Source organism: Seriola dumerili, unplaced genomic scaffold, assembly GCF_002260705.1.
Source record: "Seriola dumerili isolate Sdu_G_001 unplaced genomic scaffold, Sdu_1.0 BDQW01000161.1, whole genome shotgun sequence".
In the NCBI taxonomy this organism is placed as follows: Eukaryota; Metazoa; Chordata; class Actinopteri; order Carangiformes; family Carangidae; genus Seriola; species Seriola dumerili.
The window spans coordinates 2,105,850-2,248,614 of record NW_019174416.1 but is presented as its reverse complement, the minus strand read 5'-3'; the positions used below and the strand labels follow the sequence as shown (position 1 = coordinate 2,248,614).

The window sequence follows — 142,765 nt, the reverse complement described above, 5'->3', positions numbered from 1 at the left end:
ACTTTAGTCAGGCCAAAAGGGTGGAGAAGGAAATGAGGAGATGCCTTTATAAAAGTCTGAACGTGATAAAACTCAGTGATGTCTCCACAGAAGGAAGGAAGGTCACAATCCATTAAAGCTCGAACGTTGGAAATCTGGATTAAACCTGCCAAAAAAAAAAAAGTGCTTTATCTCAGTGTTTGGGTCTTTGATGTGACACAACACACTGAGCAAGTGTGAATTAAATATTTCCATGCAGCATGAAGGGAAGAGACAAACAAAGATTTGAATGTCCTTCAGTAACATCCATCGCATTCCTCACTCTTAACCGAGAAAGCATTTCATTAGATCATCAGCGTCATGTTCCCCCTTCAAAGCTAAAAAAGACCCACTGGAAAAGTTTGTAATGATAAACCAGTGTTTGCACGTCCTTGTCCTTGATCAGACTTGCCTCTCCTTGAAGCCGATCACAGTTGCATTTGTTTTTGTTCGTGAGTCACCACTGTAACACTCGGGAGTGGAAGTCCTTTGCAGAGAACTACATAATCATTATTTTTAAATGTCTTTTCACAGATTCCTCAGAGGCATAGCAACCACACTCGCATTTGTCTTTTCTCAAGGTGTGCAAGCACTGTGAACTTGTTGTTGCGTCTCTTGAAGACTGTGTTTTGTGGAGATGCTCTCTGACATGACAGCTGACTCATGACAGTCTGTAGGAGGAGTGCTCATTGGCCCCTGAACACAATCAGCCCAAACAAAACACTGCCCCACCTCCCTGCAGAAAAGAAACAAAAATCCTCCACAGTTTAGCTTACTAGCGTGATCGTGTCAAGTGAGAAGATATGAAGGCCGGTATTGTTTAGACACTCAGACAACAGCCCTTTGATTCCCCCAGATGTGTCATCCATGTTGAAATCAACCCTGATCCCATCTGGAAACTGATTTTGTCTTTTTAGATTGGTTTTCACCTTGAACCCCAATGGTTTCTATCTTATTTTCTTTATTCACAGCTGTCTCTGTTGTTCCAATATTTCAAGCTTATTGTAATCATTGAGAACAGAGGTGAACACATGTCGAGGGTGTGCTCTGGTACACCGCTGTACCAGATTGACTAAAACATGGTTCAATCATTGTCTTTGATCCAGGCTAAAAATATTTATGAACTGCCGGACAAAGAACAGATGTAGGACACTCAAAAACTGACATCAGCAGGGATGCATAATCAATCTGGCTGAGAAGAATAAACCACCAACATGTGGACTCTTGAAATCTTCATCTGCCACAATCTATTATTTTTTCTTTTCCTTCGTCTCAGTTTGTTAATTTCAAGCTTGGGTGTTGTGTTTCATCCAAACTGGCTTGTGATATCTACCCTGCTCCAACTGATCCTATCTACTTGTCATACCTAAGACCTGAAGTCATCTCTCCTCTTTCCGCCCTCTACCCTTCAATTACCTTCAAGTTCAAAAAGTATTTTACAGTGCCCACCTGTCCCACTCAGCTCTCAACCCCAGCACACTTTTCCTGTGCCACCTATTGACCTCCATGATTAGAGCCAAGGATATCATTTACAGTCTGGCCCGTAGGCCACTTCAGTGTGTAATCACGGCGTTCCTGTACATCGTCAGCACAAGATGGATTCGTACGCAGACAGCAGATCTGTACCACAGCTCTCTGCAGCATGTCTTGCATAGTGATAATGCACAAAAGAAATGGCTCTGGCTGCCGTACAAACTGCAATCATTCATTTGTCCCTCGTGGCTCTTGTCTTGTACATTTATTACACATCTGCATCAATAGCCGACGTGTAGAAAGCATGTCAGTCACCTAATAACTCATATACTTGCATGATTTTTCACCTCAGGTATGGCATCTGTACATCATCAGTTGCTCTGGGCGCAGATGTGTTGAGGTACGCGAGATGTGTTGATGTCAGGTGAGCGTGCATTCCACCAGCTGTACGACTTTAAAGTATATCAGTTACCAAGCTCATAATGAGGCATCTGGTCAGGACACTGACTAGCAAGCCTTTATGATGGAATCCCCTCAGGGCAGAGCTGCAATGTGTCTGCTATATCTTGTATTTGCCTGGTCCCTTTATAGTCTGACATGCAAAAATCATTCAGCTGTAAATGGGAAAGGCTTTAGCAGGGCCCTTTGCTTTCTCTCTCTCTCTCTCTCTCTCTCTCTCTCTCTCTCTCTCTCTCTTTCTCAGACAAAGAGCCATTCAAGCGCCCTTGCACCAGCACTACAAAATAATTTTGAGTAGTGTTTCAAAATTGGCATTCCTGGTTCATAATTCCTCAGGAGGCTGTGATAGTCAACATGCCCCGGCTTGTGCTGGCTGATGACTGACATCTAAAACATTGCAAGGCTCAGACGCCAACGAAAGTCACAAGTGTCTCCTTCTCTCACCGTTTCTCTTTTCCTCTTTTAGCAAACCTGCGAGTGCATTCATAAATCATGGAGGGGAAAACCTTGTAATGAAGTGTCTGCTTCATGTGCAGCTCATCCTACTTTTACCCTCACAGGTGGAGAACTTCAAGAGGCAAAGATAAATACTTGAAGTAGGTGTGTATGATCCGGTGCCAAGAGGGAGGAACCTTCTAAAACAATCAGAGTCATAATCTGAAAACTGTTAGACGTGAAAGGAAGGAAGTAAAAGCACATTTTAAAATTGTAAAACGTGTGCAAGTTCAATCAGTGCTGTAGGAATTATTTGCAGAATATTATTGACGTTTGCAGTTATTCTGTTCACATCGAGACATTTGACAAAATTGTTTTCTGCACTTTCAAAGGATCTTCAGTTACAGCAAAACTAAAGGGGTATCATTTCCTGATATATACATGGTAACGTATGGCTGAACAAAACCTGGCGTTGCCCCCCTGTAAAGCAGTTAATAGGCCTCACCTGTTGTGTTAACAGGAAGCAATTACTTATATATGTAAGTCAATACAGTCTCCAGCCAGGTCTTTAATTGGATACACCCTCTAATGTTACACAGTGTAGTTCAAGTCTATAACCTGGCAACACAGCAGGCTCCACACAGTCAGGACAATAGGCTTGGATATCAGTGACCACAGTGCTAATGCAGCCAGCCAACCCCCTCTGCAAGCCTGCAGCCTGCACCGAGGGAAAACAACAGCCGCCACAGATGTTTGTCATCTACTCAAACAAAGAATTTCAAAGTTTCCCTCCTCTTCTGCTCCAGTTCACTGCACACCCCCTCTCTCCTTCTTTCTCTCTCTCTCTCCAAACAAAGATAATGTCTTACCCTGTAAAGATAAATATAATGGGCTGCAGGTGACAAAGTCTGCAGCGATCACACTTTCACAGCGACAGATAAAATTCCAGGATTTAGTACTCCTTCCTGTTTGGTGTGTGCTGGTTGAGTCATGCTGCTCACCTGTACTCTAGTGGGTCTGGCTGTGTGAGGCAGCAAGACTGCGTACTGCCCCTTTTCAGTTCCTACAGCTCTGCACACACACCTCCCCCTTTTACCTCTCCTCTCTCTCCCTCTCTCCGTCTCTCTCCCTCTCTCTCCCTCTCTCTCTCTCTCTCCCTCTCTCTCTCTCTCTCTCTCACAGTTGAAGCAGACGAAGGATGGGGGTGGGAGGAGGGGGTCAGTTGGAACACAGAAGGCTCTTTGTCTGGGATCTTTTCATATGGTTTCCTTCAAGCTTGCATACTGAACACATTATGCTATGATATATTTTCATATTCAACACAGGGATGTTGAGGGACCCAGTGGGCCCCACTCTGTCCTCTTCCCCCCTTCTTTTCCTTTCTTGACCAATTTTCCCGCCATGCACACCGGGCAGACAAAATCCAAATAAAGAATGAAAACTATGCAAGAAAAATGTAAGACTAAGTTCCTGCTAAACCCACAGAATCTATTGATGTAGTCCCTGACTGTTTATGAATAATAAAACTCAAGCACAGAAAATGATTTCCTCTCAAAAATTGAGAGAAGAACCATCAGACATGAAGATCCTACAGAGCTTTTTACCATGTGTGCAGGTTCAGGAAAAGCAACTCATGGACATTCATATTTGATGTACAGTACAGAATTACTGGCTTCTCTGCAGGGATGTTAATCCTAAGATTCACTAATATAACTCCATATCTCTCCAAAACACTGATTTACTCCAAAGATCCCACAAGTGCCATAAATTGTCAAAATGTAACATCTGGTTCACTGTATAGCGTCTGAGGCTTAGGAATTATTATATCTTTAGATTTACACATGTTTGGATACATTTCACTTTTAAATGTTTTGACCTGAAACCCGAGGGCTCTCAGTGAGATGAGGACCAGCAGTGAGCAGTGGATTGGCTGGGACTGCGTGGCTGAGTCATATGGTGGAAAATATGCTTATTGAATGACTGCCAGCCTTTAGGAGTAACATCCTGGTCACCCTTCAGCCATACGCTAACTTTATTCAATGGTGCAATTATTCTGCCAGTGGTTCACCACTCTTTCAGACAGCAGGTCAAACAAAGTTTCCCCAAAAAGGCAAACCTCTACTTCCAAAATCAATTTGGATCATGAGCATGTTGAAAAGGATCTAAAAAAAAAATCACTTGTGCATCTTTTGAAATTCTGAAGGTGTTGTTGGTTGTGAAATTGGTGTGACATGTATGTCTGAACTTTTCTTTTCACCACCTTTCCTCACCTGATGGATGGTCCTGCCAAGCTGCTGAGACAATCCATCACACTGAGGCTACTTTCGGTAACACCTCAGCCCTGCCTCTCCTCCTCCTTTGACATCTCTTTGCTCCTGCTCCAACTCTCCCTCTCTGTATTCTTTTATCATTCTCCTCTCTTTCCTCACACATCTGTCAGACCAGATCGATTTCCCTTTTCCTTATCTCTTTGTTTCCTTTCTTTATAGTCTCACTTTAGGCTACTTATTCCTATTTTCCACTTCAGTCTCCCTTTCTTCATCACCATTCCTGTGTGCTCTCTCCTTTGACCCAGGCTCTCCTGACATGTTTATATGTGTAAGACCCCATGCAGCTGGGAGAGCAGCCATTAGCCGCTGTGTCTATCTTTCTTTCTTCTCCCTCTCTGCCTCTCCAGCGGCCTGTTTGGCTCTGCGCTTTTGGCGTGACTCTCTGAAGGGCAGCTGTGTGTGTGGGAGACCAGGGAACTGAGGGGAAATGTTAGTGCACATTCCTTTAGAAGAGGGGCTTTTTTTCCTAAAGTGATCTGGTTTGCATTCCCTCTCAAGTCAGATCCATCTACAGAAGTTATTAAAGAACGTTTGCTACGACCGAGGCCTGAATTGATTAGAATCATACACAGGCCCCTCTCTGCTTTCTTGCTCACCATACCATCCCTCAGCACATCCCTCTGGATGTAATGGGATACAGCCGTGGGGCTGTTCAAAGGCACAGCTTCAGTATAAACAGAGAGAAGGGCAGAGAGAGAGAAAGAGAAAGAAATTATTCACCATGCTGGATGTTTCAATGGGTAGATGTTCCTCAGAGATTATGAGGCGCAACTCGGGCAAGCTCACATCTCATGGTGTGCCTGACAGTTCGACTCTATACCAATTGTGTTGACTGTTGATCTGAGAATGTATGTGGGACTAATTTGGTTAAGGCAAACTCATGTTTCAGTGCTGCTACTGTTTATTTTCAGTCCACCAGACATCTGTATTTCTCATAAACTACCTCAGAGGGTGTTGTGGTCTGAAGCAGTGATGAATAAAGCCTGGTAGAATCAGGGTGTGTCCACTTGTGGTTTGATGATGTATACTACTGTAAGGCCACATTTGAAAGAGATAGTCCAGCAGCCTAATTCCTTAACAGCATCGGTCTATATATTGCCAGTATCAGTCCACATATGGTCTGATACTGGCAATGATATAGCATTTCCTAATAGACAACTAATTTCACGATTTAAGCACAGGCAGGCTTGGATGCCAGCCTGGCGCCTGCTAATACATTAAAACTCATATAAGGTTTCTGAATCCAGCATATATATGCTAAATATACTTCATGGCACAAGTCCCACCACAACACTGTTTTGTGGTCTAAATTGCTTCTACAGACTGGGCAGGGCATCTGAGTTGCTATTGGACCCTTGAGTACCCTTTTTTGTTGTTTGTGTGCATCTACGTGTGTGTGTGTGTGTGTGTGTGTGTGTGTGTGTGTGTACGTGTACATTTATGAGGTGTATTTGTGTACCAGACTTGGACCCACACCACCATAAGCATATGGTGGGAGCCCCGGTGCATTAATACACAAACTGAGAGTGAGCCCAAACCTAATCAGCTGGCTGAGTCTGTCTGTCTGGGTAGTGTCGAAACGCACGGAGAGCCAATGCTGCTATTTACACATTACAAACAACAAGAAAAAAGAAAAAAGAAAAGAAACACAATCAGCTATAGCACCGTTGCCTCCGTTAATATGTTCTTGGCAACAATGCCGCTCAGACATGAGGGAATCAGAAATAATTGCAAATGAATCTCGGGGGCTTGCCCTGGACACGATGACTGTTTCCTTCACTGCCAGCTCGTCTGGGTTTGATTTGTAATGTTTTAATGTAATACAGTTCTGGAGTTATCCAGTTTCAAATCACACTCATCAGTGTTCACATGGCTGCAGCAGCCAAAACAAACAAACACCGGATGTTGCGAAAAAGAAGTTTGGTCGGTTTCATTTAGTCTGAGTTTATTAGTGGAAGAACAAACAGAACTTTTGATTCCTTGATTTCTAAGTATGGACAATGCACCACCAAATAGACCATGTCCAAGGTATGTCCTTTTCAAAAGCTGAATGAAGATCTGCTGAGAGAAACTGAATGAATACCCGAAACCTCCACAGGTCTGTATCATAGATCAGTGGTTTGGGTGGTAAGTAGCACCACGTAACAAGAGGTACATGCCTTTCACGTGTAGTCCAGTGTGTAATCTGTACAGGACATTCCTTAATTCAGGGGAATGTCATGCAACACTTTTACAACTTATTTTCTCTATTGTCATGTTAAGTGTTAAAGAATGAAGGGAAATGGGTGGGAGCTCAAGCTTTTCAAAAAAAAAAAAAAAGCCCACACACACACACACACACACACACACACACACACACACACACTGTAAGCCATCACTCTGCTACAGCCGGACTCTTTTTTGCGTGCTGCATCCATCCAGCTCAATAAGGTTTAAGCACCAAAATAATTAAAACTGAGCATTTAATAGCAGCATTTTGTCCGTCAGCTCAGCATATGCGCACACTTATGGATGAAATGATGTGACATTCCTGTCTGATTCTGTTTGTTTCAGCCCATTTCCATCTAAAATGCCTTTCAGCTTTGTAGCTGGGCCTCTCTGCAGATGGGATGGGAACAAGGTCCGAATTATTCTCCTAACAAGAGGCTCACTCTTTGTTTGGATCAACGCTCTGCAGAATGTAATCAAAATTTACCAGGAGACAAAAACAAAATGCCAAACACTGATCTGGTTCACTGCCACGCAGGCTAAGGACTTAATCTGTGTCACACAATGCAAGGTCCTGACAAAATATTTATTCATCTTACCTCCTGCAAATTACATTAGTGCCTGGACCCAAAATATCTGCTGCGGTCATTGTGAATGTGTAATGTAGTGAAATGTCAGGAAATCAGAGGCCCTAGTGTGTTTGTGTGTGTGTGTGTGTGTGTGTGTGTGTGTGTGTGTGTGTGTGTGTGTGTGTGTGTGTGTGTGTGTGTGTGTGTGTTTGTGTGACTATGTGAGAGAAAAAGAAAGAGAAAAAGAGAAAGAGAAAGTGAGGGAAACTCACTACTTTTTCATGCTCTTATTTCCAGCTCCAGCGCTTCATAACTTCACACTTAGCCTAGTTAGAGAATGAAATAAGTGGAAATTTACACATCAATAGTTCAAACAAGTTGCACCACACACATAAGATTTTAATTAATGTCAAACCAGTTATACTGTAGCGTAGTGGCTTATCAGAAATCTCTCAGGGTGTGTTTGTGCAGTTACAGTAACGTGTACCACCCCCACCCCCCACACCCCAGTGCATCGCATCTGCTAGCAATTAAATTCATACCTTCATACCTCCTGCCATCTGGGCTCTGCATGGTCTTCTCACTTTTTTTTTTTTTTTGACACTGAATTAAGAGAATAAGTTGAATCATTTTCCAGTCTGCGGGCTTATATTTATTCTCAGGACACTAGAGGCTTTGTTGGTAAAGTTTTTTCTTAGCCTTGTTCTACATTTCTCCACGAAAATAAGCCACTGGAGAAGGTTTCAATCTGTCACCTGGGAATAACTTACTGTAACAAGATTTGCTGACTTAATATACAAATAAGGCAGCTGCGAAAACATTCAGGTCAAATGATGTTGTTAATAGTGAGCCGTAGTCGAGAATGATTTCATTCATAATGCAAAATCAGTTCACAGGGCTTATTCAGAGAGAAATGTGATCAAAGGGCAACAACTGAAGCTCAGTGTCATCTCACTTGCCAGGTAGTTCCTGAGGGATAGCCAACCCGGTGAGTCAGGCTGTAATAGGTGTTCCTGCTGTTCACATTTAAGCAGAGTCTCGACAGTATGTTCTGCTCATCACTGTCACTCCACGGGTTTAATGGTCTTTCACTGGCCAGCAGTGGATACTCTGAGCCGAGTGAAGACACTGGCAAGGACAAGACTTTTCCGTTAAGGAGAAAGTGCTGGAGGAGTCCACTGAGGCCGACGGATGGGTCACGGTAAAGCAGCTTCACCAGTAGTATGAGATGGTTATTTATCCTCTTTGGCCAGGCTCAAAAGACCACAAGAGACAGGCAGTTTTCTGAAGAGGACCCCTCTGAGCTGTCCACCAGCCGCCGGACAGATGGGACTAACAGCAACACAGACAGCTCCCCCCTGCATCCGGGAAAAGACATACTCAGGACCTGATAACGAGCAGCAACGTCTCACATCACACCCTCACTAGCCTCTCACTTCCTTTACGAACAATGATGAATTCTAAAAGTTTGGATGAGTTTTCCTAACAGGAAGCGATGAACTGCACTAGCACTGACAGGAGAAGAAGCTACTAATGTGTTCAGCCAGTGTAATGAGCTTGAACTTAATGTTATTCATACATGAAAGGTTGTACATGTAGACAAGTATTTATGATGAAGAGTCTTTTAAGTGTCATGGCTCTTACCCACAAACAGTGGGAGCTTGGTAAGTCTTTTTTATGGCTCCCAGTGATTGGTCCGTTTCACCACAATGACTTATCCAATAATGGCTTGTACCAGTAAAAGAGTTTCAGAAATCCCCAAGTCAAATCCCAGACAGTGTTAGGAAAGAATTTCCTCTGTAAAAGTTACAGGCAACTTGATCACACTTGTACGTAAGGGAAAGTTTTGACACATTCATGAGAGGTCACATCCAAAGTGAATCTGTGTGAACATCAGTTTTAAAGAGAGTGAGATCCGCAGGTTTTATGGGACTCCAGCAAAATAAAGGAATAGTGCGGCATATTGTGGAAGAAGGGTGGGAAGCAAAATTGTCAAAGCATTAGCCATCACTTTGAGGTTTGCAGTGTGTGTGTGTGTGTGTGTGTGTGTGTGTGTGTTTGGATGGAGTAAAGATGTGTGGTCACATATTACCCTCTTTCATTTCTTTGATTTTAATAGCTCAGGATAAGAATCATGTTTTTCATGGTGGTTTTCAGTCTGAACTCTGAGAACTGGTCTTTCTGGACAGATTTTAGTCATTAATCAGTGATGGGAGCCAATCAAGACCAAGTTACCACAGTTGTAATAAATTTACTGAAGTTAACTCTATAACGGATAGAGAAAACCAGCATTAAAAACTACTGCATGGTGAGTGACAGTAAACCCATTACACTGGACCTGATTTAAAGCTGGACAGACTTTAATGTCCCCAGCAGAGTAGGGATATATTGAAATGACAATGATTATCACTGCTTGTAACCACTGGCTCAGAGTCTATTATTACATCCCAGAATCTCTATCTGGCTAATCAGATTTATTAGGTGGCTAATCAGCTTTATATGCCTTAGTGTTTTGGGAGGCGATATTACAGATGATTCATGCTGAAAGGAATTAGCTTCTGTGGCGCTCGGTGTCCTCTCTGAACTTGTGTCAGTGCCAGTCACAGCTCAGTGATCATGTAAGCACTGATGGCATGGTGATTGTGCTTAAAGACGCACTTCATGATTGATGATACTCCCTGCAGAAGTATATTCTCAAAAGGGGTTTACTTGTTACATTAGACTTTTTTGACCAAGAAATTTCATTGTCAAAAGAATATCCTGTTTTAGTATTGTGCTCATGATTGTTGTATATTTTATACAGTACATGTCAGTCTTCTGTATTATTCAAGAGCACTCAATATAATTCTTTTTTAATGGTTGCTATTGATCACTATGGAGCCAAAGCCAAAACAAAGCAAAGCATTGCCCACTTTAAAGTATGTGCTGGATTGGACTTTGGGACTTGGTTGAGTCAGCAATATCTTCAGTCTGCACAGTATCACCATAACTGACAGAACCTATGGCAGAAGCTACAAAGATAGCTTTTGTATTAAGCTGTAGATTCATTTTCCTTTAGCAAATAGCCCTTTTGTTTAAATGCTAACAAACTCTTTTTTCCCCACTAGTGGAAAGGATGTAAGAACAGCAAAGTCTCCATATTTCATCCTTCCAGCTGTTCTGTTTTCTGGTGTGTAATGAGAATTACAGCCTCACAGGGCCACTTGCATGGTGACAGATTTTTGGTCTTGTTTTGTTTTTCTTTTCAAATACAGTAAGAGTAAAGAAGCCAGTGAAGCTCTTCCTTGGTTCTACTCCATCAACTGTGACCGTTCATGACACATACTGTAACTCTTAAAATTGCTCACTTGGGAAACTAAATACCAGACAGGACTGAAAACATTCTTTAATACCACAGGTGGGCGATTCAGTCTGTGAAAACACAATGTGGAGGAACATTAACTCTTTGAAGTTGGTACGCCTCCTTTCAGTATGACCTTGTGAGTAATGTTAGATTCTGGCCAGGTGATTCAGATGACTGGAGCTTCATGCTAGACTCTGTGTGTGTTGCTGTTTATGTGTGTGAATGTCGACAGTGTACTTGCTTGTCCATGCACGCACACAGCTTTACTAGAGCTGTTAAATAAGCCTCAGGTGTATTCAGCCTGCTGCACCTTACTGACAATAGACATGGCCTCAGCCGGATGTCTGGGGAAGACACTGCTGCTCTGACATCATTGTCTCTTCCCATAAATACCAAATCCTCCATCACGTCCGCTCCTGCACCTGACCCCCGACAGGCACTTAGCAAGGCAGGGCAATGTGGAATCAATACTGAAATTATTCACACAGCATGCAGAGGAAGTGTCCTTTCCAATTCAAAGTGAACTCATTTGTTATTGTAAAGTGAAGGTTACACCTTGGGCCATCCAAGCTGTTTATCTATAACTGCCTGTGAATGCTGCTTGGGTTTAAACCCATCTGTGGAGCATATGGGTTTGGGAAGAAAAGGCTCTTCGCCCTTTACAATGACCAATTAAGAAAACATGTTTTTTCACCTGACACAATTTGTAATGGAAAACCCATCTACGCCTCGAGAAAACCCCTCATCCACTACTGTTGCCAGCCACCCACCTGGATGATACCACTGTATCCGTCGTTCCGTGCTCAGAAATGCAGCGCACTAAATGAAAACAGACACCAGAGAATCTTTTTTTAATCATCTCACACAAGCTTGTTTTTAGGCTTCTGCCCCACTGGCACGACTGAGGGAGAAATATAGTTCATGCAAACTGCTGAATCCCCACAACCTCTCTTGTGTGGATGCCATAGCCTGCAGCTCTCTTGATTATTGCTCTTCCAGTCAAAATGCAGGCATTCCAGACAGCAGCAATGACTGTGTTGTAAATAGACAAAACATGCTTCAACAAGCTTCCTACACGGTCTCCTATTTTTGTGACAGTTTCTTTCTTTTACTTCTGTCTCTATTTTGACTTTCTTTCTCAGTTTTCCTCCTCCACCCTCTATATTAGTACTCTTACGACCACAGATATTCTCTGTGAACCAAGACAGCTTGGTTCAGAAAATGAAGTGCAACGCAAAAATGTCCTTTTATAATCGAGCCAAGGTCTGAGCAGTTAGAGGTTGAAGACTCACTGCTGCTTTCCCATGAGTTCTTTGTGCATGACCCAGGGTTATTTTATGTTAATGGGAGTTAAAGTCTTAGCTCTGTGGTTTGCCTGTCTGTGAGAGTCAGATTGATGCAAACAAAGCTTCAGAAACAGTAAAGGTCACCACAGAGGAGAGTGACCCAACAGACAAATTAGATATACTGTGCTTTCTTGTGGATGTTTGGCGTGTAGCATAGTTTGTGTATGTCTGTCAGTCTGGGTATCCGTACCCATGTGTAAGTCTTACATTGTGTTTTTTACTTCTCTGTGTGTGGTGGCATTCGATTGTGTGCGCTCACAAGCACACATGAATACAATACGTGCCTGTCTGTGTGCGAGTGTGTTTAGTCTACAGGCAGAGGAAAGGAGCTTGTGGTTTGACAAAGACGAATAGCCGAGTTTGTTCCTCCTCTGTGAACGTGTATCAGCACATGATCTCATCACTTCCATTTTCATGCCGTCGGCTGGCTGGTGGTCAGTGTGCTCTGGGCATGCTCAGGCACTCAGATGTACTGCATAATAAGTAGGATGATCGAAAAACAGAGAGACAGTGAGAAAAAGACAGAGTGAGGTCGGCTGCAGTGGGTGATTAGTTAGGCGGTATGCCATTGTCACAGGACAGAGCAAGCTACTTTGTGGTATTAGAGTGTTAACTACATGTGCAACATCAGCGCAAAAATATGCTGAGCAGCAGCAACCTTTCCTTTTGTGGAGAGAAAATCATTATATTGAAGTTATAACACACACTTGAAGGTAACAGACAACGGTAACCAAAAGCTATGGATGCAAATGGAGTTGGACAGTTAATATCAGTAAAAACCTCAAAGCTCAAAACTGCCAGTTGCCAGTAATATTAGTTCCAGTCTGGATAGCAAGAGATCTGTTGTGTACTTAATTATTTTGATGGATTTTCTTTGTTATTAGTAGAGGCAGAAGAATTCGTTAAGTCAATTAAACCCGCAAGAACAAATTTCTTGGCCACTTGGGGGCAGTGGAAACAAGTCCAGTAATTACTCTTCTTAAGACTCTGTTTTTGGTCCCCAACAACTTTTGGTAAAAACAGCTGCCTCAAAGACAAAGAAAGCTAAAAAACAATGTCATGAGAGCTGTGAGAGTGAACCAAAACAGTTATGTGCTGAAAAAAACAAAACAATGAGCTGAAAGACACTAAAACTGGGAACTGCATATGGGTCTTATATCGTGGATGATTTTACTTTGGCATAGGCATATGCAGTCTTTGTTCTACTCTGCAGGCTCTGCGAACTTGGTGTAGTGGCACATGTACCAGTTCTCCACCTGAGCTGAACAAGGACCACTGTCACCAGCTGCAGTCCAAGACAATGGAGTTATAGTCCATCCGCAGCATGAGAGACCTGACTGCAGGCAGGGAAGCATGAAGCAAGACGAGCTGCGGCTAGCTTGTTTCTTTTCTAATTAAAATACTTACATATAGCACCTCATAAATAAATAAAAACAGCGCAGTCCAAACAAATAATCTATTTGAGCTAATTAAAAAGTCTGATTAGTTATGACACAATTTGTAAACAGAAGACAGCAGAGTGGTGGCGAGTAGACAAACATCCGCAAGAAGTATCAAAGTGGCAGAGAGATTCAAATCACAACTTCAAGTCAGGACTTTCACAATAAAATCAGAGCGGAAACAGGATGCAGATTGTGATTAAGATCGTGGATTGCGATTCTACCCAAAAAGATTGTCAATATGACCCTTTGGTCAGACCGCCCAGCACTACTGCACAGTTGGGTCATATTTCATTGTAGGTTCATCACTACATCACATTATACTTAGTCATTTGACTTATTGTCATTATAAAAACAATGATTATAGTCACTTTAAATACAAAGTTGCATCAGGACAATTCATTTGCATTGCTTATATTGCAACTACTAAAAATGATCTACAGCCAGTCCCTGTTTACAAGCTATTTTGTCTCTACTCCCACAATGTACAGCACCTCATAAATGGCATTTAACACTACCATATGACCATGTTCCCAGTGGAGGTAAAATCAACTCTAGGACTACAGTGCATTTGTTATTTGGCTCTGAAGTCAAGAAGTGTAATTTGTTACTGTCGTTTGAGTCTTATCACAGTTCCTGCAGTCCTGTTACTCCTTGCTCAGGCTCACTAACATTTCCCGCCATATTTCTTTGATTACGAGCACATCTGACTCCTATTAAAACTTCCACATGCAGATCCAGGGGCTGTGTTAGAGCTGGATGGAAAAGTTCTTTTTTTCCTCTTCTTCCCCTCTTTTCTTTTTTTTTTCATCCAAATGAGCTTTCAGGACAGAGAGCAGTATCCGTCTCACAGTGAAGGTTTAGGGTGCAGGACTGAAGTGTCGAAGCAAGTGTTTTCTCATTGACACATTCCAGTTTTAGTGACATATGCCACTCAAACTTTTATCACTCGAAGTTTTATCACTCAAAGTTGAACTTATCATCAAATGAGCTACCGAAATGTTTCTTCGACGGTTTAACCAACACCATACATGGCTACGGTTTTGAAAGATTGTTGGATGTGCTGTCGGCCTTTGGCCACACAATAAAGTCCTCCGCCAAATGTCAAAGCCTGGGAATTATGTTAAAATGGTTGACAGTTCCACTGCACTCAAATTTCACATTTCAATTTTCCAACAGTTAAATGGGAAAGGAAAAAGAAAAGGAAAGAAAATAATCTTTTTGACAGTGGTGGACATGTGCTGACCGTGGCACAACCATAAGGCCATATAAGCAGTTGTGGACAAAGGCGAGCTGCAGCCAAGTGGGCCACTGCCCTGCAAGGACAATAGGAAGTGATATGACTAATCCACGGATTCCAGGGAGGAAATGACACACTGTGGAAAGCCTCAGAGGCCTTGAATCCCACAGAACATCAAGCGATGTGGAGTCCACCCCTGAAGGAGAGGAAGTTATTTCACAAAATGGGCACATATTCCGATTCCTGTGTAACCGTCCCTCTGGCCAGCTTGTCACTCTGACAACAGTACAGTGTATGACACAAGACATGAATTCTGATGGACTGGAAGAGATGAAGATGACACAACATCAGCTCAGCTCTTTCCGTCCCTGCACAGTACGAGTATCTTTGCTCCCATCATGGCTCTCGGGATGACAATGTTTGTCTGTTGGCTGGTTGGTCCATCACTTTTATCCAGGCTGAGATATCTTGACAACAATTGGATGGACTGACGTGAAATTTTATACAGATATTCATGGTTCCCATATAATCCTACTGATCGCTTGACTTTTCCTGTAGCGCCGCCACGAGGTTGACTTGTGGTCTTAAGAGAAATGTAATGAATGAAATATTGGATGGCGTGTCTTCAAACTCAAGTTTGTCCAATACTTCGGTTAATGACTAGATATTTCCAATCCTAGTGATCTTCCCACCAGCCTGTGTGCTTTTTTTATGTTTTGCAAATTGGTAAATGTTACCATGCTTACACACTGAACTAAGATGGTGAACATGGTAAACATTTTGCCTGCAAAACATCAGTATATCAGCAGTGTCACTGTGAACATGTTAGCATGCTGTTACCATTTAGCTCAAAGCCCTGCTGTGCCTCACAGAGCTGCTAGCATGACTGCAGAAACTGAAAATTCAGTATTTCCCCGCCTGAATTTTATTTGTGACAATGTGGAAAAGGCTGTGAAACTTACAGAAAATATTTTCATCAGTTGACTGAAAAATACAATATGAAAAATTCAAATAATTCTACAAACATTGTTTTTGGTGTCTTTTCAAAGTTTTGTAAAGGAGACAACATTGGTAGGTTATCTAAATGTCCACATATACACATGTGCATACATCACACAAGACTGAAATTAATCTGGGTTGGTTCTTGATATGAACAGTTTAATAAATCTGGACAGAAGTCAGAAACATTTTGACTTCTCTCCGGATTGATCAAAGTGTGGAAGGCCATATGGGATGTATTACCATTCAAGCCCTGTTTCATATTGGCTACCAACCCTTCTATATCATAGCAGATTCATGGCACTGACAAACCAGCTATTTCAGGTCATGCACCCCTGCCACAACAACCCAAGCATGTTGTAATTTGAGCCCGTCGCCAGGAATTAATTGTCTGCTTTTTTTGCCAGAAAACATAAATCAGTTGTCTGCATCCTTTCAGTGTCAGCTCCCTCTTGCATTGCGACCGGCAGCCAGGCCTGTGCACTCCTGACAATCATAACGCTGAGGTGGGCCATTACCGACCATGAAATCTGCAGTTCAGGAAGCTCTGACAACAGATATTAGGGAGGTAAAGGTGAAGTTCAAAACCTTGACTCTGTTCAGAGCTATAAAGTGAGCACACATGGGAAATAGCATGGAAAATTATTCAACACATAAGAGGATGTAAGACCAATTCAAACTTATTCAGATTTGATATTATATTCCACAAGTTATCAATCCTTTTTTGTAGATTATATTTGATTCTAGTGCACTCAAAATGAAAACACAATCTGATAGCATCTGGACACATAATCAATAGTAACATATTTCTAATGAATGAGTTTGACATAATAATAATGCCGGACTGGTTGCTTGTTTTCATAAGTCCCTATTTCCTGCATGTCTGGCTCTTTTCTAGGATTAGCTAAGTGTTTACAGTGTCCAAATAAAACAAAGATGACGTTGGTAGCTTGAGTACTGCCCTAAACCACCATCCGATCTATCTGCTGATCTCAGCCTAGATCCTGTCCAGACAATACCCCGCTTCCCCCTGCTGCACCAATCAAAACACATGCCATTATATCACAGCTGGGTGAGAGGCCTGGAGACGAAAAACAAGGAGAAAGGAGAGGGAAGGTGACAGAAAGAGAAAGGGAGGAGGAGGTATAGAGACAGAAATACCAGAGGACGCTGTTACTGCTGAAAAGCCAAAGTCATCAAATGAAGAGAGGCATCTGTGTCGTCTACTTCGACCACCCTCTCCGCCTTTGTTTAGTCTTTTGTAGTGTTCTCATGCCCATAACTCTGCTAACTGCATCGCCTCTACTCTCCAGTGCTCTCAAAGAAAACCCCTTCAGTGCGATGGAGAGCAGTCCTCAGTCGCCACTGCTGTGCAGACCAGTGCTCTGATCAACTGAGGGGACTGGGGCTCCTGGTTGGGGGCAGTGAACTTGGTCCTCTGCTGGTACTCTCTGACAGAGTCTCTAATCCATTTAGGTTGAGTCCTGGCAGAGAATTTGAGGTCTGACAAAGCCAACACTGTAAACCTTTGATGTAAATTTACAGTGAAATCTGAACAGTATTTTACTGTGTTACTGTCATACAGTATGATACTGTAAAATGCAATGCAATCTGGGAGAAAAAAAATGTGATTACAGCAATTTACAGCACTTTAAGAGAAAGCCATCTTTTACAGGATTAAACAGTAAACTTTACTGTAAACAGCTGAGCATCATGGGAAGGTGAAAGGAAAGTGCGGGAACTAAGATTTTAAAATTAGATTTAACATGAGACTTTTTTATAATCTGGCAAAAGTTTGTTTTTGCAGCTTGCATTTTATTTTTGGTGATTTCAACTTCGGCGCAAGTCTGCCAGCCAGTCTCTGTCACCACGAGGCGCAGTCACAGATGCCCGGAGCTGCCTGACGTCCTCCACTGAGTAAGTTAACATCAATTAACGATTTTTTTCTGACATAGGAGGAGGATTTAAGGATTTCTTCAGTTGAATTTTCTGCCTTTTAGAAAGAAAAAAAAAAGCTGTTGAAAAGTTTCGTTTTTGCAAGCTAGCTAAAATTAGAACATCTCAGCATTTTGCCTCAATTTATATCAACATTAAAACAACACTGTTGATTTTGCTGGAAGATAACGTAGTAACGCAGCGAGTCTAACCTATAGGCTAGTGCTTTGTGTGCCTGTTTCCACATCGATAAAAAGAGTCACCAACAGTTTCGTATTTGCAATGTTCTAGTTAGCTAAAAATTAGCAAGCCTCAGCGTTGTGTATCGGTTTACATTAACATTAAAACAACACTGTTGACTTTACGGGAAAATAACGTTGTAACGTAGCAAGTCTAATCTATAGTGCTTCGCGTGCTTGTTTCTCAGCATTGTATATCGGTTTAGGTTAACATTAAAACAACACATGTAGTAAGTCTGACTTAGTCCTTTGTGTTCTCTGCATGGGCAAAACGAGTCAAGACTTGTTTTTTCTAAGACCCTTCTAGAGCTTTGCTCTAAATTCACTGCTTTTGTTATTTGTATTAAACTGCTGCAAAGATTAGCTATTGGATTTTATGAGTTTTCATTGTCAGTTTTATTGGCCTCAGAATTAAATAAAAACAGAAAAGAAATTACAATTATTGTTTTTTTTGGACAAATCAGTTCATTTAAATCTTGGTTTTCATTTCATTTGCCAAAATGTTTACTTGTGAACTGTGTAGTCATAACTGTGAAACAAAATTTGCATTTGTGAGGCATATGAAAATTCATAAGAATGTCCGAAACTTGACCTTCAAATGTGCTCTACCTGACTGCAACCGCATATTCCGAAAAATAAGCATTTTCAAAACACATGTGTACAGAGATCACCCGTCTAAAGACCAAAGGGCATCAGATGAAAGTGGCTTTTTAGGCCAATGCACTGTTAATGACATGTCATGTCATGTGGATTTTTGCACTACAAGGTGTGACAGTATTTCCAATTTACTGTCTCACTTAAAGGGACACATTAGAGAGGGCAGGACAGTTTCTTGTCCATTTCGAAACTGTGACAAAAGGTTCCATGTGGTGTCTACATTTTCATCCCATTTATCAAGAACTCACAAACAATGCACTATGAGAGACATTTCAAGCTCTTTGACCTCAGATAGTGGAGAAGTTATGGAAGCAGAGTGTTCAGGTGAACAGGCAGAGAGCAGGGTTGTACAAGAGAGTGTTCTGGATGATGTTGATAGAGAGGAAGCACAATCAGATGTTTTTCCTGAGTGTGCTGATGAGTCCCTCTTCTTAAACAGTTTGGCTTTATTTTACCTTAAACTGCAGGCAAAACTGTTACTCCCATCTTCAGTAATCCAGACCATTATTGAGGATTTACAGGACGTGCATGATGTCAGCCAGTCTCATCTATTTCATAAGCTCAAAGAGAAGTTGGTGACTCTAGATATATCTGAGCGTGATATAAATAACATTGTGGATGTCCTAAAATCAGAGGATCTTTTTCGGGCATGCAATACGAGTACATTAAAAACTGATAAAAGAAGAAAATCGTTTTTTAAAAGTCAGTTCAGATACATTGAACCAGTTCCAATATGTCTTGGACAGAATGAGTCAGGAAAGGAATGCTTTGCCCAGTATGTACCCATTGCAGAGACACTCAGGTCACTCTTTCAGTGTGAATCAGTCAGGCAACAAGTGCATGCCCATAAGCAGCAGGTGTTTTCCCCAGCTCGACCAAAAGACACACTGGAAGATATATGGGATGGTAGCAATGTTGCAGAAAATGCGTTGTTTCAATCTGATCCAAAGTCCTTAGGCCTAATCTTGTATCAGGATGCCTTTGAAGTTGCCAATCCACTGGGATCAGGCAAGAAGAAGCATAAAGTTCTTGCGGTGTACTTTTCACTGGCAGATGTAGCACCACACAACAGGTCAAGTGTGGATCAAATGCAACTGGCATTATTATGCCGAGAACAAGATTTTAAATACTTTGGCCATGACAAAGTGTTTGCCTCTCTGATAAGAGATCTGAAAGATCTAGAAGAAAATGGTTTGGTCATGGCTGATGGACAGGTGTACAGAGGCACGCTGTGTGCCATCGCTGGTGACAATTTAGGATCACACAATATTGGTGGTTTCAGTGAGAACTTTAGCAGGAGTACTCACTTCTGCAGATTCTGTTGTATTGATCGTGAAACTTTCACTTCCTCTACCTTGGCAAAAGCCTCAATCCGGACAGCTGATTCCTACAATGACCATGTGCAGCAGTTGGATACATCAGGCTTAAAGTCATCTGCAGGCATCAAATTTGACTCAAAATTCAATGATCTTTCCTTCTTCCACGTATGCCAACCTGGTCTACCTCCATGCTTGGGCCATGATGTGTTTGAAGGTGTTGTGTCATATGATTTGGCCCTGTATATCAGCCATATTATCAAAAAGCAAAAGGAGTTCAGTTATGTAGAGCTAAACCGCCGTATAAATCACTTTCGTTACCTTGGCAGTGATGCCAACAACAAACCAAGTGATGTAAATCCTGAAAGTGAGAAACTAAGTGGGCATGCTGTGCAGAACTGGTGTCTGCTGAGAGTTCTGCCAGTCTTGATTGGGGACAAGATTCACAACCCCATGGACAATGATATCTGGCAACTGGTGCTGCAACTCAGACAAATTGTTGAGCTTATCTGTGCGCCAAAGATCACCGCTGGTCAAATAGCATATATGAAAGTTTTGATAGAGGAGTATTTACAAAGTAGAAAAGAAAGTTTTCCAGATCAGCCACTGAAACCAAAACATCATTATTTGTCTCATTATCCAGACCTAACCATTCGCTTTGGGCCTCTTATACGTTTATGGACTCTACGATTTGAAAGTAAGCATACGTATTTCAAACAATGTGCTCGCAAACTGCACAACTTCAAGAACCTCTGCTCCACTCTTGCTGAAAGGCATCAGCTTCTGCAAGCTTACCTTAGTGCTGGTTGTATCCTCCCACCATGTGTTGCCATTGAAAGAGGCACAGACTTTTTTGTACAGGACTACAGTGATAAGATACAAGAATCAGTTGCCCCTCTTAGCTTTCAGCCAACCAGTACTGTTGCAGCACATGAAGTTAGTGTTAAAGGCACACTCTATAAAAAGAACATGTGTGTCATCCTGGAGAAAAATGATGAAGGACTTGTCTTTGGCAGGATTAAGTTAATTTTAATTCACAATGCCACCGCTGTCTACTTTGTCACAGAAAAATTTCAATCTGTCCGTCTTGTTGACCAGGGGGTTTATTGTCTCACAGAAAGTACATTCTATGTCTGTATTGATCATACTAGGCTTCTTGACTATTATCCTCTGCCAGAGTATAATATGCTTGGCTTGTCAGTGATTTCACTCCACCACTCCTTTCCATTTCTATAGGATGCTGGAGCCTAGTGATCTGATCAGGGAGGCCATCCTCTCTGCACTTCCCAGTATCCCTGTCGAGTCGCTAGGTCGTATGGTGGAGAGGTTGATACAGCAGGGAGTAGAGACAGAGGAAGACCTGCAGTATGTGAGAGAGCAAGACATCGAAGAGTTCATAAAGCCCATTCAGTGCAGAAAACTTCTGGATGCCTGGAAACATAAAGGCAACTAATGTTTCAGATTTCAGACTCTTATTTCCAAAATAATTTCTACATGATGACATAAAATGAAATATATAATTGCAATTACAGAAGAAAAATACACTAAGAAAAGATGCAGTAAGAAAACAAATTCTTATGGTAGAGAACATAAAATTTGACAAAAACATACAATTTGATAGTGTAATCAGAAACGACAAAACAAAATATGATCAGATAAGAGAAGCATATTACTAAACTACAGCGATTGAGGCAGAAATTAGAAGAACATGCAGATTTACTTGATATAGATTTGTTTGATGCCGGAAAAGTATTGTATACCCAGGCCAGCATGTTAGAATATCATGTGGCAAATGGTCTACTGATTATATGCATATAAGACGGAATAGGGTACTAATATTTCTGTAGTTAAAAGTGTAAAAGCATAGTGTATCCTGCAACAATGAGAGTGCCAGATGTTACCAGATATTAATCCATATACATGTGATATTTTCCCCATTCTAGAGCCTATGTCCATTTCTGCCCCACCACAGCAGATGTCCACATGCATCCCACTCAACCAAAGCTCTTCACTTTCAAGCAGTCCCTTGTCCTCTCCTGCAACATCACCCTTGCCTGCAAAGGCAAACTGGCCTGACACTTTTAAAGTTAACTGGGACAAAATGCCGCCCAGTCTAAACACATGCATCCAGAATGGAAAAAGGCCTTCACCAGCAGATAGGAGACAGATGATCCGCGTACTCCTTGATGACATGCGGAAAATCGATGTGAATCCGAGGAAAGCCCAGTGTCTCATCATTTCAAGGGACATAGTGCGACAGTATCCCCAGTCATTTATGGATACAATGGATGATGGAAGAACAACTGTGGGGGCAGGTTATGAATCTCTTCTGTGTCAAATAAAGACACGCATAGAACATTTAAACAGAAACAACACACTTGCTCGTCTCAGAACATCAAAGGATGCAAATGGAACTAAACTACGAGGACCTGCAGACACTTATGGTTGCACACAATGGCAGCCTGAGCTTCCACCTGAAGAAACAGAAGCATCTCTAGAAAATAAGAGACAAAAGCTGGTGGAGCTCTTTGCACGTGAAGGTTCCTCAGGAATGGAAAGAGCAGAAGTGTTAAAACTAATGGAAACAACATATTACTTGCAGCGCCAAATGATAAATGCGAATCCTGCGCCAGCTTTAGAAGACGTGAAGCAACAATGGCCATATTTGTTTTTCCCAAGGAGCATGTGCACTCATTTTGAAGTGCTGACTGACGTTCCAATTGTCCGAAAGATTGAGGCTTTTCTTGAAGAGCATGGTAGAAACATCATGGAGTTCTTCAAACAAAATCCAACAAATGATGACGTAAAGGCTGTTCTCTTCAGGACTGACTGCAGTGTGACTGTTTCAAACATCCTTCAGGTTCTAATGGCACACTTCAAGGAGCCGTTGGACGCCCTCATCATCCAAACTGATGTAAGATTATCTTTGTTTCAGTGTCTGTTTTAACAAGATTATAGTTAGACATTTTCTTCTTTCTTTACATAAGGTCTTTTCCATTATTCTATAATTCCATTCCATTCATTGTCAATCAACATGTATCTGCAAGGTCTAATAATTCATTTTGTTTTTGTGCTTTTTTTTTAAGGTGTCTGCCACACCAGCCCTTGTGCAGTTGACTGTCACACTGCCTGACACACCACGTTTGATTGTGGCTGGTAAGTACAGTATCTGGCTTTGAATGTGAATAAAATATTGACAGCTATATGCATAGTTTGCTAAGTAAGTTTGTTGAGTAAAGCTTACACATACACAAAGCTTACACACAAGTTTTACAGGATGCCCTCTTACTTGCCTTGAATCCAAATTATTTATTCAACAACAACAACAAAAAAAACGTACTTATTATTGAATGTTTATTGTTTTATTTACAGTTCTGACTGTTACATCTTATAGTGCAACTGTTGTATTGTCCTGGTCAAACATGTTTTTTTTATATTGTCACACTCAAATTTGAAGTAATTGACTTACCTTACTTTGTCATACAAACATAATCAGAAGAGATTGATTCCATTATTTTTGTGATTTCTGTTAACTGATTCTAACTTGTTATCTTTTTCTTAGGTCCAATGATGCAGACAAACCAATGCTGGATGTTGAGCATAGAAAAAGAGGTGCTATGTGAAGGCACGTCCTTTGTGCTTGGGCTTGCTGTAGTCTTCTCCTCCTACTACAACTTCAACCTTCAGTATCAACATGATGCAGCGTGCACGCTGGAATTCATTCAAAGGTAGCTTCTTTTTCACATATACTGTACCACAGAGCTTGACTTGATGAGCTTGACTTTAATAACCTGTAGTGATAGCCAGTGGTGCCTCTGACACAAGAACAGCAGCTACAAACATAACTACTGCCTCTAGTAATATTGTTGTGGCTGATACATGGGTCAACTTTCTGCATCACTACATTGTGCTGAACATGCTCTTATTTGATATGTCGCATTCATAGACTGATATCACCTGAAAGAAAAATATTTTTGTCCTTCTATATTGTTTTTCAGAAGCTGCATTGACATCAATCCTGAGAGGGGCACAAAAGCAAGCCGTGAGAAGGTGCAAAGCAAGAAGAGCAGCAAGATGGTCCAGAAGAAGCCAACATCAGTTAATCCGCATGTTAGCACACTCATCAAGAAGATCAGTGACTTCAAGTGGGACTTTGTCTGATATTACACACACACACACACACACACACACACACACACACACACAACCCCCTATCTCACCCATCCACTCATTTAAACACTGCGTTCACTTATGTGCTTCACTAAGTGACTAAAACCTCAGTGTATTTTCTTATTCAAACTATTGGAATTTGAGAAAAAATGTTGCATAATTGTTGACCGTTCACGTCCCTATGCTACACTCATGCAAACTATACTGCTGCTGTTCTGCAGCAGGTTTATTAAAACAGTTTGATGTTCCTCTCTCATAAAAAACAAAATTGCCACAGTGAGTTAACAAATATTATATGCACTGTAATTTAAATTAAAAATTGTTAATCTTTCGAAAGAACAAATCAAAGAAAGAAAATAGACAGGGAGTTAAGGTTGATTCATGTCTAATTTTACTTGTTTTGCACTGTTTTTATTTTAATAAATGTTTGAAAGGGAACTGCATAATGAATATTGTCCTGCTGTCATTTCTTTATCATAATCATTATTATTATTAATAGTAGTAGTAGTATTACAGTAACATTCTGTAATTATCATTAAATACAGGATACATATTGTAGATTCAAATACAGTTCAAATACTGTAAATATACAGTCATTTACTGGAAAAATATAAGTATCATGTTGTAAATTTACAGCAATGAATTGTAGAATTGTTTCCAGTAATATACTGTAATTCTAAAATACAGTGAGATACTGTAAAAAATACAGTAGCTTGCTGGCAAAGCTGCTGCCAGTAAATTACTGTAAATTTGCAGTGAAAAGTTTAACAGTGCAGCTCTGTCTCTGCGATCCAGCCCACTGAGTTTTAAGCTTTTACAGATGTGTGGAGAAAGTGGGCATGGAGCAGGCCCAGGCTGGGATGGCTGACTAACTGGACGGAGGGTACTAAATCTGCCTTTTTAACAACAGCCTGATGAATCCTTAGCGTTTGCTTCCCATCTCTCTGCATTTGCCTTATGCTTTTTTTGTTGTGTACAGGGCAGGCAGCCAAGCATCTTATCAGCACTGATGTTGTCTTTCCTCATTTCTGTCATGATGCTCTTCAGAAGTAGGAGGGTCTGATGAGGAATGTAATTTCTTTTGACTCAACTTTCCACTAAGATCTCTCATGAGCGATTGTCATGCTTTGGCCATCAAGTAAACCACTGGAAATTCTGGAAAAAATGTAATATCTCTCTCCGATCAGACAAGTCATAGCAGCTGTTGTGCCAAAAATGATATGCAGGACATCAAAGCAGACAGAAGATGTTGACTTTGATGGCAAGGCAATACGTCTAGATTATGTCATGGCTGCTGAATACCAAAAGATTTATTCAATGTGATGTTGAAACAGATGTCAGCAGTATGTGATGCCATGTGATTGCCTTTTATTTCCTTTTCCAGTCAAGAAAATGAGTTGGGTGGGGGGCTGTCCAGGTGAAAACCACATCCAGCTACTCTTTGAATCAATTTTGTTTTGGTCTGATCAAGGCCAACTGCAAACTTCGAGAGACACGGCACATCGGGAACCTATTAAAAGGTGAAGGAATGAAAACAATATCCTCTACTGTACTACGGCACGATCACAGATACATGAGCTGGAGTAGCAAATAATTATTTTACTAAAAGCTGCACCCATGAGCCAAGATACACTCCTACTAGAATGGAGAGGTTAGCTACATGTGAACAGCGTTCAGGGGTGAGTTGAGGTGATGGATGAATGTATGACACTTTAAATTAAATTGGACAGGATAGACACAGGGTGTGTAGTAAAACCAAGATGATAGATTGTGGGTGTGTGTGTGTGTGAGGACAGATGGAGTGCATGAGGATGTGATAGCTGGCAGAATAAAATAAAATAAAAAGTGTGATAGCAGCACTTTCCGTGTGTCATTTCCTGGCCACCTCTTTGCCAGCTAGCATGAATAGGAAGGTACTGTGCTTCTCTATGTTAGCATCCCCCGCAACACCCTTTCCTCCCCCTCCTCTTCCTCCTTTTCGTCCTCCTCCTCCTCCCCTCTGCTCAGAGCAGTCTAGCACTGGCTAGGTCAGACTCCATTTGAGAAAAACAGTAACCCACACTAGTCATTCTGCCAAACATTTCCCGAGAAATGGAGCAAAGGTTTGAATGATGTGTGGGTCTGTATTTTCAGACTTTGGGTCCAGCGTGTCTCATGACCCCAATGTTTCATGCAGCCCATAAATAGTTGGGGAAGTAATGTTGAAGAAGTCACTTAAAGAGGAGTAGAAGTTTATCAAAAGTTTAGGAGCCAATAAAAAAACCCATCTGGATGCTTAACAGGACCGGCAAATTCAATTGTCCTCCTACACATTTTGGGGAAATATGCTTGTTCACTATCTTGCTACAGGTAGTAATGCGTTAGCTTAGCTTAGCATATAGAGTGGAAACAGCTAGCCTGGCTTTGTCTGAGGGTAACAAAATCCACCCACCAGCACCTTGAAAGCCTATAACTGTTATATCTGTTTAACCTCTACAAAAAACCTAATTGTAAAGACGACAGTTTGGGGTTTTATGGGGGATTATTCACCAGACTATTTCTCGACCAGGTGCAGCGACTCCACAACCTGTTGCTCTTACATGTTGGTTTTTGAACAGGTTAAACAATGAGGATATAAAGCGTTAATTAGTGAGCTTTAGAGTTGGTTGTAGGCAGACTGTTTCCCTCTTGGGAGTGGTATTGATCTTCTCCTCTAATACAAAGTAAATAAGCGTGTTTCCTAAAATGTTGAACAACTCCTTTAAAAGCTTTTGGATATTCCTTCATACAAGGACCATCATACATGAAAAAAACTTTACCATACTAAATTCTGGCAACGTGAGCAATTGAGTCAATACAAGACTGAAAACCCACACCAGTGCAACATAACAATGTTAATATTGTCTGCAGAATCAAAGAAAGAATAGGACCAATTCTTCTGGGATTTACTCCAAACCAGCATTCTGCTTCCTAAATCTGAGTCAGTAACCATCATGTGTGCTTTCCAATGGTAAGTCTAATTACTGGCTGCAGCCAGGGTTAACTGACAGTTCGGTTTCTACCATATTTCCCCTCATAAACCTTTAGTAATGGAAGGCAACACCACAGGAGTCATTAAAACAAGTGGAGAAAGAGTATGTGACAAATACCTCTTTTTGCAGAAACTGCACACCCATATTTTAGTCGAATAACATATAAGAAATGAGTTCAGTTCAGGTTATTTGACTGCAAAATTGAAATCATATTGTCACAATACAAGGAACTGTAGCTGAATATAACACATTATTTCCTTCCCTGCTAGAGAGGGACTAATGCCAGGATAGAAAACATTGGCTTGTAAGATCTAAAAAGAGAGAGCTCAAAATCTGAAAAAGTCCTCAAGCGCAAAATAAAAAAATCATGCAATTACAAACATGTATAGTAAAAACAACCTTAAGTAACATCTTTGGCAATGCAGTGTCGTTTGTAATCTCATCAGGTATTGATATAAGGGCCATGTAAGTTATGAGAGTATCCCTGGAGACACAACCAAATATAAACAACTTGAAATACACGCCTGTCAATCCAGCCAGCGGCAGCCATCTGGGCCTATCCAGTTACAGTGCTGAATAAGAAAATGAGAAAACAAATAGCCAGCAGTACCAAGTTCCTGTTCAAGCTGACTAACCACCATCTCCTGTTCCAGCCCACAGGTGATCAAGCCAGTGTAAGTGCTTGTTAATAAATTCAGCCCCACAGTCCCTGAGGTGTCTGGGATTTGGGTCCTGATTGAGGGGACGTTTGACCTTCTGGTTGGATTCTGGAGTTCTCTATCCTCCAAAGAGCTGTTTCAAGCACTAAAATGTTGCGCCTGGGTTTCAGTTTCGTGACCCACTTAAAGGCTATGTGCTGGCAAATGTGCCCGAAAGGTTTTCTCATCTGGCAGCAAACCTGGTCTGCTCAACTCCTGGTCTGCCAAACTCACAAGTTTAGCAACTCTACTCTTATTTTTACTCCCCTCTAATTAGGGGCTGGGTTGACCAGAAGGAGTGAAAAAGGAGGGATGAATAGGGACAAATGGAAAGAAAGTTAAAGAAATAAAGAAAAGGAAAAGAAAGTGAAGACGTAAAAAAAAAAGCTGTGAATAAGGGGGAGAAAGTGAGAATACATGGGAGAGTTGAGAGACGTAGATGATTTTTTATTCCGCGAAGAAGGAAAAGGAATGCTTTGTTTAGATTTGAATGAGGTCATATTATGATAACCCTCAGCATGAAAATATTTATGAAATCCGTGAAGTGAGGAAAAAAAGGGCCCTTAATAACAGATCATGTTGGACGTTTGCCGGCACAAGTTCCTGCTAACAGTGTTGTGCAAGCTGCACCAGAAACATGAAGTCAGTGCAGACCTGAAGCTTACACCCACACTAGAATCCACCCCAGACTTATGTTGTTTTACTCATACTCTCAGTTTTAAAGGGATATCTGGACAGCAACACAAAATTCTCACTCTAATCTGTGTGAAACTGCACCCCGGAGGTGGTCCCTCTTTCAACATGCAGGAAAAGTCTTCCAACACCGAACAGAGTGATGTTGATCCAGTGGGGAATGTGTTGCTCTTGCTACAGGGTGAACAAGGTCAAGTACTCAGGGGTCAAGCTCATCCATCCTCTGGCAAAATGGAAAGATGTCAGGGATGTATTACAGACATGGACTAACTGCACGGCCAACAGTGCTCTCCTATATCTGAAGCTGTGGGTGAGCTGCCGTGTGCAGTTAGCAGTCAGTCATGACTTTCCATTTCATAGCCCCGCTAATACTGACATTATTGTAGATCCCATGTTGACCAGTGAACACCATTAACACAAATAATAGTTTACAGCTGCTGACACACGTGGAAAGACGACACATGTAAATTCAAATGTGTGCCTGAAGGGAGGTCCTATGAGGAGTCCTCGTTGCTAAGTTGCAACCATTATCAAAGAATGTCAGGAAAGGAGTGACAGATGCATCAGATTGGTCCCAGACTAAAATATTCCTCTCCTTTGAAGACACATTTCCTTCCCTCAGGACCTCACTCTCCATTCCCGTCCTCGAACTTCATTATTTCACGTCTTTTTCTTTAACCTTCTTCTTCTACCCTGCGACATGGCTATTCTACTGCAGTGTGCAATATCACTATACTGTGCAATGACAGACATACTGGATAAAACCAGATTTTTAGATGTTATTGTCAGAGCTAGTTGTAAAAATATCTAACTGACTAAAAAAAATGTTGTTACTACCAACACTGACACTCTTCATTTTTACTCTGTCCTATACACACCCCTACTAATTTCTCAAAACGAAATGATAAAATTAAAAACAACAGTTGTGAAAGATTTGTGAGGCCTGTCTTCCAACAGTAAAGGTGTAAGGTTGGGGCGGGTTTAGCGGATCTTAGATAAAGTCATTGTGGCTCACTGAAGTGAAATTCTCCCCCACCAAAGTCAGAGGGCTGTCAACAACATTATTTGCCCTGCGTAGGCAGGAAATCAAATCTGTGAGCCCCATCAACAGGAAATTAAAGAGAACAACATAGTTTAGACAAAAGCCAACAACCCCAGTCTAACCAGATCCTCCCAACAGGAACATCAACCAGTGACAAGACCTGGCAATGCTTGAGGATGTCTTCACAGTGAAACACTCCTTAGGCATGTCCAGTCTGTAGATAAACAGCAGCCAGAGCCCCCAGACACCAGACATCCTTCTGTAAATAATAAATGTTTGGAAATTTCTACTTCAGACACTAGTGAATGTAGTCCCCAGCCTCTTGTCAGGCCTGTCAGGGCTCATTTCATGTATATCTGTTTTTTGTTTGCTAGAAATGCTCCATTAATACAGCCTCTTAAGTATTTATAAGCTCAAAATGGAAGGAGTTTACATACCCAGATAACAATCCAGCCCACTAAGAAAAATGAATTCAGTTCAAACAATGTGAGAGCCGGCAGATCCCTATCATAGTCCAGAGGAGCATCTGCAGTTTATACTTTAAACACACAAAACCTTCAAGTTAAATATTCAATATAAAGTTAAGTTAATGTAAATCAGATATGAATTAAAACCTGATGAAAAGTGCTTGAAATTCTAATTCACAAACACCCTCTTTGACTACAATTAACTTTAATCACACAAGCTAATCTCATCACAATTTCATATCTTGTTTTATTGTTTTAGCAGGGATTGCAAAGTACAATCTGTCTTAAATTCCATGGGCATGACAGAAATTCGTAAATTAGGCCTGTGTTGTCTGCCGACAGTCCAGTGGGATCTTGAGTCTGACTCTGTTTCCAGAGCTGAGCTTGAGCTTGTATAAAACTCTTTTACAGATGATGATCTCATTAATTCATTGCATTGACATGTGCAGCTAGAAATCCAGATCACTTTGGACTTATAATCAATATTGAATGAATGAACACAACCCAACCTTACATCTATGGCTGAATCAGTTGCTAGATAATTAATTATGTAGGAGTTAATGAAATCTCCAAACTAGTTTGAAAAATAATTAGTAAGAAAATTTGTGAAAAATATTGCTGTACGCTGTGTGTAATAAAGATTTTAATTATATGCTTCATATATTAATAGTCGACAATTGTAGGTTTTGTTTTGATTATGGCCACTTTACAGTATATTTTCTTTATAATATCACGATACCATATGATTTGTATTGTGTGTAGTTGCACATACTGTCACAGATCCAGGGAGTTGTCCGTTTAAGTCTTTACTTGGGACAATTGTGAAACTGTGAAAACAGTATTGGACAAATAAATTGAAAGCTTACAAACCAGAAAAGACAAAATATAATGGACAATCGTTAGACAAAAGGTGTTGTAAACATTGATTTGTACACTTGAACCCGCACCCCCACCAGCAATGTGAAAGTGTGCAACCAGCAATTACTCCCGAGTCAAATGACTCTGCAGATGTCATGGATATTTACCGGCCGCAGCTCGGATCAGGAGTAACATAAACTTCTTTCAGAGCACAAACACTGTAAACAGACCTGCCACTTGCCGAGCAGAGTGCCCTTTAACCAGCTACACTTTCTGCTAAGACTGAGGTGCGACCAATGATGACAATATCCAGGAGCACCGACTTGGGAATGAGATGCAAAGGATCCATTTTATCAGTCTGCACATCAGCTCACTATTTTCATCTTGGCCGCCAGTGACTACATTGAAGCTCATCCAAAACAGCATAGCAACAATAAGCATGTGATGCTTAGACCTTTGTCAATATTGACATACTACATATCATTGGCTGCAACATGGTGGCAACTCCCTACCGTTGTCCAGTCTTGAAGTCCAGTTGTTTGCCTTTTCCCGAATTGTTTATATTCCTTTGATTGTTAGGGTCCATCAATCAAAAAAGTCCAAAGGGCTGCTTAGTTGTGAATATTGTCATGTGAAGTAAATTGCAGACTGTCCTATCACTTTGCCATCTGTGCCAGTTGTCTGACTGACTGAAGTGGCTGCTCTGCTGGCTTAAAACCCTTCCACACAAAAATATAAATGCCATGAGATAACTCTGGCCATGATCCCTTGGATAGGCCAAGGGCCTTCTGTCCCGGTTCTTAAGTCCTAACCAATGAGTGAGCGGGCTATTTTCTCTGGCTAGGCAACAAAAAAACTGTAAGGCTCTACATTTTGGTTGTAATTTAGTTCACTTGGTAATGAACTGTTACAAATATGTAACCCAATAAAAAAAGCTAATTTAAGCAGGGTAAGTAGTGTGACTACCAGGTTAGTATAGGGGTAATCACCTTACTCAACATTTAAGGAGTTTTTCTCACAGTAAAAAACATATCAAGGATTGAGGGCAGACTGGACGCTAGTGAGTCACTATCACATAGTATTAATTCGAGAAGGGGCAGGCTGGGGCCAGTTGTTTAGTAAGCTAACCTCAACAGAAGAAAAGAACTGATAGAAATGGAAGCAAAACGAGTTAAAATGGAATGAGGTTTTATGATGAACTTGTTTCTTCTAGGCTGGTAAGTAAACAGCTGTTAATGCTAATTTTGGCTTTGAGCGATAGCAAAAACGTAAATATGGGACTCTTAACCCAACTGCCATACAACTGTTAGTAGGGTTTACTATAACAACATAATGTTCAAACAAAAGCAACTAGAGCCCATAGAATACCACATGTATGTCGATTGAAATACTTTGTGGTTCTCAGACTTTTTGTTAACCCAAGCAACAAATAAGCGACAACTACTTGTGAACCCTCATCACAGGTTATGGTGTTTATGAAGTCAGTGGATATAGTAATGATTTCTTCTTGGATTTGTCTCATTTGAAGGATTGTTGGAAGGCCTGAAGAGGTGAATATGTGATTAAATGCTTAATAAATAAAATAAAAGATTGGAAAAGTGTAGGAAAAACAGGATTTTCCTTTATCACATTGTGAGTTATCTTGGGAACACATGCTTGAAATAATAGCTTTGATTAATATCTTTCAGGTGCAAACAAAGTTTAATCTTGTATGAAGCCATAATTTTGCAAATAAAAACACAAACACTGCATGTTGATATAAAAGCATACAAACTGTACCAAAGCATTTGTTTCACTACTTTGCAGGATCATCAAGTTCCATCTGCAGGGGTCCTCCATCCTTTTAAAGGGCTCTTCACCCTGTGAAATTTGCCACTGATAGAGTCTACAGCAAATCCACATCTACAGTTTGACATTTGATGTTGCTGCACTATAAATCCAATAAAGTTCTCATTGATTCCTTACATTGATTTAAGATAGCCTCTCCTGGGTGAAATACAGTACTGTTCAGTGATGGGAATTTGTGTGTGTATACTGGATGTGGATATATAGTATTTGTGGTGTGGTGGTGGTGGGTCATGTCGGGCTGGGCTTATGTGGGTTTGGCTGCACGCCCTGGGATGGTTGTACAGTGAAAACCAGCCACCTCTGTCTTCAACATCTATCCACACGTTCTCAGCTGACAGCACACTTTCAGCAGGACTTAATGGGGCTTAGCTGCTCAAGAAGCCTCTGGCTATACCGTCTGCAGTGAGACAACAATAGTGCTTCTATTACAAATGTTCCCCTAATTGAAATCCTGTATTTATTGAACTTGTATTACTGCTGGCGTGTGGCTGAATTTCTGTGGGGCAAGTAATTCATTTTTGCAATTACTGAACCTTGTTTCGGTGGATACTTGCAGACCACAGAGGATTATCATGTGATGGGTATCACTGAATTAAGATCTTAGTGTGGCAGGTGCAGAAATGCAAGACTCCTTTCTATTAATGTCAGGGGAACTCAAGCTTCACTATGTTTGCTATTATAAGCAAATAAATTAGTGTCATTTGTGCTCCAGGGCAAAATGTCCTGTGACTAGAATTATTTGTCTGTGCACAGATAAGTCTTTTGGAAACTTCAGGCCAGGGCATGACTCAATATTCGCAGCATTGCTGCCCAAGTTGATCTTTACGGTAGGAACACAACACTTAATAAGCACAAGGTGTAAATGCTTGTGAAAATCTCCTCTTATTAAAAGAAAAGTATTTTGGGAAATATATGTATTCACTTTTGGCTTGGATTGATGCCACTCTCGTATCTGTTAATTAAATATGAAGCTGGAGCCAGCAGCTGTTTAGCTTAGTATAAAGACTGGAAATGGGGAAACAGCTAGCCTGACCTTGCATAAAGAATCTACCTCCCAGGACCTCTAAAGCTAATTAACACACTGTATCTTTTTGTTGAATCCATACAAAAAACAAGAGTAAAGTTGTTTTTGTACATATTAAACAAATGTGATAACGGCTCTAAGTTGCCTGTATGTTTTTTAAGACATCCTTATTAGGTGGTTGAATACCATAAGAAACCCCTTTCACTTTACATTACCAACCATCCTCTCCTCAACATTCTGGCAGGACACAGAAGCAGCTACAGGTGCAGCAAACGTCTCATCTCTCTGCGCTGCAGAACAGAGAGGTTCAAGAGATCCTTTGTTCCCACTGCCATCAGGCTGTACAACACCTCAGCCAAAGGAAGTGGACTGATCTAATTATTATTGTTATTTGTTATTAACTGTTTTTATTATTACTATTATTATTATTATTATTATCATTATCAACAATGAGCTAATGGACACATGAATTTCCCTAAGGGATAAATAAAGTACATATCTATCTATCTATCTATATTTACAATGTCGGATTTGGGGGGGAGCTTTGTCTGACAATTTCCAACATTCACACTCATTTCATGCCATTACTGGCCAGCTATGCACAGCATGTCATTTGAGCCATTTCTCTTCTAGTATAACATAGCACTTGAAGGTGCTGGTTTTGTCACTAGACAGAACCAGGCTAGCTAGGTTACTACATGATTCATCCATAGTGCTCCCTTCTGTAGGGAAGGTTAAATCATTTTTTTGGAGTACAGAGGTCACAAAAGGGGCTACTCAAAACTTAACTGTATTATTTCCTTCACCCACAAAACAATCCCTGATTGTTTATTATCATTCCTACTCTGGTATTTTAATTGAGTGGGAAATCTATTGAGCAAAAAGCACACTTTCATTCCTATGGTTTTGGTGGTTCCCCTGAGGTCCCAGTCTGGCCTTAGCTCGGGGCGCTTACATACGTGTGCCCTCAAACACGTACTGCACCCGGCGAGCAACTGAGCAAATACTAAATGAAAGCACGGACAGGGCCTGCAGTCTGCATCTCTGTCAGTTTAGGTGGACAGGGGCTCAGAGGGGGTGTCGAGGGTCAGCTGCTTTCTCAGAGCGATCTTTTTCAATCGTGCGTCCAAAGTCAACATTCCAACCTACCTACAGCCATCTGAATGGAGACTGAGAGCGAAAGTGAGAGGAAATGAGAGGGAGATGGAAAGAAAAATGACAAAAAGAGCACTGGTGGAGAAAGAGGGGTTTTTTCCCTTCTGAAAAGCTAAGGTTTCACAGGTTTGGCTTCCCCAGCTTTGGAAGCCCAAATGCCTACTGTTATTCATCCGGGTAGACATCATCAATTACCTCTAATTAACCAGATGATGGTCTGGTGAGCAGAAAATGAAGGAGGTGATTAATCACTCAGGGCACCTCCAGGCCTACTGTTCAACCTAAAGAAAGAGGGATGTGAATAAAAGGAGTTCCATGGTCTTTTGTACTTCCCCTCCTCAGGTCCAGAAGCAGGACATGTCCAAACCATTGTGGTCCATAAACAGCGGAAAATGGAGACTCCTCTGAGGATTATATTGGCAATATCTATCCACCTGACAAATCTAATGGAGAAAACACACCTTTATCCTCATGCATGTACAGTACGCACTGACAGTTGACCCATGAGAGGGGTAGTGCATAGAGAAATATAGTCATTCGGGACTCTACTGTGTATCCCAGCTTTTTATTAGATGGAGGGAATTTACTGCCTCTGTTGAGGTGTAGCTTTTCTCCTCTTTTGCTTGCTTCTGTCATCTTCCGTGGGTGAGTTACTGGTGGTTGGGCAATGACGTAATTGTGGAAAGGTCCTGGGTGCAGTCAAACTTGTAATTCAGTGAGGAATCTTTCATCTGGTCAAGGCTGGCCGGCTCTGTCTTTATAAATAATGAGGTTAGTCTTCAAAAGAGGAAAACAGAGGAAGAGGAAAGGAGAGATGTGAAATGAAGAAGTCCTTGAGTAACCTACTTACTTAGTGAACACTGCTGAAAAGCCCTGATATTAATTTCTAATCCCCATAACATGGTCGCAGGTCAAATTTCTGTGCTGTTTACAGTATAAGGTTCTACAAATAAGAACACGCTGATGCTGAGCATGAAATAATTTGAGTCTTGATCCAGGAAAATATTATCCTGGCCAGAGGAATCCAGAATTTGTCTTCCAGACAGTGTTTTTGGGGATCATTCAAGGTCTGCTCATGAGTCAGTTATATGGTTACTCCATAAATCTCTATATGCCATATGCAACTCAGTCATCTTCAATCACTGTCTTCTCTATTCATCTAAATTAAATTACGGCCCTGACTATGTATACAAGTTCGGCGTAGCATATGTTAATCTTTTTTAATAAAATGTGATATTCCCAGCAAGGCAGCAACGCCCCCCTCGCAAGTGCATATAGAGTACACCGCTGGAAGTCAGCTACTGCTATCATCAGCTGTGCTTGAAGTGGGAGTCTGGGCTGTTTCAGTGGTACAAACTCACCCCATGTGTGCTTTATTACCTCATCTTCAGGAATGATTTATGGCTCTCACACAGGCCACTCTTCTGAGCTGTTTATATCTGTGGAAGATAAAAGCAAATCATGGCTTTATTACCCAGACAGAGTGGGTCTGTTTACACTGCACACGGACCTCATTGGAGAGCTGCAACAGGCCTGCATCACACATATCTGATCTGCCTTTTCAGAGGCAATAAACTGTCCGCCTATGTGTGCAAGCCATCACTGAACAAAACTGATATGTTCTAAATACAAAATGGTGTCTTTTAGAACACAAATTCCATTACTGTCTATTCCTATTGTTGACAGACATTTTATCCTCATGACTCATCCTGAAAAAAAAAAGAAAAAAAAAAAAATCCAGCTTTGCTTGGATTTCTGTTGAAATGGTTGTCTGGATCAGCGTGCCTTGTGCTTTCGCAGTCAAACACATTACTATTATCAGATGTTCTGTTTCAGCTTGTAAATTTATTCAAGATCACAATGAAGAGCGCATGTCCCTGTATGCTCTAAGTATCAACTATCAAAAAACTGTTTGCCAATGGTGCCATCCTGTGGTGACAATGAACATAGCACAAAGTACACAAGAGTGCACACGTCACACAGTTCAGATAACCACAATTCATGACAAACAAAAACCTGACTGCTTTAAAAGTCATGTCAGCTCTACATGAAAAACAGTCAAGAGGTCTGTTACAGTATTACATTATTTTATTAGCCAGTACAGAAGATTAACTGTGTTGTGAGGCTCTGTTTTTACTAAGTTTACACACAGACCAAACAGAACAGCAGCTTACTAAACAACACTGACAGGGAGGTCAGTGATGTCTACAAACCAAAAAGATACATTTTTAAATCAGGAAAAATGATAGTGTCTCAACACATTAAAACTGATAACACTTTGTGTAATTTACAGAGCGTACTATACATCCTCTCCTTAGTGCCAATAACAGTTACTGTGCGACTTCAGACAATAGTAAAATGATGGGCAAGTACCACCTGCGACCAAGAACCTTTTTGATAAGAAAACAGTACAGGATCAGTAACTGGAATGACATTGTCTAACGTGTGTGATATTTACTATATTTGAAGCATGCGAGTTAATACCTTACTATTGTCTGCAGAAAAGGATGTTGACAAGAATACACAAGCGAGAAGCGCAGAGGTGGGTGTGTGCCGCACAGTTGGGAATTGTTCAGATTGTTCTCAGTTATGGTTTCTGATTCTGCTCATGGACTCCACTCCGTTTCTATAAACTCAGTGTTATATTAACGCCTAACCACTCACTCTCATCTCTGAACATAACCCACTAATACATTTAATAAGACAAAATATAATTTAAGCGCGGAGACAGGCTGGGAGAAAACACTGTATGTAACATTGTGAATAATCCTTTCTGACATTCCAGCAACGGCAAATGTGGCATTTTCAATGAAAACAACTTGATGTTTTTAATAAGTAATTATATGTACTGTAAATATAAGATTTTGTTTCCTGTAAGTGCTTTTTACTGATAGATGGAACAGTGCCTAAGCTGAGGAGGATAATAATGCAGTGAAATACAGCATATTGTCATGTTTTTGGCACTGCATTTAGCAACAATGAAAAAAACAAAACATCATGAAGCCAAGTTAAACTCGATGCATGTATCAGTTGGTCTGCAGTTAGCCATGGTTTCATATAGTTTTATAAAGTGGGCAGCACAGGGGGCTATCATTCAATCACTGTATGTTTCACAATGTATCTTAATATGCAACTTGAGCTAAAACAAAACATCCTGAAAACAGTTGTATGTCAAGTACATCTCTAATCGTTCTCACACATCAATAAGCAGAATCAGAAATCATTTTTAATTAAATAAATCCCACAGTTGAGAGAAATTAGTTCAAAGAAGCCAACACTATGACTCTGGGACTGTCTGAGAGTAAACAGTGTATTCGTGATCAGGGAGCGAGGGGTCCCAGCCTCAGCTCCACATGGTGAGTGAGCCAAATGGCCTCAGTGGTGTTGTCGGCTCCCTCCTCGCTCTGCCTGATGGGAGCTGCGAGGTTGCGGAAGTCATGTCTGATCTTAACTGAAACAGTGACGTCCGCATCCTCTTCTTTCTGAGGGATCACTTTGATAAAGAAACCAATCTTGTTGGATTTCCTGAAGGCAACAACACTGTGGAGAGGACAGAGATCAGGTTAGGAGTTACCTCACACTATTAATTCTCTGCGTTTATGTGTGCGTGTGCGTATAACTTACTCTGGGTCATCCTGGAAGTCCTGAGGTTCAGCCAGTTCGTCGTACTCTGCAGCAGCATCTTTTCCTGCCAAAACCAGTTCCTTGCTGGGTACTATAACCTAAACAAAAATACAGTTGTAACATGCAGGGATTTTCAGAATATGTGAGGGGTTGGCGAGATTCTGAATGTGCCTTTTCCACTTGCTAATGCAGATTTACAATGTGTCTTGATATCTGATTAATGGCACAGAGCTAAAAACAGTTCTCTAATTTTAAGACTTAAGTTTTGAAATGAACCAAGGTAGTGATGAAATTTGAACACTACTATGGGTCACCCAAAATTTTAATTTTTTTTGCACAGCATAAAAAACATTAATAATGTTATGGTATGTAGCATGAACCAAGGTTAGGTTATCTTTATATAACAGGCCTAGAGTAAAGTACAGTACAATACTTTCAAATCAAAAAATTTGGCTAAGATACAATCTTTTGAGCTTGGGGCTCTATGGATGACAGTTGTTCTATCCATCAGTTATAACAACTTTGTCCATATTGCTAATACTCAATAATCGCATCAATTCCTGTGTCGCATGTGCAGATAAAAATTGATTAAAGTCACATGAACTGGTAAAACCAATGTACCCACACGGTCATCGACAAACCTACAGAATGTGCTGAAGAAATAAATAATGTATGTGTAGAAGGTGAGCGAACCCAGTCGCAGGAACAGCGGTTTGATGAAATCAACCGAGCGTGTCTCGATGTGGTTCACTCTGCCCTCCAGGTGTTTGAATATCAGATCAAGCAGAATGACAGGACTGCACATTTTGTTTGGCCGTAATGTGAATGGAAATGGGTCATGAAGATGCTCTGTTTTGGCCAGGAGCACTTCCTTGCCCAGCCTGGCCCATGACTTCATCACTAAAGAGGCCAAGACAAACAGCCTGTAGTCACTGAGGTCCTCGCAGCAGCTGCTGGCAACTCAGCGTAAATTTTTCCACAGGAACACGGCACTTTTAGCTGTGCGTGTGACAGCTGACAGATGGAGGTAAAAACCCAACTGCTATGCATATGAGATGATGTGAAAGATAAATATTCCTTAAGTAACTGGCAGTATGAAGGAGCTGACCACCCTGCACTCTCTGAAGCTCACTGATACCATTGCAGTAATACTATAACATGGTAATATTCAAGAAAAGGCAGATGGTGAACAACTGCCACAATCTGTAATTGCTCCAATTCCTCATAATATTCAAGAAGAAAGAAAGGATGCTCTTTTCAGCAGTTTAAGCTCCGTTCATTGATGTCTGGCCACCAAGTGGGGCAGACGTACTCCCAACCGAACTGACAGACCCACAGTCCTGACAGGTTATGGAATCTATAGACAAATACCTTGGCAGTACTGTTGATGTCATCAGGATCTTCCTCCTCACAAGCAGCCAATGTGACATGGGTGATGTTCTCCACTGGGTTGGTCAGAGTCAGCAGTACTTGGCTCTCCTAAATAGACAGAGTTGAAAAAAGACTCAAGTCAAACCCTTTCAATGCTGGCTGAGTTCACTTAAATGGCTATGCAGTGGTTAAAGTAACACTCAGGTCTTCTTTTGACCATTAACAAAGGGCAGTCTTAATACCTCAGTAAATGTCTGGGGATCAGGGGATTCTTGGAAGGAGGGATGATCAGGGATGTTTGTAACAAGCAGCTTCTTAGGAAGGCTAAATGCTCTCCAGACTGTCTGTAGTACAAGTACATCAATCTCTTGGCATCACACTGTTGCTCATAACAAGTATTAAGTGCTGCAATCCCTCTCATCTGATTCGCATCCCAGTCTTAAATTAAAGCTACTTACTCTCACCTGCATAGACTGGCATACTGATGCCTGCATTTTATGTAATTGAACTTTTATCATCTTGTTCCTGGTGTAATTTTGTTATATTGGTTTTACTAGTTAATTGCTTGTGTATTCTTTGACTGTTGTCTCGTTCTGTATAAGCCCGTTGTTTAAATGACAGTCTCTACAGCAGTTAAAACAGTCCTATTCATGTCTGGTATAAAGTGGTAGGTTTACACCTGGGCTGCAGAGTTAATTTTACTGCAGCACAATAAAAATTGAGACATGCATGTCACACATTCAAGGTTAAGGGTTAAGATTATGAATATAATGAATAAAACATGTGAAAGACATGCTCTTTATACAAGAACCAGTGCACACACTGACCTTCATGTATCGGAGATTTGGAATGGACATAATTCTCACTTCAGGGATATAACTCCTGTGGAAATGGACAGAAGGCCAATCAATGCACATGTACATTCAAACTATATTCATCAAAAGCTGAATTGAAAACAATAGCTTTGTCTTTACTACAACTGAAAATTCAAGTAAAGGTAGCATCAGTCAAATTCACCACAGCAAAGGAAAAGCAAAACAGTAAAAATATTAAGTACAGTGAAAAAAAGAAAAGAAAAAAAGCAACTATTCAAGCTACTCCTTCAAACATTATCATACTACTTGTATGGATTACCACATTACAGTTTATAGACAATGGCTTATGTAGCAAAAGAAATGAGAGCTCATGTAAAAGCCATTTTAAAATAACAAAATGTGTTTAATATTAAACTTCATGTGCATAAACAATTTCCTAACCATGTGCTAATCTAATTAAACTACATCAGCCTTGGGGCAGATTTAGATTTTTAATTAAATGAAAAACTGTGTTCAATAACATAGTGGAAACACGTGTTTTAGACATGATGACCAATACTCACACAGCGACAAGCTGAATTTTAAACTTGATTGAAGTTGGATTAAACTCTGGCTTGCTCAAGTTGTGCTCACATTTCTGGTGGAGGAAATGAAGAACATTGTTATCTAAATGTGATACATAAAAGCAACAACCTTTGACTGATACAGAGGAGTAAAACTCTGAAGAGGTACTGACCCTGCAGCGCAGTGAGCGCTTCATCAGAAGATGTTTGTGTCTGGGGTGGAGCTGAGACGCCCCCGCAGGCTGGAAGTCAGGCTGCAGAAGCCGCTGGCGCAGCGTGGTTACTAAGAGGGCACAGCAAAGCGCAGATTCAACTTAACCTCAATTAGAGAGACATAAGTTATAATTATTGTTTAACAAGTTCTGAACAGAGATCTTACCCTCCGGTAAACTGATGGGCCTGGTATAACAATCTTCAGGCAGGGGCTCCACTTCATCAAGGGCCTGGGCAGGTTCAATGGTGATCTCCTTCTGGTCCTCACCCTCTTTAAGGCTAGTAGAGTTACACAAATACTGCTGTCAACAACCTGTTGTATCTCTTATAATGATGGTATTTAATGTAAACTGAAAGCTGAGATTTACTCACATTAGAACACTTAGCCCACATATACATTCCAACCAATAGCAGAGGTTGTTTTGGGGGGTTATAGCACATTGACTCACACTCACTAACTACAGCTTTATCTTACAGCAAATTGCCACTGAGCATTTTCAAAGGAAAGACTTGAAACATACTTGAGGTAGGTAATCAAGTTAATAGTTCAGCAGCTATATTATATTTTTTTTTGTCAAAGAAACATTAAAGTTGCATGGGAAAATAGACTTTTGAGAACTCAGTGATGGTGCGTTCAAGGACGCTTTGATGTCCAAGATTTTAGACTTGATGGCTGAACACCAACCTTCTAAAGCAAAAGACAACAATATTTGCATTATTGTTTACATGGTGTCCTTTCCTGATTTACATTTGTCTCTCAGATCTGACAGAATACTTTTGTCAATTCAGTGTCAATTAAACATTTTCAGATGTTAAGTAGGGTCCTTGAATACATTCCAGTAAAGAGATTTAAAAATGATCCCTGGTAACAACCATATCACTAAAAGGTCATGATGTAACTTTGAGAAAAAATAAGGGAGACGAACTGTTGACTGTGATGGATTACCTATGTATCTCAAGCCAAGTCTCAATGCTCTGCAAATTGATTTTCCTGACATACTGAAATTAATGAAACAATGGGTGCTGGAAGGTTAGAAGTCAATTCATCTAAGTCACCAATAATATATACATACACAATGTGTAGTTAATGAGCTGTAACACATAAACCCAGGGGAGTTGTCTTTTAAATGTACACAAGTTTTACCAGGAAAAAAAAGTTGTGTGTGTGGAAGAAGCAGTAAGTCCCATTATATGACAAAAGACCACTTACGAAAGGCCCGCCAGGCTTGATATAGGAGCTCCAGACCTCTGCCTCTGCAGTCTGGTTCCAAGGCCATATTTTTCCTGAGCGAATGTGGGGGGGAAAAACAGATTAGGCATATTGACGACTCAAAATTAAGGAGGACTGAAGACCATTTATGAAATTACCCAATCTGCAGCTACAGCTATTTTTCTACATGACTATTTTTAACACAAACTCTTAACCCGAAAAGGAGAACTTTTATACACAAAAATGCAAAGAAATGGTATTTTACATTAAGAAAACAACAACAACAATAATTAAGCAGAAACAATTTGATCTGTCTTGTGGTAAGAGACAATAACAGGAGCCTTTCTGCCCAGGATAGTGGGAGAGAATCAATTCTGACAGACTGAGAGCTCAGGACTTAATGAGTATGGCAAATATTTTGATCTGGTTACACAATCTTGTATTTCTTCTCTCCCTCTAACCAACATGAAGGCTCCCATTGTGTGGGTCTCAGTCTCATTTACCCAAGGAGACATTCATGTGATCTGTGAGGTCACTTAGCAACAGATTAGACAGGAACAGATATAACGAGAAGACAGTTCTACTGTAAAGATGAGACTACCCAAGTTGTGAAAAATACAACTCACCACCACATGAATAGTGTGTTGCTGGGGGGTAAAAACCAAAATTTCAGAGTGCATAAGCAAAGAAAAAAGAGAGAATTAAGAACCAGGTGAAACCAAAGCGATTCAGCAAACATTAGTGGCATTTAGTGACATGCAACAGCAATAGAATTGCATCATTGATGGAAAACAACAGCAGGACATCACAGCTTAGGTGTTTAAAATGGTACTGATACAGCACAGAGAGACTGGTTTGCAATATTGAATCTTGATTATTGTAAAAGCAGAATGCAAGGAGGTGTAAAAGGTGCCAACAAGCTCATGAAGCATGAAGATCATGTCCACACCAGGGTGACTAAATTTGTGTGCCTTTTCTATTCCATTCTGGCCTTTCAGACACACTAAGCTGGCCTTTTTTCTGTTGTTCTGAAATTTCAATGTGGACAAGAGAACTTTTTGAAAGCAACTTGAAAATGTTTATGTTGTTCAATATATAAACAGCATGTTCATATTTATTCACCAAAGCATGGACATGGTGTGAAACTTGCACTTCAACCAAAATTACAGCAGCCGATACAGCTAATTATTCCCTCCTGTTTTGGTTATAGGTGTGCTAATCATATAACATCCTTAAGGACACATATACACTCATTGGCAGTACACCCTTGGTAATATTACTGAGATTTAGGAAAATATCTGTATCAAATTAATCTTGAAAAATTGTTGATCTATGCTTTCCAACAGTACCTACACATTTCATAACAAATTACACTGAGACAACAACTGTTTGACATTTGAAGAAGGTTATGAAGACGATATGGATTTTTGAACTGGAGCAGAGTACCGAGAACGCCAGAGGCATGCACTGTCGTCTCCTGGCCAACTTCTTCCTGTCTCTCTCCTGCTTCTCTCGGTGGGCCAGCTGCTGGTAATACTCAATCAGCTTGTTGATCTGTAGGCAAAAAAAATTCAATCCAGAAACCGGTAATCAATTCTTTATGTACTTTTTTTGATAAGACAAGAATCATGAGGAGTTAGCTCTTAGAAGACAACTGTAAAATATGACAGTGTATGGTGATTTTATATCTATGAATGTGAGGACCTTTTAAGTAACACAATAATCCAGGAGGGAATTACAAGTAAAAATGGTGATGTCTTCATAAAACAGTTGGTAAACAGATTTTAACTTAACTTGTGCAATGTGGAAAAGTGCAAAATACTAATCACCTACAATGACAATCACTGAAAGAAACACTTGGTACAATAATAGAAGGTAATTTGCTTTAACAACCACTTAAGTTACAAAGAAATAAAAGGGCACTTTTATAACTTATTTGTGCCACATTTGTGGCCTAAGCAACTCAGCAGCCACTTACTCTGCTTTTGCTATCTGTGGGTGTCGCTTATCTGAGATACATCTATTCAAAAACAAGCAATGCATGATCAGGAAACATGTGAGCAACTCGAGAGAATTTATATTACCAGAGGGGAAAACCTACCCGCTGAGTATGAGGGTTCTCTGGTTCCTGCCATCCACCACTGGCTGCAGTGAACAAAAAAAACACCAAACATTAGATTTAAGACAGTCATAGGGAACAAATACAAACCAAAACACCTTTTTTTATGAGCTAAACTAATGAGCAGTTCCTGAATTACAGCAGACCTTTAACACAAGGTAGTGTTTTGGCACTGTTGATGGTTTTTATGCCTACTGATGGTTAATTTTTAAAATAATTCTGACCACATTAACATGTCAACATTATACAGTACCCACCAACTGATTTGTCAGCCATTCCCACATCCCTGGAGGTCCAGCGACAGAAGCCACAGGCCAGATAGTAGGCCTTCTTCATGGCTGTCTTGGTAGGATCATCAGGCAAAGGAGATGGGATGTTGGTGGCCCGAGTGGACAGTGTGTGCATGCAACATGGGCAGTCGAAACAATTTGCACACCTACAGTAGAGTACAAAGATAGTCAGGAATGAAAAAAAGGGTATCAGTGACATAAATAAGATGTAAGGTCACCAGATAAATACAAAGTGACCTAAATGAGTGCTGTATTGATATGTAGCTTTCTCTATGTATCTGCACAAAAGTCTTACCTGTTCTTTTTAAGTTTAGCCTCTGCAGATGGCATGTTCTCCAGACAGCTTGGACAATAGTGGGAGTCCACCTGATCACCAGAAACAGGGGTGCAAGAGAGCTGTCAGCCAAACTCTGCATCTACATCTTAAACTGTGTTTTGCACTGGCTTCCTAATTGTTGAATTGTCACAGAGTTTTGATAAATGCAACGTAAACAGAACAATATCAAATGTATATGGTTGACATTTATCTAAGATAGAGAGGGAATATACTTTTCATGGTGTCTCATATGAAGCGTCACATGTCCACAAAGAAAAACATCAGACTTTAAATGTGTGTGTACTGAAGAAAAATCTGTATCACTCTGGGTGTGGTGTCCATAACTGTGAGCCACGTTATCAGGCTGCTTTTTGACGGCGAGGACGTTAGCTGGGGTGGCCCAGAGTCAACACAAATTGCTTTCCCTTTCGGATGTACCATTCATAATCTTTAAATATCAACTAGCTGGACAGTTTGACATTAAACTCGAAGAAAGGCAAGTGCTAAACAGCGTTAGCCTGTTCTGTGCATAATGCTAACTCAAACGGAAGTTCAACCGTCTCCTACAGCCAATGAGATGAGGAAACTGCCGTGATTGACAAGCAGCTTACCAATAGAATGCGCAAGATGCTTGAGCAAATACCTCCTACCTGTCAAAGCTACTAGCTAGCCGGCTAACAACAATGTAGCTGCCGACTAAATGAAGCTAACAGCTAGCTCGACATAACCAGAGCGCAGTAAGGGAAAACGTTAACGTACCTCGTGAGACACACATTCCAGAGATCGTAGCTCACTACAGTAGCGACAGAAATAAAGTTGAGATAAAGGGGCTCTGATCCTTTTCTCTCCACGAACCAGATAGACAACTCTATCCGGCTGCAGAAGGGACGCCATCTCTGAGCTGTGCAGCTGAATCCGAGGGCTCACAGTCAGCACTGCCGGTGTTGATGTCACTGCTGTTCGGTTTGGCCTCTGAGGAAAGTGTGCTCAATGTCGACCTCGTGTGGTGAACATTGAAACTGCATGTGGACAGTGAAATGGCACAAACCCATGGACCAAAGGGGTCATGGAGCCCCTAAAGCCAGAGCTTCTGTTTGAAGTGTTGAAGTGACCGTATTTAAGCTTAAACAGATAGAAGAAAGGAGCTCAGTGAAAGATAGGGATGAACCCACCTTATGCTACATAGTTCCATAGTGCATACAGAGGCTGCAGTATGCCAACATAACATTTTGTAAAGCAACTTCAGCATGGTTTATAGCAAAATAGTTCCACTTAAGAAAATATAACCAGCATCACAAGTTTCAGTTGCCGGTTTCCTATGATATTTTGTATAGTAGCTTATCCTAAAGCATTTTTTAAATTTGTGGAGAGGAAGGTTCTGTTGTAGCCAGAAGCTTTTGAAAGCAGTCTGATCATAATTTGTGTCAATCCAAATAATAGATAAAGATAATAAAGATAGTTTAGTATTTTATAAAGCTGCACTGCTAATGTTTCTTTCTGTCTTATGATCCATCCATGGCCACAGCATGTACAATTTGTGCAAATCCAAGTAAAAAAAAAAAGAACCGTAAAAGACAGTTACAATATATAATAATAATAAAATTGTCATTGCTGCTTTTACAGCATCCTGGGAATTATTTTTCCAATATTTACTGCAGTTCCAGGGCTTGTGACTCAACTTAAGGTTATTAAGGAATTGTTTTACCCACAAGGAGACTCAACAAATTCATACATTTAAACTAAACACTACAGTATTACAAAAAACAAGATGTTTTCAATTTTTGCAGGATGCAGTGATGCATGTGAACCAGTTCCTGCAATCCAGAGGTTATTGCCAGTCAGCTCATCACATGATTTGCATTAGATCAGCTGGGGAAGCTAATATAAAAGTATATATTCAAATTGAGCACATGCACAGACAATGTGTGGCTCTGAAGAATATGGTAATACATAGGCTACAGTGAAATACAGTTACTGACAAAATTCAGACACTTTAAAATAGGTTGAAAATAAACTTATTTTTGCTTGCTTGCATAGCCTAGCATACTAGCACATCATTTTTTCATTTCCAAATTTTATATCACCTTGCAGCAAATAGACTGAACCTTAGCCGGACAATATAGATCTTGGCACTGTAAAATATAGTCAATAAGGGGCTCTAACAGGACTGGAAAGAGGCCTGTCAGCCACCCACAGGGCGTATGGCCAAGTACCAGCTCACCATGGCAACAGCTGATCTCAGAGGGGTGAAATGATCCATGAATAAAAATTAAACCAACAGTATTTCTCCTCTTTACAGGAAAGGTGACGCATAACATCTTGTATTCATTACAGTTTAGTCAAGCCTAGCTGAATGCTGTTTATGAATGTTCACAGTAGGTTAAGCTTCAGGTATGCTCAGTGACAGACACACACAGACACCCAGTCAACGGGGGTTTCTTTATTTTTGTCAGATTGTCTTTACTAGGGAAAGTGAATGTTAAGGGAGAGCATTATTTCATTTATAACAAAATAATCATTAGCCCTCAAAATAAAAGTAAAATCAATTGGCCCATAAAAAGCTCTGCTAATGCACAATCAAACATTGTTTGTTCATTATGTGAATGCTGTGATAGCAGGAAAAAATTCATAATCATCGAGCTTTCCATCCATCTAATGTCTACTAATGCTGTAGTTCATTCATTCTTTCATTTACTGATTCATTCATTCACTCACTCGCTCATTTAGGACTATTATGTACGCGGTTTACGACAGCAGAGGGCGTCATCTCAGCCAGCTGTGATGCCCCCTCACCACGCCCCCTGCCAGAGGAGTTTATTTATCCTGAGGGAGAAACAGACAGACATCCACGAAGAGTGGTCACCGTTGTCAGGGAAGGTCGGCGCGATGTGGCCCTTCTTACCGCTGCTGCTGCTCGGTCTGCTGCGACCCTGGCCCGTCGAAGCCACGTTCACACAGGTACCTGTTGATACCCACACACTGTACTTGCTGACAGTATGAGCTCAGACAGATAGATAAGACCGACGTGTTAACCTGAGATCAGATGGCATCACTGTCTTTTCTAGTAACGCACCGTTCACACCTGCGCAGCTAACCCCATGAACAGGTTTTTATTGTAGTCATAATTTAACTTGAATGTTGAAAACAGAGTAGACGAAATAACACGTTGCATAGATACAAAGGTGGGTGGGTGTAAATACATATATATATATATATATATATAGCAGTACCTGTCAGCTCGTCATAACCCTGATATTTAGTTTTTACCTCTGCCATCTTAATTTTTCCAGATGCACTTTATCCAGGATTTTCGAGAATGTTCCTCGTGATAGTTCAAATAATGTAGTTCATTTGCACCTCACAATCTTGTCAGCAATTTTGTACCATATGCCCACTTTTCTCCACTGAACCAGACTGCTCATTACAGACCTCTTTTTGTAGCTTACAGACACTGATGATTGGTATTTAAACACATTCTCTCACACCATAAGGATGTCATGAAGCCTATGTACATAAAATAATGCCTTAACACCTGTTATTTTGACTTTGTGACAACTACATCAAATAACTTTTTGTGTTAGCATTGTGATTTATAGTACTTCAATTTCTTCTTTCCTGTATTGTTGACATTATGTGAAAACTCCCTGGGCAAACACAGTCTCACCTCGCTGATCCATGTTCATGGCTGCTTAAAACTTTATCGCACCGCTTTATCCCACCACCTACATTAAAGTGTATCAACTGCAGCAATTGTTTTAAGTAATGGAAAAGTTTGACCTCTAATGCCCTGATGTAAACTTGTGTTTCAAGCAACCCTGATAATCAACAGGACAACTATGTTAGACAGTTCTGTAGCTTCTGTTTTCCACTTCTCATTACACACACTCAGGCACAAATTAATTGAGATCTGGCCTGTGAGTTTGAATTTAACTAAGTGCCTCTGGCTCTTTGAGAGCAATGTTCCCCTGCTCTGTTGACACTGGGCTTGTGTTATGTAGTGGGGCAGATGTCAGTGGTCTAACTTGCATAACAACAACAGGGGTATGAGGAGAAAAAGTGTTGCACCTGTCCCTAATGTGCCTTATTTTGTTAAAGCTTTGGGAACCATTTGATAAAAAAGCTCCTGATTTTTGCACTAGAAACAGGACAGACATTACAAACTGTAGATTAATTCTTTGGTTGACCTTCAGAGCCAAACTGGATTATAAGCTTTCATTAATTTTATCTCAAATGCCATTTTCCTCATATTAGATATATTTGGGGAATCATGTAGGGCTGTAACTCTGAATTACTTTCACTATCGCTTGCCATTTTATTCAGAAATGACTATTAATCAGTTATCAAACTAGTTGCAGAAGAATTTTGTTTTGATTGATTAATTGACTAATTATTTCTGCTCTGCACTTTAAGAGTTCACGATCTAACATACTGTAATGAGTTTTTGTTATGTTACCCATCGACTTATTTGTCACACGACTGTGAATCAAACATCCAATGTTATTTTATTATTCATTACACACATGCTTATTCGGTAGCACCATGAAACAATAATTCAGGCTGTGAATTTTACACCATCCCAGGCCACCCTCACAACAAGTCAGACCACTAGTGTTGTAGGCTAACTCTATTTGTTGATTTAACAGGTACCAGATTAGTTATAAATTTGGCTACTATGTTCATCTGGGAGGAAAGTTGTCTAGATTAGAAAGAGAAAAACTTGTGACTGACCAACAAATGTGAAAAAAAAATTCAACTCTAATATATATTTTTACTATTTCACAATTGCATGTTACTACAAGAGAAGGTGGAGGCTACATGTGTACTATATTTTCATGGCAGAAACCCCATTTAGGCTATAATTATGTCATGTCAATAAGTAAATAAAACATTAGATCAAGGGCAGTAGTTGCATGCAGTTCTCTCTCTCTCTCTCTCTCTCTCTCTCTCTCTCTCTCTCTATTTGTCTCACTTTTCTGACCGCTCATCAACAATGGACAATTACTGTTATTGAGGCAAACTCAATGTAGAAAGATAAGGTGGTATAGCAACAGTGTGAACACAGTGCGAGCTGCAGCAGTTCGGAGGCAGCCATCATACACAGGTGAGGTGATGCAAAAGGTCTGCCAACTTATCCCTGCTTGTTATATTATTGCCAAAACGACCATCAGGCCTCCAGGAAATGTTCCGGTTCCCTCGGGTTGTCCGCCTCTGCACAACAAACAAGCATGTTTATCAAGCAGCAATCTAGTAGTGGTGTTTTTTTTATTTACCAGAAATGACACAGATGAAACCAATCGTTAAAAGGAGTGGGTGGCTGAAATGTTATACACACACCACCCATATTCAAAAATAATCCATGTGAAGGCCTACCACTGGCCAGAACAATTGTGTTGTTGACACTGTACCATAAGTACTATAAATACATCTAAAAGCAAATAATGGGCACATAATGTCCTGTAGAATAAGTTTGGCTTGGTTTATTTGTTTGGTTTTGGGAGTTTTTTTGCACACATCTAGAAAAGCACCTTTTATGAGCAAAAATACTACACTAAAGGAGCACTGGGTAACTGTTAGCTGAAGGCTGGTTAAAACAAATATAACCTGCTTTGACCTGTGTTTGTACCCCCAGCGTTGTGACTCATCCACAGATGGCAACATTTACAAATACCAGGCAAAGACTCTGAATGGGAGTCGCACTGTGAACTTCAGCGAATACGCAGGCAAGAGTGTCCTCATCGTCAATGTGGCTACATACTGAGGATACACCTTTCAGTATGTGGGTAAGAAACGGCACCACAAGCATCTTTGATTGTGTCTGGGGAAAAAATGCATCTCCACCTGAGACATCCTATTATTTCTTTTCTGTTATCAGAACTGAATGCACTACATGACGAGATGAAACCACTCGGACTCACTGTTCTTGCCTTTCCCTGCAATCAGTTTGGCAAACAGGAACCGGGGCAAAATCATGAAATCCTGCCAGGTTTAAAGTGAGTAATCTTTCTTTTTCTGTGCCAGTAAATTTCAGGTCAGCCACAATGAAAACACTGTAAAACAAGTAGCTAAAGAACGACAGTGAGGTAAACACTAATATATATATATATATATATATATATGTATATTAATAAAAATAATATATAAATAAAAATAATGATTTGCTGTTGGTTAAAAAAAAAAAAAAAATCTTGTTTCACCAAATACCAGCTTTTTGGGAACTTGAAAGTATCTAGTGCTGGAAGCCAATATGAGATGTGAAAACAAGAGAATCCCCTGAATGTCAGTCACAAGCTCCTCACAAGACAGCACATATTGTAATGTGTTGGAACATAAAATCCTCCATAGGTGAATGTATAGAGGAATTTGCAATATAGTAAATCCTCTGTCAATCAACAAAGCTTAATTAAATCAGGGAAAACATCCTTTGGCAATAAGATCCGTTTCTCTTAGTGGCCTCTCACACACAGAATTTATGTCTCAGGTTCCATCATTCATCTTATAGCCAGAGCAAAGCCTCTGTAATGCACTGTGTGGCTTTGCTCAGCTTGTAGTGAATTTAGGGCAGCTGCCAGGTCACAAAGTGCTCAGATGCACGTCCAATGATAAGCTGCCCTCTTTCTGGATTCCAGGCATGTCAGACCAGGCAATGGATTTGTTCCAAACTTCCTGCTGTTTGACAAAGGTGATGTGAATGGAAAAGACGAGCAAGAGGTTTTCACTTTCCTTAAGGTAAGTTGTGGTCTGCTAGCAAAGTATGTGATATAAAAATTTAACTTTCCATTATATGTCAATAGAGGTAGGCTTAAATCAGTAGTTTAAATCAAGTGTTTTAGTAATGGTGTGCACAGACTTTAAAGTGAAATATCAACCTAATTGTTTCAGAATTTGTCACATTAGGCTGGGTGCTATTTGAAATGTTTTAATCAGATTACGTACAGGAAAAAAATGACTAACTTTTGACCTGCTGAGTCACACTCAGGCAACTATTGTTTACTGAATAGTGTATAAATATGTTCACACCCTGCACAGAAGCACACACACAGAATTGGGTATTTCCAAATATAAACAGCTATCAACGCATATTTGAGTTTGAATATTTCCGAGCCACTGAAAATTTCACACTTGCTTTTCTGGTTGTACTGGATGAACAGTAGATCAGTTTACCTTCATGTAATCTATAATTTACAAAACAAAATACAAAATCAAAGTTGGCCCATACAGATCTGTAGGGTGGAGATTATTCACTCAACTGTAACTTTGTTGCTCTCTTTATATTCCTGTGTTTTCTTCCACACAGAGCTCCTGCCCTCCAGTTGGAGACAACTTCGGTATCCCTATTCACAGATTGTTCTGGGAGCCTCTGAGAATCAGCGACGTTAAGTGGAACTTTGAGAAGTTTCTGGTGGGACCAGACGGGAAGCCTGTGATGAGGTGGCACCCAAGTGTCAACATTTCTGAGGTCCGAGCTGACATTCATAAATACCTGCTCCAACGCTACACACAGGATTTTTTCAATTAGATCCGATTCATCATAGAGAATTGTCAATGTAGTGAAGTAACAGGATAAGTAGAGTAAAGGTAGAATGTAAAAGAGAGTAATGTTAACAGTTTCTGACACATGAAGATGGCATGTTGAATGAAGAGGAGGCTTGAAAACAGGAACTCTGTGGTGCCTCTTCGGAATCTGGGAGTCAGGCCAGCTCTTCAGTGCATTCAGGCTGCCCTGCAATCCCACAGCATCATGTCATCTTCTCATCCCAGGACCTGTTAGCCATTACAGCCCAAATATGAATTACTTCCAATAAATCATGGAGAATATCACACCGATGTGCAGACCTTCCTTTATGAGAAACAACTGTTATTCTGTGGGTGTCATGTCACAGGGAGGTGACCATGATGTAGCAAATTTGTGGCCCCTTGACATTTCTATCCTGCAATAAAAAAAAAATGGACAATATGAACATGAATAAGCAGGGTAAGATACTAACAGACACTTAGAATAGATTTTATTAAGCCAGTCAAATACAAAAAGTCTCACATGTGCTTTTGCCTACAGCAAAAAAAGAAAAGGGGCTACAAACCAAAAAAAATACAACTGCCAGTAATTACAGCGTACCTTTCAAAGTGCAATTCTGATAATGTCTCATTTCAGCTCTTGTCCATCAGGATTTAGTTCCCTGTAACTTAATAACTTGTTTGATAAAATGGAACCTTTTTCAAATTCATCTGCAAACCTTTTAAAGCCCTTCGCCTGACTACCTGATATTCACTATACTAAGGAAATATTAATGGGTATTCATTTAAAGTGGCTTGATTTGAGATTAGATCTACCTTTTTAAAATAGTAACACACACACACACACACACACAGAGAATATCTCGAGGTATGGATACTGTGTCTCTTATCAGGGCTCTTGACTCTCTCTTGAAAGAGAGCAAAGCCAGACATCGTGGCAGAGGTTGTTCTCTGAGAAGCGGATGTACTGCAATAACACTGGATCTAGGACCGCCAAGTACTTGTGAAAATCTTCCCCTTTCTGCTGTTTGAGCAGAATTTGAATGTTTCTGTTCTACAACTCCTTCAGTTAATATGGAATAGCAGGTATTTGAGGATGAAGAGGGAGATGGTCATCGCTGCTGCCTAAAAGTTTGAGTGCTGTAACCTAAATGCTGTATGTTGGGGCTAAACTGTGGGCAACGGTACAGGATGCAGCAAGATAAGTATGAATATCAGAATGAGTGATCAAATCAATTGTGGTCAAGTACAAGTGTTGTGTTTAATGAGATTAGGTCCATCATCATGGGGAAAAAAAGGTTGTGTATGTATTGTGCATTGTGTATTGTGTCTGATACAAACATACAATGTCAATAGCTACAATATATTGGGATTACACTAACAACATAGAAAGAACAGCATTACTAAAGACAATGATTTACACTTAGTCAATGCAACTATCAAAACAGCAGGATATAAATAAATTATCAATAATCACAATCATGTTTTTGGTATGATACCATCAAAATTCATTTCCCCAAATTTTTGTATTTCAACAACCACTTTTGAACAGTTACACATATGGGACAGTTCTATAACATTGATGATAATGAAGAAATCTTCATAAATCAATCAACATTCACATTGTAAATTCTATGAGTCAATGTACCTATATAATCATTCATTGTTGGAATGAGTATATGTAGTCTTAGTCATATTGGGGAATGGCTTCCTGTAACCCTACAAGTAACAAACTAAGTGTCAAGTTGTTACATATTTGCAGAGAGACAATCACATAGGTATATTTTCTGGAAAAAAAGAACAATGTTAATTATTCCAACCTATTTAACAAATGACTTCAGTTCCTGATAAAAAAATTAAAATAATATTTCATGTATATATCAGAATAGCGAAGTGTTTCACAAATAGGCTTATAAAACGCAAGTATAAACAACATTACAATAGGATATCTACAGTTCAGTAGGAAAATTATAGATCAAATCACACCTTGTCAACTCAAAAACAAACTGATTTCATGCTACTACCCAGACTCCATTCGGTGGGTACGGTGATGCTTTAGTGCTTTCCAGGGTCAATGTTCTGTCGCTCCCTTTTTCCAAATCCTGCGGCAGCTGCTGCAGCTGCAGACTGATCTACAGATGCACAAAGGAAAAAGACAGTACTCTCATTACAGTCAAATTTTGCTCCTCCACACTTTTTAAATTGAATACAGTAGAAGTGGCCATTGTGTGGTGTAATGAAATAATCCAAAAATATACAAAAAGCCTAGGTGATAAGCCTAGGAATTCCTTGAAAAGACCAAACCCAATAATCAACTGATCCCCTTACAAGTATTGTCTGTGTAGCCAAAGCCAAATGATTTAGGTTTCATCTTTTTGGGCATAAAACTCCTAAAACACATAAATGGGCTACATCATTTTACTGAGTGACATTTATTCATTAGGATAAATGTAGTCTATTTTGAGTCAGTCCCACATACACCACCCTAATGCCACAAATACCCACTAGTAGGTGTTCATCCACAGCTGAAAATAGTCCCTAACCAATGTATAACAGCATGTACTACTGTTAGAGCTGTTGGCCTACATCTCCTCCTCCACCTCTGCTGATATGGTTAAACAACGCAGGCTAGTTATATGGGACTCATCACCCACAACATTAGATTATCACCACCTCTGACATAGAGGCTAATCTTAGTGTGCTGGCATCATGGAGGGAGAAACAGGGAACCCAGGCACACCACCAGCTCTACTTATAGCAACATAGTTATCCATCTTGGCTCCAGCGACATGAGGATGAAGCAGTCAGAGATCACCAAAGCTCGCCAAGCCAGGACGTTTGAGTTTGCCAGAAAGATGAGTCGGCGCAGCATCGATTAACTGTCTCTGGTCAGTTACCCGTGCGGGGTAATGATGATATATACAGTAGGCTTCCTTCTCTGAACCACTGGCTGGCTCATCATTATAGTGAGCAGGGATTTGGTTTTGTGGATACTCTTCCTTCTTCCTAGGGCTGCCCTGACAAAGTGAAAGCAGATGGATGGAAGCATCCTACTGGAGTAGGCTATGCTATTTTATCTAGAAATATAGACTGGTGTTTACAGCAGGTTTGACATTAGGCACTTGCTTAGTAGGTCGCAGATGATTAGAGAGCCTGCTAGGGTTATAGGAAGTTTTGGAGTCCACTGGTTTAGAAATTAAGTTTACTCAGGAAAATCCCCAGAGTGCAGCCTGACAGCCAGATTTATAACATTGAGACGAGATTTATAAATTTGTAAATCATCATACACTAACCACCATTCCTACCACACTCCCCACATTATCACGTGTGCAGCCCATCTAAATTTATTGAGCGGCCTACTAATATCAACTCCAGCCTTAACAACACCCTCAAACTTGGTTTCCTAAACATCATATCACAGTCTATTAAAGCATTACTGATAAACGACCTGATTCTTCACAATAAGCTGGATATGATTGGTCTTAAACCAAATATCGTCTTATTGGAGCAACCCCACTTGATTACACTAATGCACATGCTGCTCGAGCTACTAAGAAAGCTGGGTGTGTGGCATTAGTCTATAAATCCAATTTCAAACTAACCTCTAATCTTAAAGTGACCTTTAACTCTTTTAAGGCTCTTGCACTGAAACCAATTCTCCCAGTTATGAACCACCCTCTCCAGGATGAAATACCATTCCATCTTGTGGTACTTTACAGATCACTTGCCCCTTACTCACAATTTTTAGAAGAATTTGGAGAATTTATCTCAAGTCTTGTTATATACCGCAACGTCATTCTAATTATTGGTGACTTTAATATTCACCTGAATAAAGTATGATCCTTTATATCTTCTGTTGTGATTTGGTGCTTTATAAATAAATGATTGACAAAAAAAAAGCAAATTGGCTTAGGGCTGAGAGCCACACATAGGGTGGGGAAATCAAAAAGTATTGAGAGACGGACTGCAGCTATCAACACATTGTTGGTTTTGGTCTTTTTGTGACATCATTTTGTTGACAATAAGGTAAAATACAATAACACCAACTTTATCTTTTGAGCAATAAAACTGTACAAAAATGTGATTTATAACAAAATGTAAGAATTAAATATTGTATTTGGGTTGCTGTACTGTACCTGCGTTCTCTGGTGGTGGTCTTGAACTCTCTCCAACTGCTCTGGCCCCTCTGGGCTGTGAGAATGATGGCTGCCAAGGAAAACCCTGACAAAAAAGAAAGCACCACCTTAGTTCAAACCACTAAATATTCTCATTCATCATAACCAGCAGCCCTCAACTTTGCTGTAACCTAACAATTGTATTGAATGTAATCGTGGCTAGGTTGAGCTGCAGTTAGACCTAATTACATCTTGTTCCTCCCAACATGTAAGGGGAGTAGAAATAAGAGAAAAAAGAGCCTTGTTTCCTCAGTGAACAAGAGTCACTCCAGAGACAGAGACACAGGGGCCTTAGAGGACCCTTACCGGGGTAACAGGCTGGAAGTCTCGTACAGGGGGTGGTGCTGCTGCGGCTGCTGCGGCTGCTGCGGCGGCTGCGGCGCCTGCTGCATTGGGCATCCGGGGAGGGAAGTGTATGGGCCAGCCCTCAAGGCCCTGCGGTCCCACCTGCACAAAGGGACCACAGTAGGGAGGGCTCAGCGGGCCGTTCACTGAGCCTGACGTGGGGTCTGAGGTACGTCTTTCCTGCTGCTGCCCCTACGAGGGATCACAAGTACACACGTGATCCCCAATCAGTGCACGGTTGCTACTCTCAGCGAGCGCAGTGGCCCTGTCATGGCATGGGCCACTGCTGAACTTCAACCCTACTGCCGCTGCCTCCCACTGAGGAGTGTAAATGTTCCACCTGATCCCGAATGCACTGACAAACATGCTAGCTGGAGTGAGGCTCTTGTCCTGGAGTATTGATTTGTCCACTATGAACTTACTGCAGTCGACATCTAAGCGACTGCATTCTGTCACTAGGGGGTGCTAGTCTGCAATGTTTTCTACAACTCGTATCCTGCTGCATAATTTATCCCAAAGGCTTAAGGAGCAACTTTCAGTGAATGCCATGGCCCTAATTAAATGTACTTGAAAGAACGGCCAAAATGACCAAACACATCACCTATCCAGACTGACAGCACCGTTTCATTCACCATTTCAATACGTCTGCAATACTATCAGGCTCAAACCTGAGCTGCAGCCAGTACCTGTTTGTGATGCATCTGCAGTCTCTCCAGCTTACACCTCTCTGTACGTTCTCGCTGACACTCGTTCTGTGCCTGATGAAGCTGAACACACAACACATAATGAAAAAACAAAATAAACCCCACATTAGAGAGCAGTTTAGTTATAAAACATACTCAATGCAAGACACAAAAACTAAATCTTTCCCCATCATGCCACATACAGGAAAATATACTGTAAACACACAGTTTACCTGATTGGTCAAATTAGTAATCTGACCCTGGAGTCTCTCAACTTGCCGCCTCAAGTCTTCTTTTTCCTCATTCATTCGCTCTCTGTCACTCCTCTCTTTCCTGAAGTCTTCTTCAAAGATCTTCACCTGGAGTACAGTACAGTGATTAAAAGCAGTGAAGGAAGTGGAACAGGAATTGTATGAATAATTGCAGTAGAGCTGTGTATATGTGTGTGTGTGTGTGAGATTTGCTGCTTGTCTGACCTGTTCTTTTAGTACAGCAATTTGAGTTAGCAGTTCCTGTTTCTTCAGGTTATTGGCTGCATCTGCAAAGTTACCCTGGCCAGGTGGTTGTTGAGAGGATGAAGGGGAATGCAGGTTTAAGGCTTCCTCTAAAGCCTGATGTAGAAAAAAGAGAACAAGTATTACACAGAAATACGCTCATCGCTCTCTTTTTGCATCTCTTCCACACTCACCCTGTTGAGGCGTTGGATCTCCTTCTCCTGATACTCCCTCTGTTTGCTGAGGGGCAGCAGCTGATCCTGCAGGTAGCGAATTTTCTGTTTCAGCTCAGTGGTCTCAGAGTTGAGACATTCCTTTTCCCCCTGAAACACAACCAAAACACTGAAAACCCGTTCTTAAAGTATTCTGTAACATTGTTTTTGTCCTGTGTTTACTGGCTTTGAAATGTTTACACCTATGTCACTCGTGTCCTCGTAGTCTCACCTGCACATTTTCAATCTTGGATTTGGCCAGCAGCAGCTTCTTGTCATAGTCGCGCTGCCTCTGCTCTCGCTCTGCCTCTAGCTCAAGCACAGTTTTCTGGGACTCAGCCAGCCGTTGTCTAAGGTCTGTGATCTGTGGGACAATGTAAACCATTTAGCTGAGGACAGGATTCACTGAATCCACAACTCACAGTGGTAAGGTACAATTCTCAAAAACACAAACCAAAAAAAGAAAAAAAAGTGATTCAGCGATAACTCTCTGGTAAAGTTGAACGTCATCTGGTGCGTGTGTTAACATACATGGCGTAGAAATGTGTGTTGTGAAATTTTACATCAAGCCACAGCAACAAGGACATATTTGCAAACACACGCAGTTCTGTTTTAGTGTAAAATATGAACGAACCTAGTGACGCAAATGGATGTATCTAGGGTTCTGCGGTTTAAACCCCAGGCTGCATGGTGTCCCCGTCTCAACAAAGCGTGAATGTAGGTTTGTTGATGATTGTGGGTGTGCACAAGTGTAGGTGTGTGAGTATGAGAGTGTGAGAGTGTGTATATTTGTGTGTCTCTGCTGCCCTCTGACTGCACCATAGCAGGAAGTTAGTGGGTACCAGAGAGGTAAGGGGAATTCTTACTGTGTGACAGGCCTTGTGGTAAGTGTGTTCAGATAGCGAGCTATTGCAAGATTGCACCTTTTCCACTGGACAAGCACATACAAAACACACACACACACACACACACACACACACACAGACACACACAGACACACAGCCAACTAATGCACAAAAACTTTAGAGCCCTGTGTTCCTTAAAGATATTTCCGAATTACAAAATCTTTGCCTTCTGTCATTTCACTACTTTTCTCAACTTTAACAGTGGAATAATTGATCATGAATATTCCATTGACACAATGTAAAATGTGACCAATGGTGTCACAATGCTACAACTATTCATTCTAAAGGCATTTTCTGACTGTATAGTTCATCTATTTTATGGCCTAATTTATCCTTGTTTGGAAAAACTCAAATCATTTCCAAAATGTGTTACTCCTGATAACAGTAGCAATAGTAATTCATGAAATGAAGTGAGACCTAAGCATTTAAAACAATATCTGACCCTTAAGTTAACAGGACATATGGTTACTAAACTTAAATGAGGTCAGTGGAAGACACAGTTGAATAGAGTTCATTTTGAACCTAGGTACAGACAAAGGGCTGTCCATTCTAAGCACATACATTATTTACACTGATCAGCCACAACCTTAAAACCGGTAACTGGCTAATGTTGTAGCTGACTGGTGTTTATGGAAAATGCAGGATAAAAAGAACCCAGACGTGTGGAAGAAGTCTGAACTCTGACACAGGCCAAAGTATACATTTAAAAAAAAATAAAAAACATAAAAATGAGGAAAGAATACTTGGTGGGTTGGACTGAACTGACGTGATTTTACAAAATGGAACAAAGGTGTTAAACTTGATAAAAATGAAAATGTTTTTTAAAGGAATTCGGAGAGAATGAGGTATTTGTTCTCCTTCAACAGCTCTATATCAGTCGAGGACACTTCTGGGTCTTCCCACACCCTTCATAAAAGCTGTAAAGTCATTACTGTACCTTCTGTTCAAACTGTGACTTCATGGAGTTCCACTGAATGTCCCACTGCTTGTTCACCTCCAGTACCTGTAAGCAGCGCCAGAAAGTGAAACAAATGACACTCAACATATAGGAAACTAAATACACAGAGACTTTCCCCTATGGCAAAAGAGGATGAGCACTTAGTGCAAAAAAAGACTCACATCCTTTCTCTGCTTCTCCAAAAGCTTGATCTTCTTTTCATACACCTCAACATCACAAGGTTTAGTAGGGGTTTTCTCTGCAGCTTTTCCACTCTGGGGGCAACAACAAAACATTCCTAAATCCACAACATTCCTCCATTACACACCCACTTGTAAAGAGAGTTTACAAGAAGGGAAGTGTTAAGTCACAAATTCATCAAAAAAAACATTACTCAATGTATTTATAAAAGGGAAAACAAAGTTTGAAATAAAAATATATTTGTTATGTAAATGGGCAATTTTCATTCATATGAAGCAAAGTCTTGATGTGTGTGTGTGTGTGTGTGTGTGTGTGTGTGTGTGAATGTGTACAGAATAAAATAATAACTTTGCTATGTAACTACCTTCTGCGGTGTGGTGGCCTCCATCTTAGGTCGTACAGCGGCGGATTCCTCCTTCACCAGCTCCTCTTTGGCCTCTGGAGCTTCAGTGTCAGATGGGGCAGCAGATGCTGCTGACGCCGCTGCTGCTCCTCCAGTCACAAGCTCCTTAAGTTTCTGGTTTTCCAGTCTGAATCAGCAAGAAAATGAAAATGATAGTACATGTGAACAACGTCCTCCCAGAGTTTGCTGAAGTTTTGGTACAGCTTCAGGATGTCCTTTGGGAAGAACCTATATTACCCACTGAGAGCAAACATAGCAACAGAAAAAACTTGAGTAACCCCCTTCCATCAAAAGTGAAAGAATGGTCATCAACATCCAAGATAAAGTAAAGATAAGGTTGGGTTTTGTCTTAAAAACAGTAATGGGAGGTTGATTCACACTACATTCAAAAGATCAGGAGAAACAAAAGTCTCCCAGTTTAAAAAACAACCAGGGGAATGAAAATGAATGCAACTGTCTGTACCAAGTCAAATTAAGAGAGAAGATGAAACATTACCTCAGCTGTTCTAAGTCCCGATTCCTGATATGATGGTCCTCTTCCATTTTCTTTCGAAGCTCATTGTTCTCCTGTCTGAGCTGCTCACAGAGAGTCTATAACACCAAAATACACAATTAACACGATATTTAACTTCATTCTGTATAATACACAACAACATCAACCTTTTTTTTCCTATATATTCCCATACAGAACCTGAAGCAACTGCCTTTAACACAGTGGTTACAACACAAAAGGAACTTATATTAGAGTACTGTACATGGGTATGAACTGGATTCATGAGGAAATACTTCCCACCTCTATGACCCAAAATTTCTGACACATTTTCCTATATTTCACATTTTCATCTCACAAACTAACAACATGATGTTCTTAGTTTATGCAAGAGGTTTTTAAAAGAAGGGACAAAAAAAGAAAGAAAAAGAAAAAAAACATTAAAGTTATTAGTGCCTATGCACTCGCACTGGTATTAACTATGAATTAACAGCCCACTTTATGGGCCTTAAAATCTATATCAAATATTTTACATGGTTACTCTGCTTTTATTGTAAAGCACTTTGAATTTCATTTAGAAATTTGCTAATCAAATAAAATTAATTATGTTTAATGTGTTCAAAAAAAGTAAAAGTCCCTGATAAAGTCCAACCTAAATAAATCTGTCTAACTTGTCATCAAGTGTTGTGCATCAGTAGTTGCAGTTCTTTATGCTTATGTCATGTACATACGAGTGCTAAGCCCATATGAACTACTGTATAACACTGAACACTAAATATAACTCATCACATATATCATTACATTACGAACAAAGAACCTTGTTCTTTCTCCAGGGACAGAAAATATAAAAAAATTCCAGTCATCAGAGGTGAGGGGCATTTCACTGTAAAATATAGCTATTAAATTTTCATATCTGGCATGTCAGGAAAATCACATTGTAGTAATTAATATGCACCAGCCTGTGAACAGTTTCCAGTCAATACATTTCATTTAAAAATAAGTTAAATTTATCAAAATAAATCACTGTATGTTTACACATTTTCCAACTGTATGATGTTGATTAAAAAACTTAAATCTAAGGCGAGATGATCGCTTTGGCATTTTTTACTTTTGTCATACAGTTGTTTTGTTGCATACCTGTAGGAGGGAGGTCCTCTGTTCATTCTTTTGGACCTTAGAGGAAAGATGGTGAAACTCCACAGCCATGCGACCGAGGTGAGCCAACAACTGGTTCGGGTTGGACTCCTCAGCGAATATGCTGAAGGAGCTCTCTAGTCTCTTCAGCTGGCTCGCCAGCTCGATGTTCTCCTGAGGCAGGAGGGGGATAACTCCTGCCACTGACCCAGCCTGGAGATACCCACACAGGTAAACAGTCAGTCCTTCCTCTCTGGCTGATTCAGAGGGTGAGTAAACAATTACATATGTACTTCAAACAGCACAAGACTGACAGAGCAACATCATGTTACTACTTCTATTAAGAGCAGCAAACCAAACCAAATCAAACCAAAACAAGATTGTCCTGTTGGATTTAAATTTAGTCCTCAGACAAAAGATTAATGGTTACTTCAAACAGAAAAGTTGTGGTAACTGTGTTACTAAAATATATGGGAACTGTGTCAAGTTAAGCTACACAATTTCAAATCATGTGACAATCTAGTCAATTAGTTTTTTTTAGGCATTCTGTCCTATAAACACATCCCCTAGGATGTAGTGAGTGAATGAATCAGATGTGTAATTCTACTCAGTAATAATCCTGGACTTTCCCCAGGCTGACTCAGGCTGGAGCTACCAGTATTGAGTTTGTTGGTGAGTCACCACATCAAGGATACGTTCCTAATATTGAGGAAATGGCCATAAACAGGAAAGTTGAATTTAGGTAAAAATAAATTACACAAAATAAGTACTTTTGGGAGTTAGTGACAAGCGTATTTACCCTTTAAATATGCTACATTGTTTGTTAGAATGAAAGATTCTTCGGAACTACAAAAATGTGAGTTTCTATGACAGCTGGAAAATTATTAATTTTAATTTGTGTCACAACAAGTCTGGTACGTACAGTCAAGGCATCTGGAGTCTTGCCCTCAATATTCACAACTTCAAACTCTGATAAGGCCTCCTGTAAAAACCAAAAAGTAAATTGAATCATAGTGTATGCAGTGTCCACAAAGTAAACATCCAGTTGAGAGCTGCCAAATGTCAAGTTCTAGGCTCTTATAATGTCTTCATCTAGTGTTATTTACAGTTGTTCCTGCCTCAAACAAAAGCTCTCATATACAGTTCAAATTACTCACAGTGGGCTTCTCAGGCTGCAGGGTCTTCCCTAAACAGCTAGTTTGCTCCTCCTTCTGCTCTGCAGTTGGGTGTAAACAGGGTTTAACTGCAATAAGCCATACAAACACCAAGCTTAATCTAAGTTTCAGTAAAGCAGAACATTATACCATATAGTTACAACACTGTACGATGCAATAATCCACTAATATGAACATTTTTGCAAAGTTGAATTCATCATCATTATCAAGTCTGTGAGACTTACTTTGTGTCTCAGTCTGAACAGGCCCTCCCATACACAGACTGGCAGCAAAACTGGAGGACTTGAGGGCCTCGTTGTCTCTCACAAGTTCCTCCACTCGCTGCCGAAGCCTTGATGCCTCTGATTGAGACTCTTCCAGCAAATCACCTGCAAGTTTCAGAGAGATCTTTTCTCTGTCTGGCAGCACTTCACTTGAGTTTTGCTTGATCTAACTCTTAACTATCTTTTTTTTTCAACAAAGACCAGTAAGACTAAAAACAATCAGTATAAGCAGGCATCAAAAAGAATGTGATAGAAGTTCAGTGACAAATTACGTGCAAGTAACACTCCCTTGGTGAGTCACAAAAGGAGCAATTAGGCCATTGGAATCTTTTCAACAGACTTCTGATGAAGATCATCAGGTTATACTACATTCCACCTCATTTTCTGCACAACACATTCCTTCCCGCATTTGTATATTTTCACTGGAAACTCAGTCACGTGGTCTGTTATATAATGTCTTTGTGGGTGCATTAAGATAATATTATATAATAATAAATTTAGTGCTGTTAGGAAACACAGGCTGAACACAGATTTCTGTTATAGATTTTACAAAGTACAATGAAGAAATCAATGTCCCTGCATGTATACCAATCCCGAAAAATAAAATCCTCAGGTGTTAAGACATACAATGGATGTGCAATGCCAAAAAGCAGCTGGCATAAAGCCCTCTGTTCAAAGCCTTAAGGTAACTATGCTGTCTTTAGGAACCTACCTAAGCTCTTAAGTCCCTTCATGCGCTCCCTCAGTATGCTGTTCTCCTCCAATAGCTGTCGATAGCTGCTTCCCCCTCCAGCCTCATCTCTGGCCTTGACCTCACTCCCACCTGGATCATAGATGCGGTACGGGCCTTTCCCTTCCATCGCCGTCTCTCACTTCCTAGACATGGTCCTCTAAACTGTGAAAAGAAGACACAGTATTATTATTTTTTGACTTTTACAGAAAACAAAAACTGCTGATAGTAAAGTCTCTAGACGACAGACGGTTTGTGTCTACAACCCTTAGTGATAAGAGAACCAACTATGGAAACAAGTTTTTCCATTGCAAACAGTCACATTTGAACCCTACATTATAAATATACTGCTCATAGAGGCAAATTGAAACTAACAGCAACCAGCATTACATATCAACACACAAATATTCATGCAAAGGAAGGCAACAGCTGAACAGAAGCATTTGCTGTACAGTATTAAGGAAAATAACTTAAACATTACCTCTTGGTTCACATAATATAAAACAAGAAATCCCCTTAAACCACAACTTACACTGTAGCAATATTATAACCACATAGAATTATAGCAAATGGTGTTTCTGGTACCTCTTGATTGCAAATCAAATAAATATATCCTATTCAGACACCCCACTGTATGTGCTATACCCGCTCTGTCTCAGCTTACAATTTCTAGCAGGACGAGTGAAAACTATCGTGAAGAAAATAAACAACCGACAGCTTTGAGAGGACAAAAGCAGCAACATCATCACAGTGCTACACTGCAAGAGAGAAACATATGGCAACAATGTGCTAACGTTTGTGAAGGCTAAATATGACAACTACAACGTTCATATCCGAGAAGGAGAAAACGAACAAAAGCAGAGAAAAGAAAAGTAAATGTTACGTGAATCCTGCTAACAGACAACTACCCGACAGACGAGAGTCAAATACAGCATAATCTAGCTATTGATAGCTACCTTGATTGGCTGAAGAACGCTAATATTAGTTTTCGCTGTTGTCATGCAAATTGCTAGCAACATCCTCGTTAGCTGTCGGCTATAGCTAACGCTAGATGACAGTGCGGGACAGGAAGCCGCCAGATCCTCTTATTTACGCACTACAGATACTTTTATCGATGCAGTAAGTCAACCTGAAAGCGGAGTTAAACGATAAACCAAAGAACAAAGAGGTGTCTTTTGCCTGGATACCTTTCAGCTCGCAGTGGCCTCTCGTCTCTCTGCCAGACTTCTATTGCGGAAGTGGTCGACTGGTCTATGCTGTAAGCAGGGAAATTCCACCTCGCGACATTACCTACTGCGGTGTAAACAGCGATGATTGACAGCCCTACGGACCAATCAGGGTGCAGCACTCAATCAGCGGGCACCAGCAGGAGCCACTGACTGTAATGTAAACACTGAAGCGAAATTCAGACTACATGGTACTGATTTTACAAGAATTATCAAGGCTGCTCACATCGTGGACTTTTAAATATGTAAATGAATATCTCTATATACATCAACAATGGCTCATATGACACAGTGGCACTTCGGTGAGTAATAATGACCAGTCAAAAATAAAGCCTGATTTACAGTAGCCTATCTCAGGAGTAGTTGTGATTTTAATTTAATAATTCCTCATTCTTCTGTTTAACTCTTGTAACACATCCTCTATAGTTTTGGGACAAACCCGACCATTTTCACCGAATGACTTTTTTTCCTTCATTGATAAATTTAGAGAAGGGGCTGGTGGGGGTTTCTGTGATTGCATCACATATTTCCTCTGAAGTAGCAGGGCAATAGGCTCAAGTTACACTGAGCTTTTTGAGACCACACTCTAGGTTAACAGGAAATATTTGGTCATAATTGAGTAATCTGACATCATTTTCTCAATTAATCAAATATGTATCCGGTCTGTAAAATATGAGAAAATACCGAAAAAATGCTGAAAATACTAAAAAATGGCCATCAGACTTTGCCATACCCCAGGTTGACACATGCAGGATATCTTTGTCTAACTAGAAGTATAAAACCCAAAGGTATTCAGTGTAATACCACAGAAGACTGCGAGGGTGGAAAAAAGATCTTAATAAAATCACTTGAGCAATTAATCCAGTACCAAAATATTTTCAGATTAATTTTCTCTCTATTGACTAATTGATTAATTAACTAATCATTTGCATTGTTTGTAAGTAATAGGCCTATAATTTTCTGAAATTTGAGTGGAATGTAAATTTAAGGCTAGGCATGTCTACATTTCTCAGATTAGACAACCCACTACTAATTTGGTAAAATAAATAAATAAAAAATTAAGAGGTGGCAACACACTAAAATATAACAGGATCAATCCAAAATATTTGTTTTGTCAGTTTAGTGCAGGTGTAACTCCTGTATCAAACTGATATGAAACTCTGCCATTCAGTGCTTCATGCTATCTAATTAGTACATGGATACATCAGTGTATTCTAAAAAATAAAACACTTACGATGCTAAATGTACATATACTGTTCCACATTGTGTAACTTGTATGTTGGCCTTATCAGCCCTGGTATTGAGATGTTGATTGTTTATCACATATTACACAGGCTGGTAAAGCAATTACAACATTTTTAAAAAATATTGTTTCAGTCAGGTTAAGTACAGTAATAGTACAGTAGTACAAGTCCAGTAATAATTACAACATGTTTGACTAAATTATTAGAACTATAGACCTATTTCAGGCCCTGACCGACCAAACATGAATAATTTAGAGCAATAGTGACATCTTGTGGGAATTAACAAACAGGTAATCTGTGGCCATATTTCTTCCTCAGGGAGTTACATTCCTCAAGACCATTCCTTGGTTAACTGGTAGCACTAAGTATTTCTGATGTAATTCAGCATGTGACCACAAACAATTAGTATAAACCACTCAAGGGTTCTTGATAATTCTAACTGGATTATCTGTATGACTAAGTATGTATGTTTGTGTAAAGGGTTAATTTAAATACCAAAACGTCTTTCATGAATCACAAGTAAAAGCATATCACTGCTTATCAACAGAGCCACCATAATGATTTTCAGTTTCAGAGTATCAGCCTTGAAAGTTTTATCGCAAAGCATGCTGTGTTAACACAGGAAACACCCGGTTTGCAAATTATTTTACACTCTACATGATGTGATTCACAATAAACCTAAACTAATCAGAATCACACATTTGTTTTTCTCTATGTAGCTACCGATACTACTTCCTGTAATGAAAAAAGAGAGCAGGTGAATGCCAGTAATACTGAACTACTGAGAACAACTGACTATGTTAACACTACTGTAATAGAGAAACCAGTTTAGAAATACCTTTAACAATTTAAAAACCTGTCATCATACTGTACAGAAAGAGAACAAGTGAGAAAACAAGAGTGTGGGTAAACAGCTTGTAACATATGTACTCCGTCATGGCTGTGTGTGCTTATAAACCTTATATGAAAATACTTTTCATACATTAAAATGCTGCTTAAATCGATTTAGATGGCGAGTAATGAGTCACATGCATCAAAAAAATCTACATACAACAACTTATAGTATTTGGACCAGCAGTGACCAAAACACTGGTAAAGTGAGTGAACGTGTTCCCGGGGGAGAGTCGTCAGTCAGCCACAGGAAAAAGCAAACACACAGCTCATATGGCTCACACACACAGAGGTTGTTTTTTCCTCAGTCCTTTGCCTGTCACCAAACACCTTGTCCTTGTTTATTAGTGCACAATGTTTCCATGTCAGGCTAAAATAATGATTAGGCTGGTGACTCTGAGCCTGCCAGCAGAAAAACAAAGGCCCGAGGACACAGGAAATGCCGCCCATCATTTAGTCCTGCTGGCCAGCAAATTGCACATTTTGTTTTCTTCCCCTACCTACTTTTTCCAGAAACATTTTAAAGCATTTGCCTCATTGCACAACGACAGGAGAGTGAGCAGATGACATGTGAGAGAGGATAATCATCAGACTGAAGCCCACACTGTCACAAGTATGCACCTCATCCTGTTGAGACACAAGGACAGTCTAGTCTCCCATCTCCCACTAGAAGCAGAAATCAGCAGCTGATAGTCATTAGCTCTGTGCTACTTAATACAAAATGTTCTTTTGTTAGCCAACTAGTGACTCGGGCTGTCTTCTCGAGGCCTTAAACCCGGGACATCCTCGCTCTCTAATGCTATGCAAAACATGTGCACTGGCACCAGATATGCTTCAATTTTAACTCTTTAACAGGCTCTTTGTATCATTTTCGACAGCAAATCTTGTCAAGTACACGTCTCTCTGTCTCTGTCTCTCTGTGCATAATTTATAATAATGATAACGAAAATATCTTTTTAAACTGCTGTTTGTGTTATTCAGTCTTCAATTCCTTTCTTTCTTAAAATATTGTCATTTTTTTCTTAACATGGATTTGCCAACGTGTCCTGTGGAATATGATGATGATGTGTTATAATGAATTACAAACTTAAACTTAAAAAGCACATTTAAATCAGATTTTAAATAAACATATAACTTAATAAACTGCAATTAACTTTTTTGCTTATATAGTAGTTGCTTCCTGTAGCCAGTAAATACCACACAATTACAGAGTTAATGGCATTTTTACTAGCATATAGAGCAGTAGTCAGTATTTTCACTGTTACATTTACCTTCCACGTTATGTTCCAAACAGAGGATGACAACACTCACCTCAATGACTAGATGAAAAATTATTTCAACCCGCTCTAAATGTTCTGTTACTACTTAAAACAAATAAACAACAACTCACCCACACATTCAGCTTGTGTCGGAGAGGCAGTTTTTAAGGAAACTGGTGAATAGGAGAGAAGCAATTTCACTGTGAGACTTGGGGAATTCCCATAACCCAGTAAAATGGCCTGCACTGTACGCCCAGCCTAAACAGAACCTGGTGTGTGTCCAGCTGTGTGGTGCCTTAGTGAATAACACAACACATGAAAAACACCAAAAATAAAAATAAATAAATAAATGTAATAAATTTTTGCACAGTAGCTCACAGCATGTACATCACGCTGCTCACGTCAATGCATTTCAACAAAACTGAACAAACAGAAGAGGCCACAAAGATATGTCACATCACGTGATGAGCAGCATTCAAGACAAATGTGAAAATGACCTCTAATATATAATATGATAATATAATTTAATATAACTTGTGTATACAGTAAAGTACATGCAGTACAGAACATGGCTTGGTTGCACAATAACATCACGATGCCACCATCATTGTGGAGACTGTAGATAAAAAAGTCAAAGCTGACTGAAGCAACACCAATAATTCTCTCTGAGGACATAACAGCTTTGAAATATGTAAACTACGGTCTGTTTAATTCATGCTGTACAGGCTGATCTCAACAACACCACAGAACAAAGTTCCCCCGACCATTAAAAGGGAAATTCAAAGAAGTGTATATTTTGACACCGAATGCATATTAACAATGTGCTATTGAAGTAATCACTTAATCTTTTATAATTATCAGCAAATGGAGCAATTTCAGGTTGGGTGTGCCATTAAAACCAGAGTGTGGCTGACTGCTGCAGACTCTATTTGTTGCCTAGGATTTTGGCGTGCAGCAGGGGATTTCCTCGCCACATATGTCTTTTTTCTTCTTTCCTCTTTTAACTCAAAGATGGCCTGACAACAGCTGCGCTCACACATACGCAATGAACTGAGACACTGACAAGAACAGACAGCTGTCTTGTACTTTTTCTTCTGCATTAGCAAGTATACAACTCCAACTGAGACACATGAACTGAAGTGTAATGTTAATACAGAAGAGTGAAAACGACGTTTTATCTTTGCTCATTTACATGCGTAGGTGTATAGATGTTTGTTCAGTGATGGTAGGTAGACAGGTGGCTGAGGAAGTCATGCTATATCTCTACAGTGTGTTTGAATGTAAACAAGCAGAGTAGTTTTTAATTCAAAATGGTAAAAGAAAGAGAAAAGACATCACTTTTTTATTTAATTGATTTAATTCAGGTACATCTGATACTGTAAAATCACAGTAATAATTGGACGGCCAACAATCTAAAGGCACTGATTGAGCACTTGCTAGTCTCAAATAGGCTGTACACATGAAGCTCCTTTCTAATCTAATGGGGACATCTTAGTGTTACATATGACTCTGTAAAAAAAAGAAAAAAAAAGAAAGAAATAAGAATTCAGTTCAGACGGGGCAGGACGATCAGACGTGAGAGCAGAAGACTGGCTTGGTAGGCTGGGAGGTCACAGGTCACTTGGTTTGGCTGAGGAGTGGTGGCAGTTAGGAACAATGATGATAGAGACTGACGTTAACCACCACAGTTTCACTCTGCGATCGCTCTTTGTCTCGTGGTTTGTATCTGAAGTCTGTGAACGAAGCTGCAGGGATGTGACAAGTTTAATCTTCCCCTCCACAAAGCACCAACAGAGTTTTACGGTAGTCTCCTGAGGTGTCACCCTGAAAAAAAAAAACACACACACACACACACACAGATGGAGCTTGAATTCATGGAAAATACAGTGTTCATCATGTTTATGTCTGCTGACATTTGGTCATCACAGAGCTTAAACTGAACAGCAGGGTTTACTTCTCTCTCTTCTCACTCACACAACAGCAAAACACTCATGGTTCGCTACTGTTGAATGAATGAGAGTCAGGGGGACAAGCAGAAGTCTGCAAAAGTCACAAAATCAACAAAAATCAAAAAGTGACTTAAGAGTGGAATTACCCTTTATATCAGCTGAGACTCAGAGACAGAGACCTCTATCTTTATAATCATCATCAAAATTATATAAGATCGTCTCCTTTTAAAGAAATAGTTCCTCATTTCAGGAATTAGGTTTACTTGAGAGTTACAGTAGACGAGAAGATCGATATCACTCTCGTGTCTGTCCGGTAAATATGAAACTACACACAGCAGCTGGTTAGCTTAGCATGCAGACCAGAAAGAGACAGAGACTGTCTGAAGGTAAATAAAGGAAGAAGGCAAACAAGTTTATTTGTCACCTGATGACACCCGATCTGGGGTTTCATTGACACTAGCTTTTCTGTACATTGGATGAAAGTGCCAATTTCTCAATTGTATTTTCTTGAATCAGAGCCTCTTTTGCAACTGAAGCTGACAACCTTAAAATACGCTATTAAAAAGTACTGTCTGGCTAAGGAGATGTACGCTAATGTACAAAAGACTGTAATTGTCCACTGAATACACACTTCAGAATAAACAGTATACAGCAATCATTACTGTTGCATAATCTGATAATATTTCTAGTAAAGCCAATCCAGGGTACCCTACTTGCTCGTCTCGTATTGGTGTCACGGTGATTTCATTTGTAAATTATTATAGAACAGTTTCTGGTTACTTCCTGTCTCTGTGGCTGTCAGCCAATCACACAGGATATAGAGAGGAAGTTGAACCATACACGGGAAATTCCTAAACAGCTGTGTAGTGGTCACAGACCCATAGTCCACCGCAGGAAGCTATAGATTAGAGTGCCCCACAAGTCCACCACAAAGGCAGCAGAAGCAGAAGCAGCAGGAGAAGAATGTGCAAAACACATTCACACACAGTTACAGAGCAGGACAAGTTTGGTGAGACAAAAACTCCACAGAGAGACACACACACACACACACACACACACACACGAGATGAGAACACCACAAACCAAGCAGGTGTGTTAGTTGACAAAGGCTCAGACTTACAATCATAGTTTCTACCTGGATGAATTCATGGAGGGAGGTGTCTTGTGTTTCCTTGAACTCTTTACGAACGTTGAAAAGGTCGATCTCGCTACGGGACACCATGATGCGAATCAGTGCTCTGTCGTCTGTGCCAAGGCCCTGCAGCAGAGTTCGACAGTTTTTTCTTGACAGTTACAGTAGCTGCAAGTGTCTGAGAGTGCTCAGCAGCAGTAATACCAAAAGAGTACACAGAATAAGACACAAAACCTAAATATATTACATGCATCAACAAATATGGCTTTATCACTTGCTTCATCTGGGATCCAAGGCCCTGGTCATGTGTTATATGCCTGCAATTACAATTATACAATAGCATAAACTTATTTAAAGCCCTATGAATCAATACCTTCATGGCTTTGTACAAACGGTCTGCAAAGTAAGAGGGCTGGTTCTTTACACTGCGAACTGCAAAGCAAAGAGAGAGCAGGCAGAGTATGAGGAGGAGTCACAGAACAGATTCTGTCAGCAGAATGAATTGTGAAACACCACGGGGCAAAAGTTTAATGTCAAAGTTGGTCATTACCTATTGCATAAAAAGCATTTTTCACATCTCCCGACATTTCTTTTTTAATAATTTGTTCAATGTCCTTATTGGAGCGTCTGACAAACTCCTGGAATACTGTGAATAGAAAAGAGCATGATCAGTTTTATATGTATATATATCTTTTTGTTCAATCAGTGCATGACTGTGATCCATCTGTTTTGACCTTTACCTCTCCGGAGATGTGGGAAGCTCCTGGTGCACAGAATACTCATGAATTTCATCTCCATGTCATCAGACTCTGCATTGCATGCATCAGCTAGTTCCTAAAAAAAAGTTTGGGAGTAACAAGAGGAACAAAAATTTAAACCCATTCTTCTGTTTCACCTTTTGAACACGGCAAAAATTTTACAAAAATCTCATGCACTAAATCACCTGAGCATCTGCATTTGCTCTTTCCACATCTGCAGGGCCTTCCTCTCTTGCACCCTGAGCAGAATAGAGAAGGTGAAAGGCAAATGATTAATAATTCACAACTTTCAGTTGTCATAAGTATTAGTGGGTCACTGAGAATAGATTGTTTTTTCTTCAGTAACTACTTCTGAAAGAAAGCTGTGGAGGTGATTACGATGACCTTTTTGTTCTATGCAACCACTGAGTGGGTGTGGAAATTAAACACAGTCTGAGTTCTCATGATGATAAACATTACCTGCACAAGGGAAACAAGGATGCGACAGAAGTGGCCTGATGTGTCTGACTGAATGGCTTCCTCCAGAGACTTTTTATAACCTGTGAAATGATACGTTGCTTTAGGAGCTTTTTCTAAAACAAGAAGGTGACCTTAAAGCCATTTTTGGGGTCACACTCACCATCCTGATAGGCGGCATTCATGGCGTGTATCTCCTCGTTGCTCCTGGTGACCAGGATCTCGATCAGAGCGTGTTCATCTGTCCCAGCTCCCTGTTAAGATTCATTTTCAAAGGCGAAAAAAGGCAAAGCAGTTTTATGAAGGCAACAACAACAACAACAAAAAACAACCACATAAACAAGCACCGCACTCCTATGAGGAAAGTGCATGTGAACCGTGCCTCCTCATAATATACTGACAAAATCCACGGTTTATTATTTTTGTTCTGTTTTCCATTAGAATTTTAATGACAGACCTTTCCTAATACTGTTTTGATCATATTATGCCCTTGAATCAATGAGGAAGTGTCTGGACTGATTCACAGTTCAGCACATTAGACCTTTCAATGCTTATGGCCATTCAAAGACTTAGAAATACAGCAAATAGGTGTTGGTTTGTATTTTGACTCTATGCCTTCTGCAAACTACCAAATCCATCTGCACTCAGTTCTTGTCTGTTCAGAGTAAAGGATGAGTCAGGTGTCTACATAAGGAAAATCCAGTCAGTGTTTGATGAGCTATAAACACCTAAAATGCAAAGTTATTTGACTCCCAAATACTTTCTGTGTGAGGTGTGCTGGATCAGTTGTACCTCCATTGCCTTCCTCATCATTTTGGCATCAAACTCTGCAGGGGTCAGCATGAGCCCGATGATCAGCCTCTCTAAGTTCTTTGACAGTTCAGACTTCAGGTCTTTCATCAGATCCTGAGGGAAGATCAAACATATCGAGTTGTTACAAATTCACCACAGGAAACACTTTGAAGCAAATAACCAATGAGATTTTTTAAAAATTGTCTCTCAGTTTAACAGACGTACGTGTGCATCGAAAAATGAAGATGCAGTAAGTAAGATGTTACATCTTCATTAATCTTTGATTTATTTTCAATTATTCATCTCTCTCACCCTTCCCAGTAGGGATTTGAAGGCCTGTCTGATCTCTTGCCTCTGGGCATTGCTTCTCTGTGCAACAATGTCAATGATTGCGTCTTCATCTGTTCCTGTGGTCGAGAAAGATGCAACAACAGTTGTAAAATGCGCTTTGTAAAATTCTAGTAACAGTGTAAATGTGCTTTAGTTTTCAGGGTTGCGTACCGAATCCCTTCATAGCTTTTCTCAGTGCTTGTGCATCAGCAGCAGGGTCGAAATTGGGTGCGGGGCGAACTGTTGGCCTTAGCTGACGTGGTGGAAATGACAAAATTAGAAGAATAAGATCCACTATTAGACATACACACATACAAACTGAGGCCCTTTCAGATACACACTCGGTTATCCTTGCCTTACATACACCAGATCTGTGAGCTTAAAGCGATTAACAAGCAAAGCATGCAAAATGGACAATTTCCCATAACTGTTTATTGTTGATTGTTGTTTGTAGATCATAACAATTCTGAATCAGCAAACTAGGTTGTATGATAATAGTCTCTTGACATTTTAGGGGGAGTGTGCCTTCTTGAGGTCAGAAGCCATGACACCACCAACAATGAAAAGGTGGGTAGGCTGAAACACAACTCAGTCATATAAAGCGTTAGTGAGAAGCCTTTTGTTGTCAAAAATGCGTAGCTCTTTTTGACATTCACTGGCTCCTGGGATGAAGCGAAGCGAACGGTGGCTTTGGGAGCACATTGTAACAAAAACTATTTGTATTTCAGTGAACAGCATTCTGATCCTATCCACTATTGGACAAAGCCTTCAGTGTGCACTCTCTGTGGCAGCGTTATCAGCACAAGTTCGCGGCAGCGCGAGACGCAGATCATTGCAGGGCCAGCGGATAATTAAGATGCATGCCACTGCCAAGCCAAACATGCAATGTCACATCTAAAGTGAGAGCAAATGGGGGCCCAAACCTGGACTTTGGTCATGGAACTTAATTCCCACATCTTGTAGGCTATCTGAGCAGCTTCAGGGAAGAACTCTCCAGCTAAGCTGTAATGATCAGTTTGACACAACACAGCACACTCAGCAAAGCCAAAACCTCAAGCTGTATATGGTGGGTACATTTCTAGGAAAAAGGAATCTATTTTACTTTCAAACAGTCTTTGGATATCAGCGTCACCAAACAGTTGATTTATCATTTGACATCAAGCTTCTCCTATAAACATATTTTGCCGTCATGTTATTCCGGGAAACAATAACTCCTGAAGGTGGTGCTTTGACTCCCCCATGTGGTTACTGCTGTTGCCTGCAGCCATACTTCAACTTACTCATCATCTCCTCCACACAGATTAAGCAGGGTCCTCTTGTAATCCCCTGATGTGTCGTCCTGTTAGGTTTAAACATACACAAAATTATGTTAATCTCAAATATTATTTAATTCTAAGAGAAAATCTTCGTAGCTCATTTCCAACCTTGATCATGTTATAAAGTGATTTCTCGTATATGAGGCGGAAACACTCTCGAATGTCCAACATGTCGATTTCAGAGCGAGAAATCATGATCCTTATCAGGGTGTTGTCAGCTGTGCCGAGACCCTGGAAATGAGGGAGAGGAGGTGTTGAAGAAGCAGGAATAATGTGGCCGCAACAAGCAGTCCAAACCAATTTTAAATACAGAAGACAAATGTGTTATAATGACTGTGTTGCTGTGGCATATCTGTCTACAAATAGGTTGGAACTAGACTGAATGGCTATTTTTAATAAGTGTGTGTTTACCTTCATTGACTTGTAAAGGCGCTTGGCAAAGAACATGGGAACGCTCCTGATGCACTGGACTGTGATACAATATCAGAAGAGAGTCCTGCATTAATTAACAGCTTGACATTTCCCAACCCTGAGTCATAAAGTGGTGCTTTCACTGCAGTAGTGTGCTGTGTGTCGAGTGCCTCTCACCAACAGCCAACATCAGCCTCTCAAAGTCTCCAGACAGCTCGCTCTTGATGCTGTCCTCGATGGTCGTCTCTGCGATCTTCTCGTAAGCGTCAAAAACTAACAGACAGACAGGAAGGCAACATTACATGATGTTTGTATCTTAATGTTGGATGATGGATTGGTGTGCGGGAAATGTCACTTCAGTCATGTAAAGGTAATACCATAAGTGCTACTAGCTTTGAGCGAACTGCATTCACAAAAAAAACTGGCTGGCCTGTACTGAAGCAGATTCATCAGAAGTTACAATTCCCTCCTTCCCCTGATATCTTTCTTCCTGCCTTCTCCTAAAAGAGGCTCTCATCCAGTCAGGGACATTGCATGTATTCCTGTGATGCTCATTATCTCTGTGACACACACATTTAAACTTCAGCTCTGAACAGCAGGCCCTCGGTATGGCACAGTAGTGGAGGAGTGTTGAATTTAACCACAACTCATTATTCTCCCATTATACACTCACAACAACTTTTACTCTGCCATTAACCCCTGAGAGACATAAGGTCACAGTGTGAACGTGTTGGATGCCTCACTGTTGTGTTAATTTCCCTGGCAGCTGTGCTCACCCATGTGAAGGTGGGTTACACTGCGGTTTCCCAGGATCATAATGAATTTGGCCTCGTCGGTTCCCCACTGCTCCTCTCCTGCTGCATACAGGTCCTACGCAGAGGTGCGAAAACACAGGGTGACATAACCATTGTAAGCAGGGCAAATCTGCTTTAATTGGTAACCTAATCTTGCATTGCAAATTAATATCATGTGTGTTTTTGTTATTATTTATTATTATTATTATTTATTTATTATTATTATTATTAATTAATTAATTAATTATTTCACCATTAAGTCACTTTCAAAGAAAAAATATTACCACCCTGCTCCGCTGGATGATTCTTTTCTCACCTAAAGTTACAGCACACTTTAAAAAATTCAGTGACTTTTTAAATGGAGGATGTATTAAGTCAAAGTTCAAAGTAATTAAATTTTCAAATCCTCACTTGCGCATCCTGCTCCACCAAGTCTGCATCCACCACTCCTGACTCATCTCTGGTCCCCTGAAACCATGAGAGCACAGTCACCATCAGACCACAACAACACGCTGCAGATCGGTCAGTGGTTAAAGGTGCAGTGGCTAAGACACAGAATGAACGGCTGACTGGATATTTCCCCGGTGATCACATCAACTCCTGAGTGAACTGACCTGAAGTAAAACAACCAGCATCTTCTTAAAGTGACCTGAAGTGTCCATGATTATGTCCTCCTCCATGTCACTGCCATAGGCTGAAGATAGACACAGATATCAATAGAAAATCTTGACAGATGCTAAACAAGTGATTTGCATATTTAAAATGCCATCTTATTTAACAGGCCTTACCATCCTTGTATGCTGCAACCATCGCATGCATCTGTGTGTTATTTCTAGACGCAAGGACTTCAATCAGGCACCTCTCGTTTGTTCCAGTTCCCTTAAAACAGAGCATGAAGTGAAATACAAAGTAGCTTCTGCTTCACTGGACGTGACTAGAGTGTGAGAAAGAATCTGACTATGAGGTAAATATCTTACTTTAATTGCATCATGGATTTCTTTGGCATCATGGTAGGCCGGAGTTCTCATCAGACTGACGATGAGACGTTCAAATTTGCCTGTCAGCTCGTATTTGAGATCATCAATCAGGTCCTAGTGAAAGAACATACTTCTGTCTAAAAATGTAAGAACTTACTATATGGCATGACATCTCAGAAAATAGAGTTTCTATTGTTCTTGTACCTGTCCAAAGCTGCACTTGTACGCTGCAATGACTTCCTGCCTCTGTGCATTGCTTCTTGAGGTGACCAGGTCCAAGATGGCATCTTTGTCACTACCTGAGGAACACAAGGCAACATTTTCAACAACTGCCATCTCAGTCACATATCAGAATCTGATCCCCGACTATATTATTGTCACTTCTGCAGGGTGACATTCTTTGTTTGACCATTCAGCCGACGAGGGGATAAGTTGAAAGACGACCTTTGCGCCTCCGTGGCCAAACATCACGGAGGAGTGAGGCTCTCACTCACCAATGCCTTTCATAGCATTGTAAAGGGCCTCAGCATCAGCGGTGGGATCAAAGTCCGGAGCATCTGTTATTGTGCCTCTGAACACCTGTAAGAAAAATAGTTCAAATGTTTTTCAGAGGTGAGACATTTTAAAGTGTGATGATACAAGAACAAAGTGCGCAGTGATGTCCAGGATGTTTGGAGGACTGACGCGATACATAGAAATGCAACTTTTTAACTCTAAAGTTAGTTATAGATAAAGAAGTAATAAAATACATGGTCGCATTATCTCTCTATCCAAGCCTCTGCGGTGACTCTGAATACCCCAGTGCATCTGAAGCAGGATTTCTAATTATGTTTGGGATGTTTTTGGGGGAGTGAGTCTAAACTGTGGCTATGTGTCACAGTGTTGTTAACAGCCTCCAACTGGGCTGCGGTTACTGGGGTGAGGTTACCAGCCACAGCTCAGGGAAGTCTAAAAGTCATAGCAACAACAATCGTGACGGAGAAAAAAGAAGGTGCAGCCATGGGAAACAACACTGCTTTTTAAAGGCATAAGACTGTAGTTCTTTTTAAGGGATTAAAAAGGTAGCATGGCTCTAGATCCAAAACTGTTCAATGCACTGCCATGAAATTTGGCACAAACCTTCATGGTCCCCAGAGGATAAAGCCTAATAACTTTAGTGACTCTGTGGATTCTGTGGATTGCAATAACGTTTGCTACAGACATTCATGTACCATTCAAGAGGAATAGCAATGACTTTGGTGATTCCTCAACTTTTCGTCTACAGCTGTCATCTGGTCAAAAATTCAATTTATTTAAAAATGTATTTATTTATTACTAATAACCAAATACTTACAAACTTAATGATTTTTGTGATTCCCATCAGCCTCAGGTGCACTTTGTGCTTAGTGCACTGTAATGTTAGCTTTGTCATTGTGAGCATGTTAGCACACTGATGTCAGCATTCAGTTCAAAGCTCCACCGTACCTAAGCAGCCTACAGCTTCACAGAGCCACTAGCATATCTGCAGTGTTTGCTCCCTCAACAACCGTTAGGACAACAACCATTGGCAACACCTTCTTTTTCCTTTTCAGCTTATAGAGCTAAAAAAAAGAGGTGGGATGTGAACCCTCTGGACTTAGGGTGAAAAGATTAGGACTCCCAATACACTTTGCTTTTTCAGCGTCACAGGTTTTTACTGAATATCCCACAGCAGGGCGTCTTGCTGGGTGTGAGTAGGGGACTGAGTAAAAGTGGCAGGACGCCGAGACAGGAGGTGAAGCCAAGTCTGCCATTACAACAGCTGACACTACTTGCACCTGTCCCACCCTCAGCAGATCAGAGGAAAACCTGCTGCTGCTGTGTGAGTGTGTGTGTGTGTGTGTGTGTGTGTGTGTCTGTTTGTGTGTGTGTGTGTGTGTGTGTGTGTGTGTGTGTGTGTGTGTGTGTGTGTGTGTGTGTGTGTGTGTGTGTGTGTAAGGGCGGGACAGTTGTGTACCAGTGACATGGAGTCAGGTTGCACACAGAGCACACCTCCCTTTGCAGGGGTCCTAACATACAATGTAGAGTATACGAACAGACTTCATCAGGCATGTAAAGAAATCTGAAGATCTGCATAAAGATGTTACAGCTCACACTTATGAATATAATCATAGCTGTGTCATTTTGCTCCTATCAAGTTGCGGTGTAATAAACTCATTCACAGTGGCAATTAAAAACATTTGGCCTATGCACTGGAAGCTCAAACTGCAGCTGCTGCCGTAGAGATTCCTGCTGCATTGAGGCAGTCAGCCAAAATGTTCTCTCCACCCTGCTGAAGGGCCACTGCATATGCTCTGATCCTCGGCTTCACTACAGCGACCATCACTCTTCACGACAGCTGGAGGGTTTCACCCACATAGCAACAAGCCCACAAATACAAGCCCCTAGCAACGGGCTTTTACATTAAACTAATGACATTTCTTGTGATGGGTCTTATGTGGAAAAACACTAAAATGGATTTAATATTATGAGCTAAATTTCTACCCCTCCTTAGGTGCTGTTTATTTCTTCTCTTACCGGGGCCACAACTTAGCAGAGTATAATTAAGAGCAAGTTTGTGTTTCACCCCAGGAAGTACCAGAATGGCATGGCACTGACTTACAGCTCGGACAATAAAGCTGGATACCTGCCACAAGGTTTAAATGATTCTCCCATTGACTTTGGAAAGATGCTGTCAGGTGTGTCTATCAGATGTGCAGGAGCCACAGGTAGCAATGACACCCTACACTGCTGCCTTTATGATGGGGGAGGACTCACATGGTGGCAGGTGGCAGAAAAATGACCTCACTCTGTCCACACCTCATTCAATGGTACACTAAACCATCCATGTACCAAAGACACAGGATCCGGTCAGCAGTATAATATACTCCATATACCGCAAAATGAGAAAGGTCCAGTCTACTTACCATCTCTATATTTGGTCTTCTGTGTCAACACTGTGCAGGAATCAATAGTTTCGGGCCTAGAGAGAGAGAGAGAAATGCTGATGTAGGACCTGATAGCTGCAATGCAAAACATCTGTGCCCTAGTGAAGGTGTCATTCCCCTCTAATGTGTGTTGCAAAGAGACACAATGATGATGATGATCTCTCCTTTCCTGAGCGAATCTAATGAGGTGGTCTGTCCAGTCTCTGGCCTGACAGCTGTTTAAAACTGATCACTACACACAGTAATTCTGAGCAACAGCACAGCAGCACAGGGCCAGAACCTGAACAGGGAGACCATTTTCTGTTAGACTTGACCTCACAATCACCTAAAATGAAATCTTAGCGGTGGAATTTGCATTAAACCAGCTGGCAGGAAAACTGTTCAGTCACATTTTCCATACTGAGACACTCTAACCTATAATGCAGCCATTCAGACAAGTTGGGCATATGGAGGCACAGCTACTGTGGAGAAAGGAGTTCAGCTAACTTTCACTTACTATATTTCAGAATTTCAGATTGTAGAGTTACAATGAATGGATGAAATAAGATCCAGATAATATCAGTTTGAAAGCACACATTTTGTTTGACACATGTAGACTTTGTTCAGGTTTTCCACAGAGAAAAAGAGGAAAAAAAATCCATGCTGGGTTTAAATGCTGCACTGTTTGTTTAAGACAGAAGAGAAGCTCTCCAAAAATAGCATGCACAGTTTAACTTGATGTCAGAATCAAGGTCTGGGGGGACTGGGCCTCTATATAATCAGAGCCACACCCTTCTTCTGGACCCCACACTGTAGAAGAAGCTTTACAGACTGATAACTAACTATTGATTTTTTTCTTTAACTTTAAGCTTTGCTCGGGACAAAAAAAGCAAGTTTTACGTACACTGATCTACCTATTTCTCATATTCACTTATTTAATCACATCAGGGGTATATTGCTGGCTGCTGCAATTCATTGGCACATTCAATAATGAATCAGCAAACTTCTCCGGTGTGTTTCTAACGCAGTATATCGTCTCTGAGATCAGACTGAGGAAGAATCACAAGATACTGCAAAATACTGCTTACCTTCTCTGTGCAGGACGTGTCGGTGCTGGGTGAAAGTGGTCCTGCTGTCTCTGCTCTGTCCACGCTAACCCAGTCAGTCTGTCTGTCTGCCTGTCTGTCTCCTCCGGTCAGACTCAAGCCGTCCCGTTACGTGTCCTCTGTGACGCAACGACTGCAGCGCTCCCTCGCGCAGCTTCTCTACAGTATGTGTGTGCGTGTGTGTGTGTGTGTGTGTGTGTGTGTGTGTGTGTGAGAGAGAGAGAGAGAGAGAGAGAGAGAGAGAGAGAGAGAGAGAGAGAGAGAATGCAGCTAGGCAAAATCTTACGGTAAAGAAATGACTATTTAAAACCTATGTGACCGGGTAACATGAAATCTAACAGACAGGGGCTGCGCGCTTGAATTACGCACACTTTTAAGCACACCTTTTTCTGCAACTGCTGCAGCGTCTGACGCAGACCACCAGCAGCTTCCTTTCCAGCATGTATTCAACCTACAGACAAATAGTCAAGGCATATACCTCTTTTTAAAAACATTTACAGGCAACTTAAAGACGTGAAGCAGCAGTTAAACATCACCTTATTCTTGGAGAAAGTCCACTTTCACTCTAGAGTTGGAATTTAGCCTGTGAACTTTGTCATAAGACAAACTTCAAATGTGATTCTAAGAGAGGGGAGGTTGCTGGCACTGATGTGGGAGTCAGTTTGCTCTATTTCTGGCCTGTCAGGCGTCTATTCCAGTAAATGGGGGAGAGACACCAGCATAGTTAGGGGGGAGGGGGGAGGGAGAGAGAGAGCAAGACCATGTCAGCATTGTGGCAGAATGAAGGCAAAATTCCCAAAATATAAAATGAATGAAACTACCACTCAAAATATCCCATAAACTCCCTGTGGTGCTGTGACAGGAAACACAGAGGGTGATACAAATTAACTTCATGCTTGCTATTAGAAATAATTTGACCCTGATAGTGAGAGATGAGAGAGGAGGAAGAGGATCCAGGCTCACACTTACTAGCAGAGGCATGACACATGACTTTCATCCTGACCGGAAGGCCACCCCGGTGGCATAGCTTTCGCTTTGCTTTGTGGTTACAGTGTTTCCCTCACATCACCTGACCTCCACTCACAACATGAATGACCCTTTTTTTTAAGCATGCCTCTATCTGAAGTGTTCATGCTGTACCCAGAATATCAAGGAAATATGGTTGTTTGACCTGTTTTCCCTTATTCTTATGTCTTCATATCATATTATCCTTCAACTTTCCATCCATCGGTGCTCAGAGTGAGAGGGGACCATATGAGGTAAACACAGTTAGAGGTGGGAGGCTTTAGTGATGAAATGTTACTGTTGTATACTGACCTCTTCTGCTTTGAAAATGCATTGCACACTGATCACGAGAACCTCACTGTATTTCAGGCGGAGCAGGGAAAATTGCTTAAGACCAGTCCAAATATAATCACCAACAAACCCGAGGGCATAAAATAAGGTTATTCATTTACATTAAAAACTGTATTCTGATCATCAAAGTGTTGATTGAATCCATTAGTTCACATTATTTTTTAACTAATCTAACCAACGATAGGCATTTGAAAGTATGGAATCAAAACTTATGAAAGCAAAAAATAAAATAACAAATGAAGCGAGCACAAAAGCATTTTTGACATTCTGAATAGGATTTGCTGTTCACAATTCTCACCCTGTGCCTTCCATGCAATAATGAGCACATTATGATCCAAACTGGTCGGGAGTGAGAAAGGCTACTTTGTGAGTAATTCCATTGAGTGGGAGGGTCACACAGGCCAGTGTTGTATATATCGCAGTAAAAATCATGTTTCCTTCATCCAAGTCAACAGCACGGATGTTTTTGCTTCACTGCGCTGTTTTCTACTCACAGTCACCAGTCACTCCTCGTGGGACTGCAGACAAGGTATGAAGAACTTGTGTATCTACTGAATGAAATTACCATCAGCAAGACAAATTCAAATCCATGTGCTTTGCTTTTAATGTCGGACAGTAATATTTATCTTTAATGCTGCATCTGAGATGTGTCTTTAAATGCACAGTGCAGCCATAAAATAGCACATTAATGAACATTAACTGAGCTTCACCGTGATCAAGATCAACCCTCCTATCATAAAGGTGAACATCACGTGCATAGTAGCTGTCATTTAGATAAGCATTACCCCATTGTACTTCTGAAAACGGTATCTCAGCCAGGACGATCTGCAGATACGAAGCCTGAGCTTTAAGTTTGGTCAAAGGTACTTTGACCGTCCACACAGGCTGCGTTTCCCACTCGCCTCCTGCCTGCTGAAGCAGATGCCAGAAGGGATTAGGTGAGCTGAAATCCCCTGATGGGAGATGAGAAGGCGAAAGCTACCTCTCAAAGAGTAAGTGTGCAGCCTGCTGCATGCATAAGCCATGAAAGCTGCTTTGTCCTCCACTGTTTCATTAACTCACAGGGCCATTAGTGTGGCAGGCTCACACCTCCAGGTAGAGATGGGGACAGGGCTTTTTGAGGGCAAGCAGGCAAACTCCAACACAGCTGCAGTGATAAGTTCATGGTCTTGTTTCTAAGCAACACATAAATGTAAACACAAACAGTATAGTGTTATGTTTTGCATTATGTATTGTCTGATAAGAAAAATTCTGCACACTTTCACTCTATAGGAAATAACCGTACTGGAGATAAAGTATGTGTAAAAAATGTGTAGTTTGTTTTTCTCAGTTTCTATGATTGCCACATTCAGACTTTTTCTTACTGGTTCCATTTAACGAAGGACAAACTCCAAAGTCATAGAAGAATGTGTAACTTAAAGTCTCGGATTATCTTGAAGTCATAATCATGAAAAGATTATCAAATGCACAGCAGCTCTCACTTACATTAAAATCATGAGTTACTCACATGAGTTCACCCTTTTTGTACAAACCTTTTTGCTCCAGCACAGTGTGTGATCGGAGGTAAGACCCCATCTTTATGTGTGTTTTTAATTTTACTTTTTCATCTGGTTTTAGCTAAAGTAGCCCTGAGAGGAGGGATGATACTGCTCTGGTGAGGTGAGAACACACTTTGCAAAATTACAAAACATTTTTTTTTTTTTTATTTCCAGGGAAATAATGACTTAAAATCAAATCTTCAGCTATCCTCAGAAATGTTCAAGGAAGTAATTGTGTAAGTTACTGAAGGTTGAGTAAAGTACAGTCCCTGAGCAGGGCGTTGTTTTCTGCGTTGTGGGCGGCAATGAAAACTCCAGGCATCAGCACTATCATATCAGGGGGTTGATAAAGAAGGGCACATATAAAAGAATAATGTGATTTAAGGGAATGACGGGTCCTATTAATTGTCTCTTCTAAGCACACCTGTGAAGCAGGGGACTGCACAGACAAGGTGAGTGAATTCTTTCTTCTATTATGCTTAATTCAAATTTATTACAATAAGCCATTTCAGTTACATTTATTATATAAAGCATTTTGAATTGTGTCTGTAAAGCCACTGTTACACTAAAAAAATAAAATGTATAAATATATAGTCTGAGTTCAATTTGAATATGTTTCACTGAAGAGGAAATGTTCTAACATGGGGCTGACCTGACAATTATTCACTGACATGTTAACTGATCCACCCATTCCTTGCCCTCTCCTCTCCCCCCCACTCTACCTTCCACTTACTCCCACTTTCTCAGTATCATCACACTGCACTCCCACCTGTCTCTTCCTATATAATTCCCTCATCTTTCCTCATCCTGATCCAAACCCCCTAGAAGCATGCCGTGCGGCGCAGTGAAGTCCTTTCTGGTGAGCCTGTCTCGGAGGAAGCCCCTGGAGCCTGAGGGGGAGCAGTCCACGTTTAACCGATGCCTGACCACTCTGGACTTGGTGGCCCTCGGTGTGGGCAGCACCCTGGGAGCCGGGGTCTACGTCCTGTCTGGAGAGGTGGCCAGAGACACTGCAGGGCCCAGCATCATCGTCTCCTTCTTCATCGCTGCTCTGGCCTCTATATTTGCCGGGCTGTGCTATGCAGAGTTTGGGTCCCGGGTTCCCAAAACAGGATCAGCATACCTTTACAGCTATGTGACTGTTGGAGAGCTGCTGGCTTTTATCACTGGCTGGAATCTGTTGCTCTCCTACGTCATAGGCAAGTGCGATACACAGAATTTGTTTGTCAATTGTAATATAAATAGATAATTAAGTCTGTTATTCAATATCTTAGTTCATGAGAAGTATTACTTTTCTAATAATTATTGTGTTGAATCAAAGGTGATTTTTTTTGTTTTTGCCTTTATTTGCCAAATAAGACAAGAAAATATTATTTGAACTTACTCTGTGTCTTAATCTTAATATATGACTAAAACTTGCTTTCATCCTCTGACAGGAAACAAATACTATCCTCTTATGTAACACGTTTGGTTCACTGAGAACAACAAAACCCATAAATGATCAACCATCAACATGAGACTGTTAAACGATCCGTGACCTTTCACCAGCTGTGGAAGGAAATTCATAATGGCTCTTTTAACAGTAAAAGTTCAAGTTTGCAAATTCACTTTGAGCTTGTGCTCACTCAAAATCCTGTTTTGCTTTTAACGCAGCTTGTTAAATTCATTGCTTGCATGTAAATAACCCCATAAAGCCATTTAAAACAACTGAGTCATAAAGTGTGAAAGGCGCATAGAAGGAAATATCGGCATCTGTGTTTTCTGTTTATGACTACAGTGAAGTGGTGACTCAGGCTGATTAGTTTATTGCTTTTTCCTCTCACAATCTCTTCAGGCACATCCAGTGTTGCGTTGGCGTGGAGTGGGACATTTGATGACCTCATAGGGGGCGTCATATCAAAATACTTAGAAGAAAATGCAGCCATGGGCCTACCTGGTTTGGCACCTTACCCAGATGTCTTTGCTGCAGCTCTCATCTTTATACTGTCAGGTAATACGAAGACACTGTGGCGTCGTTATGGTGGTGACAGTAATACATACAAAAATCATTCATCATTCATTTTTTAATTTTTTTTCTGTGAAGGTCTGCTGGCTTTTGGAGTGAAAGAGTCAACAACAATCAACAAGGTCTTCACAGCAATCAACATCCTGGTGCTGCTGTTTGTGACCATCTCTGGGTTCATCAAGGGAGACATCTCAAACTGGCAAATCAGTGAAGAGGCTCTGCTTGACGCCACGGCCGAACTCAAGTAATGTTAAGGACCAATACAATACTGTCTGTGTTTGACCTCCTGGTTATCTCACTGTAAATAATCGTAATGCTGTTTCCCTCCATGCAGAAACCTGAGCTCTACTGCCAATATAACAAGTGTGTATGGAACGGGTGGCTTTTTCCCTTATGGCTTCAGTGGAACCCTGGCTGGAGCTGCGACGTGTTTCTATGCTTTTGTTGGATTTGACTGCATCGCTACAACGGGTGAGAGGACAACTTGTCTTCTTATCATTATCAGACTGTTTCTGTATTGTTAGTAGAGTTAAAATAGGCTTTAGCCAGTATGAGACAAAAAGTGCTTAATGTATATATTCACTGACACAGTAGATTGAACAACAGTGAAGTTCCATACAATTTTAATGAAATTTAAAAGTGTGCCCAATGTTGCACTCTAAGCATGTATTTCAGGTTGTGATTGAACTGCAAGGATTTTGCATGTTACAATGAATTAAATAATTTTCATTTCAGCAGCTAATTGTACAAAATATTACAACAAAATGTTCAATAATATCTATCCAGATTTGGCCTGAAAATAAAAATGTCCACCTACTGAAAAATTTACAAAACTTTCAGCCACATCTCATGGTCTTCATCGGCGACAAAACAGTTTGGTTAGTTTTCATGAAGATAGTCTAGTTGTTATCATGTGACCTTAGTGTGGATTTCCAGTCATGTGATAACAGGTGGTTGTATATGATGGGGAGATAGCATATCATATACAACCACTAGTTATCACATGACCCAAATCTCCATAATGAAGGCCGTGGGATGTGTTTGAAAGCTCCAGAGATTGGGTACCTTGTAGTAAGACTTTCTTTTGTCAAACTGCAATATTAATACATTACGTGACAAATGTTACATCTATTCTTTGTATTACTTTAGCTTTAAAACTACTTCGGACACATTTGTGGGATGATGCTCATCATGTGACAAACAGCATTAAAAGTGTCCCTGACCTCTGTGTATCGGTCTCCACAGGTGAGGAGGTGAAGAACCCTCAGAAGTCTGTACCTGTGGGCATCGTGGCCTCACTACTCATCTGTTTCGTGGCGTACTTTGCCGTGTCTGCTGCTCTCACCCTGATGATGCCCTACTACATGCTCAGTGAGAAAAGCCCCCTGCCAGTGGCCTTTGACTACGTCGGCTGGGGTCCTGCCAGATATGCCGTGGCTGTGGGGTCGCTTTGTGCCCTGTCCACCAGGTAAGAACGCACTGGTAGCAGGGTCACAGTTGTGTGATGTGACTGTATAATTTATGGGCTGAAATTGTTTTACATTTTTTAGCCATTAGCACCAGGCTCCAGGGACTGTTATGTTGGTTCTAATGGTTAGTTGGTCAGTCCAGCATTTGACTGAAATATCTCAACAACTGATGGATGGATTGCCTTCAAATCATGACAGATTATCTAAGAACATGCCACTGATTTTACTTTGTGAAGGAAATACAAAGCTAGTGCTCAGTTAGATCCTGACTTAAATGAACCATTGCTGATATTATACCACTTGTCGACTATAATACATCACCATCATACATAATACATCAGTCAGTGTGATGAAGGAAAGAAACATGATATTACAGATATGTAATGAAGACACACCCACACACGAGGTTTCAGAAACATGAGATAAACACAGAGCTAACAGAGTTAACAGAGCCGTCACACATCTTCAGTGGCTCCACCAGGCTCCAGTTCTAAAATCTCTGCTGTAGTTCTTGGAACTAACCAAGTGTGATCTGCAGCAACATGTACTCAAGTAATCAATTTCACACAAACTTGGAAAGCATTTGAGGCTCCTACATGGTGTGCATCGCCACCTGGTGAATTGACTGCTAACTCAGCATAGCCCAAGAAGATGAAGATTAGTTATGTTTCCTACAAATAGGAAGTGTCCGACAGAATGAAAGAAAAAAATAGTGCGATTTCAGTGAAATATATTCATTGTAACATAAAGTGACCCTGCACTTTCAAAACTAAATCTGTCAAGGTCAAAAGTTTTATTAGGCCTCCTAATAGTGCTTCTGTTGAACTAGTTGCCAACAAGTGGCGCTTGTACCAAGATAAAACGACATAATATATATGATTAAAAACGTAGATGTGTTTGTTTTTGTCTCTCCAGCCTGCTGGGTTCCATGTTCCCGATGCCCAGGGTGATGTTCGCCATGGCAAGAGATGGCTTGCTTTTCCAACCCCTGACCAAAGTCACCGCTAAAGGCAGCCCTGCTATTGCTACAATTACATCTGGAGTTGTGGCAGGTACAGATGTTCCAGCTGTTCATAAGGCCCTGCGTACATGTCCCGAAACTTGACGTAACTCTGTATTCTCTATTTCTTCTCTTTTAGCCATCATGGCCCTGCTGTTTGACCTGGAAGCCTTGGTGGAAATGATGTCCATCGGCACTCTGTTTGCTTACACACTCGTGGCCATATGCATCCTAATACTGAGGTACATTTATTAGTTTATATTCTCCTGCCGCCTTTACACAGAATGTTGAGCAAAACTTATATTACATATTTCTTTTCTTTGCAATCAAGGTACCAGCCGAGTCCATCAGAAGAATCAGATCTGCAGATCATAGAATCAAACACCAAATTTGGTTTCCTGAACCCTCCGTCAACGCCCAACTCATCCACCTCACAGACAGTCACAATCTTGACTATCACCTCTGGTAAATCAGAGATTATGGATGCACTTCTGGCTTCTCAAATGTCTCTTAAGCACTAGTACCTTTTCCTGACAGGACCTTCGCCTCTCTAGGCCACACATCTCTCATTCATCTTTTTTTTTTTCTGCAGTTGCATGTGTGGTTGGACTGTGCATCACCTTGACTCAAGCCATTGATGCTCTGTCCCGTATGGAAGCATGGAGTGTGGCGCTTGTCTGCATCTTTGTCTGCATCCTGCTGGTCCACCTTTTCCTCATCTGGAGGCACCCACAGAATCCCACCAAGGCATCTTTTATGGTGAGTATTTTAAATGTGGGAATCTTGTTTATTTTTAAGTTAGCATCAACTGGAAAAGTTTTTCACATCTTTTTTTTCTGATTTCATAGGTGCCTTTACTCCCTGCTCTGCCTTTAGTGAGCACACTCATCAATGTCTACCTGATGGTGCAGTTAGGCGCAGACACTTGGTTAAGATATGCTATCTGGATGTTAGTGGGTAAGACTACATTTCTGCTCGAATGGTTTAGAGGATTTTTATTGAGTTAGTTGCTGAACTGTAATAATCACCCGCTTCTCTCTGCAGGGTTACTCATCTACTTTTTCTACGGGGTTTGGAACAGTGTTCAGAGGAAGCGTCTCAGGAACAACCAGATGAGTGTTGAAACCATCAGCAGCAAAATGGACAATACATCCAAAACATACATTGATAAAGAAGAAAAATTCTGAGCTTGTTTTGGAGCGGAGAGACACTGATTCAGATGTTACAGTGAGTAACTGCTTTGAGTTTGTAACTGATGTTTTATATGCACCGGTGCTGATCTGTTTCTGCAGTGTTCAGTTCTCAGTGTCTGAGAGTGTCAGGGTGACAGGGGCACAGTGCAGGCACATGGACAGACGGGCCAATCTGTTTTATAAGTTTTATTTCATACTGACATTTATTATATGTTGATGGAGTTTGTAATTTATCATATTTTTATTGCCATTATTGAAATGCTGCCTGACATATTTTTGGACTTTCCAGATGTTCAAGGCGCAAAGAACAGGGAATGCAGACATTTCATAAAGATGTGTGTACAGGAATCGTTACAGATCTGTGAGCACACTTTTAAAAATTTGAACTCCACTCCCTGCTCATTTTCATGTCATTATTAATCACATTTACCTGTATATTCTGTATGAATGTCAGAGCCATGTCCCGGGGCTGCTAAATCTACTATAAGAGAAGTTCCTACGCCCATATTTAAAAAGAAAAAGAAAAAAAGGGCTAAAACAAGTTCCCGTAGATAATTACACTTTTATTACACCTAAATAACAAGTTTACACTTTTTAAATCAATTGTAAAATGTGAAAATTTATTGCAATTTTATACAATTTTATGATTTTAGAGAACGAGAAATGTTTTTTTTTTTTATAAATATAAATTTATAGTGTTAGACTGAAGAATATGTACAATGTAGATACAGAAAACCTTTTGTGAAGTGTCATATTTTTTGTTCTTGTCCTGTTTAAAGATTCACTTTATTAATTGTTTGTTGTTTAAAATTGTAAATATAAAAAAACAAAAACTGTACATGTTTTCTAATTGCATGTTGTAAATGTATTCCTTAATTAAAAAGAAATAATCCTGTTTTCAAGACAACTACATTCCGGAGTAATTTTCTACAGCATATGTTGATATATTAAAAAAAAAAAAAAAGTCCACTTCCACTCATAATCTTGGATAAAGAGCCAGAGACGGCTCACTACCCAGAGTTCACTGGGAACAAAAGAGCCTTTCACAGCAGCTTACCTGTGTCATGTTCAAAATCGTGGCTTAGCCAGTCACTCAAAAGGAGAGGTTGACATTGCTCCCACTGGGTACAGCATGATATAATCACACATCTAAAACTTTTATTTCTTTTCCCCTTTAGAAACATGTAATTTAATGGGGAGCAATCAGTTAATATAGAGAAAGTGAATGTGGGCCACTGAAAGAGTGTGTTGTTTATTGTCAAGTCAAGCCTAAAATGAAGGCTTTAATTTACACAGCAGATAATTGTGTAGCATTTGACATATGAAACACTCATAAGTGTGAGAGAATAAAGAGCTCAGCATCACAACATGATAAGCGTTGTATAGTTTTTTATGTTTGGTTTTGTGTATTAGATGTAGGCTAAAGCTATGTTTTGTTTTACCTGTGTATAGGCCATTACTGTGTGTAGTACACAAGGTTTATTGGGCACCAAATGCTTTTAATAACCTTCTCACTGCCCCCGTCTGGGCTGTGTGGTGTGTTTCGGTGGGCCAGATTCATGCTGCTAGCAAACTTTCAATCCAGCAGCTCAGCAGCTAAGCAAACAGGCTGTGCGATTCAACATGGAGGGGCCTGTGTCTCTAGACCCTCATTGGTCCGGACAGGCTTGAAAGCCTCCATTGAGCCAGTCAGGAGGAATTTGGGGTACTAATGCCACTCTCAGGAGGAGGAATTTTGTGTGATTCTGGTAAACAGCTGACCGCTCACTTTGCGAGCTCGGCCCTCCTCCTCCTCCTCTTTCTCTCTCTTCTCTTTCCTTCCCTCCTTCTGGTTTCTACAGTGTGTTCTCTCTGTCCGTGTTGAACTGCGTGGACTAACAGTCCACGCATCACTCTGATAATCCACCGATCAATCATGCCTTTGGTGAACTTGTTTGGGTGGAAGGGGAAACTGGTGCTGAGCACTCTCCTTATTTGTGCCGTAATCTTCGAGTCAGGTAAGTGACTTTATTTCAGTTGCTGAGCAGTTCTGTGAACATGCGAATTACCAAAGGGGGGAGGTTTCTGTTGACTTAATGCATGATATGGCTCACTCCAGATGTTAGCATCTGATAAAATTACACTATCACCAAACACAGCAATCATACGATGTTCTTTTTATTAAGAACTACTTATCACTCATATCATTAAACACTTAACTGTATCTGTATTTATTGATGCGTCATGTGCTCTGTACCTTGCGTAGCTTATTGTCAAAAAGATGCCCAAGAAAAGAGGCCCACTCCAGAGAGGAAGCCCAAGCCAAGCAAACCCAAACCTGGAAAATCAACAACTAAAGGGCCCAGAGCCGCAACAACCAAGATCAAAGCTTCACCTGCAGCCCAGACACAGACCTTACTCACACAGGTACACAAAAGATTTGTTAAACACAGAAAAAGAACTGAGTGTGTGTGACTGTGTGTGTAATTGAATGGATAACTGCATGATTTTGTATCCGACACACTGAAGGTGCTAAACAAAGGGAAGTTTAAGAAGGTGGGAGAAACTATAAGCGTGCAGTCGGGAGAAATTCTGGAGCTGAGGTGCAGGGGCAAACCTGTGCAGTGGAGCGTCCCCTCCTACCTGGAGGAGGAGGATGATGGGAGGCTCAGGTAAGCTCCCCGGTAGATACAGGTTTATTTTGCATGATGTAAAATTTATTAATCAAGTGACAGACTGATTAAAAAAATCTGTTGGAGATGTGTTTGTTCTCTGACATTTTCCTCTTTTTGCTCTGCAGCACCGTCCAACATGAACGGTATGGCGCTCTGACATTAGTCAACACCACTGGTGCAGACACAGGGGAGTACACCTGTTACCCAATGTACTGCGAAGACACAGACTGCAGGAAGGAATATGGCAAAGCTGTCAAGGTCTTCGTCTTCTTTCCCGGTACAATGAATAAACTTTATTGATGCTTACACATGCACTTTTCCGACCCGCAGGCCTCCGCTTTATTTCACCGCCAGCTTGATAGGAAGCCTAATAACATCCACATGATATCTTATCATCAATCTGCATTATCTCCTTGCTGTACCAAACAGACCCACAGGAACTATTTGTTCCGTCGTCTGACTACTATGAGGTGATACAGCTGAGAACCAACTGGCCAACGGTCCTTCCCTGCCAGGTTACATCACCCGACGCCAAAGTAACTCTGCACCGTGAGTATCCGCCGGTGGAGGTGGCGGTGGATGGGAGGGAGATCTCCTTTAATGTCATGAAGGGCTTCACCATCCATCGACCCCGGCCTCATCACGCTGGAGCCCTGTACTGTGTGGCCAGTCTGGGCAACCTGAGGCAGAGCTCCACCAAGTACATGCTCATCTATGTCAACTGTGAGTCACCCATTTCCACAATTATGCTTTTATTTGTTGCCTTTGTCTGCTTGTTCCTGTTCAGAGACAAGAGGGTGTGTAGCATATCCCAGCATGCATTAGACAGAGAGCTGGGAAAAACGACCTACAGGCAGCCAAACAACACAAGGCTGAAAAATGTACACAATCACACCTGAATCACATGGAGTCTCCTTTTTTCTGTTTTATATTGTTGTTTTTTCTGTTTTTTCTGTCGATCTTCTGACAGTTTAACTACTGTCAACGCTTTCACCTGCACTGACTGACACTTCAAACCCTTCCAGGCCGCAGGTTTTCACACTTTTAACAATTTACTAAAGAAACTCTCCAGCTCCTCTAACTCCCACCATTTCCCAATGTTCATACACAGTTCACTCCAACCGCTTTCAGTGTTTACACTGATGTACTGAACTTTCAGGTTACACACTTGCTTGAACAATATATACTTCCAGGTATATCACCTACACTTGGACTGACACATCAGCCGAATCCTTTCTCCACTTTCATTTCAGTCTAGAGTTCAACAACAACACTCAGCGCTTACACTTAAACTGACACTTCATCTTGATTCAGCACCTTCACTCTAACTGCTAATTCAGCTTATTTAGTTTTTGTATTTCTGTATCCAGCACAGCTTCAGCTGTTTCAGGATTTCAATTTGTTTCAACTGCAAAATTTCAGCAGTGCATTTCCTCCAGAAAAATATTGCCTTTTTCTCGTTTTTTGTTTTCTACTAAGGAACAACAGATTAATCAAGAATAAAAGTACTTGTTAATTGCGCCATTACAAGTATTTGTATTAGTACTACTACTTGAAGAGGGCACATGTAGAACTCCAAACATACGTGCATTTTCAAGACTGCAGGAGAAACCCAGACAAAACGGGCAGAACATTCAAATTCCTCTCACTTTCATTACGCTGTCTAATGTCACTAATGCTAATTTATTGTTTGACGTGACTTATCACTTACAGAACTCAATGATATTCCACATTTGCCATCAGACCCCATGGCTCCTCCTGCCCCGGTGATCCAGGCCTCATCGCCTTCGCTGGCTGCGGGGGAGAACCTGCGTGTCAGCTGCAGTGTGGTCGGAGAACAGGATGTGGTCGTGGAGTTCACGTGGGAATACCCAGGACAGCAGGTCAGATGCTCATGGAGACAGGGATGATGATTAACTTACTGCAATACTTTACAACACAGTGTACTTTCAATGGGTTTAACTAAACATTTTGATAATGTCAATTAGTCGTTTACTAATGCTACAGAGCAGTAATGAGACATTTTGATGCATAAGAAACATGCAAATTTCAGGTTGGTTGTGAGACAAATGAAGTGAAGGATGTGTGCAGGCAGTGTACATCCTGTCATTACAGCTTACTTTGTGCTTTTAGCTAGTTCATTATTACTTAAGAGGCATTCAACCTATGGACTGCGGAGCATCCAGGCCTGTATAATGACTTACTAATAAGTCAACTGCAGACTGAATGGCTTATTGTAAACAGGTAGCTCACGCCCCTGCTGTGAAGTATGTGTTTGTTTCTGAATGGAGCACCTGTGCTGCTTGCAGATAGGGAGGCCTCTGTACACACAGGAGAGCGTAAGTCCAGACGGTGGAGGAGCGGCTCGACAGCAGTCTCAGTCTGTTCTCCTGGTGGATGAGGTGAGGGATGTGGACCAGGGCACATACACCTGCACCGCTCAGAACCTGCAAGGAGCCAAATCAGTATCCACCACCGTTAAAGTGGTCCCCAAAGCAAAACCGCAGAAACCATGATCCACCACAGCTATATGACAAAACCAGAAGAGACAGAGGGAGAGAAAGAGAGTGGAGATAAGGTGACAACAAAAGATGAACGTTTTCGTCTGAGATTATAAAACACACTGCACCGTTACAATCATAACAGAGATTTTGTTGTTTAGATGAATGTATGTTGCACATCAATCTTGTATATTAAATGTTACAGTACATATACACACTTTGTTTCCTGTCTTCTTCTAGTTATTTCTGATTTCGCATGATCATGGCAAAGGCGAAAGTATAAAGAATAAAAATAAAATAAAGACAAACTGTTATGATAATGATGATGATGATGATGAATATAAAGTACATGGTTCATTTTCACAGCATCAGCGTGACATATTTCTCCCATTTAGTTAAATTGATCAAAAATTATCATAATGAAATTATAATATTGTTGATGATAATAATAATAATAATAATAATAGGGAAGACTAGGTTGTAAAACTTCTTGCTTCAGCACCTTTATCTCACTGAAATTTTGAAGATTTCTCTAATTCTTATACTAGAAAATGGCAACAATTCAAACTTCAGCAAGAGCATCACAGACTTCTTGAGTTGATGTCCTTTGTTAAAACCTACCCTACCACCAGGGTAGGCTGCAACACATGCTGGGGTAAGTTGTAACAGTTAGACAAAAGCAAAAATGTCGTGGTGACGTTGGTTGCCCTTCTTTAGGACCTCATCACATGCTTTTTTCAAAACATTGGCAGGCACACCTCTGTCAGTGTTTCTTTTCCACTGCCAAGGTATTCTGTAAAATCATTATTATTACTATTTAAATCAATAAAGTGTTCTTAATTGTATGTAAAAGAATGGCTGTAATACTTTTTAAAGATTTGTTACAACCTATCCCACCCCTGTCAGCCATTGTTTAGTTTGCTGTATTAGCAGGGGAAAATGCATCACATTTTGCCTGAGAAAGTACAATTTAATCTAAGTCATATGAATTTAGCTGAAATTGCCGAAGCACTAAACAAAATATTATCTTGGTCAAAAAATGTACTTTCTTACCTAAAAACTTTTTTTTTCCAATCTGCATGGCCTGTTTCCAGCCTTGACAACCACCATGTGGTACCAGGGAGGACGTGGGTAAACAATGACATCATCTTATGACTTACTTTATCCCTGTTTGCTGTTAGTTGTCGGTATTACAACTCTCCCCATGTTACAACTATACTACACTTTATTTATATAGCTGCATAAAATGCAGCTCACAGTCATTAACAAGTAGGGGTATTGAAACAAAACGACAGGACATATTAAAGCAATAACACCTGCCCAGGGGACCGTCTGGGGCCTAAGAGGCAGGCGCCCACTTTACGCCTGTTGGTAATTCAGCCCTGGTATTAAATATGAGGCGGGTACTTCTCTTCGCTGCTTCTGAATTTTTGTTTATCGCACCTACGTACCCTGCCGCTAGATGGCGCCGTCCCGCTTTACAAATGTAAGTGTGTCAGTCCAGTTACCGGGGGACAGGCACATGTCTCCCTGCCCCTCATGTTTCCTCTCACTCCGCTGTCTCCGCTGTTCAAACCTCCGAGAGGGAAAAGAGTCCCAGTCTGCGCTCCTCTCTCTCCACGCCGCCAGCAGCAGGCTGAGCTCCGTCTCCTGTTCCGCACCGACTCCTGGAAAATATCCTGCGGAGCCACGTAAACACCGGTTGTTTCATTATATAACCAGCGACTGACAAAAACTGCAGTAGAGTACCAGTGTTGACCAAGAGATGTCCTGCATGCTGAATATGGTGAGTGCCAGTTTTTCTAATCTTTTCATCATCCGCCCCCCCCACAAGCCCCCTACAACCATGCAGCTCTGCAGCCGGGAATCTGTGCCAGTATTGGTGCATGGTGTGTTGTGGTTCATGATGGTGACATGTTCCAAACTTTCTGCAGACGAGACCTGGGTGTAATAAACTTGAGGATAAGCTCGGCTGCTCAGGTCAAAGCCTGTAGCCTAAAGACACAGTGTTGCTCTCAACTGGACCCCAGAGTTTGAGCGCTCAGATCAGGGCTAATCCTCACAATCTGAAAGGTTTTCCAGTCTGTGTGTGAGAGAGAGAGAAGACTGATGGAGGAGCAGTGATCTTTTTTTTGTTGTTGTGCCATTTATCTCTTGTCACTTTGCAGCAGTGGTGGTCTCCTGCTCTTCCCCTGCAGTGTACTGAATAGTGTTTGTCCTGCACGGCTGTAAATGTTTGGGTTGAAGCTCACTCTCCAGGGTCTCCTTTGATGCACAGGAGTTTGGGGACAAAAGCTGTTTCTGTGTGTGAGAGTGTGTTTGTGTGTGGGTGGAGGGTGAAGTCGAGGGGGAGGAGGACTCCAGCTCAGTTTTGGGGACTGCCTGGCTGTCGTCGTGGAGACCAGAGGCCACAGGTGACCTCTGACCTGAGGACTCATAGAGCGTTGCAGGAAGAGTCCTTTTGACTGTGGTGGTTATGGTGTGCGAGCTGACGCAAGCGAAGGAGCAGGTCTGACAATAGGGAGACAATAGATGTTGTTGGAGACGGCATGGTAACCATTCCTGTAATTTAGGAAAGGGATTATAGGAGAATTCAAAGTGATAGTGGGTTGATATACTGCTGTCTGCGCTGGTGTGAGCATGTATGACTGATGATCAGTGCATGGCGATCACTCCGACAGCTTAATTATTGTTTAGGGTTGAAAGTCACCACACAAAAATACATTTCTCCATCCCATCCAGCCTCCTTCTGTATGACACAGAGGTGACTGAGGGCTGGGAGGCTGGTTGGGGCTGAGAGGTCAGATTTTGCAATAAGAGCTCCAACATCCAAAATCATACTCTAACATTTACCTCAGCACTCTTGACCCCATGCTCAATTTTCTTTTTTGTTTGTGTTTCAGTTTTGAGTTTTGATTTAATTCATTAACACAAACTATAGGCATGGGTAGAAACCGTTAGTGTGATTTGAGAAAATGTGGTTTCTGTGATTTGGGTGAACTGACCCTTTAAGGCTGCATTGACACAAAGTGACACACCTGGTGTACCTTCTCGGATTGAACAGTTTTGACCTTAACTTCGGAAGGAATAAGTGGATCAACTAAAAAAAAAAAAAAAAAAAAAAGATTAGTTTATAATTTATCAAGTAAAAGTAGCAGCTTCTTATAGGTTAAGTTGCTTCTCTCAGTTTAGTGACATTGTGAAGTGAATTTGTTTTTGGTTTTTTTCGAATGTCACTTTAAACATCACTTTGAGCGTTGGTTCCCTGTGACGAACTCATTTTGTCATTGTTAACATTTTAGATTGATAATTAAATATTTTCAGTAATAATGTCAGTTGTCACTTTGAGGCCTATTATGTGATTTATCCTCTCAAAACCACAGAGTCACCCCTAAAATATCGTCGCGTATCAATTTGAAGGAATTCTGTCAAAAGATGTCAATATTGAAAAGTCTGTCTGCTGGCTAAAAGCTTGTGGAGACGTTTTTGACGACAACCTATTAGCACAGCTCTTCTCTCAGCTGAATCGGCCCTGACAGCTGATGTGCTGTGTCTTCCTTCAGCTGTTTGAGCTCCCAGGGGGCTGACACTCCCCTGTGTGTTTGTGTGTCTGTGTGTGTGCGTGTGCATACATGTCTCCTTAAAGCATGGGCAGCTGATGAAACACTAATTCTGCTGACCATCAGATGTCTGCTGACCATTTGCTTAGTGTTGCCTAATGGAAAGATTAGAGTATACCGACTCCTCCTCGTGAGGCACAGTGAGTTTGAATGAACTTTACTCCTCCGTACTCCCACAGTTTGTTTGTTGTCATTTGAATACTCACATAAGGTGCACCTAAATGTTTTACCCTGTCACAGTCTAATAAATCCATCATCCTTGACACCACTTTAAGCCGCAACGTAGTGTGCTGTTAGTCTTTTTCTTTTTTTGTAGCACGTAAGTGGATGGCGGGTCAGTCATGCATATTACAGTCTAGCAGATGGTGCAGTGGGGAGAGCACGGCCGTAATGGCACTGTGTTGGTTGACAGAGATTTCCCCTCAGGCCAGCCAGCTAATCAAACACTAATCAGCCTTTCTTCCACTCAGTGGGTTTGGTCTGTCTCCCCTCCTCAACTCTGTTTCTTACTCTACTCAGATTTTCCTCCCCTCTCCCCACATTTTCTGGCTGTTTGCTCCTAATCTTCAGCTCATCCTATTACCCTACTCTCTCTCTCCCGTCTGCACTCATCTCATAGACTCTTTATAGACAAGGCCATGCCTAATCACTCTGAGGAGAAAGTGTCATGCTCTTACACTTCGTGCTTTCACTCCTCAGTTATCCCTTTGCCGGTGGCTGGCCTGATCCGCTCTGTGGGCCGTCTGTCGCTGCGATTAAAGTCTGGCCGGGTTGGGAAAATCACTGTGGGACCTGGCCAAGCGTGCAGGGCTGTCTGCCTTGATTCTGCCACTGTTGGATATAAGGCTGTTTAGCCTTCACGGCTCAAAGCCATCACAGTGAATGGTAATAGTTTGCATGGCTTTACTGTCACTGGAATCAAAAGAAAGTGTTCATCTGTGCAAGTAACCAGAACACATGTTTCCTATGGAATTCTGCACCAGCTGATCAGTTATTTAAGCCCACTGACTAACCACTCCACACAGACATGTGGTTATCCTCACGGTCTCGTGTGAGTTTGACAGCAGCTCAGACTGAATTAGCCTCAGTAAAACATTGATTTATTTTGCACAGATTCGGCTGGGTCAAGTAGCAGGGCTGACAAGCTTGGACTCAGTTATTTTCCAAGTACCAAGACAGAGAACACACCCAAGTTAATCATTATCCCCAAGTGACAGGTGTTTCCTTATAGCTTAAGGTTGATCTTTGAAAGTGTTTTTGACATAATAAAATGACAACTTCATATGTTAAAACTGGGCGACCTGGGTAAGCGGTAGGTTTATTTATCCAATCAATATTTTAATAGTATCTACGGATCAAATTACTGTGTGTATTGTGAAAGGAGTTGCTTGAAGCGACAAACCTACAGAGCTGTAGGGGAGTGTTCAACTGTTTCGGTTCAGTCTCATTGTTCTCATTAACCTTGTTTCCAGCAGCAGCAGACAGCTGTTGTCAGAAAAGGTTTTGATAAACCCACTGAACGCTGCTACCTGCTCAGCCCCAGACAGCAGGGAGGCATGCTTAGTGGCTAGCTGTTCAACATACTGCAGCATTTAGCAGCTGAAAAGAGGCAGACATTTTTCGGTGGAAACCAAAACAGAGCTACAAAGAAAGAAGATATTAGACTTAATTTCATCAGGTGTGAATTTTAATATTGGTCAGTGTCTGCAGTATGTGTAAATAAGCAACTGTTTGCTTTGCTCAGCTTTACAAGATGATAAAATGCCACTGTTTGTGTTGTTGTTCTGTTTCCCCAAGTAGTAAAAAAAAAAAAAGATTAATACAGCTTTAAAGAATAATCCACAATTTCACAATGTCACTGTGTTCAGTATATATTTCGATATATTGCAGTGTTTTGTAATGCATACAAGTAAAATATAAATGTGGACAGTGTCAAAAGGCATCCTGGGACATGTAGGAACACTGACTCAAGCAGAAATAGATAAGGCAGGAAAACCAGGTCTACTAATAACAGAATAACAACTGGAATGTCCTCAACATTATAAACCAATATTATATGGCAACATACGGGTATCTAAGCTAAGGCAACAAATGTCATCTTGTCTGACCCTCGGAGGTCAGAGATCTTTCCACTTGCAGCAAACATCACACCTGCTGTCAGCCACGCCATGATTGTGTGGACATTAGGCAATACCTTTGATTTTCATTTTAAAGATGAAGCTTAAACCTAGTGAACATCATCTGTCAGAAAACAGAAACAACTCTTGAACGACTTAAATAAGATAGCTCATGTAATTGATGATATATAACAGTTTAAGTGTGAGTGTGTATGGGTGGATTTGGCATAATGAGGAGCTAGTCTTGGGCCCACACACTTATTTCTATCAATCAAAATATCATCTGCTGCCAGATGAAGCAGATCTGGTAGATATTTATTGTTTAATCATAGTAAAATCTACTATGCCTAGTTTTTACAGATTGCAATGTTAGGTTGACCTGCCACCTGACTGCTGGACAATAGTTGTATCCTCATGAGACAGGCGGGACCCCCCTGACCTTCAGAGGGGAAAGGTCTGAGAGTGTAGGAGGCTGCACAGACCCCATACGGGGGCCTTTGTCTCTAAATGTCACCAACTCAGAGGGCAGATGGAAATAGCCGATCTCTAACTCTGGCAGAATCTCATCCTGGGACTATTGTCTTGTTAACGAATGTGGCCTTTCTTCCCTGTGAGTCAGACGTGGTGTGTTCACTTCAGCTCAGACTTATCGTTTCCTCGTGTTTTTGTTATTGATCGGGCTTATCTCCCCCGCGAGGAGCCCCCGCAATCACCTGCCTTCTATAGATATCAGCAGCAACGGTTATCTTGTGTGTTGTGTTGCGTTATGTGTGTGTGTGTGTGTGTGTGTGTGTGTATGTTGGGATGAACGGTGTGTGTGCAAAGTACTCGGCCCTTGTCTCTTTTATTTAGTCTGAAGAGTTGTAGTGTTGCAGAACAAAAGGCCACGAGTCGAAGCGCTCCTCTGCGAGTGGGCATTGTTGTTTATTTATATCTGCGTGTACATGTAGTGGTCGCTGAGGCAGCCGCAGCTCTGTTCTCTCTGACAGCTCTTCAGTTTGCTGTCACATCCTGTTCTTTTACATAAAATCAATACGGTGGCTTTAAAGGTTACAGTCAGATACCGTGACCTGCTCATGTCTCACTTTGGTCACACAGGTAGTGAAGTGGAACAATGCTTAAGACTCGCTGGATTTTATCTTGTTTTTTTGTTGTTGTTGTTGTTTTTTTTTTTTAAAGCAGATGTTATAAGAGAAATAAATATGACGTAAGAGCTAGCAGCGGGTTAGCTTGGTTTAGCACAGAGACTGGAAACTATTGTTTCTACACATTGGCTTTAGTTTGAATTAAATGACATGTATCCTATTAGCTAATGAGTTTTGGAGCTGCTCATAGGTGGATTTTGGTAGGCTAGCTGTTTCCAGTTAGCTGTTCTACCTGTACATGCACCGGTACACAGACACGAGAGTGGTGTTGATGCTCTCATCAAACCCTCTGCAAAAAAAAACTTAAAACAAAAAAGTCAAAGCTCTATTCCTTTATGAATGTAACTCTTCTCTTGTTATTAATTTTTGGTTTCTGTTAAGTGAAATCTGTCTCTAAGATGCTCCTGCTGGCTTCCTCTAAATCCTTACTGACTGAATTTTAAAATGTCATGTCCTGTTTCTCTAAAAAGTGACAGACGCACTGAGCTCAGTTGGGTTAACGTTATTTCTCAAGTATCAGACAGCCAGCATGCCCCCCCATAGCTGCTTCCTGTGATGTTATTGTGCAGAAGAGCTTAGGCAGAGGAAATGAGTCTAGCCTGGGTTGTCGTCTCCTCTAGTTGACTGGTCAGACAGGTACAGTATCTGTAAGCAGGCCCCAACTCGTCCCCCTCTGCTCTTCCTGCTTCATATCTTCATCTATGGATCTCCACACTCCCTCCTCTCTGTTTGTCCTCCCCCTCCTCCCTCCTGCTGTCAGTTTTCCATCCGTTCACACACAAATGCACCACCGTCACCACCCGTCCGGGTTACCAGAGCTTCCTTGTTGGAGCTGCTCTGTCTGCCAGCTGGGAAACTTACAATTGAGAATCTGTGGAATCTGAGACTAGATCTGCCCGTGGGGCCCAGAGGTAATGACAGGGGTACAGCAGCACCTGCTTAAGTGTTAGACTGGGCTGCCTAGCTTTGATGGGGTTATCCCCTCTTTTCATTTTTCAGCTGATTTTCTTCAAATTGCACTCGGCGTGCCAAAGGGCACCGTAAAACATCACATTCTTGCTCTGGAATGTCTTTCATAGCTTGCCAATCTCTACATAGTGCATCTCTGGTTGGCAAGGTGCTTTATTAACTGGGAATCTTGTATGCCCACCTATTGGTGCCAGTTTTAAGAAGTCCAGATACTTCCTTCACTCCCCTCAGCTCTGCAGCTCGCATCACATGGTGAAGACAGAAGAAAGGAGTCGCTCTCTCCTGGTTAAGGAGCAGAGAACAATGTCCTCTCTTTTCTCCCTCCTCAGATGTGAGTGTATCCAGTTTGAGTTATGTAACTTGATACGACGCAGAGGCCGTCCAGTAACCCAGCCTCAGGAAGGGAGACTTACACTCAGACTATTGTCCAGACGGTCCATGCTGAGACTTCCCCCACATGTTCTCATTTTCCACCTCTTCCTCATCTGCGCTGTCTTTATTTTTCCACCCCTCATCCTTTTTTCTCTGTGTTCCTGCTGCCTGTCTCTTAACCCGAGTCTGATCCCTCATTATTGTCTTATTATCCATGAGCAAACAAGACACATTGCGCTGTTGATATTTGTCCAGTGAAGCTGGCTCTCGTGTGTCAATGCAGGATCTGGATTGACCGTCTCAAAGCTGGTTCATATGTTGGCCTTTTGTTTCTGGAACCGGGAGAACAAGTCCAGCCACACTGGTCCCTGATAGGGCTGAAAGTGCACAAAATGATGAGCAGGTGAGGAGGGGAAGAAGAGGGAATAGGGTGAACAGGAAAGTACCAGGCTTTCTCTGGAGAATTGAGACTGACTATAGAGGACTGCTTAGTGATTTCTTCCACTTTCCCCTCACAGTACAAACAGGTAAATCTCATTGAAACTCACGCACGGCTTAACATCAGCTTAGTCTTCTATTTAGATCAGTGCAAAGTCATCCTGTCGTGGCCACCAGGACCAGATCAGTTGTTAAGATCAGGCTGCTCCCTCCCATCCACACACCTCCCTACTGCCATCACAGACTGAGAAACAGGAAGTCATGTGGCGTGGTAATCAGTAGCGCGAGCATGAGAAAGAAGGAGAGAGAAATAGAGTGAGTATGGGATCAGGAGCAGAGAAGTGAAGTTTCAGGTGGCCAAACAGACAGGTAAACACAAGATTTTTCTCCCTACTTGTATTTAAACGTATCCTTAGATTATGTAAAAATGTATCTTTCTATCTCTGTTGACCTCATGCCATAAAGTCATTTGGGTTTTAATTTGCTTAGAAAACATAGTCCTACGATAGTTCAAGTACCTAAGCTGCACAGTCTACAGTGTGATACTGGGCTTCAGATCAAAGGAAGAACTTGCCAAACCAGTGTGTATATTTTTATACTTCCCTGATATTGCTGCTGGGAAAGTTTGACTTATTTACATGCCAGTGGGCTCAACATGGTAAGAAGTCATACTGTGATGGAAGGCAGCTTAAGCTGCAGAGAGAAGAGGAGAGCAGCCTGATTGTTAATTACTCAGCCCATGAGGCATGCTTGTTTGCAGTGGATCTGAATTGAAATTAGAAAACTTTTAAACCAAATCTTTTCTCCTGGGCGAATGATGTCACACTGAGCAGCCCCCTCGGCCTCCCCATTCACTTCCAGCACAGAACAAATGTGCTACTTAACTGTTAATTATTGCATGTCCCAAAACGGAGCCACATAGTGCTTAAATAACAATGTATATACTGTATGGGCTTATCTGCTCCACTGAGTGGTGTGTCTTGGTTTCTTTAACATTACATGAGTGGTTTCCATTACATGCGTTGTTTTTCTTGTGTTTTTTTTTTTTTTTTTGTTGATTGTTGGTCTGATGGTCTATTTGTGTCCCAGGAATTTCCCTTGAGGACTGTTCATGGTTTTCTGTTGCACCCAAGCTGGGTAACAAGATTTCATTGGACTGACTTTGTTCTTCCACTGTTACCGATTGGCTTTTGAGAATTTACAGTCTCCGATTTCTCACTGTCAGTAAAATGTCAGTAACGCACAAGGTGAAATTCTGCTCATGTTGATGTTTCGCTGTAGTTTCTTGTTGCTTTGTTGTCAGTGTAAACTCTGTACAGCAAAGTTGTGACCCTTGATGACTGAACAAGATGATTTTTCAATAATTCCCACCGTGCTGCTTCTCAGCGCTGACAAACAACAAACACTCACAGTATTTACAGAGAAACTCCACAGGAGGAAAAAGTGCTGATGGTCTGACTCGGCATCAGTGTGCGTCAGCATCAGTGTTTACTGCCTGACACGCATGCTGCTCAGCTCTTCCTCTGGTGTTACATTGCAGATGAGATCCAAAAAAAAGTTTGCTGAGATCTTATCAGCTTTTTATCCATCTATGCAAACTGAGAAGAATTAACATTTAAAGCGGCCATACTGTGGGTCAATCCATATCTGCGTATGCCTTTGAATCCTGATCAGTTATCAGCTGCGGCCCACACATCTTCCTGTTTGTGTTTGTGGTGAGTGTGAGGGCGAACACGAGCACGTTCACCGCAGCTGTTAAGTAGAAATGGTTCAGGTGTTGGTCGATGTGGGAACCACTCGATTTCTATCGCTGTAATCACAGAGCAGTGACGCTTACATGAACCGCTCCAGGAAACAAAGAAGCCACAGAGAGAAAAGAGAAAGAGAGTCTCTACTCATGCCCCCCCACCCCAACCCCACCCCTCTCTACTTTCACTGTAATCAATTTAATAAGAAGCTCGCTCTCTCAAGCTTTTGTCTTTATCAGCTCCATTTAACACTGTATGGCTCTCCCGCTCTGATTATGTGGTAAAATTATCAGTCATTAAATGTCTGATATCACCAACACAGTTCTCATGGGAACTAGCTCTGGATAATAGACTCTGTCATATTTGTTTTACAGAAATGACCCACAACACTTGAAGGCCTGTAGAGGACAGGGGCCGTCCGCATCACCCATATCAGTGCGTTATGGGTTATGTGAAGGCACATTAATAATTACCCAGTGAGAAATGTAAGGAATGTGAGTTTGTTTCCTCACATGGCTCTATCCCTTTACATTCCTCACTCTGAACGTGTGCTCTGCGGTGAGCAAGGCTCTGCTGATAGCAGCAGTTGGCAAACACTGTTACAGGCTTTGCTCGCTAACAAGGTGAACAGAACCCAAACAGAGAACTTGAACTCGATTAAGGATTAGCTGAAATAAATAGCGTGTCATTCTGCTGTTTGCTCCCTCACAAATTCCAATGAAGTTACGCGAGGAAATATTTTATTACGATGCTGTCTTTCCAGTTGCTGACGTCCTTGGTGAATAGAAATCTGTGTGTTTATCCTGTGTGACATCTGAGACGTGGCTGATGGAATCAGGCAAATAAATGATCCGGAAAAAGTCTGGAGGAATAATCAAATCATCCGTCTAATATTCTCAAAACCAGTAAACATGTTTGTTTTTAATTATAACACTCTCATCACGACAGGCAGTGTACTTCATATATTAACACCTGAACACAATGCCAAAATCATCATCCAGGCAAGATGTATCAAAATAAGAGATATATAACTCAGTGCTAAAATGTGTCATGCTTCCATGATTGGTCAAAATTGCACCTACAGTGTAAAGATGCATCATCCCCACTAGTTCAGGAGGTCTGATACTCAGACAGATTAATCAGATTTTGATTAAACACTGTGAAAGTTCTGTAGTTCATCTCAAAAATATACTGAATGTCCTAAATATGACCATAAATCCATATTTCTATTTATATTTTTTCTGACAGAGTGCTCTCTCTCTATTTCTGGAGGATTTGGTCCTTCAAAGGGGCCAAATCGTACATAAGGAGCTTGTCAGCAACCCCAGCCAACGTTATCTGGGATAAAATCCTTTTCTCTTGTTACATTAAAATTGTAACATCGCATTTGAAAATCAGAAAAAGTCAGCTAAGCAGCCAAAAAGGGTTATGTTAGAATGAAATAACAACAGCATTGTACATTTTTTCCTCATCATAATCTCATAGGGCTACACTGCAATATAAGAACTATACTGTTCCTTTATTTCCATCTCGTCTACACGGCTTATCAACTGTGAAAGTACAGATTTTTTTCTATCCTTCTATGTCTTTTAGCAAAACTTCATGTGTGTAGCCGTTTGATTGTTTCTCCAAAGATTATTTCCATCAGTTCAACCCTCAGATTACTCATGTTATTGTGGAACAGATGGATAGTATGAGACATGCAGTTGTTCCTAGATACATCTGAAATTAGGTAATCTATTTTAGTGAAGGAACACAATGCATTTTTATTTTTCTTATTTTAGGAAATTTTCCTGTGTTGCGTTTGTGTGTGTGGGATGAGTGAAGGGCAAGTGGATGTCACTTAAAACAACACTGAGGTCAGGTACTTATCCTTATGTTGCTAGTACTAATCTCTTTATCTCTCTCACACACACACACATACACTCACACATACACACATAGAGGTTTGAACTTGTAACCTCACAGACAGATCAGCACATGCATTCATCTAAACAAAGTTAGGGATTATGCAATCAAGCCTTTTTCACACCACAAATTGAAGACTGTGGTATTTTAACAAAACAAGCTCTGTACTGTTGGAAGAGAAACAGAGCAGGCCTGCCGTTAAATACATTTTCCCATAAATAACACTAATAATACATTTTGAGGTAAGAGTTGGCCCCCGTGAACACACTCCCTTGGGTGTTGTCTTCTCACACTGAAGCAGCCTGATGTAACAACAGTAGGATCCAGATCAATAAGGTTCCATGAAACACCAGTGCAACTAGTCACCCCGGATAACCCCAACATGGCTGCTCTAGTCGGAGCCAGTAATTGAATTCTGTGCAGAAATACAATTCTGTAAAGTCAGCAGTGAAGGCCAAGGCACGCTGTGCACTCCACTGTCAATATAGGCTAACAGATGCAAAGTGAGGAAAACCCACCTCAGCTGGCCCGCCTCAGAGGAAGTCTGCACAGCTGATTTAGTGGAGTGAGTCCAGGGCGAAGCCGGCCAGTCAGGATCAGGACTTGTACAGACTAATAAAGCACTGCTCATAAAAGTCAAACCTGGTGTAACTGCAGATCCTCTGAGGTACTCTTTTTTTTTTTTTTTTTTTCCCAACTTGTGCTAAGTTTTTCCTAAGTTTCAAGGTTTTCTCTTCTGGGTCAGTAATTATGGAGGCTGCTGTGGAAATTATTTTAATGAGAGTTTAATAGTATTTAGTGTCATCTATCTACGCAGCATGGAGAGCCATTTACTGAAGTAGCCAGCTCAAATCCATTAAAAGACGACGCTGTCAAAAGATAATGAGATGGGTGACATGCATGGCAGGAGTCTGTAAGAAAGGCTTTGTCTTCAAGAGGCTCGCTATAAATTTACTGGACAAGCTACTTCTAAGTTATGTTAAGATTTAGTCGTATCCAGTGATATGAAAAATTCAAAATCACCAAATTTGGAGAAACATGGTCTATTCCAAATATGCCACATCAGAGCTCCCTTGTCGGAACTCGCAGAATAACACGTCTGCGTCTGCTCTGAACTGTCTGTGCGCTCAATAGCGCCCTGTATCTACGGCTATGACCAAACATGCCCTTTGACCTTAGTAAAGACCGGAGTATTTGTCATCAATGGAGACAGTGTGAGCCTGAACACTGCGCCTTCAGCTTGAGCAACACCACATCCAACCGCCAGTGAATTATGAGCCATGCTTCACAGAGAAACCTCCCGTCATCTTGAGTGAGAAAGTCGACCTTTTATTCAAAGTTCTGTCAGCGCTACCATTCAGAAAACATGACACGAATCCCCTCCAGGCAGTTTATCTTAAGGCGTCTGACCATATTTCCATGTCTGTCTGTGTGTGTGTGTGTAGCTTGTGTCACAGATGTATGATACATGGCACACAAACTGCCGTCGGATGCATAGAAGAAGGAACATTTCATGACCACGCTTTTCAACATCTCGGCTCCTCTGAGTGGCCTCAGGGCCCGTGGAGAGGAACGAGCTCTGTCTGCCTGATTGTCTCCCATCCATAATGAATAACCTGCTAACAATTAGAGGCCGCTGCCGAGCACTCCTCTGCTGTCATGCCCCACAGCCAGAGACACTCTCGCACTCACTCATTACACGCTAACATGTAAGAAGAGTCAATCAGAGAGTGGGAGCGCTGCTTTGCTTCACATGCAGGATGGTTCCTTCCTAGTCGGCCTGCGGCACAGTTCACCCTGCTGACACATAAGAGCGTGGAAACACGATCACATCACACAAAAGTCGCTCTTTACGTGAATTTAAATTTTGTGCTCTCTGCGGTAAAGAGATCCCCATTCATTCCTTTTTTCTTTTTTTTTTACTTTACACTGATTGTCCTGAGAGGGATGATACAGCATTTGTTTTAAAGATTTCAAGTCTTAAAGTGTGTTAAGTGGCACCTTCTCTTTGATTTGATGTGGGTGAGAAGAAGCCATTGCTGTGGTTTTGTTTTTCCCGCAGTCCAGTTCCTCTCACGCTGCAACAAACCATCACGATATGCTGTCATGACCTTGTTTGTTGATAAAAAAGTGTCCGATGAGGAGGACTGTCGGAGCAGGAGTTAAATATAATACTGCAGGTCTCTGTAGAATAGATTTAAGTAAGGCTAGTGGCTGATTTGGTAATGGCTCTATAGTGTTTTACACAACTAACAGCTGTGAAAACCGGCGAGTGCAGCTTTGATAGAGCTTATATAATGTAACAGAGTGTGTGCTGTGTGGGAGTTCTAGATGTAACCTGCGAAGTTACCCCACAAACGTAAACAAACTTTGATCAGGGAGCAGGGGAAGAGAGAACGCCGCGGGACGAGGGGCACACAAGATCTGGTGCTGCGAGCCATGCATATGCTTTTTTCCGGGGCTGTGTTGTGTGACCCGCACACACACACACACACACACACGCACGCACAAACGCACAAGTGTGAGTGAACGTCCGTGGGAGTGAACGCTTTCTGCATCACAAAGTGACGAGCCCGAGCTTGTGTTCTGTAAAGCATCTTTGGAATTTGGCTTCCCTGTCCTTCTCTCCTCTGTCTCAGTCCCAGTGCTGACCCGTGTGTCTCTGGGGGTTTGAAATGTCCTCTCTTCACGCTCAGGCATTTCATTGAAAGCTTTGTTTTCCCCACAGGAGACCTGATTACGATGTTTTTAGGAGAGAGCGTCCTTGAAACCCTCCTCTTGAAGGCTGCATGTTTTGTTTTCTTTGTGATCGCAGTAAAGTGGTAGTTGTATGGTTTTCTGGATGAGTTAGGATATCGTCCTCAGAAGGCTCAACCCAAACCTTCACTGCAACGGCTCACTGAAAACCTTTTAGAGGAGACTCACACCTCCTAGCTGCCTGTTCACATCTCTCCTCTTTAGTATGCGCCACTCTAGATCACTAGCACTGTACAGTGTTAAGAAAAATAATATGATTTTATATCATGACCTGAGATACATATGAATGAAGAGGGGAAAGTTACAAGGCACACATTCATATTTTTTTGACAGGTTTATTGTAAGGAGATGTATTATACTTCACTTCATATCATAAGCATATTTCACTTAGACAGAGAAAAGAATGAGAAATATTTATTATTAATATTTTTTCAGTACGGGAATGAAAGTATTCAGTATCACCGTTTCCCAAGATATATTATACAGTCCCACAAAGTAATTATACTGATGCTCAGGTCCATTCAGCAGCCTGACAGTGTCTGCTGACTAGATATAATCAATAAATCTGTGGAAGGATTTCATTCATGTGCTAACCAGAAACATGGATACAGTGTGTTTGTAACCCAGCAGATGCAAGTACAGGTGTATAAGAATGATCGAGTTTCATCTGTTCATCTGTATCTGTGCAGCACTTTGATACACAGCTGTACGATCAAACATTTTCATGTTTTGATCGAAGTTCGCAGCTTTTGAAAAAGCTCATCACTGCTTTGAAAGAAGCATAAATCAGGAACAGAGCAGATTTCAATTAGACTGTAACTGTTCAGCGCTGGTAGGAAGCACGGCTTTGATCCATGTGTGTGTGTGTGTGTGTGTGTGTGTGTGTGTGTGTGTGTGTGTGTGTGTGTGTGTGTGTGTGTGTGTGTGTGATTTAAGGAGGTGTGTTGCGTTTCAGGGCCCCTTGGCTAGTCTAGGCTGGGCTGTAAATCTTGCCGTGTCTCCTGGTTTACTTGGGGGCCATAAACTAGAAGGCAATTATGGAAAACAACTGGATGCAAGATTTCTTCAGTCCTGTAAGATTTGTGGTTGCAGCCTAAAAGGATTTTTACCCTCCTATCTACCCAAAAGGAATTGCTTTGCCTCAGCCGCCCTCACCCCAACCCCAGCTTCCCGTCAAGCATCGATTGGCCTCTCATGTCTTTGGCAGATACAAGACACAAACTGAGTAAAATACCGGACATAAAAATACTGTGTCAGACCCTGGCCAGTGGCCATTAGATTTGGCACACTCATGATTTATTCATATGGTATCAGACACATACACATATACACACTCAGCATGACCTGCACTGACTCATATCCATCATGTCTTACTCTGACCCGGGACACAGTAAGACAGGAAGACTTCCTGGTCCGATGGCACCAGAGCTCGTGCACTTGTTCAAAGAGCTTCACGTTATATTTGATTATATTCATTATCACTGATTATCGGGTTTCTCTCCTCAGCCTGAGTTCAGCTTCTATTATAGTGGCTTATTAGGAGCCGAATGCTTTGGTGGAAAGTTTTACATTGGGGGGAAATAGTACCTCATGAATATAAACATGAGCAGCTTGGGCTGCTTTGATCTCGGCCTGGCTGAGAGCCCTGAGTGGAGTGGGCTGGAGCTGCCGTTGCACAGCTCTCTCTGCCTATTTTAACCATTTGCATAATTGTTATAACTGTCGAGGGCAGCAGAGCAAAGCACTTGATAAATGTGGATTGTATTAGAAGCAAGAGGAGATGCCGGAGTGTCACTGCGGGTGTCTGTTCTCATACGCGGGATATTCGTGTGTGACAGTGAGAGGGAAAAATTGCTTTAAAGGTAGCGTGCGTGTCATGAGTGTGTACCGACAGCCAGGCGGCAGCTCGGCCCAGTCATTAGTTGGGACGAGCCTAGGTTTGATGCCCCATGCAGCCATGCACCTGCCAAAGCATTTCTTCAGCAACCGACTGTGTTTCTGCATGTTTCTGCCTTCAGATCATGCACACAATGTTTTACTGCAAACAGTTTCCAAACCTTCATTACCTGAAACCTGCTCGAGGTAGGTCATCAATCCACCCCAGTGACAGGTTTTACCTTTACTTTTTCATAAAGTTGTTCCTTGTTGTGTCATAGTTTTGGCAGGAGAAGGTTTGGAAACACATCACATCTTGTTGGTGCATTCATCATACCTTTACAGTGAAATGTTCTTGAGAGAAACATCTCAAATATCGAATGGGTTCTGTCCTTGAATGCAGGAAGGAGGAAATTACATTCCGGCTAACAATAACACATCTTTGACAATGAAATGTTCTCCATGATGAGTTACCTATCTAAGGGAACTTTTGAGCCCCTCGGGTTTATTTTCATATTATAATGAAACTAATGCAAAACCAATTGGTAGTTAATAGGATACCTGTTCCATGCGTGCCACATCAGCTGGCTGAGCACAAAAGGAAAATTTGCCTCCCTCAGGTCCTATTTATAGTTGGAAAGATTGCAGCGAGTTTGTGTGTTTTATGGTCTCGAGAATGTTTTACAGCTAATGGGGGTGTTTATGCACAGGAAGAGAGAGGGTCACAGGGGTGAAATCAATAGTGATCCTTAATGAGGTTGTCTGAAAAGAAGGAAGGGAAGGGGTTATGTGGGTGATTTGAAAAACGATGGTGGTGGGGAGGTTGTAGAGAGAATGATTTGGAGCTGAAGAGGCTCAAACTCGAGTTGACAAAACAATAGTGCCTCTTGGGTAGGTGTTGGGGTAACTTGGCAACTGGTTTAGTTTTGTCAAAGTTGAGAGAAAATGTTAATCATTGTATTGTTATTTTTGCTCCACATAATGTTGCCTGCTGTGTCAGAGACAAGACCTGGTATAACGCAAACAGCCATCAGAAGGCATACGGTGTGATTGGTACATTGGATACACGTGATTTTCATGAGGGACAGGAAACCTGCAAACAAAATAAGCCGCCGTAGCACTCGATTAAATCATCGATAATGTTTACTCTGTATGTTTTTTTTTTCTTCTTTTTTTTTTAAGAAAGCTCTGCTGTGGCGGGATCAGTTATGTAACAGGCTTGTGACATATGCTGCCCTACCTCAGAAAAAACAACATAACCCTCACAGAGTACACGTTTCATGTGATCCTCTAGTCTTTTGAGTTGCCAATGGCACAAACAAACATGAGATTCTCAGAAGCAAGACTGAAAGTGCAGCAACTGCAGCATGAAATTGAAATTTTCAAACTGGTTTGGGATTTGTCCTCTTTGTAAAAGGTATTTTTACGCTTCTCCTTTAACAGGGTTTGTATGGGGGTCAGTGTGTGTGTGTGTGTGTGTGTGTGTATGTGGGTGGGTGTTGTGTGGTGTGGTGGTGTGTGTGTGTGTGTGTGTGTGTGTGTGTGTGTGTGTGTGTGTGTGTGTGTGTGTGTGTGTTTATGTTTATTTTGTAGTGAAGAGCTGTGCTGTGATGTTGTGGGAAGCTATTAGTTATTGTAGCTGCGCTCTGAGACAGCTGTCTGTGCAGAGGAACACAGCTGATGAAACGTCTGTCAGCTCACACTGTCCCTCCAGAGATCAACATCCGCTCAGGGTAGTAAAGGGCCAAATGGCTTCATGGATGGCAATGTCAGTCAGTCAGTCCACACTAAAATATCTCAAAAACTACTGGATGGATTGCCATGAAATTTAAAATGTATTTTACATCCATGGTCTCTAGAGGATACTGAAGTGTACTGACTTTGGTGAGCCCCAGACTTTTTATCTAAAACTAGCTTCTTCTTTTTTTTTTTACCATTTTCTGACATTTTATAGACAAACAACTAATCAGTTAATGAAAAAATCATCGCCAGTGTAATCGACAACGAAAACTGTTGTTAGTTAAAGTCCTAAAAAGTTCAGAATGAACTGCAGTTTTTTGAGAAGCAGGGAGCATCTTAACAGAGAGCCTATGTTGATATGTCGCCATCAAGGGCGCAGCCATCTTGGTACTCAGCTTACTAAAAACAGGTCTACCTACATCACCTTTCTATGAGCACTCAACTCATCTTGTCCTTTTCTTCTTTTCTACAGAGCACCTTACGCCCCCACAGAGACCAGTAACCAATGGCAACCTCAGTCCAGACCCTTCCTCTGACCCGTGGCCCCGACAAAAACTTCCGTAACCCTTTCCCAGCCCGGCCCCTCTCCTCCCGCTGCGGCATGGGAAGCGTGGGCAGTCTGGTAGAGAGGCCAGATGTGTCTCCGACCAAAGGCAGCCGCGCGGTCCCCCAGGTGAGACCCAAACAGACCAACGGCCTCCTGAAGAAAGGCTTCACCCAGAGAGAGCTACTCAACTACCTCAACATCACCAGGTGGGTGCTGCTATTGAGAAGCAGATGCTTTTGTTGAAGCTACTACAAAGTGTGACAGAGCTTGACCTCAGTTGACCTGCTGTGCCTCCAAACAGAAAAGAGCCTACAGCAAACCCAGGAAGCGATAGCAAGAAGGATATTATCTCTGGCCTCAGCTCTGTCAGTGGCCGTGAGGAGGACAATATGTACGCCAAGGTCTACCATAAAGATGGCACCGAAGTAGATTTGACAAAGAACTCGCTGCCAAGCGGGGGGAAGTATGAAAAGGTGAATATTGTTATTTAAAACGCTTATTTTTGTATGATTAAATACCTAAATTATTAAACCTGTTTCAACATAAAAGCTCTTGATTTGAGTTAGGAAGCTAATCTATACTCTATCAGCAAGTCTTTGTATCACATGTCCACCAAACATGTGTTACTATAGATTTCTTCAAGAATGCAAGAATCATAGATTAAATCTTAAACGTATGTGAAGTAAAAGTACTTAAAAGTTCCCTTCAGAGCAGAAGGTAGAACTCGAGTGTCATTCACTAACTCAGGCACAGATGCGGATGAATGACTTCCCATTGTGTTCTTTTTATAAATGATGTATAGCCAGTGACTTGCTGTGTTAAATCTATCTGCATCACATTTATACATCTCTGGCAGTGTGATGCAACACCCCCATAGCATGTTACCTGCATAAATCAGCCTTAAATCTCTCACAGCTCACCAGCACAGATTGAGAATCTGCCACTTGCCGTGTTCTGAATTTATTGCTGCAATCAAATCTTACTTTTTTTTTTTTTTTTCTTTTTTTTTTGGTTGAATTGATCAACGCTAAGAACATAGAGGGTGGAGCAGTATTGATTTAATGGAAGCACTGTGATTTATGTTACATAGCATACCCTTCTCCACCACCCTCTACTATATTCCATCTCCTTCTCTAGGCTCGTTTCAGATCATCGGCCTTCAAGCCCGTCACCCCCAAAAACTTCAGCTCCATGCAGAACCTCTACCCGTCTTCCAAGTCGGAGGATGTGGACCATGGCCTTTCCAACGGGTTGCGCAGAGCTTACGCCCATGTCCCTAAAGCTGTCTCCACCTCCTCTTCCTCTTCCTCACCCTCCCGTCACGGTGGACCGTCATCCAGTGGTAACAAGGTATCTTAACATATGATCATAGCTTTAAGCCTCGATCCAGTTCCCAATCCAATCGATGCCCAGTTATTACACACAGGTATTTTAGAGTCGATTACAGAAGCAAAACACTTAACTACTCATGATTCTTCATTTTATACAGCCCATTATTAGTCACTAAAAATAATCTATTTTCAACCTATTAATGTTAAAGTGATGAATAACTGCATAAATATGACGGTGTAGACCCTCTCCTCGGTGCGTGGGATGAGCCAGGAGGATGATAACCTGTCAGACTCGGGCCATAACTCCATGAACAGCCTGCCGCCGTACCGGCCTCCCTTCCGCCCACACCTGGCTCACATCAGGTCTGCTGCAGCATTATTGTCTGAGCTCTACTTTATATTCAAATGGAGTGTTGCTGTAATTGATTTTTCATACTTAATGACTGTGTGGGAAGTGATAATAGAAGAGATTTTAATAGCATTCTTGGTTTCTTTTTTTTCTTTTTTTTTTTACCCTAGTGCATCTATGGGCCACATCAACACCATCGGCTCCCTGGACCGCACCTCTCTGGGCCCGAAGGCTGTAGGCTCAGAGGGTGTGGCTATAGGGGAGATGGCCTGTCGGAGCATGGCAACCCTGAGTCGATTGGCTCCATATGGAGGGGAGGCTCCACCTCCGTATGAATGGACACTCTCTCTGTCCGTGGAGGAAGTGGTGAGTACTGCACAGATGGATGGATAGACGGGAGGACGGGCAGGTCAGTACAGTTTACAGATTCCTAAGTCATTCATTCTGCTGTCCTTTCCAGGTGCGGGACCTGGAGGAGCGCCTGGTGGAGAAAGAACATGAGCTGAAACAGATGAAAAGAAACCTGGATGAGAGTGAGGGCGCCATCGCTCAGGTGAATCTCATTGTATTAGTCTGTTCTTCACCATCAATCTATACACCTGTCTGCCTCTCTTTTGAAGTCTGACCCCCATCTGCTCGCCTCATGCAGGTGTTTGAAGGGAAACAGCGTCTGTGGGAGAAGGAGGTGGAAGAGCTGAAGCGCCTTTATGCCGCCAAGCTGCGTCAGGTTTCCCAGCATGCTCAGCGTTCCCAGCGCAGCCTGCAGTTGCAGCTGTTCAAGGCCCAGCAGGAGAAGACCCGACTGCAAGAGGAGCTCGACAGTCTGAAAAGGGAAAGGAGCCAAGAAGATGGAGCCGTAGCAAAACGAACCAGCCTGACCCTGGAGGAGACGCAGTGGGAGGTAAGGGACAGTTTATGGCAGGGGGACGCACTTTACAGAAGTAATTACAGGGAACAGACAAGATAACTGAATTCCTTCCTTGTTTGTCCTGTTAAAATGATCACAACAAGGTCAGTTAAGTCAGTAAAAAATTTATGTTTCTCCTGCCCCTATCCCTTCTTTTCCCATTACTCTATCTCTCAGGTTTGCCAAAAGTCAGGGGAGATTTCCTTGCTGAAGCAGCAGCTGAGGGACTCCCAGGCAGAGGTGACCCAGAAGCTGAGTGAGATCTTCCAGCTCAAGACGCAGCTGAGGGAGACCCGCACGGAGCTGCGCAACAGAGAGGGCCAGATAGATGCACTAAAGCTCGTCCTGCAGGGGACCCAGCGTCGCAGGTGTCCCTCTCAGAATGCACATGAAGAAGGAAAAGGAGCTGAAGAGAGGACGTCTGCTGGGGCAACAGGTATTTTTATTTTTATGTTTCTGTCTCCTCCTTGTGTCTGCAAATCTGTCGCTGACAGTGTCTGCACTGTGTGATTTGATGGTCTAAAGGTGCACATCTCACTTGCCAAAAGCACAGATTAGAGTAGTTTTTTGAAGTCTCAAAGGGCTTTACATAAAGCTAACGAGATCTAACTGATCAACAGTAAATCACAGAAAAAAAATAACAGTTCTTGGAAATCTTGTGGCAAAGCCATGAAAAGTATTTTAAACCTACTTAGGGCTGCACAAGCCAAGGTGACATGCATGGAAAATGGGGAAAAAAGTGAATGAAGCAAGATATTTATATGCCACAGATGTCTGTTAAATATTAAACCAAGTGAGGGATATTAACTGGGTCTCTTATCAACACAGCAGGAGCTTGTCTGGGTTTTTTGAGTTAGGATGCTGACATGCTTGGACCCAAAATCAGGTTATTTGAGTAACCAGGTCAGGGGCAGAGTTTCATGTGTGTGTGTGTGTGTTTTGAAAGCAGCCAAAGTCTTTCATTATATTCTCCCTACGGCACTGCTGGACTGTAGTTGAAGCCATGTGAACCTCTGCTTTACAGGAGGGTGCGGGGGCCCTACAGAGGAGCGTCTGCGCGCAGAGCTCCTGTTGGAGCGACGCCAGAGCGAGGCCCAGGCCATGGCTTTTGAGGAAGAGAGGCACACATGGCAGACAGAGAAGGACAAGGTCATCCGCTACCAGAAGGAGCTGCAGGCCAGCTACTTAGAGATGTATCACCGCAGTGAAGTGCTGGAGAGGGAACTGCACCAGCTGAGGGCAGGCAGAGAGCAAGGAGCAGCAGGAGGAGAAGGAGGAGAAGAGGGGAGCAGAAATGGGACACTGGAAAGAGAAGTGCCAGAGCTGAGGAGTGAGAGAATGGGGGAGAAACAAGAGGACAGACCTTCCTCTGGTTTGCCGTGGATAGACAGGATTGAATCATCTGAAATTTGACTGTGACAGACTTGTTTGCAATGCAAACTGTTTTCTCCCTGAAGTATGGGAGCTATGGAGGACCATGTCTGCCAGGAAAAGGAAAAAAATAGAATCAGCTCACTAAGTCAAAATTATAAAAAAGGAAGTCAAAATTATGACATAAATTAAAGTTTTAACTAAAACAATTTTTTGATAGTTAAAGAAAAATTGATACTGAGATACCAAGTTAAAATTGTGGGTAAATAAAATTCTGACTCACTAAATCAATTTAGTCAAAAATTTTTTTAAAAAATCAAATTTTTGACTTAATAAGTCAAAATTATGATAATAATTCAAATTTTGACCTTGTGTTGAAATTATGAGATAACTAAAAATAATGAAACAATAGGTCAAAATTATGACATACTAAGTCTAAACTATGAAAGTCAAAATTTTGAAAGGTTTGAGAATTATTTTAGAGTTAAATATTTAACTTAAATCAAACACAGCTCAAATTAAGTCAAAAAAGACTAATTATCTCATTATTTTAAAGCAGTGAGTCAAATTTTGTCTTTGAGTTGTTTTGTTTTTTTTCATCATGCGTACATTTTATTTTTCTTCTTTTCTTGGTCAAAATGAGCTTCCATAGCACCTGGCAGTCTCTGCCCATACACCCTTGTTGATTGCTTAATGCCCTTATCCTGCAAAGACTGGACCCATGAGCTCATACAGAAACACAGTAATGCTGAGCGTAGCGGCACAGAAGTACTGTGTCTGTACCTCATCTGTCCTTGGCAGAGGAGTTGTGTCAGTTTTGTATAAAATACAACCTCCAGCCAAGCACCTCGACTGTCAAGCTTAAGACTTCTTTCCAATTATAAATCTGTAAGTGAACAAATTGATATGCTGGTTGTGACTGTTTTGTGTTCATTTGGTAGTTGCTTTTTGGTTGGGACTGCTGTACAGCCTTGGCGGTAAACAAAGGATTCAAAGGGATTTAGTCTGGTCTGGTAACATCTGAGCACCTGTGTGTGTGCAGACGTTCAGGGTTCACCTGGGCTCTGGGAGGAAAGCTGCATCTCTGGGATAAGTATCAAGGATTACAGCTACCTGGTGCAAAGGTACTAATGCTAATTCTTTGCCATCATGAAAACGGTTTGCCCTGCTGAAGAAACTGGAAATGTTGGACTTATTTCTTCTCATTCAGTTTCCTGTCAGGTGATACCAATATATTTTGTACATAAATGTAAGTTTTCATTTGATTGGCCTTCTGTCATTGTGTTCCAAGCACACTCTTGTCTTAAATGGACATACTTCCATATCTTTTGATTGGAATGAAAACGATCAATAGATGCAGATGATGAATATGACTGCCCTGCTTATTGGTGCGATTTGTTGCACATACCCAGCCAATAACATCAAATGCATGACGTAGGTGGAGTTGTTCTCTTCTGTTGTCTATTATTAATATATGAAGGTTCAAAAGCCAGCTCTCAATTGACCTTTCAACATACTGTGACTCTTGTCTGTTTACTGGAATCAAAACTGTACAGTATAAATAAATATATGGTTGTTTTGGATTCATAATAAACATCTATGAAGTGGTGTAACAGCAATTAAGTTGGTGCTTGCCCCAGTGACACTTCAAGTGTAAATCAGGGCTGCATAATGCTTTATAATAGGCTTTTCTGTCTCCTGTAGCTTGAATTTAACTGCTAGAAATCACTTGTCAAAATGTTAGAGGTGTAACTGATGGCATTCACCCAAGGGCTCAGACGCCTGCCTGCTCTGTAGGGGCTTAAAATCTCCACAGAGCGTGCCAATAAAACCCAAGGACGGGAGCTTTATGACAGAATGAACAACAGAACGGCAGAGGCTTTTGGGACTAATGTGGCTTTTAGAGGTTTAGCCTTGGATCCTTATCTCTGCCCCTCCCTAAGGCCCTCCCTGCTCTACCCTTTGCATACCATCTCCTGCCGTACAGACAGCAGAGAGGTGGAAGGTCAGCTGAGATGAAAAACATAGGAGGATCCCTGTTTGCTCAAGAGAATAAACACCTCTATGGAAACCATCAAACCAGAAGAGAGATCCAAGGATATCTTGGCTGGAATTGAGATTTAACACATTACTTTTTCTTCTTTTTTTTTTTAATCTAAATGTGTCATGATTACAGGTATGTTTATTGTGTGATGAGTGAGAAACAGCACATGTAAGTCCGTAACACTGTTGTTTTTTTTGTGTCTGATAATCTGAATAGTTATGAGCTGCGGCTGACTCACAAGGCCCTTACCTTGGCATTTAAAACATTATATAAACTGGGGCTTAATATAACTGCACAGCTCGGGAGAGGTTGAGTGATTTGCTGAAGTGGGATGAGAAAAGATTCTTACCTCATACATGTTATCATCCTGTAGGAGGATTGCAGCGCTGAATGCCATCAGCAAGAATGCCATTTATCTGATGAAGTGACATGATTAATTATTAGTGAATAATTTATTAGTAAAAATGCGAAACTCATTCAAATTAAAAACCTATAATTTGAGATGCAATAGACTTCAGGGCAATTTAGTTCATGTATGGATTATGTAGCACTAGCTCCACCAAGTGGCGATGTAAAAAACAACAAGGGCTGAGCAGCTGTAGTTATGGTAGGAGCAGTCCACCACCAAATGCCAGTACAAGCCTCCAAAACTGACTTGGAGTATAAATTTTTATTTGAATTTCAGATGCAAGTATATGAAACATGTTAGAGGATAAATATTTACAATAAAGGTTGCATAACACACAAAAGCAAGAAATGCAAACATTCAACAAAATTAATACAACAGAAGTACGGAGCGCTAGCAGTCTATCTGAAGGAACACTCAAAGAAGCAATGAATGATTGTCAACCAAAGAAAAACAGAGGAAATTCAGTGAAAGTCCACACAAAACATGTGCTTTAACCCATTCCAAATGAACCCGAAATAAATGTTTATCTTAAACTCTGACTTCAAACTGAGGGTAATGTTGCATTGTCAGTGTGAGCTATGCTGGTGCAGTGCTTGCTGAACAAATTAGCCTCACTCGAGCGTGAGGTGACATCACCATTTTCAAGAGGACACCGGGAACTTGCACTATTAGTATTCATCACCTAAACATATTGTATTGTACATCCAAATGGCTTGGAGTTTGTGACACGCTTTCCCCAAGTGTATGTGTACACATCACCAGTTGAATAATATACACAAACTCCTGCAACACCCAAACTATCAGCCTCAATAATGAAATATGTGTAATCTTTGTTCAAGACTCCTTATATAAAATGTACAACTTTTAATACTAACTGCAAGGTGTGGTATGAACCGTTACAATGAGCCCTGAGGAAATGTATGGATTTTAATGTTTCTATTCTGAGTCGATTTAAAATAAAAGCCAAACCTATTGCAGCAGAGGCATTTTCTAAGTTATATATTAAACAACAGCCACAATGATCAGAGGACTCCCTCCCACTCACGACGAGTAAAGCTGAATCACAAGCCTACAGTCACTGCAAGTCAGACCATACGGCTACCGTCACACCACTTCACATCTCCAAATCACATGGCGTGCAAGCTTAGGAAACACAATGCAGGACAGAGTGAGGCGATGGCACAACCGTGATGCGAACTGTTGAGTCGTTAGTTCTGAAAGTTACGCAGTAGTGTTGATTATGCATGTTGCTCTTCAGTTTAATTTACTATTTTACATGAGCCGTTCTGGCGGTTGCGATGAAAAATAGAAACAAAGCACATTTCACAGTAGTATATATTTTTAGTTTCCTTTTTGTCGTTGTTTGTTAAATACATACATAGAACAAGACAAATGGCTTCTATAATGATGAAAATCTTGCTGGTGCAGTCAGTCACAAAAATAGCTGTTCCACCATTGATGAGTTAGTTAATTGTTCTACTGATCAAATGGATACATCAGCCAACAGTGACTTTCAAGCTACGTGAGGCCTTTATTACATTATGGAGGAGTAATGGGTCACAATCAAAGAGTTCAATTCAAGACACACCTCCACAGTTCCCCTCACCAGCAAATAATAAACCTACTACACAGTTTCTTACTCTGTGGTTTTTGTCAGGTATAATAGAAGTTTATTACCATCCAGAAGTCAAAAACTGCCTATCTATGCCATTTACCCACACTCACCCATCCATAATCATTTAACTGCTTCTGTCAAAAAAAGAAAAAGAAAAAAGAAGCAGTCATCCAACTCAAGCAGTTGATAAAACTGAGAAAACAAACACTATAAAGTATTACATTTTTAAAAAGATAAGCCTATAACTCTGCAGGTATTTGCAAATGAGTTTCAATGAATGATCCTTTTTCAGAGGTGCTTCTTCGTGAAGATGTTCTCTTTATTGACAGACTCCTCACTCTACTACAAGTTGTAGTTGGACCATCTCCGCAGGACTCTGTGTACTACGCAAAGTTGGAGGGTCCGAGGTGGGTTACGGGATGGCCAAGGCTGTCCAGAGGAGCACTGGGATAAAACCTTAATGCTTACAATAACAGGCCAAGAGGCCAGGGACAGAGGAAAAGGGCCAGAGCAAATGGTCCTGGAAATGCAAAGAGCTCCAGGGAACTTCATCCTTACTCATGAGGTGAGTGTGCGGTATCAAAAGTAGATCTGCTTGGCATGTGACGGATTCTGCTCCATGGGGCAGTACGGGCATTTCAACCTGAGGATGAGGAGATCAGGAACAGGATGTTAGAATCATGTACACTTTACATCACTGCTGGTTATTTCCTGTGGCATACTATTAAGTTTTTGGATTCATTTTTTTATGTTCAAGAGAATATTTTTGCCAAGTCTTCCTTGTTGATGATGTCATAGAGATTGTGACATCCACGTTTCGGGGCTTTTTTTTTTTTCCCCCCCCATTGTCCATGCTTCGTAACTGTCTTTCAGGTTTAATTTCCCAACATAATAACACCCACATGCAACACACGCCCAGAAGCCAATTCTCAAATCTTGATTATAATTGCTTCCTTTTTTAAAATTTGGTTGATTAGATGAGAATATTTCATCATGAATGAGGATATGGTCGTTGAATGTTTTAAACCACAACAATATAAAACAATGTGTCTTAAACCTCTACTACCATGTGCATACAAATCTAGCTGCATTTCCAACTTACTTTCCAGCATTGGTCAGCTTGTTGAGGGCGTCTCTGGAGATGACGTGGCCACAGATGAGCTTCATGGGAGGGTTGCTCTCTGAGGTCTGCTGCCGAAGAATCGGGCAGGCGAACACAGAGTGGTACCAGCACTTCTTTCCAAGGTCAATTTCAATCTAAATGAACAGAGAGGCAGAGAATTAAGTGAATGCTGAAAAAGAATGAAAGGTCATGTCTTCTGGAAATTCAAAAGGGACTCACAGGTAGCTCATCTTTGTGTGTCCAGACTCCGCTGCACTGTCTCTGCTCTATCACCTGCTTGATGTTCATCAGCACTGGTAAAGCCATACAGCCTGATGCAAAACTGCAGAGAAATAGACAATGTTGACATACTTTGACTGCAGCTGTAATATTTTAAGCACACAAGCTTAAATAATACAACATGGGGATGACAATGCAATAACATTTTCTATCCTTCATCTTGAACTGAAAAAAATGTACTAACTGTTTCAACTTTAGCCTCAACTTTGGTAGAAATCTAAACATATTAAAAGGAGATCAGGGATGAGGTCTTGTGTATAGTTTTCTGACCTAACACTTAGTGGAGACTCTACAGAGAGGCCCAGTAAAGCGCAGGCATCTCTGGTGAAAATGTTACAGATCTCTGCCCACTGATTTGTCTCGAGCAGACTGCGGTACGGAGAGTTCTCAATGCCATGACGCAGATACACCAGACTACCCATCAGGATCTGGATATCTGAAATGACAAAAAAGTACAGGGGTGGGGAAAAAAACAAACAACATTACATGAGTAATCTGAGGTAGGCCTCATAATATTTTGATATTTGCTATTATACAAATCCCGAATCATTTGCAGGGTCTCTCCTGAAAAGAGTCAGAGCCTCAAATTCTTTCACATTAAAAAGAAACACATCTAAAGTTCACATCTTTGTGTTTTTGTGTCAGGAATGTCACTAAGATTATGTCTCTGTATTGTACTTACCTCTCTGGTGCTGAGAGGCGAAGGGCTGAAAATGTCTGGCATACTGCAGGGCCTCCATTTGGTTGCTGATTCCTCCGCTGAGCAGACTGATGAAGTACAAGCGGTGCAGCTTGAACTCTAAACTGCTGTTCAGGTCGAGAAGGCGCTGCCGATTCGTCACGGCCCACCTGAGAAGGGCAGACATGAACAGGTTTATGTCAACACACTTAAAAATGCTGAACACTCTGAAGTGAGTGCTTTATCTCTGCCAGATTGTGAAAACAGTCAAATCAGTTTATTTACATTTTTGAAAAAGCTGATGAATAAGTAAATACAGATAAAAGGTAAATAATAACATACTCTAGTGCCGGCCTGAGGTCCTGCATCCTCAGAGCTTCAAGGATCCTGTTAAGCTCCAGAAAAGGCTGCTTCATACTCATATCTATAACTACACCAGACTCCTAGAAAACAGACAATGGTATTTTGGTGAAGAGCTATTCCCACAATTACCTTGACAAAAACAAGGATTACATAAAATCTGATCTCTTCAGAGGGAAGTAATCACACCTTTCAGGTATGTTTACACCAAAAGCATTAGATTGAAGGTTTCAGTCATTTACCTGACACAGATCCTCTGCTACACTGAGCATTCCTTGTCTGTACAGGTGCTCCACAATGGTCTCACTTAAGTATTTCTGTCTCTCTGGTGTGTCCCACACTGTCTCTGCCACCACAGCACTGATTTCTGCATCAAAATTCTGTAGAGAAGCATGTCAGATATGATGTTTGTGTATATGAAATGTTAAGTGTTAAAGAAAGTTGCCACCTGTCCTTACTCTGTCAATGGCTTTGCCCACTTTTGATACACTGCCATGGATGTCCTTATGTCGAGAGGCTAGCATCTGCACTGTTTCTTTGATATTCTTACAACATTGGGCCATAGTCTGAGATAAGACTGATAAGTCTGCATCTTGTACTCCTGCAAGAGAGAAAAAGGACAAGTTTTCACTGCATTATAAGTTATGATGAACAAAGAAGCGTCCATTTTAGTTTATGATGGGAGAAAGAAATTTAAACTGTCATAAAACTAAGATTTAATTCACTTAACTTATACATATTGTATCTTAATAGTGTTCTTTCACCTTATTTATCTCAGTTTTTCTTACCAAAGGCAACTAGCTGTCCTCGTATTTCACAGACACTGCGCAGGAGCTCATCTAGCCTCTCCTCAGACTGGTGTCCGTACATTACAAAGCGATGGAGCACTTTCTCCAGCTCCCGCTCGACACATGCACACTGTTCCATGGTTCAGACTGGAACTCTCACACACACAACACTGACACCTAGATTTAAGAGAAAAATCAGAAAAGTAGTTTGTTAAGTTATTAATATAGCCTGACTGATGCTGGATTCCTCATGTATTTCAATATTTTAGATTTTGATAACAATATATATGCTGATGTTCATTATTTTGGGGGCTACACTTTCATTAAACATTAATCTGCCAGTTATTTCCTCAGTGAATCAGAATGTTGGGCAAAATTTCATTTATTCCTAAAGCCCAACATGTCTGACAAGTATCTATAAACCCAAAGATATTACGTTAAAGATCACACAAGACACAGAAAACCTCACCTATGAGCAGCTGGAACAAGGTAATGTGAGGTAAATTTTCTTGAAAAATAACAAAGATGACTGATTGATATCTAAAATACTTAAGCATAGTTTTTACCTAAATACATGAAATAATCATTTTAAACAGGAATCCTTCAATTTTATCTCTAAAGAATTGTGACCAAGATGTGTGCTAAGCAGGACCATTCAGAGTTGAAAAACAAACTTGGCAGTGGTAAATAATAAAACTGTGTTTCTAGACTATCTCAAAGATATCTTTTGCATATCTGAACAGCAATTTCCTCTCAACAATCAGCCAACACACATGCCAATACTGGTATACCAGCCCAGTTGATGTTTTGATCAGGCTCCAATTATTGATGTTATTGTTTTCTCTTCAGTGAAGTGTGTAGTTTGCAGACGTTTGTAGTTTGCTGCAGCGGTTCCAACACAAACTGTAAAATGTACAAATTTGTACTGTGGACCTATTAAAAGGATGTGGGATCCCTTTCCATTTTTTCAGTGGCACAAGCAAGTGTTTGATGAAACTGATACAATACAGACAATACCATGACTGTCACACAGTTGTCACCGGCGCTGGGGTACAATGATGCGTGAAAAGGCCTTTGACAGCTGGTCAGCAGTCGATTTTTTTTTATCGGGATAAGAAAAAAAACGAACCTATCCTGTACTGCCCTGATTAAAAGTTTGGCCTGGTGTGACACTGCTAACAACTAGCAAGGCCCTAACATGATGAGAAGCAGGCACCCTGTGTACTCCGCGGCCTGGTGTTTACTAACGTTAGTCGTGCTAGCGTCACAGCCATACAAGTTTGGTTTTATCAAAGGGTATCAAACTAAAACGCTCAGGGATTTTTTTGGGGCAGCTGGGCCGCATTCCCCCGTTATTACTTTATTATTTAAAAAAAAAAAATCATTATAAAAAATAATAAAGCATTATTAGGCATAGCTTTGCTTTAACTAACCGCTTGTGAGCTGAACACAGAAAATGTCCACCTACCGTAACAGAGGTAACCAACATTCACGCAAGCTGCATTTGTGTTTCAATGATGAAATACCATGTTTCGAATTTTTATTACTCTATAACAATGATGAACATGAATCGCCACAAGTTGCTAAACATGTATTTTGATTCGATCCAGTGATTTTAGAAAATTAAGCTGTCGCAGAGCTAACATAAACAAACGCTATCACAGTCTCTAGCTAGCCACAAAAGCTCGCCATTGCTAGCAGCAAGCTAGCTAGTTGATGTTAGCCTGCTGCTCACTGACAAGGCCCAAAAAATTTCAGGAGAGAAATGACAACCGGCTATTTTGTATTATTCCTACACTTAAAACATATATCGCCGTTTAACTGAATTTTAAAATATGTTTAAATAAACACCACTTACCTATCGTGCTAATTAGTTAGCAAACATTAGCGTTAGCCACTTGCCTGTTATGGCAACACTTCACCAGCAGTCGTAATGCGCAACTTCCTGTGTCGCATTCTGCCTTAACTGGTCATTTCACAATAAAAGTCATTTTCCCTGCGACATCCGAGGTTAGTAGCGCCCAGTGTGATTTTCAATTGAATCAGATTTATCTCTTGCACAATGGAGTTTCGCAGCTGTCACAACTCATCCCTTGCAGGTTGGCACAGGAGATTGATGCATCAAAATGTTAACACAATTTTAATGTTGTAGCTGGTAAAGGTAGAGCTGATTTTTGTTTTATGTATTCTTGGGTAGTTTTCTCTGAAACAAATGCAATGAATCATATTTAAAGTCGATCTGCTTTGAAGTCTTAATCTACAATGTAACTAGGGAGTACTGCAGTCAAATCTATGTAGTAGAGTAAAAACTACAACATGTCCTTCTGAAATGTAGTGAAGCAAACGTATAAAGTAGCATAAAATAGAAATATTAACTCAAAGTACAAGTACGTCAAACTTTGTCCATCACTGATAACCAAAAAAAATAAACGATAAGTAATATTAGAAGTGTGGCTTGCGGAGAGCTTGGTCACGAAGAGCTAATCACATCCTAAAAGAGCAACTAGGTCAGTTCAAAAAAGATAGATTTGAAATGTGATCTTATGTTTATATTCTTTCTGTTTGTCATGCATACTAGCACTTAAATAACCCATCATGAGACTTGACCCTTGTTGACCATCATAGCCCCCAGATTGAGGCTCAGCAGAAAAAGCAGTCGTGTTTATTTATCTTCGCATAAGGAAGTGCTGTGCCATGCATCATTTGCACAACATGTGGACACTGAACATCAGCCTCTCTGCCAAGTCCCTTTGTTGTAGGTTTATACATTCGTCCACGTACAGATGCCCATGCAGCATATTGTTTATGCACAGCTTATTGGTGTGTTGCATTGCTAAGGGTGAGGGTGGGTGAGGTCTTTGGACTTGAGCAGGCTGCATGACTAATCTATCAGTGATGTAGACTAAAGCTCCCCATTGCTGAGGTGCTCATCATTCTTTCCCTTTGAGTCTTCCTCCAGTCTGCTGTGCTGCCATAACCGCAGAGGTTCAAATTTATCAGCACTTCTCTACACTTAAGTTTGTACTCTCTCATAACCAGCACACGCATATGCACTCACATATGCATGCATGTCATCCTCTGCAACCTTTGCCAACGTTATTGTTCTCAGAGGCCATGTTTTACACTTTTTACATTTTTCCCAGGTGATATCAACATATATTTACAAAACATAATGAAATAGTGTACACCAGTTTACTGTATGAGCTGTAAACTGACTATATGATCCATCTTCTCTATGGTACCTGTTAAGAGTTCAGAGGAATGATGATCCATGCTTGTCATGCCATTGGAGCCTCCAGTGAAATCTGAAATCACTTACAAGATATATTTGAAAGTGGATCTGGAGTCCATTAACACTAGTCTATGTTAAAAAAAAAAAGAAAAAAAGAAAGATATATGTCTGTTGTATAGCTCTGTGAGTAGAGCCATATTGCTATCACTCTACCAAGGTCAAAGACCCAGTTCCCATTTTGGCAAGCCACACTAAAAATGTGTGCAATGTATGACTCTTCAGACAGAAGAGAGGGCCAAATTACATATGCATGATGCCATACATAAAATAGCTTGTTGACTTTCCAGTGTTGAGAACAATCTCTCAACCCCTTGATATTACAGATATAATATACCCTTAGTGAGAGCCTTATGCAACATTCAGTCAGGGCTGCAATCAAAGATTTTCCATTGGCTTGCTCTGAATGACTTAATGACTGAGAATGAATGGTAATCTCATGAGGTATTAGGTTAGGGACAGAGGGCTTATCCAAACTCACTACCATCAAACATGCCCAGACAGTCTCATTGTGGCTCAGAGAGTACTGCTATTGTAGCAACAGTAATACATACAGTAAATGACATGACCGCTTTTGTTTTGACACTTTTGATCATACGCTTGTCATGTGTTGACAGGCAAGCTTGAATATGAATTTAAAACAAACATTTTTAAATAAGATAAAATGAAAATTAGTGTTCCTAGAACACAGAATATTCAGACATTAAACGGAAAAACATGACTAGAAACATGTGAGAGGACCTTACCAATGTTATACAAGTGTTGCTACCTAACATGCAGTGCGCAAGAATTTTGCATGTGAGCTGTCAAAGTCGGGTGGTCTATGTTAACCTTTGACCTGCTGTGCCCCAGCCACACCGTAGCATTCACAGACACATACACACACACACACACACACACACACATATATATATATATATATATATATATACATATATATATACATACATACAAGTATACATCAACTGTCAATGATAAATATAACCTCATATGTAGTGGTCAAGTGGACAATGTGTGGGCTGTACTTGGAGCTCGGTATTTCCCCTTTCTTTCCCACCAGTGTGCCCAATCAAACAGCTAACGCTATGGCTATCTGGCCCTGATAGTATAGGTCTATATATAGAGGGGCCCTGTGACTGAGCTGGCTCTAAGTGTCAAATTCCAGGCACACTCATCTATCCTGGCTGGATCAGCACCTGCTGCTAACTATAAACCCACCCACCCCCAGCGCTGCACCCCAGGCTTGCTCACACTGGAAATCCAATGCTCAACCAAACTCCAGTCTGGAGAAGAAAAAGGATCCAGGTTAGATTCAGTAAGTGCTTTCCCTGAGGCCAGCTCAAAAGGGAGGGGCAGAAATAGAGATGGGAGCATTAGAGGATGTAATGTGTCCGAGCGAGATGCCCCTCTTTGCTTTTTCTATTCAAGTCTGATACATAGCAATGCCTTTGACATTCTGAAGTGGTCCAGCCAGTGTGGCACTGCCAGACTGAGCTGTGCGGAGCTGCTTAGTCCTGGATTCGGCATATGCACAGAGGTCTTGTAAACGTGGGAGTGTGCTGTGGATTTTGAGAGGCAGTTCACTGGATGAGGGGCAGATATTGCAACACAGAGGAACTCAATGCCCTAGGGAAAGCCTCATCATTGGCCAAAGGTACAGTACCAATCAGTCTGTCTTTCTGTACTTAAGCATTGAGCAGCCTTTCTTTCTCTAGTCAGTCCTACACCAAGGCAATAAGGAAATCTTAGATAAAGGGTATGTATTGGGCAGAGCTAATGCAATATTATCACTTTCCAAATATCTAAGATGAATAAATCTCAGTCCTTGCAATGTAGAATAAGTTGCACTTCATATACAGCGTAATGTCTTTATGAAATCTTGTTTTTAAGAACACGTGGAAATGCACAAAATTTCTGGCATGTGACTAACCTTTTTGTCAGCTTAAAGTGAATGTTTATTATATTTGTGTTAATTTCAGGTTGCTTCCTACTGCTTTTTAAGGCATAGTGACAGAGTTATATTTATGTTCTGAAACCCTTTGGGGGTTGCAGGTATTCTCAGAATATTTGAGGTTTAAAAAATACATTTACTGTTGGCAAACAAACAAAACAGAAACAATACACACATAGCTTCTATATTTATGATTTATACACTTTTTCCCGTCAGTGATATTCATCAAATGTTACTTGTGGTATAAATGAATGAGATACACACCCTCCAGGTGACCATATCTTATTTCCAGTCCAGGAACAGAGCCCAGAGCAGACTAGAGGATCGGACTGGACTGGCCACAGTGAGAATTTGGAGCTTGTGGACTAGCGATGGACAGCTGGACTCTCCAGGGGGACAGCTACTCCTTCCTGCGCAGCGCGCCCCGCACTTTTTCCCTGTGCCACCGTGACGGCACCCCTAACCACGTTGAAATCTTTGACATCATCAACGTCCCTACTCAGCGCAGTGCCATCTCCGAGACCACTTGCCTGTGTGACATTTTTGGAGACGACTGTGAGTTGCCCTCCCACTCAAGCGGCCCTGCTGTAGGGGCCTTTGTCCCTTCTCAGAGGGAGGTGGACGGGACATCTGCTGCATCACCCCTGGTGGATGATCTGAACGACTCAGGCTCTTACCACACTGCACAGGGCTCCAGTGAAGGAGAGGAGGGCTTTGAAGATTCAAGAGAAAGGCTTTACAGCCCCCTGTCGCAGAACGAGTCTGCAGAGAGGAGGCAGTCAGAGGGCGAGGGACTCAGCTCAGGGCATCCAGACAATTTTGAGGACAGTAGCCCAAATTTAGAACCAAAAAGCAAATCACCGGTACCTCAGCTTAGTACACCTAGCCCACCACCTGAAGTCCTCGACACCGGTGAGAGGACCCCCTCTCCTGGACATAATAGCTCCTATACCATCAGTCCAGAGGGAAGAGTATCATCCTTATCTTCTTCCTCAGTTGAAAAGAGAAGTTCACCATCATCATCTAATCCAAGTCAAACTCATTCAGAAGCTGAACCAGGGAGAATCACTCCTACCTTCAAAGACAGATTTAACAGCCCCTCACATCAATCGTTAACTCCAAGTCCCTCCTCTGAGCCTAGGAACTGTGTCAGCTCATCCTCCTCTGTATCAGTCAACACCCAGTCTTCACCTGAGTGCAGGGGAGCACAAAACTCACCTGAGCCAAGCAGCAGCTACATTTACAAACAGAGCAGTCCCTCACCCAAAGAGTTCTCTCTAGATTTTACAGAATCAGCCACTCCTTCATCTCCTCTACCATCACGCAGTAGTGCAGAGTTATCATCCCAGTCAACAGAAGCATCGGCCTCCCCTAATCTGCAGAATAGGCCCTACTCGCCCGATACTCAAGCGTCATCTCCTTTTCCTGAGCTAACAGGGAGGGTCTCCCTGCCTGATCTTTTCAGCATAGGCTCCACACCTGATATAGAAGAGCCTCCCTGCTCTCCTGAGCTGATTTCAGATCCTTCTGCTGCAGGAGCAGACACCACAGCTACTCCTGAGAATCAAAACTCAAGGTTATCAGTTGAGGCAGGCAGCACTGCTTCTACACCTGCCCCACGATACACACCTCCCTCACCTGTCATTTCAATATCAACATCTCCCGAGCTCGTGGAGAATAGTGTCTCCCCTGAACTGGGACACACAGCTCCCTCACCTGGCCTGCTCAGTGCTGCCTCTCCAGCTAAGACAGGGACAAGAACTCCCTCTCCTGCTTCCTCGCCTAAAATAAGACACATTTCACCACGTTCTGAAATCAGCACCCAGGTGCCTTCCCCTGTGGTGAGTTATAGTTTATCTCCATCACCTGAAGTCAGGAGCAACTGCTCTCCAGTAGAGCACAGACACACTGCTCCCTCACCTGAAATCCGGATTACAGCATCCTCACCTGAGCTTCACTTTGACACTGCCTCATCAAGAAGCTTCACTTCATCCCCTCATATCACAGGGATTTCATACACTGTTGTCCAGCCCGACGACAGGGACACTCCCCCGTTTCCTGAGCTCTGTCGTCTTTCCACCCCTGAGCCTGATAGGACAGCTGTGTCCCCTGAAGCAAGCAGCCCTACACAAAGTAGAGACAGTACACAGGGCAGTGTAGCAGAGTCCACTGGTACACCGCGAGACTCGCCCCATATATCGGGCTTCACAAGCCCCGTTCTGCAGCCTGAACTAACTTTGTCGCACCCACCCAGGTACCAAACACCTTCACCTCAGCCAAAGCATCACACTCCCTCACCTGAGCCGAGATATCAAACCCCTTCACCTGACAAGCATCAAAGTCCCTCACCTCAGCACCTCAGGAGTAGGGACCCATCACCTGTTTCCCCTTCTCCTGAGCAGATTTCACCTGTAACCCTGTCCACAGAGTACCACCCTCAGTATACACATCCTTCTCCTGCTCTGAGAAGTACACCTGAATTTGAGAGAGATTCCTCCTCAGCTGACATTGCAGAAGCACAGTGCCCCGAAAATTTGGTAAAAGACAACGTGTCACCCTCATTTGAATTAAACAGGGGAGACAAATCAGTTCTTGCTGAAATCAAAAGCAGTTCACCAGTGGTCGCAGATTGTTTACCTGACTTTACTTCACCTTTCTCAGCAGAGGAAAAGATAGAGAGTTCACTTAAGCAACAAAGCACAGAGAGAGAAGCAACACCAGAGGAACTAAACATTCAGGTTAACTCGAGTTTAGCCTCCTTTTCTGAGGAAAAACAAGACACCGGCCATAGCTTTTTTCAGAAAGAAGACACTTATAATAATCCCCCTATTGAAACCAAGCCTCTTTCCCCTAATCTTCCAGTCCCTAAGGACAGGAGTCCAACCATTTCACCTGTCCACAGGGCTACACCTGACTCACCTGTGCAGAGACTCGAAAACCCACAGCCCCAGTTCACTACTTATTCCCTAACTTCTGACAACAGCAGCTCATTAAAATCAGCTTGCACACCTGAGCCCTCAAGAAGACATCTGTCAACCAAAGTTAGACGTGAAAACAGAGAGAGGTTGACCGAGGACATGGCCCACCATGTAAACAGAAGGCGGACTCCTTCTCCGCCACTTACCAGGTTTACACCTGTCCACATCATAGCCCCTGAGAAACCATACAGACAGTGGCAGAACAGAAGCCGCAGCCCCTCTCAGGTTGTAGCATCCTCACCAAGTGGTAATTTAAAAAAAGCAGTGACAAATAGGGAAAGCCCCAATGTTGCCCCTGTTGACAATAATAGCCAGTCCCACTGGGTCAGACTAGGGGGGCAATTGGAGATGGAGAGGGAAATGCAGCTGGAGGAGGAGAGAGAGGCAAGCAGGGAGAGGCAAAGGGATAGGGAGATGGAGAGAGAGAGAAAGAGGGAGGAGCGGGTTCCCGAAAAGGGGGAGGGGTGGCAGGGGGACGCCAGTAACAGAGGGGAACAGGTTGAGCTGTCATTCAATGCCAGGAATAGAAAAGGGCCTGCAAGTCGCAGCGCAGCTCCCACAAGCAGAGAGACTCGTCAGGGACTGCCAACAGCGCATTCCTATTCAGAGAGCTTGCTTGCTACCAGACAGCTACAGCAACAACAGAGTCTTCTGAGACGTGTTTCCCAACAAGACACAAGGGGTGGTGGTCCAAGCAGACGGCTTCAACCTCCTGCACACCAGAACAAGAACAGTGCTCCTGGACGCGTGGCTGCGAGCAGGCCCTGCCGGAGTTCCAGCTCCAGCATGGGAAGTGAGCTTGATGAGGCAGATAATGAGGTGAAGTGGTTTACAGACTTGGCTTTCCGCAGTCTGTCAAGCCCTGAGGTAGACTACCTTGACATGTACAACTCCAGCCACCGTTCATCTACCAACATTTCTCAACCATCTACCCAGGAGAGCCCTGCCGGGGTCAATCCCGCCTGGCCGGCCTATGCCGACTTCAGGGGTTCTGCTCCAAAGCTGGACAGTGATGAACCGTCCTTCCAGCAATCATCTGCATACTACTCAGACGGCCTAGATCCATCAAGGCGCTATGAGATGGGCAGTTTTGAGTGCGTAGATGTGGCCGTGGAAAGAGAGGACTCCAGGAAGGTGAGAAGAGGAGTGCCGAAGAGACAGATCCAGCTGAAGAGAAAGAACAACGCTGAAGGGAAGCAGGATGAGAGTAGTGAAAATAGTAGTCCTGGGATACCTGTGATGATGGAAAGCCCATCTCCTCCAAAGAGTCACTCCAGAGAGACATTCATGAGACAACACAGTACACCAGCAGCAACGCAAGCTTGCTACCCCTCTGAGCGTAGCCCTGAGCCCAATCAAAACAATGCAAGACAATGCAAACTCCAGAAATCCGCCTCCCTGGATGAGACATGCTCTAAAACTAAGATGGCCACTTGTCTCATCAAGAGTGTGTTGTCCAAGAAGATGCAAAGTGTTGATAAACAAAATGATGAGCAGGCAGAAGAAGTGAGTCCTGCTTTTGAGGAAAACAGCCCACCAACAGAGAGTGCAGTGGCTCCACTGAAAGTGTCCCCAAAACCTGACACAAATAGTCTGAGTTCCAGTCTCCCGTCAGATTATGGTCTTTCCTCTGAGGGCTTTCTTGTGCGAGGAGAACCAAGCACAAAGGATGAAGTCAAACCACCAAAAAGCTTTGGAGCGAGATCCAGTAACAGGCCAAGTTCATCCAGCAGCAGCAGAAGTGTAAATTTTTCACAGACTGACAGTGAAGAAGCTGATTCCCAGAGCAGGAATGCAACCTCATTAAAATCTGAAATGAGATCAGAATTTAAAATGCCACTTGATAGTAAACAGTCCACAACTTTAGTACAACGAGCAGATGACATTAAAACATGGGACGAAAGGGAGGGTGGTGACTCAGCAAATTCCACTGCCGGGAACACAGGAGCTCCTTCTGCCACCGGAGCCAGCAGCACGCAGGCCAGGATGAAAAACAGAGACCAGGAATGTGAAAACACAGAGGACCATAAACAACTGCAACAGGGTGACAAGGGCGCCTGCAAGTCAAAAACACAGGAGATTACACTCAAAGCCGTGGAGAAAAAGAAAGCCTCTCTAAGTGTCTGCCTCACACCTGAGGCAGAAAACAAGCCTGAGGCTTCCTCACCAGAAATATCTTTCCAAGAAAAGGACGACAGCGTGGAGACCAGTGTGGATGAGAAAGCAGAGGGAGACGAAGGCAATGGCAATAATAAAGTTAAGGCCCCCATTCACAAAGTTAGAGATGTCAGGCGGCTTGTGAAAAATACATATAATCTGTCTTTCAAGGCAACTAGTGCTGTAATGCCATCAGATGTGAATGAAGAGAGGAAGGAAATATTTAATGAGGAAAAGAGGGATGAAGTAAAAGAGGAAAGGAGGAAAGAGATCATAGCAGGGCAGGAGCGGGAAGTGAGGCAAGAAATGAGGACGGATAAGAAGAGAGAGGAAAGGGAAGAGGAGTACAGGGTGGAGAGGAAAGTAGAACAGAAAGAGGAGGTAAAAGATTCAAAGCTGCTGACCTTCTCTCCGCCTCCTCAAAGCAAAGAAAAGCCACTGTCTCGTCCACAGCCAATGCAAATAGAATACAAGGCCGTTTGCTGGAAAGAGGACAAAAATAAAACGTCATGCAGCAAGAAAGATTCAGAAAACCCAGGTGATAAATCGCAGGCTTCTCCAGAGCTTGTCACTGAGGTAAGCAGAGAATCACAAAAGTCCTGGACTACAAACACACAGAGTTACACAACAGGAAACACAGCAATTTCCAAGCCATGTCACCATGATCTAAAAAAGGCAGCAGAAAAACAAGAGGCTGCGGCAGAGATGCAAAAAATTCCAGACAAAGAGGGCGAAGCTGTGGTGGTTAGAACGAACAGAAAACCTCCCATGCTCGGAAGCCTCCCCAAACTGCCCAGTAAGGAAAGAGAGGTGTCCACTGCTGTAGTGTTGATAAGAGATGGATCCAGCAAGACCAAGGCATCTGCTTCTCCAGCCCAGGAAGAGATTCCTAGCCCGGTCCAAGTCCCAGGTGCTTCACTTTCACCTGGGCCCACTACCCCCGGCAGTACCCCTAGCAGCAGTGGCCACTCAGTTTCCATGTTGTTGAAAGAGAAAGGCTACCAAGCAGATATTGGAGCAGTGGTGGGCGACGGTCAGAACGCGGCTGGAGGGAAAGGGGCTCCCCGTAAGCACGTGAACTGTCTGGAGATCCCCCTCCAGACCACAATGCCTTCAGAGGGTGGGCGAATCGAGTCTCATAGAGAGAGGACATTCTCCTCATCATCCACCACATCTGGCCCCTCAGCAGTGTCTGAAAACACAGGCAGCCTTACAAAGACCACAGAGGATGACAGAGTTTGCATTAAGCCTACAATAAAAGACACTGGAATACAAAAAAGTGCTCCTCCACTAAGGAATACGCAAGAACAAACACCACCCCCCACCAAACAGAAGGATCTAGGGGATTTTGAAGCAGTGAAAAGAGTAGATCCAACTTTCCCCCCAAGGTCCCCTGCAGTAAGGAGATTCAGACCACAGCCAATTGAGGTTAAATCACTGTCTAAAGACACACAGAAACAAGAGAAGCCTGCAAACTCCACAGGAACCAGCAGGCCTCAAACCATTGAAGTTAAATCTATAGCTAAAAATTCTCAAAAGCCAACTGTGCCTCCGAAACCAAGCTGCAAATTTAAACCTGCAGATTTAGCAACAATGCCAAACGAAGCACAGAGACTGTCAGCAACAACATCGACTGTAAAACCACAAGGTGAGGAGAGGTCTCAAACAATTGTCGTGTCCTCACCAACCATCTATAGAAAGATCTCCAATGAGTCCACATCAACATCAAACTATACAAGAAAACTAGCTGTGTCTGCAGTGTCCAGCCTCAAACCTCCACCTAGCAAAACAACAGCAACCACCATCTCCAATCAAACATCAAACCAGTCAACAGCACCATCAGAGACAGAGGTATCTAATGACAGAGGGCAGCAGCAGCAACCAGCAGCCTCGCCTCAAAGCTCCAGGTACACACAAAGACCTACAACCTTAGCTCCAACATCAGCCACATGCACAGGTTCAACCTCAGCCCAAGGTCCAGTTCCTGAGCCAATAGCAAACCAAGTCACTGGACCCCCCTCAGCTGCAGCCAACGAGCCAAGCCAGCCAGCTGTTATGGATCCAGACAGCCAACCACAGTATCCCAGGATGGCATACCCTCATGAACAAGCTATGACAGTAACTTCAAACAACACAAAACAACCCGCTGCTGTTCCCACAACACAAGTGCCAGGATACACACACCAGCCATGCCGCAGATCACTGTCCAGTGAGCGCCGCCAAAGGACAGATGACCTGTGTTTTTATGCCTCAGATGACCCTCCAAGCTACGATGAAAGAGAGAGCTTCAGTCCCCTCATGCTCCCAGATCTGACTCCCAGGAGGTCTAATCACTATCAGCCCGCCTCCCGCCCTCCTCCCTGCTCCTGCACAGCTGGCTGCCCTTCCCACCCTGGTCTCACACCTCCTCACCATCACCGCAGCCCCCATACTCTCACTCCTCCTGCCCCACCACACTCTCCAGGCCAGGCATTACCTTACCCGGTGGCTCAGCCCCCTCTTCGTCCCCACCAGTGCAGACCTGACCCTCAGCCGATGAGCTACCAGCCCGGCTCTCCCAAATCAAGTCCTCTTGGTCCAAACCAGCCACCGGCATTATACCAACCTCTCCACCAGCCTCCTCCCTGCCCTCCCCACCCCTCACTCATGCAGGCCTGCACTGCTGAGCGGCCGTTGCAGCCCCCTCAGCATATTGACTCTCGACGACCCCCTGTACACAGATCCCCCCAGCAGCAGCCACCAGGCATGGCTGGGGCTCCTTACAGTGATCCTGGCCACAGCCACTCTCCTGGCCTTCCTCCTATTGATCCCCAGTACTTGTGTGGCGCTCAAAGCCTGGGGCCTTCCTATGGCTCTGAATATGGGGGTGACAGCTCCAGTTTGTACTCAGAGAGTAACTATGGACAGACACCTCGCAGAGTGCTCCTAGATCCTGAGACTGGGAAGTATTTTTATATCGAGGTGCCTGTACAGCCACTGAGGAAAATGTTGTTTGACCCAGAGACAGGCCAATACGTGGAGGTGCTCATCCCACAGCAAGCAATGTCACATTCAGGCCTGTATCCTCCCTCAGCAGCCCCTTACCCATCCCTCCACAACCCCAACATGTACGCCCCAGCGCCACAGTACATGCCCTATGCAGCTCCACCTCCCCCAGCCCACCCACAGGCTCAGCCCCAGCCACCCCGCTATCCTGAGGCCTCTGCTGCAGCAACGATGCACCCAAGTGGGCCTGGGGTCAGCTACAGGAATCACTCTGGTCAGGGGTCCAAGCCAGAGCCCCAGAACAATCCACCGCTGGACCAGAGCTACCTGGAGAGTATGTATTATGTCCCTACAGGGATGAATGCAAGCCCCAATCCCACCCCACCAGACTATTACCACAAACATCCCCCCAACCTACCCCCAGCAGGGGGGAAAAGGTCCTGAAATAGAGGATAGAGGCCGCCTTCCTGGAGCCTGTTGGGTTTTAAATAAACAGTGTATAAAGGGGGTGTCTAATGTTAGCCTGTACTGTTATTTGAGTTTTCACACTGCAACTGAAGACAGCGATTCTTTGGTTGTTGTTTATTTGCTGCTGTTTGTTCCATGCTAGGCTGCTTTAATAGAAAGAGATGTATGATTCTTGAGGTTTTTTTTGACAACACAAGAGCGTAAACCTTTTCCATGAGGTGTTCTTAAGATGACTGCCTAATTTCAAAATGATCTATTAAAACGTTTGTCATTTTTGATACAGGGTTATAACATCATATTGTAACTTCACCTGTAATAAATGCACAGGCACTATAAATCAATAGGTTTACTAATTTACTGATGTTTGTACTTTAATAACAAATATCTCCAAAAAAACTTGAAAATACTGTTTTAAAAGAGCCTCATATTTATTTTATTATTGTTTTCCTCTAATACTGGATGAGTGAGTTTGTGCACATGATCTATGCAACAACAGTGCCAATAAAATGTATCACATATCACATTGCTCTTTTTTCAAGCCTTAATCTATTTTTCTATAGATCCTCTCTAGAGTTCAATATCTCAGCATTTACTGGTCAGATCATGTACTGTGAGTAAGGTGTTAAATACTGGAACTTCTTTTGAAACTGTATTGTTTTCAGAATGCATCTATAATGCATACAATCTACTGCATTGTTTTCAGGAAAATATTGTGATGCATTACAAAGTCAGTGCTTTTCATAATCAAATAAAGCAAGCAGCGAGAGATCCTGCTAGAATGGAAAATACAATTTAGGTAATGAGTATAAAGATTAATTTTGACTGACTCTCCATAGGCAAGTGTCACACAGGACATGTGCACAGACACTGTTTCCACTTGGTGTTGACATTGGTGTCAATGTCGCCAAATTAAAAAGGCATGCAATGTGGGTTACATTAAAGCAAGTACTGGTTTTAACAGTCGATTAAACATGCTGACTTCTGATTGTAACAAAAGATGCAGAGACTTTGGTGATAAAATGCACAAGAATTATTAGTTATTGCTAGATATTATAAGCATAATTTGTTAAATATTGGCCAATTTGAAACCTCTCTCTGCCTTTAGAGGGCGCTGTAACAAAGTGCTCCTAACAAAGTGCAACAGCTATCAACCCCATTTTATGATCGCCACCATGGGGGTTTGGTATTGATTTGGAGTCACTAGGTCACATGACATGAAAGTTACTGAAGACAAATTATTACCTCACCATGACTTTTGGAGGACAGAGACAGCACTAATATTCAGAGTGAAGAGGTGCTCCCAACATGCACAGGCTATTGTGAATTTGTAGCAGCACATTGTATCACTGTGGCCACTGGAGGGTGCCACAGACCAGTACAGCAGCTGAAGAAGTCCCATCCCAAAGGTATCCGCTAACCTTTCCGTGACAAGACCCACTGAAACACAATATGGTGATTTTCTAATCAGAACCTGGCCCTGTAAACTGAAACCAGAGCCTAATTTGTTAGTCCAGAGGGACAAAATTGGCCTCCCCTTTCTTTGATGTGGATGGCAGTAAAATTAATGAGAGGTCTGACCAGTTGCTATGAGGGGCTTTAGTGTGTATGTGTGTGGTTGTGTGTCTGTGTGTGCTTGCGGATGTATGTGTGTGCGCCACAGTGGAAAAAGCACCGTTTCATCTGTGAGAGGCAACTCATAGCCTTACAGGAATTCAAGAGCGTGTTCATTCACATCTGGAGGGGATATCACTCTGCAGCACCTGGCAAAAAGTGTACACTCTCTATGTATTACCAGTGCGCGCTAAAACAAACTTCTACTTCCACAACTCTTTGTCATCAGTATTGTCTACCGAGCCAGAAGTGATGCTAGGATGTCCCGCTCATTTCACTCAGGAGATAGATGCTTAATCATTACATGTATGTTGCTAAGGAGGACACACTGAACCAATGTAATTAGGCCATAAAAGTCATAGAAGTGACAAGGGAGGTGTCCACCAAGTATATTAGTAAAAA

At 41.6% G+C, this 142,765-nt stretch overlaps 9 protein-coding genes across 17 annotated transcripts; 5 read left to right on the top strand and 4 right to left on the bottom strand.

Annotated features, from left to right (window-relative positions):
• Window positions 1-36,854: 36,854 nt before the first annotated feature.
• On the bottom strand, window positions 36,855-46,419 carry dctn4 (dynactin subunit 4). 2 transcript variants are annotated; one of them, XM_022752007.1, is made up of 14 exons: window positions 46,253-46,419; window positions 45,473-45,543; window positions 45,145-45,323; window positions 44,870-44,913; window positions 44,215-44,322; window positions 43,395-43,415; window positions 42,769-42,842; window positions 41,725-41,837; window positions 41,519-41,628; window positions 41,346-41,419; window positions 40,795-40,849; window positions 39,968-40,075; window positions 38,597-38,694; window positions 36,855-38,512 (listed from the first exon to the last, which is right to left on the bottom strand). In XM_022752007.1, the coding sequence occupies exons 1-14, from the start codon at window positions 46,385-46,387 to the stop codon at window positions 38,293-38,295; spliced, it is 1,410 nt and encodes a 469-aa protein (XP_022607728.1). In that variant the 5' UTR covers window positions 46,388-46,419; the 3' UTR covers window positions 36,855-38,292. The 2 variants fall into 2 exon arrangements, with proteins under 2 accessions (XP_022607728.1, XP_022607729.1); XM_022752008.1 differs by lacking the exon at window positions 43,395-43,415.
• A 1,840-nt stretch (window positions 46,420-48,259) lies between these two features.
• gpx3 (glutathione peroxidase 3) lies at window positions 48,260-53,311 on the top strand. The gene is made up of 5 exons (XM_022751970.1): window positions 48,260-48,451; window positions 51,123-51,273; window positions 51,366-51,483; window positions 52,120-52,219; window positions 52,788-53,311. The coding sequence occupies exons 1-5, from the start codon at window positions 48,275-48,277 to the stop codon at window positions 53,007-53,009; spliced, it is 768 nt and encodes a 255-aa protein (XP_022607691.1). The 5' UTR covers window positions 48,260-48,274; the 3' UTR covers window positions 53,010-53,311.
• Window positions 53,312-53,479: 168 nt separating this feature from the next.
• tnip1 (TNFAIP3 interacting protein 1) lies at window positions 53,480-69,986 on the bottom strand. Of its 6 annotated transcripts, none has more exons than XM_022751964.1 (18): window positions 69,904-69,986; window positions 65,135-65,317; window positions 64,384-64,527; window positions 64,142-64,227; window positions 63,907-63,966; window positions 62,988-63,197; window positions 61,857-61,951; window positions 61,322-61,487; window positions 60,939-61,031; window positions 60,757-60,822; window positions 59,147-59,278; window positions 58,897-59,025; window positions 58,685-58,819; window positions 58,442-58,567; window positions 58,212-58,292; window positions 57,487-57,717; window positions 57,142-57,226; window positions 53,480-55,137 (listed from the first exon to the last, which is right to left on the bottom strand). In XM_022751964.1, the coding sequence occupies exons 2-18, from the start codon at window positions 65,280-65,282 to the stop codon at window positions 55,061-55,063; spliced, it is 2,064 nt and encodes a 687-aa protein (XP_022607685.1). In that variant the 5' UTR covers window positions 65,283-65,317; window positions 69,904-69,986; the 3' UTR covers window positions 53,480-55,060. The 6 variants fall into 6 exon arrangements, with proteins under 6 accessions (XP_022607685.1, XP_022607684.1, XP_022607689.1 ...); XM_022751963.1 differs by lacking the exon at window positions 69,904-69,986 and adding an exon at window positions 66,340-66,437; XM_022751968.1 differs by lacking the exon at window positions 69,904-69,986 and adding an exon at window positions 66,340-66,437 and having other exon boundaries at window positions 57,487-57,627.
• Window positions 69,987-71,117: 1,131 nt separating this feature from the next.
• On the bottom strand, window positions 71,118-83,168 carry anxa6 (annexin A6). 2 transcript variants are annotated; one of them, XM_022751712.1, is made up of 26 exons: window positions 83,101-83,168; window positions 82,700-82,876; window positions 81,612-81,667; window positions 79,182-79,266; window positions 78,892-78,986; window positions 78,688-78,801; window positions 78,499-78,589; window positions 78,325-78,404; window positions 78,122-78,178; window positions 77,693-77,786; window positions 77,094-77,189; window positions 76,917-76,975; window positions 76,614-76,736; window positions 76,470-76,528; window positions 76,113-76,191; window positions 75,361-75,442; window positions 75,172-75,266; window positions 74,860-74,973; window positions 74,231-74,321; window positions 74,071-74,150; window positions 73,797-73,850; window positions 73,594-73,687; window positions 73,404-73,499; window positions 73,227-73,285; window positions 72,842-72,979; window positions 71,118-71,596 (listed from the first exon to the last, which is right to left on the bottom strand). In XM_022751712.1, the coding sequence occupies exons 3-26, from the start codon at window positions 81,612-81,614 to the stop codon at window positions 71,537-71,539; spliced, it is 1,998 nt and encodes a 665-aa protein (XP_022607433.1). In that variant the 5' UTR covers window positions 81,615-81,667; window positions 82,700-82,876; window positions 83,101-83,168; the 3' UTR covers window positions 71,118-71,536. The 2 variants fall into 2 exon arrangements, with proteins under 2 accessions (XP_022607433.1, XP_022607434.1); XM_022751713.1 differs by having other exon boundaries at window positions 72,857-72,979.
• A 3,171-nt stretch (window positions 83,169-86,339) lies between these two features.
• Window positions 86,340-92,177, top strand: LOC111226664 (cationic amino acid transporter 2-like). Its single transcript, XM_022751934.1, has 11 exons — window positions 86,340-86,810; window positions 87,446-87,601; window positions 87,695-87,860; window positions 87,951-88,087; window positions 88,862-89,084; window positions 90,001-90,137; window positions 90,225-90,327; window positions 90,417-90,550; window positions 90,678-90,844; window positions 90,934-91,042; window positions 91,130-92,177. The coding sequence occupies exons 1-11, from the start codon at window positions 86,441-86,443 to the stop codon at window positions 91,270-91,272; spliced, it is 1,845 nt and encodes a 614-aa protein (XP_022607655.1). The 5' UTR covers window positions 86,340-86,440; the 3' UTR covers window positions 91,273-92,177.
• Window positions 92,178-93,114: 937 nt separating this feature from the next.
• Window positions 93,115-96,576, top strand: LOC111226693 (platelet-derived growth factor receptor-like protein). Of its 2 annotated transcripts, none has more exons than XM_022751977.1 (7): window positions 93,115-93,275; window positions 93,524-93,684; window positions 93,787-93,929; window positions 94,058-94,209; window positions 94,362-94,655; window positions 95,676-95,815; window positions 96,242-96,576. In XM_022751977.1, the coding sequence occupies exons 1-7, from the start codon at window positions 93,194-93,196 to the stop codon at window positions 96,446-96,448; spliced, it is 1,179 nt and encodes a 392-aa protein (XP_022607698.1). In that variant the 5' UTR covers window positions 93,115-93,193; the 3' UTR covers window positions 96,449-96,576. The 2 variants fall into 2 exon arrangements, with proteins under 2 accessions (XP_022607698.1, XP_022607699.1); XM_022751978.1 differs by having other exon boundaries at window positions 96,246-96,362.
• Window positions 96,577-98,098: 1,522 nt separating this feature from the next.
• On the top strand, window positions 98,099-119,882 carry LOC111226667 (NEDD4-binding protein 3 homolog). Its single transcript, XM_022751937.1, has 10 exons — window positions 98,099-98,219; window positions 115,595-115,875; window positions 115,971-116,142; window positions 116,807-117,019; window positions 117,242-117,363; window positions 117,520-117,715; window positions 117,810-117,902; window positions 117,999-118,250; window positions 118,434-118,692; window positions 119,281-119,882. Exons 2-10 carry the CDS (start codon window positions 115,628-115,630, stop codon window positions 119,667-119,669), a joined length of 1,944 nt encoding a protein of 647 aa, XP_022607658.1. The 5' UTR covers window positions 98,099-98,219; window positions 115,595-115,627; the 3' UTR covers window positions 119,670-119,882.
• Window positions 119,883-123,401: 3,519 nt separating this feature from the next.
• On the bottom strand, window positions 123,402-128,874 carry rmnd5b (required for meiotic nuclear division 5 homolog B). Its single transcript, XM_022752011.1, has 10 exons — window positions 128,783-128,874; window positions 126,925-127,101; window positions 126,595-126,737; window positions 126,379-126,516; window positions 126,119-126,219; window positions 125,780-125,946; window positions 125,368-125,533; window positions 125,038-125,140; window positions 124,798-124,952; window positions 123,402-124,338 (listed from the first exon to the last, which is right to left on the bottom strand). The coding sequence occupies exons 2-10, from the start codon at window positions 127,061-127,063 to the stop codon at window positions 124,275-124,277; spliced, it is 1,176 nt and encodes a 391-aa protein (XP_022607732.1). The 5' UTR covers window positions 127,064-127,101; window positions 128,783-128,874; the 3' UTR covers window positions 123,402-124,274.
• A 7,908-nt stretch (window positions 128,875-136,782) lies between these two features.
• LOC111226743 (proline-rich basic protein 1-like) lies at window positions 136,783-141,278 on the top strand. The gene has a single exon (XM_022752045.1). The coding sequence runs from the start codon at window positions 136,958-136,960 to the stop codon at window positions 140,726-140,728; it is 3,771 nt and encodes a 1,256-aa protein (XP_022607766.1). The 5' UTR covers window positions 136,783-136,957; the 3' UTR covers window positions 140,729-141,278.
• Window positions 141,279-142,765: the final 1,487 nt, after the last annotated feature.

Coding starts and splice junctions, on each gene's coding strand:
- dctn4 (XM_022752007.1), bottom strand. CDS start 46,387: ATGGCGTCCCTTCTGCAGCCGGATAGAGTTGTCTATCTGGTTCGTGGA. Junction 43,416..44,214: donor GCATGCCTCTGGCGTTCTCG/GTACTCTGCTCC, acceptor TTTACCCCCCAG/CAACACACTATTCATGTGGT. Junction 41,420..41,518: donor AGCGCTCACTGCGCTGCAGG/GTCAGTACCTCT, acceptor TTCCTCCACCAG/AAATGTGAGCACAACTTGAG.
- tnip1 (XM_022751964.1), bottom strand. CDS start 65,282: ATGGAAGGGAAAGGCCCGTACCGCATCTATGATCCAGGTGGGAGTGAG. Junction 64,528..65,134: donor GAAGGGACTTAAGAGCTTAG/GTAGGTTCCTAA, acceptor TGAAACTTGCAG/GTGATTTGCTGGAAGAGTCT. Junction 57,227..57,486: donor ACTTCCAGCCTGTTACCCCG/GTAAGGGTCCTC, acceptor CTTTTTTGTCAG/GGTTTTCCTTGGCAGCCATC.
- anxa6 (XM_022751712.1), bottom strand. Junction 78,987..79,181: donor CAATGCTATGAAAGGCATTG/GTGAGTGAGAGC, acceptor TGTGTTCCTCAG/GTAGTGACAAAGATGCCATC. Junction 72,980..73,226: donor GTTTGTACAAAGCCATGAAG/GTATTGATTCAT, acceptor ACTCTGCTGCAG/GGCCTTGGCACAGACGACAG.
- LOC111226664 (XM_022751934.1), top strand. CDS start 86,441: ATGCCGTGCGGCGCAGTGAAGTCCTTTCTGGTGAGCCTGTCTCGGAGG. Junction 89,085..90,000: donor CTTTGTGCCCTGTCCACCAG/GTAAGAACGCAC, acceptor TTGTCTCTCCAG/CCTGCTGGGTTCCATGTTCC. Junction 90,551..90,677: donor AATCTTGACTATCACCTCTG/GTAAATCAGAGA, acceptor TTTTTTCTGCAG/TTGCATGTGTGGTTGGACTG.
- LOC111226693 (XM_022751977.1), top strand. CDS start 93,194: ATGCCTTTGGTGAACTTGTTTGGGTGGAAGGGGAAACTGGTGCTGAGC. Junction 93,685..93,786: donor CACAGACCTTACTCACACAG/GTACACAAAAGA, acceptor GACACACTGAAG/GTGCTAAACAAAGGGAAGTT. Junction 93,930..94,057: donor GAGGATGATGGGAGGCTCAG/GTAAGCTCCCCG, acceptor TTTGCTCTGCAG/CACCGTCCAACATGAACGGT.
- LOC111226667 (XM_022751937.1), top strand. CDS start 115,628: ATGGCAACCTCAGTCCAGACCCTTCCTCTGACCCGTGGCCCCGACAAA. Junction 115,876..115,970: donor AACTACCTCAACATCACCAG/GTGGGTGCTGCT, acceptor GCCTCCAAACAG/AAAAGAGCCTACAGCAAACC. Junction 117,020..117,241: donor CGTCATCCAGTGGTAACAAG/GTATCTTAACAT, acceptor ATGACGGTGTAG/ACCCTCTCCTCGGTGCGTGG.
- rmnd5b (XM_022752011.1), bottom strand. CDS start 127,063: ATGGAACAGTGTGCATGTGTCGAGCGGGAGCTGGAGAAAGTGCTCCAT. Junction 125,534..125,779: donor CGCCTCTCAGCACCAGAGAG/GTAAGTACAATA, acceptor TTGTCATTTCAG/ATATCCAGATCCTGATGGGT. Junction 125,141..125,367: donor GAGTCTCCACTAAGTGTTAG/GTCAGAAAACTA, acceptor ATTTCTCTGCAG/TTTTGCATCAGGCTGTATGG.
- LOC111226743 (XM_022752045.1), top strand. CDS start 136,958: ATGAGATCAGAATTTAAAATGCCACTTGATAGTAAACAGTCCACAACT.